The following is a 121,896-nucleotide window of genomic DNA, read 5'->3' as shown; positions in this document are numbered from 1 at the left end:
AAATATCTGATGGTGACTGGAAGGCTTTATATGAGCCATTGAAATATCTCTTGGAGCTAACTGCTACCTTTTCTGAAAAGAGCTGCATTATCTTAAAAATAATCAAGTACTTTAACACTAAAATGTTTTCCCCTGGAATCCTTCAAATTTTCTTGATAAGCTCATCTCAATACAATTTTTAAAAATTCAACAATCTATCATATCAGGTTAAAATATTTTTAATTAATGGTATTTGGCACTATATACCAACTCGATTTTATATATTTTATTGAAAATATGCACAAAATAAATACATTTTCTTTTCTTTTAATCCAAGATAAACAATGTCACATGATTAAAGGTAAGCATTGAAATTCTTTCAGATAACCTGGAGGGAAATGTCCTTTTTCTCTTTGCCGAGTTTCTCTCTGGGAAATGAAGAAACAAGATTGTGAGAGTTCAGAGTTCCTTCCTCACCTGCTGCAAGTTCACACTCAGCAGGTCGCCAGATGTATTACATTTACCTTATGGATGGCAGAGATTGTCTGTGATCAACAGCATTTGTGACTCTGTCTAGTTCTTGTTTCTTCCATTTCATAGAATATACACTCTCAAGGTTCTCAAAAACCATTTAATCCAAGATACTTTCCTGGGCGAGAATTTAGGGATTGCTTGTTTCGTGAGTCTCCAAAAGTCTATAATAATACTTAAAAGCAAGGGATGAGGCAAAAGGCATCTTTGAAAATTACATTTGAAGAATGCAGTGTAAATGGAATTAGATATTCCAAGTGTTAAAAAAACATGGGACTGGCTGAGTTTAGGGGTTACTTCATTTAAATCCTCACTTTTCACTCAGACTAGTCAAAATAGCACCCATTTCAGGCTAGACTTGTTGCCAAGCTAATCTTTTTAAAAGTACAATAACATACACTTGTAAAAATTTGAAACAGTGCAGAAAGAACGAGAAATAGCCAAACCATGAGTTCCCTCACCTCTGATCCCCTAATCCCATTCCGTGGAGGTAACCACTTAAAAATTTCTGTGTATCCTCTTAGACTTTTTATTTTTTATTTTTTAAGAGATGAGGTCTCAGCACAGGCTGGAGTGCAGCTGTGCAATCATAGCTCACTGCAGCCTCAAACTCCTGGCCTCAACCGATCCTCCCACCTCAGCCTCCTGAATAGCTGGGTTTACAGGCATGTGACACTGTGCCCAGCTCTTCTTGACGTTTTAATGCATATACTGGTGTATATTTCCTTATACACACACCGAATCAGAATATACTTTCAGTTCTACAATTTGACAATACACATAGCTGATTTATAGCAAGTATGCCATGAACTGAGGGTTTTGTTTTGTTTTGTTTTTGCAGGGCTGCCAATATGCTGTCTTCACGGGACGGTAAAGAAAGTATCACTTGGGCCGCATCTAATATGAAATACTGAAGGTGGGTGTAGAGAGGGTGCTAGGGCTTTGATACAGCGCTTTCTTTCTGAGAGAGAGAAAACCATCATGCTCCCCCCGCCCCGAACTCATTTAACAAGGCTTGATGGAGTGAACAATTTCATGGCAGGCACTGAGCTAGGCTCTGGGTATCCTGAGCTCAGGAAGAGGCAGGGCCCCTGCCCTCATGAGGCTTTACAGTCTGCTCTCCATCCAACTCCTGTCCCTAGAGGATCTGCTCAATTCAAGACAACCTTTACTGAGCACCTATCATAAAGCAAGCACTATTTTAGACGCCATATAAAGATGAGTAAGGTTCCAAACCTGCCCTTAGGGAATGTTAAGTCTAACAGAGAACTAGATGAAGTTTCAGCAAGGGCTGTATGAAATGTGCATGGCGGTGTTACAGAGGCAAGAAGAGGGGTCACTTCACTTAGCTTTGGGGTGGTGGGAGGGAGGGGTTGGGAAGCTTTCCTGACTTGGGTGGAACCGGGGTGGGGTTATTCCAGACAGAGGGGCCAATGTGAGCAGGTACCTCCTTCAGGGTACAGCAGCAGTCTAGGGCTTCCAAGACATGAGGCAGGGTCAGACATGGAAGGCTTTGCATGCCTCTAAGGGGCTGGGATATATCCTAGGTCACGGGGAGATGGTTATTCAGGCAGCAGGAGGATTGAGGCGGGGGTGTAAAGAATCAGAGAGCCCACTCTTCCAGCTCTAGGAGGTGGGAACCAACCCGGCAGCCTGTGTTGCAGATGAATCCAGAGGAGAAATGATGAGAACCTTAACCAGGGCAGGCGTAGAGATGAACTTAAGACCTATCTAGCGCGTAAAATCGCCAGGGCTTGAGAACCAACTGGATGTGAAGGTTGAGAAAAAGAAAAGTGTTATGGTCTGATGTATCCCCCAAATCATGTTGAAATGGAATCCCCAGAATGATGGTGTTTGGAGATGGCATCTTTGGGAGGTAATTAGGTCATGAAGGTGGAGCCCTCATGAATGGGATTAGTGCCTTTTTAAGAGGAGGCCAGAGAGCAAGCTTACCCTCCACCCACTGTGAGAACATGAGAAGCTGGCCGCTGCATCCCAGAAGAGGGCCCTCACCAGAACTCGGCCATGATGGCACCATGATCTTGGACTTCCAGACTCCTGAACTGTAAGAAATAAACATCTGTTCTCTATAAGCTAACCAGTTTGTGGTATTTTGTTACAGGAGCAGGAGCTAAGACTGGAGGGGTCAGGGGCAACTCCCAGGTTGATGGTGTTACTGACTGGCAGAAGAAATTCAGTCTCCCTGGAAGTTGGGTTAAAATAATTGTTTTTAAAGACTTCTGCACTATCTGCAACCCTCTGTACTTGTGCTTTACCCTCAGCATATAATCCTTTTTCTGTCTGAAACACTCTCAATCCTACCTTTCCCTCCAATCTTCTTTAAATGAGTCAACAAGTCTTCCACACCTCCCATTGTCTTCAACCTAGCAAAGCCAGCTGTGTGCCAACAGTCCCCACAATCCCCTGACGCTGCTCTTGAGGGGCTCACTGTGAGAAGGGCCCTCAGCAATCCCATTCCCAGGCCTCTTTGCAGCATTGGGTTCTGCTGGCATGCTTCGAAACGCTCTTCATTGCTTTCTCGGCATTGCACTCTCCCTCCTGGCTTCCTCCAACCCACAGCTGCTCCCCTGCTGGCTCCCCCTCCTCCTCCTCCAGATTCTCTTCTCCTCATATGCTCCATAGATGATCCCATCGCACTGCAGCCTGACCTCCATCTCCACGTTCAAGTCTCTCAATTCTAACTCCAGACATTCTTTTTAAATTCCAAAGTCTAGTATCCAACTGCCTATATTCAGTCTAGTCACATCGAATCTTTCCAAAACTCATCATTTCTCCCATCCCCTGGCCTCTGTCTTAGCAAATGGTCCAGCCATCCACTCATTCCCCAAAGCCTGGTATCTGGGCACTGCTGGCAGCAGCAAGGATGCACCACTCTCCTGCCCCTCACCTTTCTAGCTGCTGTTTACCCTAAGATGTTCTTCCTTTCCTTAAAAACTGTATTTGACATATACAAACATTACCTACAAAATCACCATACCAGATTTTAGGTTATCATTCCACTTTGCCTTTATTTTTTATAATATATTTAAGTAGAACATATTTAATATGTAAAAAACTGTTATCTATTAGTTATAAAGTATAATGTATTAATAGCATATAGTAAACACTTGTAAGCCTACCAGGAGGAACCAGAACAGCTGCATAACTTGGCATCTACCTATGTGCTCCTGTCCCTTCCACTTCCTCCTTCTGTGGGTAATTACTATGCTCAATTTTGGTTTATCAGTTACCTTCTTTTTTTTTAATAGCATAGTTTTATTGTATACGTATGCTTAGACTACATATTCTTTGGTTTTGCTTGTTTTTGGGCTCAATAAAAATAGTACGCCCCATGTGGTCTCTTCAAACTTGCTTTTTTCCTTAATATTTTCTGAGATTCATTCTTATTGTGAGGTATAGCTGTAGTTCACTCATTTCCACTACTGAATAATATCCCGTAGAATGAATATATATATCTAATTATTCACCTATTTTCCTGTAGACAGACATACATTTCACTTTTTCCAGTTATTAACTATTATAAATATGTAACTATGAACATTCTTACACATTCCTCCTAGTGGCCACATGCAAGAGTTTGCTGGACATACAGGTGGGAGTTGGAAGCAAGATCATAACGTCTGCAAATGTTCAAGTCTGTAAGGGATAATTGTTTTTTAAAGCAGTGGTGCCTGTTTACACATCCACAATGTTGTACAAGTCCCTACAGATCTAACAACTGGTACTGTCAGACCCAACCTTTGCAAATCTTATGGATATAAAATGGAATCTCATTGTGGTCCTAATTCATATTTCCCTGACCAATGCTACAGAACATCTATTTATTTAAAAGCCCTATTTCCTCTTGTGTAGTCTTCACTATTTTTCTATTTTTTTAAATAGGAATTCTCTATATTTGTGATTATGAATCCTTCATCAGTTATTTGTATTATAAATGTCTTCTCAAGTTGTGGATCATCTTCTCACTTCAAGTGTTTGCTTAATATAAGCCTTGAGTTTTAACAGAATTGACTTAACCATCTTGTCCTTTATGATTACTACTTTATGTCTCAAGAGATTCTTTCCTGCCCTAAGGCTTTTTTCATCCAAACACTGACAATTTTTGCTTTTTGTATTAAAGCCCTTAACATATTTGGAACTTATCACCAGGTAAGGTGAGAGAAAGTAAAATTTCTTTTTTTCCCACATGAATAGCCATTGTTCTGGGATTACTTAGGGAGTGGTCCTTCCTGTCCCCACTGACTTGCCATGTCACCAGGTCATTTTGCAAAGGTCAACATATGCACGGGTGAGTTTCTAGGCCCTTATTTTGTTCCCCTGCTCAGAATGCCTACCTCTGCACCATGACACTGTCTTGACAATAAAACTTGGTATCACATAGGGTGCGTGTCCCCAACCTCTCCTTCATATTTAGAAGCATTTGGTAATTTTAAGTCCTTTGCTACTCCATATAAACACCTGCTTGTTTCATTCAATAAAATCTGTTGGAATTTCCATTGAAAATGGTATTAAATCCATAGATCAATTTTAGGAGACCTGATACCTTTATAATCTTGAATATTCCTATTCATGAACAAAGATGGTTCTTCATTTGTTCCTCCCTTGCTTCTTCGTCTTCATCCTTCGAATCAAACCAGGACTCCAATGTTACCTTCTCCTGACTATTGCCACCACCATCTTGAAGTAGGATGAGTGTATATTTTGCATGCAAATTTTTGAAATAACTGCAATCATCCAAGAAAAAGATGACATGGTTGAGTTTGAGGCTTGTTGCTTGAGTGGTGGCACCATTCTTCATTACTGAATATATTGAGAATTGAGGGGAATAAAATGGTAAGAAATGAGTGACTTTATGCTGCCCACTTGTCCAACTCCGCACGGGATATCAGAGCCCAGCTGAGAACCTGCTCAATCCTGGAAACAATTAAAAGATGTTAACCGGCCAGGCTCGGTGGCTCACGCCTGTAATCCCAGCATTTTGGGAGGCTGAGGTGGGCAGATCACGAGGTCGGGAGATCAAGACCATCCTGGCTAACACAGTGAAATCCTGTCTCTACTTTTTTGTATTTTGTAAAAACACAAAAAATTAGCCGGGTGTGGTGGCGGGCACCTGTAGTCCCAGCTACTCTGGAGGCTGAGGCAGGAGAATGGCATGAACCCAGGAGGCGGAGCTTGCTATGAGCCGAGATTGCGCCCCTGCACTCCAGCCTGGGCGACAGAGCCAGACTCTGTCTCAAAAAAAAAAAAACCAAAACAAAACAAAACAAAAAAAATGTTAACCACCCTTAACAGTAACTTTCTCTCCTCATTTCCTTTTTGTTTCCTCAGGGGTACGGAAATATGAAATTATGGGAGGACGAAAATGCCCAGAAAGCATGGCTGCTTGACCACACTGGGGCAAATGGCTTCAGTGTTTCTGACAAGCAAGCAGTGAGCGCATGCCTTTTGCCAAAGGGAGTTCTGCAGCCATTTAGTCCAGCCTTTAGAAAACGAGGTCTTCCGAAGAGAACAGAGCTACACCTTCCCCGTCAGAATCCACTGTTATAACCACTTAGATTAAAATGCCCCATTTCTCACAGTATCATTTTGTCACAGGGTCACACTTCTCTATTCAACTCAGTTTCAGGCTTTTCTTCTAAGAGGAAAAAAAGACGACTAAGTGGCCTCCTAGATTCCACTGTAAAAACAGAAAAAAGCAGGTTGACTTGCTTTGAAATCAAACGACCTCTGTCTTCAGTCTGTCCCCATCTCAGAGGGACCAGGGAAACCACAGGAACCCTGCTCACTGCTCTTCACGCAAGGTCCCAAAAAAACAGCGCCTGTTTTCCAGGCACTGCAGGAAGACCCTGCTCCTCTACAAGGTTCCACTAAATAGTCTTCGAAAACCAGAAGCAGGTAAGTGTCAGCCAGATGCACACAGGTTTTTTGTTGTTGTTATTTTTAAGGCACCCTAGGTTGTATTTCCTTGAGGATCATCAAGAATAAAAAAGGCAAAAAAAAAAAAAAAGTTAGTCTGTATCATATCCCAAAATGGGTCCAAGCCATTTCTCAACCTCAGCCACAGATATGTTCTTCCTCAATGCATAATCCTCAACCTGCAAAAGATGAGAAGCATTTTATTAAACCAACATGATAAGACTTTTGGAATAGAAGTTTCCACAAGATTTGCCAAGAAACATTAAGTACCTTGCATTTCTTGTCTTAATAGCAATCTACAGAGTTAAATGGAGATAGATATTTATCTACCAAGTTGCCTTTTTCTCTGGGCAGAAAAACATGTAGTAAACATCTGATGCTTAGAAGCTGTATGTGTGTGTGTGTGTGTGTGTGTGTGTGTGTGTGCGTGTGTGTGGCTTGCATGTAGAAGTGAGGGCTAGAATAGAGGTATTCTATTGAAATCAAATTAAGACATTAACTGGAGTAAATTTCTTCATCCTTTCCCCTCACTTTATTCTCATTCACATTTAAAATGAGAGAGGTTCTAGAATTTCATTTGAACTAGGCAAGCCACATATAATGCAACAGCTAGCTTACCTGATCCTTGGAAATCTTCCCCACAGCAAAATATTTGGACTTCAAATTGGAGAAGTAGAGGCCTGAGACTGCTGAAGCAGGTGCCATTGCTAATGATTCTGTTAACCTAATGCCTAGAGGGAGCAACACAGGGAAAATGCTTATGGACTCAGTGTCTAGCACAGGGCCTGCAGCTAGCAGGCACTCAATGAACTCTTGTTGAACAAGTGAACCAAAGCGAGCTCATGCCTTCTAGGTAGACACATGACACAGCATGAAAGCTGTGATCAGAGAAGTCTAGCAAATTCCTGCCAGGTGAAGAAACAAATTCGGGACATGCAGATCTCCTCTAACCCAGGGGGACAGGCCTGGGAAAGACTCTACACTCCCACCTCCAGCCATCCCAGATCAGTTACAGGTGCCCTAATTTGCTCCTAAGCCTAGACCTTCTCAGGCAGGAGCTCTACCCCTGGAGATGAGAACAACAACTGAACAGCCTCCACCGGCTCTGTGCGGCCACTGATACTAGGGACGACTGAGAGCTCCAGTGAAGAAGGAACCCACAACATTGTGAGAAAGAAGAGACAGTTTTCCTTGGGATCTGAGAGCTCAAACAGACCCTCAAGGATATCTATTCGAAGCCACTCATTCTATGAACAAGGAAACAGAGCAACATGAAGGGTGAGTGCTTTGCCAGAGGTCGCCCAGCTAGCTTATGGCAGAAACAGGACTCAAACCCAGATCTCATGACTCCTAGAGTTAGTGTTGTTCCTGCTGAAGCAGATTCAGCACAGCTCATGGTTTCTCACTTAAATCTGGATGCCTTTATCAGCTTTGATGGCATGCTTTTTATTAATTCCGCTGAAAACTGTGAGCTTAGCCTGGGCCATCTCAACTACATGAACTCTGCAGTAATGACAGAACCAGGACATTGACATGACAATGTGCAGCCACAGAACCACGAGCCAAGTCAGCTCTGGGCACAGGACGCTGAGGCCGGGTGTCTGGGCCTTTGTCTCAGAAAGGCACATGCCAGCTTGTCATTTTCAGCTTTTAGAATCAATCCACAGGCAAAACATAACAGAGAATTATGATTACAGAAGAATATAAATGTTACTAACAGTGTAAAAGTAAAGAGAAAAGAGGGCTGAAGGGAAGGCTGGGCGCTCTGCAAGACCAGCACCCAGGGACACCATCCACAAGCAATGAGACAAGAGCATGAAGCAAAGTGACATTACTGAGGGACAAAGGTCGGTCTCTAAGGGAGGGATTAAAGACATCACCATGCCTGTGACAGGAAACTGGGGCAGGAGAGGCACAGGATGGTATACATAAGCTAAACTCCCATCTGGCGTAGGCCAAGAGGAAATAATTTAAATTGATACATCTAAAAATAATGATGTAAGAATACTAATCAGTAATACTGAAGTAAAATGCAGAATAGCTACGAGTGAAAAAGGACAGCATAAGGGACAATGTGATTAGAAGCCCTTCCATTTTAAAAACATGTTTAACCCTAAGTGCCAGTATGCTGATAAGAGTATCTACTGAAGAAGGAAGACAGGAACCCGCAGCCTCCTGGCTCCTACCTGTAGACTGCTCGATGTCTGCGAGTCTCCACATGGTGAGCTTCTCGGTGTGGTCGGGCTGGCTGGGGTAGCCAGGAGCCGGGCGGATGCCCTTGTACCGCAGCCTGCGCAGGTCTGCGACGTCCAGCTGCTCACTGCCACAGTAGGCCCACAGTTCTCGGCGAACTCTTTCATGGAGCTCTTCTGCAAAGGCCTTGGGACCCAAAGCAGCAGGCATGCTTAGGCAGACGCAGGGGCTCACAGCATCAGTGCAGCCTCCACCCCCTGAATTAGAACCATGAGGACACCCTCCCTCATCTGGACCACAGCCAGGGGAAATTTGACAAGAGGAAACAGGCTGGATTCTTGATTGGTTTGTACTTTCATCAGCTGCTGCTCTGCAGCTCAATTTTGGCCTCAACCTGAGCTCTGAAGGACCATACTTAATGACCTAAAGATTTTAGACCTTAAAATTAACGATTTCCCTAAAGGTCAATCCAAAGCTCCACGGGCCAGAAAGAGCAGCTGGGACCATACAGCTGCTAGTTCCTCCACTGTTCACTGCAGGAAAAGGGAGAGGCTCTCCCCAGGGCAAAGGCTACTACCCTCATTCCATGCAGAGGAAGATGAAGAATCTATAGATGACACCAGCATTACAACGAGGGGCTCTGAAATAAAAATTTGTTTTTAATTTTTTGGGGTACTGAGGAAAATGTCACATCACAACAAGCAAAGAGAGACAACAGAGATAAGGTAGAGATAAAGGCTCTAAGAGCAACAGCCAACTGTGGCACCATTCAAGGTTTTTCTTTGCCTCAAAGATAATGTACACAAGCAATCTGGGGATACATAATATTAAAATACGTATAATGTTAAAGCCAGCAGCATCCATCTCAAGAAAAAAAAAAAAAAAGACACTGGTTCTAAGGGCTGATCAGTCTTCAGGCACCCACCCCAGGCTCCCTACTGCCTGGCCTCTGTCCTCAGCCCCTCGGCGCAATGCCTCTGCCTTACCTCTGCCAGCCGGTCCCCCAGCGCCTTGACCATGATGCTGCTGTAGTCGTCACCATCATCCTCATAGGCCTTGCTCAGCTCTTCTACCCCAAAGCAGGCAACGGCAAACAGGCCCAGGTAGTCACGGATGCCAGAATGCAAGGGAGCGATGAAGTCTGAGAGGCAGTAGTATGGCTCCGTGCTGGCAGAGTCCTTCTCAGCCTTAAAACCAAGGAGTGTAGGAGTGTGCGGGGGCGCCGTTAGCAAGAACGTGGCGCCAGCACACCATGAAGAGCAATCGGGTATCGTCAAATGAGAATAAGCTTCACAACGCACAGATGGCAGCCTGTATTGTGCACTGTTACATCCCCAGTACTTGGAATTGTGTCTGACACATAGTGAGTATCCAATAAATATTTGTAAGATAAACAAATGAAATGAGATTTTTAAAAAATGTATGACATGACGTAACATAAATTGTCAAGACACCAGTTCACTGGCTCATTCACACACTGACCAAACATTTACTGAATGCCTTCAGGCACTGTGCTAAAGTCACGGTTTAAAAAAAAAAAAAAATTTGTCCCCAAGTGTTTTCAATTAAGTCCAGCACCATGTTCAAAAGAGATCCAATAAATGGAAGCGCCTCCACTCTCCATCAACAGCAGCAGCTCAAACAACAAACTGTTGGGGTCAGCGATGCCCAGGCCATGTGCTGCCTGCCATGTGGGGTGGGGTCAAGGGTCATACAGGAGCCGGCTGAGGACACCCAGGGCTGGCTGGGCACCAAACCAAGAATTCAGCAGGATTTGCTTCTGGATTTTCTCCACAGCCCTGGGGCCTACCCTCCCCCATTTTTCACCCTCAGCTCATAAGCAACTCTTCCCTGCAACTAAGGTAACAAATAAAGTCTTATACATATTAAAAAAATCAATAAATATTTGCTGAGAAGGTAAATAGCTTATAATACTCATTCAGTGGTTACTGTATGCCTGCTCTTGGTGCTTTATATGAATTACTATTTAACCCTCTCAACCACCTTGTGACATAGGTGATACCATCAGCTCCATTTTACAGACAAGAAATCAGGGGCATAGGAAGCTTGATCAACTGGCCCAAGGTCAGACAGTGGGAGGGGCCAGGGGGCTGGTACCACAACCCATGCGTCTACATATATGGTACTGCTCAGGACTGATCAATTAATCAATGAGTGGCCAACCCACACACTTCACAGCTCGTTGCCCGCCGTGGAAGCAAGTACAGCTTCATTGACACAGGGCAGGAAATTGTTAAGTACAGGCGAGGAGGTGTTTGGTAATGGCACACAGGAATGTCACAGAGCTCAGGGACAGCTGTGCATGGGGAAGCCGTTTTCCAGGTATACTCGGCCCATCAATTATTCTTTGCTAACAAAGGCCAGAGGGGGACCCAAAGCTTCCCTGCGCCACAGGAGAGAGAGATCACAGAGCCCCATGGTACCTTCGAAGAGACAGCAATCAGAGCCTACTCAGAAGAGCAGACTCCCAGAGTAATAAGGCACTGCCACCAGAATGTTCCAGAGTGCACTGGAGGAAAGCCCCTCCTGAGAAATTGCTACCTGGGTAGGTAATGTATGTGCCTGGCCCAGTTCCCCTCTCCAGAGGCTACTAAAAAGGTGAACTCTGAGAATTCATTCTATTAAATGCCCTAATATGTCACAGACTGCCCGGACATGAATGGTACTGAAAGTAAAAAGAGATCGCAGAGGACACAGGACTTGAAAGATGAAAGACTGGGCTAGAGCAGAGGTTTTTGAACAGTTATGTCTGTAAAAGAATAGCCACAAATTCCCTAGTGAGGAGGGGCTGGAACTTAACATTAGAACCCCAGTGCCTTATATTCTGTGGCGTCCGAGCCTGGGCGCATACAGTGAGGATTTACTGAGCCTAAGTGCATATGGTAAGGATGTAGCTGTCCTTGTTTAATTCTTCATGGTACTGCTGAAGGCCCCAAATTTAAGAATCCCTTCAGATGCTGTTATGGTAAAAATATGGATGATTATGAATTATATTGTGGTTGGGATTAAAATGCGCCACTATCTTTTTTGTTTGTTTTTTAGAGACAGGGTCTCACTCTGTTGCCCAGGTTGGAATACAGTGGCATGATCATGGCTTACTGCAGCCTCGATCTCCTAGGCTCAAGTGATCCTCCCGCCTCATCCTCCCGAGTAGCTGGCTGAAGAAGTACAGGCCTGCACTCCCCAGTGCACGGCTCATTTTTAAATTTGTTTTGTAGAGACAGGGTCTTGCCATCTTGCCGGGGCTAGTCTCAAACTCCTAGGCTCAAGCAATCCTCCCACCTTGGCCTCTCAAAGTGCTGGGATTACAGGTGTGAGCCACTGTGCCCAGCCAACATTATTATTTCTGAACGACTGAAAATGGCAGTAAAACAGAGTAATTTTCTGCAAATTATTAAATTTGTTAATGACTCTGGTGAATTCTGGTTCCAATTCTTGATTAAGACACTCTTTTTTACAGCAGCTAAAGGGACATGCATATGATATTTGCCTTTTCAAAGGTGGGGGGGATGAGAGACAAGTTGCTGAGAAGAGTCTGTTCTCGTCACTCGAAAGAAAAAAAGCCAGCACAGTCAAAGAACGGCCACTGGGGATATGTACAGGCTGGGCTCTCCTCTCTATATTGGGGGGCCCAGCACAATCTCCATCATCCTTCATCTTCTCTGTAAAACACAAACTTAAACTGCCTCACACGGCTGTGTGGAAATTAAAAGCATGACCATCAAGCACCTTACTATGCACCTGGCACCTGGTATACATTCTGCAAATGTTTGTTTCCACCTGTCTTCCCCTTTCAAGGGAAGCCACCTGACAGTCTATTTTAATAATATGCATAGATATTAACCTACGTTTTTGAACAAGTGAGTGTTCTCTTTCTTCAGAAGCTAAGAAGACTGAGATCCTGACACGTGACCACCTGAGACAGCAGCAATGGTCCTCGCCCATCCATGGAACACAATATTAAACGCCTCACTCCTGCTGAGTGGTCCTGCCTCTGACACCCATGGTGGCGCCTTCTCTCCCTCGTCCTCACAGATGGCTTGGGCTTGGGCGTGTGACTGGTCACTTCTTGGGCATGTGATTGGTCATTTGGGAGGAGGTGAAGCAGACCCTCATTTATGCAAAGCTCTTTTGTGTAGTGCTTAAACTCACAAGCGAAAGCGGTGTGCTGGCTGTCAGTACACCTTCCATACCTGTTGCCTTAACCCATAGAAGGTGGCTATGGGCTCTGCAGCCTGGGGCACAGCAGCCTCTGCGTACAGGTGAATGTCGTCTTGGATACTCTGTGCTGGCCAGAACCCAACCACACCCCGGGCCCGGAGTTTCTTTTGACTAATCAGTGTGTTCAGCATATTGTGGGCATCATCGTAGACCTTCCTGGCCTCTCCACCTATTAGAAAAACAGAATTAGAATTCACTTAAAGATGCCAAAAATAACCATCAAACAATGCTTCTTTTAAAAGCCATTACCCCTCCTCAGTCACCTTCCCTCTTCAGGCTTCTCCATTTTCCTCAAATGCTTTCTGGTGTTTGCCACTGACCCAGCTTAAAGTGGAACAGCCAGGGCTTTGCGGCTCCTGCTAAGTGCAGCTCCCACAGTCTGCTTCTCCCAGTTCAAGCCACTCAAGTTTTCCACTGGACAAAAAGCAGAGAGCCAAAGCTGTGGCTCCCCAAAGCATTCTGTCAGAGAGGATGAGAAAGAGCAGGCCACATTCCTCACTGACATTCCTCGTGCACATACAACTCCACTGACTTTGCAGTGACCTCTGGGAGACGCGACCTGTGCCTCGTATTCCGTGGTGCTTTTAATCCCAACTACAATATAATTCGTAACGATTGACATTTTGACCGTAACAACCTCTGAAGGGATTCTTCAATTTGGGGCCTTCAACAGTACCATGAAGAGTTAAACAAGGACAGCTACATCCTCACCCTATGCACTCAGACTCGGTAAATCCTCACTGTATGCGTCCAGGCCCAGACACCACAGAATACAAAGCATGGTGAATATAAGGCACAGGCCCCGTCCCCCAGAGGTCGCTGTGAAGTCAGTGGAATTGTATGTGTACAGGGAACGTTAGTGGTAAGGGGTGAAGTGTGGCCCAAATCCTCACATGTGGCTTCAATGCTGCACCTGGGCTGGCCTGCTCCCGGACCTGCAGTGGGAGCCAGCCTCCGAGGACACCATCTCGGTTTCCGTGAGACTCGGCCACCCTGCCCATGGTGAGAAGCCTGTCCCACGGCCCCTGGACAGCTCACCTGTGATGATTCAGGGGCAGCACACTAAGAAGCCCCTTGCTCATCACCACGTTCCTGACTACCTGAGAGTTCCTGAGTCTCAGCATCCGAACACGCACACCCAGGCACGCCCCCCCGTGGGAAACTTGGCAAAAGGCTGGTTTCTAGGCTCCTCTCAGCCCTAATCCCATGCTTCTGTGAGTCTACCCCTCCCTGCTGCTCTGATCTGGCTACTACCTGATCCTTTGAATGGCTTTGCATTTGGATTCCGTGTCTCTGTCGGTGGATTCTGGGGTAAGGCTAGAAGTGAGAAGTGGGGGTAGTAATTTAACACCTCACTTACTTCTCTAGTTTATCACCCTAAATCCCCATTCCCTCCCCAATGCTCCAAGCACAATGGGCTCCTTGCAGTTCCCCAAATAGGCACATGTGCCTGTGCCTTCTCACACTGTCTCCTCTACCTGGAATGACCTTTTCTTCAACACCATATCACATCCACAGTCCCAGCCACGGCAACTCCCACTGAATCGTCAAAAACAGTTCGAACACCACCTTGTCCAGGAAGCCTGCCCTGACCTCCCAGTCTGAGCTCTATCTCCTCTTATGTCCACAGGAGCCCAGGCAGGGCCCATTACTATTGGATGTGCCAGCTAGTCAGGTGCTAGACAGCAGGGATTATATTGTCTTCCATTTATCCCTAGTGCTCAGCATGTAACTGATGTCAATAAACATTTATTGAAAGAATAAAGTAAATACCAAATTTAGTTGATGCAATAAGGACCAATCTAGCAGATTGAAAACCATTAAAAAGTTGGGCAGGTGAGCAATATGAAAGCAGCCGTAATCTGCACAATCCAAATCCACTGCTCCTCACCGATTCCGGTCTTCAAAGTCACAATCCCACAGCTTGAATATCAGAGGCAGAAAGGAAGGACTTACTGCACTAACCTACTGTTTTGTCGTTAAATATCTTGGGAAAGCCTCGATTCGGGTACTTGCCCCGGAGCTGCCAGACATCAAAGAAAGGCTTCCAGTCAATGTAGTCCACCAGCTTCTGCAGGTCATAGTCTTCAAAGACCTGGGTCCCAATAAACGTGGGCTTCACTACAGGAGAGAAGTATGGTTGTCAATGCTGACGCTGGCACCCTGCCTGATGGAGGCCTCCCTGCCAGCTCCTCACTGCTCTGCCAACTCCCACACTCCGCCTCCCTCCTGTCACCCGTAGGAGTTGTTTTACAAAGAGGGGAACTTTAAATTATCGTGGAGAAGGAGTAATTCTGCACTGAGTCTTAAATAAAACTATTCTTCACATGCAGCTGACTACACCACCCTTGGAAACTGTTCCCTCAACCCTTCCATCCCCACCCCCTGCCCAAGAAGGAAAGACAGACGGGTTAATCCTCACTTGCACAAATGAAGACAAGGTGAACATGAAGAACATGAAAGAACATGAAGAACATGTCCAGAAAGACATGGAGAGTAAGCTACTTATCTAAAGTTTCAAAACCGGAAACAATCATCTAGATTGTCTACTGACACATATGCTCAAAGTATAGGCAAATGAAGTCCCAAATTCAGGACTGCTGTGCTTTCTGCAGGGGAGGAAGGGACACATGTGGGACTTCCGATACATACTCCTCAATACATAATCCTCCACTCTGCCAAGCATGTGTGCAGCACAGATGTATGAGCAAGGAAAAGCTGATTTATTACCTTAGAAATATGGATTCAATTAATATAACCTCTGTTCACTCTGCATTGTTTCGTTTTTTAAAAATCAGATGGTAGGTTATGTCTTAAGCTGGCTAGTGGGTATACGTGGATGTTTAATATATTGTTCTTTATACCTCCTGGTGAGTCTAAAATACATCATAATTTAAATAATGGTGAAGACTTCAGAGACAGATGGTGCTGCTGGGCTTTCTGGGGCAGGTAGAGCAGCACTGCCATCTGCCCTCCAGACTGTAGTGTGGTCTGCACCTCAGACTCTGGTCTGACATGGCAGGATTAGGCTGGAGTCTAAGGTGTTGGCTCCATTGCCGTATCCGAGCCTTCCTGTCTCTCTACTTCCTGATTTGTAACCAGGGATCAGGGAACTTCCTATTCTACCAATCTCAGGGGCTCTGGGAGAACACAGAAGCTTCTAGAGTATTTTTCTCTCATTTGACTTCTTACTCCTGCCTGGAAATCTCTACCTTTTCATACTTGTTCACGGTAGCCCTTTCCCATTTGTTCCTCATCATCCTTCTACTACACGGGACAATCCCTTCTTTGGAAATATCCTATTATGTTGGTTTGTTGGTAACAAAGCCTTTATAGTCCCCTTAGTAGAGAAACTAAAAGGAATCTACAGATAGACCCTTGATTCAAGCGTCCTCCCGCCTGGGAAGGCAGAGAGAACATGCTGCTGCAGAGCCACTGATGGACTCTCTCGTCTCCCAGAATTTAAGAAATGTTTGAGGTGTTACCATCAGGGCCGTAAAAGAAAACCCTCTTTTATTCCCTACCGACTTCCTGCAACTACCCTAGGACTGGCTGTCCTCAAGACATATTTCAGAGGGCCAGCCCTCAGTGGCCCATGGCCCTGGGGCAGCAGGGCGGACCCTGCAGTAGCCCATGCCAGAGGTTAAAGCGGCCACTAAAAAAGCATCCCAACCGCTGCCAGGTGCTGTGGGCCTTTGGAGGGTATTTCCAGCAAAATACGTTTTGGATGTTTGAATTAATCCAAACAGACTTGCCCTTGTGTTATTATTCCAATTTCACAGGGAAAGATACAGAGCAAATAATCGGAGCTTGAACTATACAGCAATTTATATTTTTTCAAAGGTTTTCACAGAATATTTTACCCTCACAACATTTCCAAAAAGTAACTCCTTTTTTTACGTGGTAAAAACTGTCAAACGTGGAAGCAAGCTGCTCAAGGTCACTCCGTGAGTCAGAGTCAGGAGCCACGTTGGGATGAGAACCCCGAGCTCCAGGCTCCCAATATGGCATTCTTTCCACCAAACCACGCTGAACTCAGCAAGGATGAAATTAGAACCAAGCACACCTACATTTCCAATTTAATCCGCTCAACTCTGCCAAGCATGTGTAGAACACAGATGTCGTGAGCAATGAAAGCTGATTTGATACATTACCTTGGAAATATGGATTCAATTAATATAACCCCTGTTCACTCTATCTTGGTTTTGCATTTGTGTCTCACGCCTCTCTGCGCCTGTCAAAACATCTTACACGTTTTATTCCCTTGTGAACACCTATATGAGGCAAGAAAGGTGGCTAGAAATTTAAAAAAAGGAAGAAACCAAATAAAAGAAATAAAAAGAGAGGGAAACATCCAGAGAGAGGACAGAGAGAAAGCAAGAAATAGAGGATCCTGCTTTGCTGCAGTGTTTTAAAGATGTGTGAATGCAAAGGCGTTTCCCATTTTAGACATTTCACATCTGCCCCTGGGCCTGCGAAAGACCCAGGCCACCTCAGGTGACAGTACCACCCAGGCAGGTTTCCACAGAACTTCCTTCAAGGAGACGGGGACCCACGCAAGCACAGCACAGAGGAAAGAGCATGGCTTTAGAAGACAGACCAGAGAGAGATTCCTAGTAACCTTTCAAGTTTCCACCCAAAACTCAGTTTCTTCAAATTAAAATGCAGATAATTCCCATGTCCATTATGGAGTTGTCTGAAGGACTCAGAGAGCTGCTATGAGTCCATCTCAGGATGGTATCTGGCACACAACACCTGCTCCATAAATGGTACCTATTCCCTTTCTTTCCAGTCATCAGTCACTCATCAGCATTAGACACAGTTGAGAGTCGTTAGCTGCTGGTTTGATTTTGCAGCCAAGTAAATGCATGTATTTCCTCAGCACACTGTCAGTTACCACACCCAGTCTTTCTCTAGTCCATAGCCAAACAGACCTGGGTGAGGTTCAGACAGCCAATCCATTTGGAAACCACTTTTTCTGGCTTGACTTAAGGGTAAGTATCTCCTCTCCTGTTAAAAAACAAAGAAAAATTAGTTAGACACTCTTAGCTTTTCTACAACTACTGTGAAAACATGTCCAAGAAGGCCAGTATGTAAGCTTTGCAAGAAAGCAAATGCTCTTATTCATGAGAATGTTTATTCTAAAAAGCTCTTCCTTTTCTACCCAGTCGGTTTCACATTGGCACCAGAACAATAGATAGTAAAGACTTAATAAGCATCCATTAACTGCTGATATATAAATACGAGCCTAGTTCTGCGGCCTGAACCTGAGGTACTAGGGGTGTCTGACCTGTACTTTTAGAACACCTGAGGTCAGCTGTTAACTGGTCTTCCATGGCCCACCCTGAGGACCAGAAGGTAGAATTAAAGAAACTGTCCACTGTGGGCGAACCTAAGGAGAGAGAAAAAAGCCAACCACTGCGTCTTGGCCTACCTACCACCTCAGAAGCAAAACAGCGTGTTTTCCTCATGCTGTTGATCTCATTTCACTTGCCTAGCAACTCCCAAAATGCTCCCACCAAAGCCCAGAAGGCAGATAACCGGAAAGAAATATTTCAGTGACTTCCAAAGCCTAATTATGCCTGTTCTCCATGGATTCCCTGAAGCTGATCAAGAGACGGACAGTTCTTAAAACATCATTCTGCACAGTCAGTGTTGGGCAGTCAGGCAAAAGGCTTATACTGGTCCTGCCTCATGTCTCCATTTTCTTCCATTAGCTCCTGAAGAATGGGGGTCTGTGGGAGTCATTTCAGTACACTGTTTCAGCACCTGTTTCCCTGCTGAGTATGAACTCATGTTTTATTCATTACCATAGTTCTGATATCTAGCACAGCCCCTAACACCTACTGGGTACCCAGTAAATGTTTGGCTGAATAAATAAAATTCATTTCAATACAACCAAAAATTATTTGGGAACTTAAGACACTGAAGACCTCTGATTTGAACTAGAAGACAGAAATTCTCTAAAATGATCCAAAGCCTTTTACACTCCTCAAAACCATTTTAAAAAGTCACATTAAAAACTAGGATCATAAAAAACAGTCACATTAAAAACAAGCAAAAATCTGTTTCTACCACTTACCTTGAGAGACTCATAATGGTCCTGTCTAATATCTTCATATTCTTCCATGATTTCCTCAAAGTATTCATCCTTTAGATTTTCATCTAACAGCTGGGAACACTGAAAATGCAAGATAGCCATAGATGAGCAAAAGATGATAAAACTGGTGTAGTAATGGTCAATGCTGATAACACCTCCTTCAGGAAGGCTTCCTTAACTTCATTTCTTCTCCCTTCACCAACTGTGCTAATTCCTGCCTGGCGTGCAGGAAAAGGTAAACTCAGTGGGCTTGGGATGTTCAAACCCTGCACAAGCCAAAGAAGGGACTGGCCTTTGACTGGTTTCTGGGAGACAAACTCTAAACCCTTGGGACAGCCTGCCTGATAAGAGAGTCACTGTATACCTGGCACCCTGGGCCACGTCACATCGTTTATGCTAACAGTCTGATTTATGGTGGGGGACCTTCGCTCATGCTTATGTTTGACCTCTGCAGGGACTGAAGACTGAACAATTAAGGCTAGACACATGGGCATTCTGGGCCTATGTGACCAACCCCCAATAAAAACCCAGGACGTGAAGGCTCAGGTAAGCTTCTGGGTTGGCAAGGCTCCTTACATGTTGTCACATATCATCAGCGGAAGAAATAAGCACCATCCAGATTACTCTATGGGGGAGATGACTCCTGAAAGCCTGTACCTGGTCTCTCCTGCATTCCATCCTATGTGCCTTTTGCCTTTCCTGATTTTAACCTATATCCTTTCACAACAATAAACCATGGTCATAACAGTGTTTCTGGGTTCTCTGTGTCCTTCTAGTGAAACTTTGAACCTGAAGGTGGTCTTGGGAACCCTCTGGGTTAAGAAACTCCCAACTCAAGGTTTCAAAGATATTCTATTCATCTACTACTGCACTTTCCAAAGCCTTTTAGTTCCAATTTATATATCCACTTCCCTTACTAGAAAGCCCTATGAGAGCTGCAATCACACATTCACTACCTTCATGCCCCTGGTGCCTAGCCCAGTGTCTGGAGGTGCATTCTCACTAAATGTTTGCTGAGGGAATGAGGCTAATCTTCATAGTCCACTGACTTTCTGCTAAAATTGGAAAGGAAACCAATAATCTGAGAAAATGTGAAGTCTACTCATTAAATTGTAAAAGTAGGATCAGCTAAATATTATTTGTTATTATGATTATCAAGTTGATAGAAGAATAGCTACCATCAAAACACAAAATAAAATTACATAGAAAGAAGAAACGGCAGCTACTGATCACATCAGTTAAAAAATAAACATAGCACTGCCCCATCCCTGCATTCTCCAGCAGGATTATCTAATACACAAAAAGGCAAGAAAGTTCAACATCTTCATCTGAACTTAAGGAAGTCAGACTGAATGACGGCTAAAGTGCCTACCAGCTTTAAAATTCTATAACTCTATGTGGGTTTTCTAAGTATCTCTAATAACAATCCAATCACCTATGAGTTAGTATAAAACAAAATCACCTCATTCAGGAATACAATCAGAAAAGGCCATCGTGGCAGGCCAAAAATAGGTTCCTAAATAGTGTTCACACCACAAAGTATTCCCCAGCCTTACATTAAACTCACCTCAATGGAGTCCTCGTTTAGGAAACCCAGCACAGCCCAATGAAACAAGAAGGGAATGCCTACTCTGAACTCCCTGAAGTGTATGTAACCAATGTTTTAAAGCCCTCTTGCATTTTGCTAGATTATACACTCTGAGAAAGCAAAACCAGATGTCCTTGACATCCAGAGAATCTACGACCCCCTGATGCTGGTGCTATTGTGTAGACAGAACATACCGCTGCAGTTTGCTGGCACCTTGCACAGCCCCATGAAGCCCGCTGCTCCCAGAGCCACAGTGGCAGGCCCCTTCTGGCCCAGTCTGACTTACTTGACGGAAACAAGTTCATGGTCAATATGTGCGCTAACCTACATGATCCTTCCACCAAAAAATCAAATCCATCATGTGTTTTCATGCCAACCACTGGGACATATCACAGTTTATATTTTCCTTCATTTTTAAAAATAACATTTCATGGCAACAGCCACACAATAAGAGGGAGTAAACTGAAAAGATATTTTATAATTTAAAAAGAATAAAATATTGGCACCTCGTTTTTTATTAAAGAAGAAAAAAGAAAGCAAGGGTCTAAATCTCCAACCATTAAGTATTTGCTACATCTTTTTGGAATCTTCCAAATATATGAGATAGCTGCTAAAATGTGATCCTGTTCCATGTTCATTTCAGTTAGATCAAAAGAGCCTGAGCCAATGAGCCCACAACCAACTGAAACAAATTATACCACTGGCTCCTGAAGTGTCACCAGCAGTTACCCACATGATTTATCATCTGACTTATGTTTTAGCAATTTCAAAATGTGGTCGTTTCTTTGTACACGGGAGGAGCTAACCACTGCTGGCTGCGTGGCTGGACCAAACTGGAAAGAGCACAAACACCCACTCCTCATTCCCTGCCTGGCTTTCAGCAAGGCCCCCACTGCTCTAGCTCTTCAAGATGGTGAAGGAGGCCGGGCACAGTGGCTCACGCCTGTAATCCCAGCACTTTGGGAAGCCGAGGCGGGTGGATCACTTGAGGTCAGGAGTTCAAGACCAGCCTGGCCAACATGGTGAAACCCCATCTCTACTAAAAATACAAAAAAATTAGCCGGAAGTGGTGGTGCACACCTGTAATCCCAGCTACTTGTGAGGCTGAGGCAGGAGAATTGCTTGAATCTGGGAGGCGTAGGTTGCAGTAAGCCGAGATCGAGCCACTGCACCTCAGCCTGGGCAACAGGGCAACAATCCGTCTCAAAAAAAAAAAAAAAAATGGTGAAGGGGTTTGTCCTCCAAACATGGAATCAAAGGGCTGATTCTTTCCCCTGCCTATAGAGGAAAGGTTGGCACTGTGCAACTAAATGGATCCAAAAGTCTTGCCTCTGAAAGGAAACTATTCAGGGCTATACATCAGTGTTTGAAAATAATGACAAGTGTTAAAAAGAGGCCCACAGCACTCAGCCATGGACCTGACATAAGCTCCTATGGAGCACAATCCAAGAATAAGAAACAAAAATTGTTTTAAAATTGAGTTGTAGAAATATAGCTTATTTGCATATTTGTCTACATCAATGGCAAATAAAAAATTGCAATTTTATGATCCCAGACTGAGTTAATTTTATCCTTTTTAATGAAGGAGAATTGTTAAATATTAATGGGAAACAAGTTTAATTTAACACAGAGTAAGATAACCTGCATTCAAATCCCACACCTGCCACTTTGACAGACGTGTGGTCTCAGCAGAGTTCCTAATCTCTTTATTCTTCTGTCTCCTGATCTCTAAAATGGGGACCAAAAAATACCTATATCATGAGGTTAGCCTGAGGATTAAATAAAATCCATGTAAAGCACTTAGCTCAGTACCTGGCACACTACACATTTTCAATAATGTTAGTGATGATTATATAACTTTCATGTAAATAAATTCGCAGATCTGAAATAATTTCCTTGGAAGGTAGCTCAGGAAATGCGGTCACCCTAGTCCAGGTCGCATGGCATCACTGGAAGTCTCGCAGATCACCAGGCCACCTCCGTAACCTTCCTCGCCTGCACAATGTGAAGGCTGGGCTAAATCTGTGGTTCTCAAACTGTGCTCTTTTGATGGACACTAGGAGCGGGATGGGACGGTAAGTGACGTCTTACCTGGAAATTCTGCCACACTAAATTTCCAGGTAAGACGTCACTTAACAGACAAAGATTCTGTGGCTGAAATCAATTTGGAAACCCCTGGACCACACTGCCTCTCGGGTGCACCCCAGCTGTTATATCCCATTATTCAGTGAAAACAATGAAACCTATAACAAGATAGAATGTTAGGCTTCACTGAAAGAGAAAAGCAGGACGTGGGTGAATTGTTTATGATGTTCACAGAGAAGCAGAAACCACTGTTCTGGGTTTTAAATATCTAGCAGATGTTTTTCTGTCTTTGGGTAGGGTCAACTAGGACACTTTTGAGTTTGTTTTTCTATCTGGAAAAAGGTCATTTAAAAATCCAACATTCCTTTTAGACAGTCAAGCAAACATCTATTCATGTTTGTGAGTGGGTGAAATCTTTGTCTGGTTGGTGTCCAGGTCAAAGATGTCTTGGTGCCAGGCCATCTACCTGTCTGCTGCTCAGTTCTGTAATTGTCTTTGAAAGTATAGGACATGGTCACCTGGACCTCCTTCCAGCAAGGCAGTCACTGCAGAGGCACACCATGAGCCTCAGGCTGCTCTTTGACCTTTATTTAGTAGAACTGAATAAAAATGAATAGATCTTAAGTTAAACCCTTACTTGTAATGCAAGCTTTCCAACACATCTGGAATAAAATGTAAGGTCACCCACTTACCACCACCACACTCTTGGACGCGTCCAGGACATGGATTACAGGTGCACTGTATCTCGGAGCTATTTTAACTGCTGTGTGGGTTCTAAAAAGAAGGGTCAGAAAGAAAATATATCCATCAGCACTGACAGTTCCTATACAACTCTTGTTCAGCGCCATTAGAGATAATGTATTTCTACAGTGCTTTCCAGAGAAACATTTCAAGGTGCTTACCTACAAATACTGAACTTCAAATTTCCCTCGTAAAACATGAATGACTTTTTCCCTACCCTAAGATGGGAAACCTAGCCCAGGCTCTGCAGAAGAGAAAGACCTTGTCCTCAGCTCCGTTAACAAGGGACTGAGCCCGTGCATGACCTGGTGCTCATTCGCAGCCCACGTGACTTAAGGGAGGTAACCAGGCCCAGGAAATCACACTGCTGTCATCAAGGTCAGGTTGAGTTCCCTCCTCCAAATGAGCTGGGACAGCAGCCAGGGCCCCTAAGGAACCGGGAACCAGGCAGAGGACACAGGATATGGCTGTCTAGCAGCTGCTCCCCTATTCATGGGAGACATCAACACTCCTCAGCCCCAACCCCACCTTGTACTTGCAGTATGGAACCCCAAACCTGAAATTCAACATAAAATAATACAGAGAGGCAAAAGCAAGAAAAATATTTTTATTTTATTTCATTTTATTTTTTTGAGACGGAGCTCTGTCACCCAGGCTGGAGTGCAGTGGTGCAATCTCGGCTCACCGCAAGCTCCGCCTCCCACGTTCACACCATTCTCCTGCCTCAGCCTCCCAAGTAGCTGGGACTACAGGCACCCGCCACCATGCCCAGCTAATTTTTTTCTATTTTTTTTTTTTAGTAGAGATGGGGTTTCACTGTGTTAGCCAGGATGGTCTCGATCTCCTGACCTAGTGATCCACCTGCCTCGGCTTCCCAAAGTGCTGGGATTACAGGCATGAGCCACTGTGCCTGGCCAATATTTTACTTTTAATATTTAGGATTGGTTCAGCCCCACATCCCTATTACCAAACTTGAAAATGTTGGTATTAGGAAGAAAGGCCCTTTCATTCTTAAAATTGCCTAATTAACAGAAGTGCAAAACAAACTGCCCTGTGATGACTGCATGTTTACAGCAATAGGATAGGCTACAAATCTGCTATTTCATGATAGAACATAATGAATTAAAGTGAAAACTGAAAACATGTACAGCCTCCCTTACAGTGGTTAATCCAGAACCCCTGGAGAGGGAGGAGAATTGTGTTCTGGCCACATCCCACCTTTAGAAGGGTGGCCAGCAGCAGTCCCCATGAGATGGGCAGTGCTTTCTGCCTTTTATCCTCTCTCCTCCTCCCCAGAAGTAGCAGTACTCTTCCTCAAGTGCTTTCATATTCTTCCCCCTCGACAAAAACATATGTTTGGAATATTATCCAGAATATGCTATTATATGAGAAAGAAACAAAGTAGCAGAACACTATATTTAATGCAATTGTATTTTTAAGAAACACCACCCTCAAGCTTTTCCAAACAACCAACCAATCCTGTATCTAAGTTTCTATATATTTAGAAAAAACACAGGAAGATACACATCGAAGTGTCCACACTGGTTATGGGGGTTAGAGGTGAGGCTGAAGGTTGGAAGAGAGAGATTCAATTGTACTTTACATTCCTCTGAATTGTTTGACATGGTCTAGTAAATGTGGATCATTGAGGTAATTTTTAAAAACCAAGAGACTGTTATAGGTGTAATATATGCATGAGTGTGTTTTTAACAGGCTTCTCAAGGAAGGCTCTAAAAACTCATAAGACAGACAAGACCAGTAACACTTCACCTGTTCCATCTTCCTAACAGTATGTCCACTTGTAAACGGAAGCAAAGGACTACAAAGCCTTAGGCTATGAGAACTGAGCTGGAAGATGGGCATTCAGGCATAAGCCAGTGAGTCAAGAGCCATCTTTTGGAATGGGAAGGCTGGGGTACAGAGTGGTAGGGAGGCCAGACCATGGCCCTGGGGCAGATTAATGAACTCCATGGCCTCCTGAGACCCTCCTGTTTTATGCCCAGTGTGTGCTCAGGGACCAAAGACCCCAAATCTATTGAACTCTTTCAATCTCTCCAAATATCGATTCATCCACTAGACTAAGCTTGTCCAACATGCAGCTCAGGACAGCTTTGAATGTGGCCCAATACAAATTCATAAACTTTCTTAAAACATTATGAGATTTTTTTTGTTTCAGTTCATTAGCTATTGTTAGTGTTAGTGTATTTTATGTGTGGCCTGAAACAATTCTTCCAATGTGGCCCGGGGAAACCAAAAGACTGGACACTCCTGCACTAGACAGCCTTAACCTTCATTTCGAGTATCTTGGGGGTACAGTTCCAGTTCTACTCACGCTACTGCAAGTCACTGATGTCTGGAAAAGCCATAGGGTTATCTCCCCTCAGCGATGTTTTCATGAAAACGTGGAAGTCCTGAGCTAATGAGCTACTGCTAAGTCCTCCACTGGTTTGTGGGAAATCATAAGGGCTCTCAGATGGGCTTCTGAGACACTTCAACTCCTGAATGCTTTCTATTTCTAGCAAAGGTGGCTCTCCTAGGAGATGACTTACTTATTTGGATGCAAAAGGCATTAACCATATATGAAGAGACTGATAAATCGGACTTTATAAAAATTAAGACTTTTGTTATCCAAAGACAGCACTAAGATAGCAAAAGGCAAGCCAGATTGAAAAAAAATCTATTTGCAATATATGTATTTCTGATAAAGGACTTGTAACTACTATAAACTAAAGAATGTGTACAAACCAATAAGAATAAAGCAGAATACCCAATTTTTAAAAATATTTAAAAAGCATATCCAAATGGTCAATATATAAATGAAAAGGTGTTCAACATCATTACTCAGCAGAGAAATGCAAACGAAAACCATAGCAAGGTATTACTACACCCATGACAAGGGATACCATTGAAAAGAACGTGGAATAACTGGAACTTTCACAATTGCTTGTGGGAGTGTAAATTGCTACAATTTGGAAAACTATGTGGCAATAGCTAATGAAGATGATCATAGGCATATCCTATGATCTGGCAATTCTGCTTCTAGGCAAAAATACACATACATGTGCACCAAAATTCATAAGCATAAGTGTTCATAGCAGCATTGTTTGTGATAGCCCCAAAGTGGAAAACCTCAAATGTCCACCAACAGTAGCAAGAGTAAATAAGTCACAGCACATTATACAATGGAATACTACATTGAAAAAAAACCAACAAAAAACCAAACAACTATCGTAACAAGGCTGATGTGGGGCAAAAGAAGCCGGACACAGGAGAGCACATACAATATGACTCCACTTATATAAAGTTGAAATGCAAGCAAAACCAACGTATGGTGACAAGAAAGAACAGTGGTTACTTTTGTTGGAAAGGATGACTGGGTGGAGGAACCTGCTGAGGTTCCTAGGGTGCCATTAGTGTTCTATTTCTTGATCTGGAGGTGGTTACATGGGTGGGTTCCCTTTTGTAAAAACTTGTCAAGTTGTACATCTATATGATTTGTGTACTTTTCTGTATAACTGCTAAACTTCTGTAAAAGCACTTACTTAAATAAGAGAGCTTGCTAAAGCAAGACCTCAGATCGCAGACCTCATCCACTGTCACTAATTAGAATGGAGTCAGAACTGGGAAATTCTACAGTGAAGTGCTTGGAGGTTGCGTGGAAATCTGTTTTCCAAAGGCTGTTCCAGCACCACAGTGTAGAAGGGAATGGTTCCCGGGAAGCAGTGCTACCTACTAGCTCTTATTTTCCAAGTAATTTCCCAGAAACTGCAACAGGCATGGAAGAGAAGAGAACCAGAAGAGGCAGGGCTCATACAGAAACAATGCTCTGGAGAGTTGAAAGAAACCTTAGGTGGTCAGTGGACTCAGCTTTCTACCTTCAGGCCAAACACATTTACAGTTTCCCAGACAATGAGAATAGATATTTCGCAGTAACTGAAGAGATGTTGGTGATTTCCTATCTTGTTAATTCTAATCTGATATATCAGGTTGCAACTGCTAAGAATCATTAGCAAGCTAATTTTGCCAATAATGTATCTTGAGAGGCTAGTCACGTTGCTTCTCAATGTTTTTTTTTCTTTAATCTGGTAGCTTTTACATAGTAAATGATAGAATGGACTATTTGGTAAAGTTCCAATTTGCACAAGAAGCAAATTTCTGAGTGTAGTGTCCCACCATATAAAAAGATTCTTTTTTTGAAGCCAGCATCATATTTACATAACACATAATGTATTTTAATTATGTTCCTTTAAATATTTATTTATTCTACTTCACAGTTGATATTAAAGTCTTTCATTCTGACAACAGTCCATAGGTCCTCTTACCATTCTCTTCACTAAGCCTGTCATCAATTACCCAAGCCCATGCTCATCAAAACCCATTATTAATGGGTGGCCATATCCCTTGAGACCAAGTCTGCCACATTTCCTGGTACATAAGTCCTTTGTGGAAACGCAAACCCTGTTTTCTAACGTTAAGCAACGATAGTCAAACTATCGAATCCTTCAAGTATGAAGAACAGCTAATGGATAAAAGACACATAATACTGTTTCTACTTATGAAGATGACTCATTCAAATTTTAAATGGTATGATGGTTAATTTCACGTATAAACTTGGCTAGGCCATGGTATCTACTTTTTGGTTAACCACAACCTAAATGTTACTGTGAAAGTATTTTTTTTGATGTGATTAACATTTATCAGTAGACCTAAGTAAAGCACATTATCCTCCACTATGTTGGTGGGCCTCATCCAGTCAGCTGAAGACCTTTAAGAGACAAGACAAGGAGTCCCTTATTCACTCCCCAGCCCTACAAGGAAGAAGAAATTCCACCTCTAGACTGCCTTTAGACTCAAAAAATCAACTTACCTGTGTCTCCAGCCTGCAGATTTCAGTCTTGCCAGCCTCCACAATCACAGGAGTTAATTATTTAAAATAAATCTCTTTCTCTCTATATATAAACATATCCTATTGATTCTGTTCCTCTGAACAACCCTATACAAATTGGCTAAAAGTACAGTTGTTTGTAGTGCAAAAGGAACACTTTTCTTTTGCATACCTATAACCAGACCTTTATTGTGGCATACCTATGGAACCAGACCTTTATTGTATACCTATACCCAGATCTTTATTGTATTTCTGGCATACCTATAACCAGACCTTTATTGTATTTCTGCATCAGAAAAATAAACTAGATGCTATGGGACCACTGTGTTCAATGTTCCAGTATGATAATGCTGAGAAAGTGAACTGTACATGGCATAAAAAGTCTAGTACCCACAGTTAACGTAGCACTTACCACATATCACTATGATCATGATCCCAGGAAAAATCTGGTAAACTGAATAATTATCATGTGAACAAATTTGAACTTTCTCATCTTTACATTTTATACCTCTTTATGTTGTTAACCCAAAGGTTCCCACAAAGCTCCCCTTTCAGGAACTCCCCAAAGTGACCATTTAGTTCATTCTTGCTAGATGGGCTTTCTGTCTCCAAACTACTACAAGGTTAGAGTTCCTTCAAAGGAACCTGTAATCATTCAGTCAGACACCTGCTTCAAGACAGAGTGGGCAAAAGTTCAAGTAATGATTTTGTGCCAAAAAACACAGCTTCTCCACTCGGTTTAATTTCACGAGAAGAGTTCATTATAATTCTCAGGAACTGAATCGCAAGTGAGAGTGTTAAGAAAAAGATTATTGCAAGCCAAAGAAATCCAAGAAAAAGCAAAGAATAGGAATCACAAAAAGTTTTCTATAGCATGCTCTGAAAGTATTCTGGCTCTCACCCAAGTGAACACCAGAAAATGTTTGTGTTTATATAACAAAAAGTCAATGTACTAAACATAAGGGAAAATCCAAAACAACACAGGTTTCCCACTGTTTCAAACACTGGCATATAAGAAAATTTGAAGTGAGGACAAAGCTCATTAGTATAACTTACTTTGAAGTGGTTGCTCCTCCAATCAACAATGGAATCCTTATAGCTAATCTCTCCATTTCCTTGGCAACAAAAATCATTTCATCCAGGGAAGGAGTGATGAGTCCTGACAGGCCAATTATATCTATTTTTTTTTTTTTTAAAAAAAAAAGGACAAAAAGGACAGTGAGGAAGATGAAAGAAAAAGGAAAAGGATGAAGATCCATTTAAAAAACTTTGTAATGAAGACCAAAAGACCTAACATGAATTCCCAATTCCTAATTCTTTTTTTTTTTTTTTGAGATGGAGTCTCATTCGGTTGCCCAGGTTGGAGTGCAGTGGCGCGATCTCGGCTCACTGCAACCTTTGCCTCCTGGGTTCAAGCGATTCTCCTGCCCCTCCTGAGTAGCTGCGATTACAGGTGCCCACCACCAAGCTTGGCTAATTTTTGTATTTTTAGTAGAGACAGGGTTTCACCACGTTGGCCAGGCTGGTCTCAAACTTCTGACCTCAAATGATCCGCCTGCCTCAGCCTCCCAAAATGCCGGGATTACAGGTGTGAGCCACTGCGCCCATCCCCAGTTTCTAATTCTAAGACATCTTTTCCGACTGGGGAATTTCAATCTATTGTTTGCTTTTGGTAGTAAATAAGATTTATAACTTAAAGTTGCAATAATTACTTGCCATAGTTTTAGGAAACGATGCAATAAAGGTATATTTAGCTCATGATTTCCCGGACTTGAATATATCACAGTGTGAGAAGAAATATAAAAATGACTACATACAACTGTTCTAAGAAGTCTGTCCCCATTCCCCATCTCCAGGACTCGGTTCCATAGTTACTCATTCTCGTCTCTCAACCCCATTAGAAATGGCAATGAAAGCAACCTGGTGCAGGAGCTGGCACTTGATTGTATGTCCCACAGAACCCTCATGGGGCATCACTATTCACTGACAGACAACTAGGGAAATGACAGACACCTGGGGATATGACATTTAGAGAAATGCCCAAAGTATAGTTGCACAGTACCTGCTTTGTGGTCAAGAGCAGCTTTCAGTATCTTATCACATGGAGTCATGACTCCTAAATCAATAACTCTGAGGCACAGAAATGAGACATGAGAAAATTAATGAAAGCCCATTAGAGACAAAACTGAAATGAACATTTTTATTTCAACCATTAAATACTGCTCTAATGTAAACGAGAATCAAGTTGAAATGCTCACTAAATATTGAGGATTACCACCACAACTACCATTTATTCAGTACTTACTACATATACGCCAGGCACTATGCTAAGCTTGCTTTTAAGCAGCTTTACCGACCATCATTCACATACCATACAATTCACCCATTTCAAGTGTGCAATTCAATGGTTTCTGGTATGTTATTTTTTTAATTGTGGTGAAATATACATAATATATACTTTTCCATTTTAACCATTTTTCAATGTATAATCCAGTAGCATGAATTTCAGTTACAATGTTGAGCAACCATCATCACTATTTACGTCCAAACTTATTTTATCACCCAGAGCAGAAACACTGTAACCATTTAGCAATAACTACCCCTTCTTCTCTCCCACCCTCTCCACTCCATCCCCTGGTAACCTCTACTCTACTTTCTTTCTCTATGAATTTGCCTTATCTAGATATTTCGCATAAGTAGAATAATACAGTATTCATCCTTTTGTGTTTGGCTAAACTTCACTTAGCACAGTGCCTTCAAAGTCCAACCATGTTTTGAGGCATGTCAGAAGTTCAGTCTTTTTTAAGGCCAAAAAATATTCCACTGTATGGAGATAACATGTTTTGCTTATCCATTCATCTGTTGAAAGACACTGTGCTCAGCTTTTTGCATAAGCAATCTCTTTTGCTGTTGTTTTTGAGACAGGGTCTCATTCTGTCACCCAGGCTGGAGTGCAGTGGCGTGATTACGGCTCACTGCAGCCTTGACCTCCTGCCTCAGCCTCCAGAGTAGCTGGGACCACAGGCATGCCCCACTAAACCCAGCTAATTTTTACAGTTTTTGTAGATAGGGTTTCCCTATGTTGCCCAGACTGGTCTCAAACTCCTGGGCTCAAGTGATCCTCCCACCTCGGCTTCCTTTGGGATTACAGGCTTGAGCTAGGATTATAGGCTTGAGCCACAGTGCCCGGCCTGCATAAATGATCTCATTTAAACCCTCATAGTAACTCTATCATGAAAGCACTACTATGGGTCTCATTTTAATGAGAAGGGGCCCAGAGAAATTAAGCAATCTGTCTAGTCACACAACTAATTAGAGGCAGAGTTGGGATCTGAATCAGTATCTCACTCCAAAATCCATTATCTTATCTATTTAGGCCAATAAAAAGGGCTAGGGAAGTTCCTCAATAAACACCTGTTGAACTTGGAAGCCAACAGGGAAGATCATGAAAAAGAGGTCAGGTCCTGCACACGAAGAGCTGTCAGGGAACTCTGATTACTTAACGCAAGAAAAAGAGGGAGAGTGATTCAGGGTGCAGGTCACCGAGGGCAAGAGGGCAAGACTGAAAGGAAAGGCAGACTCTAGATGGGCACACAGGAGAACAGGCGCTGGGGCAGAGGAAGCCTGGAGCACACTCTCAGAGAACGGAACAGTGCCAGACAAATTTCAATTCATGGAGGAGAGAGCTTCCTGGAACTCAGAGGAAACAGGAATGTCTGCCCTGGAAAATGTTCTAGGAATTACTTCTATTTTAAATTTACAGAGTACCTTAATGTCATTTTGATAATTTAACCTTCTTCTATTTGTTAAAAGATGTTGAAAAACTTACAGCATGCATTTTTACTTATTTCATTACATCAACAATTCTTAAAATTAAATAGGCAAAAACGTTTAAATAACAAGAACAAAAAAGAATGCTTAAGACTACAACATGACATACTGGCTGGTAACAATGGGTGCTGAACGCTGGGGCAGGAAGGGGACTGGCTTCTCACTATATGCCCTTTCATACCACTGGATTTTTAGCTTGTACTCATATTACTTTTTTAAAAAAAGTTAAAAAAAAAACTATGACATATGGAATCTTCAGTAAAAAGTAAGACAACTTCAAATCAATGGTAAGTATATTCAGCTTTGTTGGCACTAACCCAGTAGCAAATGCACGCTGGAGGTGTTAATGATGTATAACCACTGCAGGTTATAGCAGGAGTGAGATGGTACCACATGCTTTTTTTTTCTTTTTAACATATTGAAGAAAGTCTAGTACCTGGATCTTTTGTTAAACAATGACTAAGCATAGACTGTCACATATAAAACTAGGAAAAATAGCATACTGCTTTTAAATCAAGACAAAAAGGCATACATTTCAAAGCTGATTTTTTTTTTAACATTGTATATGTTTTAAAATTCAACTAAAACGCATCAGTATGATGGCAAGAATCATCTTGCTGTCACTGCTTTTTCTTGTTTCAGCAGTGTTTCTCTCAGGAACATCTTATGTGGATGCTTGCCATGTTTAAGGAAGAGTAAGGAAATTGTTGTGGCTGGAACAGAAACGGAGAAGGATAGAGTTGTGGGTGATAAGTTCAGAGGAGGAGGAAAAGGCCAGAGCCTGTGTAGACTTCGCATCAGAATCACCAGGGGAGCCTTTTCAAAATCAAACAACCTGAAGCTTGGACTCCATTTTCCAGAGACTGTGATTTAACTGACCAGGGGTGGGGTCCGGGAAGCTTCCAGATTATACCCACTACACAAGGGCCTTGCAGACCACTACAAGGGCTCTGAGTTTTACTGAGCGAAGAGAGAAATCACTGGAGGGTCTGAACAGTGGAGTAAGAAATCTGACTTAGATTTAACAGATTTACTTGGGACTGAAACAAGTCCGGGGTAGAGAAGCAGAGAGACTGGTTAGGCTGCTGCAAAAATCCAGACAAGAAGCAGTGTAGGTAGTGAGAAGTGGTCAGATCCTGGAAATACTGTGAAAGGAGAACTGATGGGTTACATGCGGGTTATCTGACGAGAGGATGACGCAAGAGTTTCGGTTTGAGCAGCAAGAAAAATGAAGTTGCTATTTCTTGAAATAGGGGAGAGCTGGGGAGGTGTTCACAAAATGGTGGCAATTAGTTCAGTTTTCAAAATATTAAATTTGAGATTTCTTTAGATATCCAAATGGAGCTGTCAGGGAGTCCACTGGATATGTAAGTCTAAAGTCTGGGGGAGAGATCCACAGTGGAGATACAATTTGGGACTTGTCAGTACATCAGATGATACTGAAGTCACAAAACGAATGAGACGACTTCAGCCCACCCCAGGCCTTGTTACTCCAGGTGTGCTCCTGTACCAGCAGCACCAGCCCTATCTGAGAGTTTGTCGGAAATGCAGAACCTCCAGTCCAGACTTACCCTAATCAGAATCTGACTTTTAACAAAATCCCCAGGTGACAAGAAGGTACATTACAGTTTGAGAAACACACATCTAGACAGTGAAGACAGAGAAGAGGTCCAAGGGCTGAGCCCCAGAACATTTCTGTGTTTAAAGACCACTCCCAGAAGGAGAGATCAGCAGGAGAGAATCATAACCACAGATCAGTGAGGTAAGAAAACGACCAAGAACACTGAGCCAGAGGCCTGGGTGACAAGTTCAATTTCCAGCTAATTAGCCTGCCTTCAAAGTCGTCTTGCTGGGGAAATAGTCAAATGTACTATTGATTAGAGGGCAATTCTCACTATTTCCACACACTGAAATGACACTTATGGTACTGGGATGCACAAAGGAAGTTGCTCACAGCCCTGGTCAACCCATGTAGGACAGAGGCCCAGTTCCACTCTCCAGCAGGAAAGAGAATGGGTTTCCTGGCACATCTGAGTTGAGAAACTGTTGGCAAGCTCTGAATTAGAATATGGTGTGGCAAGTACTACAATGAAAGCATTTACAGTGTACTATGTATGGAAGGCCCAAAATGGGTGACAACCAGAAGCATCCTAGGGGAAAGTCTGAAATGGATTTTGAAAAATTAAGTGGGTATTAGCTGAAGGAAACAGGGAAGTCTAGGCAGAGACCAGCACTATGAGGGCCCAGAGTCCTGAACTAGCTAGGAATCCCAGGGTATGTGAAGTCGGAGAAGAGGGCACAGGTCAGATCCAGCCTGCCCTCTGTGCCTGCTACCATTCTTCCCACCATCCCTCTCACCTCTACCACAACCTCCTGTTTTACCCCTACACATAACCCCATCTTCCTTGACTCTCCCTCAGTTTCCCTTTGTCATTTTGAGCCATACCCTATGTCTGTAAGCCTCTCCCTATACACATTCCTGTATTTCGCCACATGGGAGGCTAAAGAGAATAAAAATGAATGTTACGGAAGTTGTTGATTTTACAGTATTTGTTTTAAAGTGCTCAGAAGAGAGGTTGGGTATGGAGGCTCATGCCTGTAAACCCAGTGCTTTAAGAGGCCAAGGCAGGAGGATCACTTGAGGCCAGGGGTTTGAGTCCAGCCTGGGCAACATTAGCGAGACTTTGTCTCTACAAAAAAACTCTTTTTTTAAGTGCTTAGAATAGAGCTATGAGAGCAAGCATTTAATTTGGATACTAATCCAGGAAAAAAAAAGTTGCACTGAATGTTTTAGCAAAGGCATCTCATACTATTTAAGAATACACAGAATTTCAAAAATACTGTAATGTAAGACAAAAAGTCCTTTTCGTCTCCAGAAGAAATTTAAAAAGGAAAATAAAACTGCATCTGCATCCTTTTAAGGTACCTGATACTTGCTGTCATTTTACCCTTTATTTCTCAGTTAACTAAGGTGGCAGCCTGTCTGCTGCTCCTGCAATTCACACATGCCACCACAAGATGGCATGTGTTTCCATCCAGTCTGCAGTCCAGCCATGGTTTCCAACCTGTACTTAAGTAGTGCCAGTGGGGTCTGTTGCCATTTCCATTACTTTTTAAAAAAAATAAACAAATTGTTGATCTCTCCTTCAAAAAATGGATCCAAATCCTCTAAATAATTATCAGCATGTGAAGTTCTCAGGAGAGACTGCATTACCGTATCTTTGACTTAGGTACAATCATGTTCCTCACTCAGCTGAACGTTCCAACATTATACAGTTTGGAATTATTTTCATGCTCAGCCATATACTGCTCTTTTACGTATACTAGACAGTTATATTAAGAACCACTGGTTATCAGACCCATGTTTAAAAACATTAGATGTATGATGTATAACTTTAAAATGTATCATGAAATAGCGTATTTTTCTTACATAATTAAACACTGTGCATTATCTGTAATGGAAAATGTCCTCTTTTGTCTTTTCCTAGTTACTATTACAGAGTATATGTAAAATTAACCTCAATGGAATTAATCAAAAATATTTCCAAATATTCTACATTATTTCTTGAGGGGAATTTAGAATACAGACATAACTCAGAGATGCTATAGGTTCAACTCTAGACCATTACAATAAAGTATCTCAATAAAGTGAGTCATGTGAATTTTTTGGTTTCTCAATGCATATAAAAGTTATGTTCACACTATACTGTACTCTATTATGTGTGCAATAGTATTATGTCTAAAAGAACAAGGTATACATACCTTAATTTAAAAATACTTGTTGCTAAAAAAAAAATGCTAATGATCATCTGGGTCTTCAGTGAGTTGTAACCTTTTTGCTGGTAGAGGGTCTTGACTTGATGTTCATGGCTGCTGACTGATTAGAGTGGTGGCTGCAGAAGTTTGGGGTGGCCGTGGCAATTTCTCAAAATAAGACGACAGTGAAGTTTCCCACACCAATTGAATCTAACTTTCACAAAAGATTTCTCTGCAGCATGTGATGCTGTTTGATAGCGTTTTACTCACAGAACTTCTTTCAAAATTGTAGGCCAATCATCTCAAACCTTGCCCCTGCTTTATCACCTAAGTTTACGTGCTGTTTATTCTAAATCCTCTGTTGTTATTTCAACACTGTTCATAGCCATCTCAAGAAACTACTTTCTTTGCTCAGCCTTGCTCAGCCGTAAGAAGCAATTCCTCATCTGTTGAAGTTGTATTACGAGATTGTAGCAATTCATTCCCATCTTCAGGCTCCACTTTTAATTCTGGTTTACTCTTGCTATTTCTACCACATCGGCAGTTACTTCCTCCACTGAAGTCTTGAATCCCTCAAAGTCATCTATGAGAGTTGGAATCAACTTCTTCCAAGCTCCTGTTAATGTTGATATTTTGACCTCCTCCCATGAATTACAAATGTTCTTAATGGCATCTAGAATGGTGAATCCTTTACAGAAGGTTTTTTGATTTCCTTTGCCCAGATCCATCACTATCTATGGCAGCTACAGCCTTACAAAATGTAAGACTTGAAAGTCAAAATTCCTCCTTGATTCACAGGCTGCAGAATGGATGTTGTGTTAGCAGGCATGAAAACAATATTCATCTCCTTGTATATCTCTATCAGAATTCTTGTGACCAGGTGCACTGTCAATGAGGAGTAATATTTTGAAAGGAATCTTTTTTACTGAGCAGTAGGTCTTAATGGTAGGCTTAAAATATTCAGTAAACCCATGCTGTAAACAGATGTGCTCTCATCCAGGCTTTGTCATTCCATTTATAGAGCACAGACAGAGTAGATTTAACATAATTCTTAAAGCCCTAGAATTTTCAGAATGGCAAATGCGCACTGGCTTCAACTGACAGTCATCAGCCCCTCCACAAGAGAGTCAGCCTGTCCTTTCAAGTTTTGAAGCCAGGCATTCACTTCTCCCCTCTAGCTATGAAAGTCCTGCATGGCACCTACTTCCAACAGAAAGCTATTTCATCTACATTGAAAACCTATTGGTTAGCATAGCCACCTTCCTCAGTGATGTCAGCTAGATCTGGAAAACTTGCTGCAGCTTCTCCATCAGCACCTGCACTTCACCTTGTACCATTATGTTAGGAGACAGCTTCTTTCCTTAAACCTCATGAACCAACCTCTGTTAGCTTCAAACTTTTCTTCTGCAGCTTCTTCACCTCTCTCAGCCTTCACAAAATTGAAGACGGTTGGAGCTCTCTTCAATTTGTTATTGCTCCAGCAATGCCAAACTGCTCTGGGTGAGACTCTGGCTTAAGGGAATATTGTGGCTGGTTTAATCTTCTATCCAGACCACTCAAACTTTCCTCATAACAGCAGTGGGGCTGTTTTGCTTTCCTATCCTTTGTGTATTCACTGGAGGAGCATTTTAGATTTCCTTTAAGAACTTTTCTTTTGCATAAACTGTGCTATTTGGTGCAAGAAGCCTAGTTTTCAGCCTATTTCAGTTTTTGACATGCCTTCCTCACTAAACTTAATCATGTCTAACTTTTGACTTAATGTCGAGGTGTGTGACTCTTCTTTTCACTTAAACACTTAGAGGATTACAAGGCCATTACAGAGTTATTAACTGGCCTAATTTCAATATTGTTGTGTCTCAGGGACTATGGAGGCCCGAGGAAAGGGAGAGAGATGGGGAATGGCTGGTTAGTGGAACAGTCAAAATATATATATTTATGGATTAAGTTTGCCATCTTCTATGGGTGTGGTTCATGGTACCCCAAAACAATTAAAATAGTAACACTGATCACTGATCACAGATCATCATAACAGATACAATAATAAGGTTTGAAATATTGTGAGAATTAGGAAAATGTGACACAGAGACGTGAAATGAGCACATGCTATTGGAAAAATGCCATCAAGACACATGTTCTATGCAGGATTGCCACAAAACTCAAATTTTTACAAAATGCTGTATCTGCAAAGCTCAATAAAGTGAGGTACAATAAAACAAGGTATGCCTGTGTCAATATTAGACATTATACTTGTTTACAACTCAAGTCAAAAAAAATATTGTAAAGTAAGGTGACATATTACGAAGTCCCAGCTTTTAGAACCAAAAGCCCTGAATGTGCTTGCCCATGACACTTGCTAGCCATGTGACTATGATGAAATCTCTCAAGTTCTCTAAGCCTAAGTTTTCTCATCTATAAAAGGAGAAATACAATAACAGGCAGGGTAGTAGGATCAAAACCATGAAAAGGAAGGATGAAAGAAAAGAAAGGAAAGGAACCAAAATGACAACAACAAAAAGGTGACAAAGAAAAAAAAATCAGTGATACTAAAGAACTGTATAAATTGGGAAGTGGTAAACAAATGGTAGGTAATACTAGATTCTTGGTGAATACATCCTTAGTTCTATTCAAATCCTCAAATTTGCAATTCTATTGCATCATATCTTCCCCATTTAAAAAATACATTTTCTCTCTAAACAGAACTGTCAGTTTTAGCCCTCTTTATTTCTTTTATCCCCACAAAGAAAAAACATTGTTATCATTTTTGAGATTCACTGCAACAATGATAAAAAGCCAGGAAAGAAAAGGATTAGATACAGGATAGGTTGCTAGACTCACTCACTAGGCTAGGTAATTCCTTCAAGCATACTAGCCTGGTACTGACAGTAAAAGTACACATTATTCCATAAGACAATCTCCAGGGACACTTGTCTACTAGCTGACACCATAAAATTAAACTCACCAATGGAAGAGTCTATGTGTTATCACACACAAGCCAAAGGAGTGTTTGACATGAAGTTTGCACATTCACTTGTTTTTGTAAAATGAAAGTAACGTTTCATCAGAAAGTGTTTCTCCAGTTAGACTTATTAGCAAAGATACGCAAACCCTCAGTGCCCAACACATAGCAACTGGGTTTGTTGCAGGAAAGCCTCAGGCTTAATACGCAGTCTTCACAACTGCTGACATTCAGTTCCAGTAGCACCCTGGAGAAATGCCACAATGTTCCCTGGCTTCTTAAAATGTCTTTACTGGAGAAATAAACATTGCTAGTATAATACTCTCAGCTAAGAATCCACTGATCAAAATAAATGATGATAAAGCACATGACAATGATACCTCAAGAATCACTTTTAGGAAGTTTACCTACAAGTCACTTTCTTCAATGGTTCTTGTCCCATTAAGGCTGAACATGTACCTGGCTATTTAGCCTGAGAAACAGTAAACTTTTTCAAGGAGAAAAGTCAACTAAATCATTTTGGTGTCTCTAGTATAATGCCTGGTAAGTAGAAGATGATCTATAAACATTAACTGAAGTGAATTTTAACTGACTGTGATGAATGCAAACAGGAACCAACAACCTCAGGTTTGCAAAGGTAAGCCTATAGCAGAAATGCTTTGTAGACTTTAGGAAGCGAACACCTTATCCAAATATTTATTATATAGGTAAAATTTCATTACAACTATCTATCTTCAATAAATTTATCTCTTTAAAAAATAGTAAGTACATGGATAGAAATAGTATTCCTCGTTTCTAGGACTAGGAGAGAACGCTAAGTCTTTAGACAGTAAGTGAGCAGGTAAATAGAAATGCTTGTGAAGACAGTCAGAGGGAAAAAAAAATGCCTTCCTGACACTGCTTCTCTGTCTCCAGCCTTCCTGAAAGGTTCTTAGCCGCATTTAATGAGCCTTGAAGGCAGAGATGGATAAAAATGTTGACAGCAGGGACACAGCTTAGCAGGTAATTGTTACTTGACAGCAAAGAAGAGAACTGAGGAGTACAGGGATAGCTCCAGTCAATTTTCTTCTCTATCTAGAGAAAATGGCACATTGGAAAGAAGTCTATGACTCAAAAGGACTGTTGGCTGGACATGGATATGGGAAAGCATTATTTCCATCAGGCTTTTCATTACAAAGAATATGTTCAAATCTAAGCGAAACACATACTTACTACAGGTCATCAGCTCTCACATGCAAATGATTTTGTTATGAATATTTATTAATTATAATAAGATAGAAAGGGGTTTTACTTGTATACAACATTCCAAAATCTAGCTTAATCACCAAGAACACAGGGTCCTGGCTCTAAGCAAAGCCAACTGAGACTTGTACAGAGAAGGCCTTCCTGTAAAACTGTTTAGCCAAGGTCTCATAAGATCTCGGTTCTAAAATCTAAGTTTATTGAAAGGAAAAAGAGGATATGATGAACACCACTGGCCATGGGAAGGAGCCTGATATTCCGGCTATTAGCACCTCTGTCCCAACATCCAACCCCAGGAATCCTCTGGACGGTTTCCACCCCACTTGAATAGCTTTTACTATTCTTTATGTCCTTTTTGAACACGGATAATTACTAACTTATTTCATTTGAAATGCTGTGTTCACGTAGAAAATTCAAAAACACAGCAAGCAAAAAGAAATAAAAAATAACCTCTAACATCCACTGCCATGCCCTACTCTTCCCACCCATTGAAGAATTATTCTGTTAAAAGGCTTTCATTTTTAAATGGAAAAGGGGTTGAAAGAGGTGAGGTCCTAACTTACCGGAAATTATTGCAGCCAAGGACTACTCCAACTATGTTCTTGCCTATGTCGTGCACGTCGCCTTTAACAGTGGCCAGCACGATGGTGCCCTGGTAAGGGTCCTGGAAAGGAAGCCAAGCAGCTCAGCAAGGCAGGGTTGTTTAGGGTGGAACACCTAGTTCTCCAGAGCCAGGCAGGGGCCAGCACAGAAAGCAATTCAATACAACCAAGAGCACCTCAAAGACAGACCTGGAAACCGAAGCCCAAACAGTTCAAAGGAGGCCCACCTAATGGGCTAGCCCAAGGGGCTTCAGCCAAGATCAGGAGGTCCCATCCTTTCAAAGAATAGTTGATGTTCACACACAAAACAGCACCACAGCTGAAGACCACATCCTTAACTCTGGGTGCGGGGGAACTTATTTGACAAATGTTTACGGTTAGCCATTAAGGGAGAGGCAGGGGAGAGGGGAAGGAACAGGTTAACTGTATGTGTATGTCCCATCTGAATCTGAAAAACCACAACAGCCCAGACAGAGGGCACGTGAGTATCTTTCCTCAGCACTGTTGTTCTATGCACAGTTAGCATCCCCCACTACTGCCCCAAAAAAAGAAAAAAAGCAAAACAAGAAGGATTTTTATAAACTCTGTGTTTGTCTGAGCCATTCACAAACAGATCAATTTAAAAATTCAGAATCCTAGGGGCCAAAGCTGTCTGAGCTTCACAGGGAGCTAAACAAGGTCAAAAAGCTTAATGATTTACTCTGGTGGTGCAGCCAACAAGAATTAAATTGAATCCAGAAGTGGTGCCAAGGACATCACCAGCAGAAAGACTATTCAGTTAAGAGTTTTCTAAAAACAAGCATGACTCAATGACCTCAAGGGCGGGGACAGACCTTTGAGTGAGCAGTGCCTGGCACAGTACTTGGCACATCACAGCAGCTTCGTAAATGATCAGGTAATGAAGGCACAAATGAATGAACTGGCTTTGTCTTGAAAACATGGGTTTTGATTGAAAAATTGTATCTATATTAAAAATGTTATAAAGCTACATTCAAAAGAAAGTCCCAGAGTATTCTGATACTCGGTTAAAAAAGGGAGAGATGTGGGATCATTTCTCTATTTTATCCTCAATAACGAACACAGCCAACCCTGACTGCTTAGGCCCCTACCACCACCTCAAGTCTTCCAGGTCAACCCACTAAAGGCCCATAGGCCTGAACAAAATGACTTGCCTCTTCTTCTACTGTGCCGTTAAGCACTCTGGTTTCTTCTCTTTCTTTTTCCATGAAAGGGATAAGGTGGCCAACAGCCTTCTTCATAACCCGGGCTGACTTTATAACCTGAGAAAAAAAGCATAGATCAGGTATCTTTCCCAAACCACAGGAACAACTGCTGATGGCCACTTGTGAAATTTGGGCACACATTAGGAATGCATGCTTTGACTTCAGGACAGCTACACTGGAGTCTTTTGACAGTAGGCAGAACAAAGGATAAGCTCCCCAGAGGGAAAGCCAGTGAATAATAAGGTACAGCAGAAGGAAAACAAGGCTGGAAATCAAATGTTGCAATTTCTGTCTTCTGAACTTTGGCTTGTTTTTTTTTCCTCTGTCTAGGAGGCCCTCTATCTTTTATCCAAGAGTTCTATGTATCCTTCAGGACCAAAGCTTCTCCACCATGAGCTCATTCCCAGCCTTCTCTTCTCAATCCCCAGCTTTAAAACTCACTTAAAATCCAGTCTTACATTAAGGCAAGATGAAGGCCTTTTAGTTTCTCAAATGCCGCACAGCCACTAACCTACATGCTCAACAAGTATGTGTTAACTGATGTGGTTAGCAGCTGCTGTAAATCAAAGTAAGAGTTCTGGTTTTACTTTAAACAAACCACTTAATGTACCGTCATTTAAAACAGTAACATTTGTCTCAAAATATGCATCCTTACAGATGAACAGTGCCTGGTCAAATCAAGTCTTAATGTTAGTAACTCTACATTTATCTTGGGTTTTACTTTACTTTTGGAGGGGAGAGATAGGCACTGGGGGTAAGAGGTGATACAAAAATTAGAACATAAGGATTATGATAGATTATGATGCTAAGAATTTTCGGATTTCCAACATCCACACCACTCTGAAGACGGATTCTTGCAGACATGACTCCTAAACATATTTAGAGAAGGAATGACTAGCCAATACCATTGAACTCTTGTCCAAATTAAAACCTGAGAAATATATCCCAAATCGCCATTTATTAAATGACAAAGAAAAGATGCAACTGTGAAAATTTCTCCCCATATTTTGCTAACCTGAGGTAGAAACATTTTTCCAGCTCCAAAAAGATCACCAACAATTTTCATTCCATTCATCAGGGGTCCTTCAATTATATTGAGAGGTCGGGGATATTTTTTTTGGTTTAACCTGGCTTCCTCAGTATCCTCAATAATATGTTTTTCAATGCCCTAAAAAAGACAAAAAAAAAAAAAAAAGAAAAAGAAAGAAAGAAAAAAAAAATCACCTAAAAAACTGCCTTACCTCCACAGAGCCATCATGAAAATGCCTAACAGCACAGGTTCCAGAAGCAGAGTGCATGGACTCAATCTGGCTTCCTATCACTAATTTAGGCAATTCAATAAGCCTCAGTTTCCTCAATTAGAATATTACAATAGTATCTCATATGTTTATTTTGAGGATTGAGATAAAGTGCTTAGCTGGCTTTATTGATACAAACAAAGTAAATACCTCATACACTTCCAAAACAGAATGTTGTATGCAGTAAATACATACAATTTTATATGCCAATTAAAAAATGCTTTAAAATATACCTCAGTAAAATGTGCTAACAGAGAAGGACTAATAAGTTCAAATGCATAAAATCCATTTTGTATCTTCGTGTTTTACCAGATTATACATTAATAAATGCCTGTGGAGAAATCAGTAAGTTTTCTCACTGTAATGCTGTAGGGCTGGGGAGAAATGACACTGGATGAGGCCCTTAAATGAAGTTCAAATCCATGAAGCCTCCATTGACTTATCCGCCCTTCAATGACAAGCCCCACTCCTCCAAGGTCCCCAGTTCAATGATCCTTGGATTGGCCAACTAGCTCCACAAACTGAAATATGTGAATCTCAAAAGGTGAAAGAGTTAAATGTTAAACTCCAGAGCCAAAAAAAAACAAAACAAAACAAAACTCTGAGATTCTCCAGACTCACACATGAGGAAACTGAAGCCAAGAGATTACTGATCTTGCTTAAAGCCTAAAATTCCAACTATGAAACTGACTTGCTGACCAACTGACCAGCAACTTGGTCCAGGACAGGATTCGCAGCCTCGGCGCTACTAACACTTGGGAAGGAATATTCTTTGTGGTTTGGGGCTGTCCTGGGCACTGCAGGATGTTTAGCAGCACCCCTGGCCATAGGATGCCAGTAATACCTCCCAGGCACAGTTACGACAATCAAAAATGTCTCTGAACACTGTCAAATGTGCTATGGTGGGGGGGGGGGGGGGGGGGGGCAGCTGGGGGACAGCAAGAGGGACCTCCCCAGGTTGAGAATCAGTGGTCTAGGCATCTCCTTCTCCAGCTACTGTCACACCGCCCACAACAGGATCAGTCAGCCATGATGAGCCTCCAGCCCTCCAGTTCAGGCCCCTGTAACTTACCTTCACAAGGGCATACTCAAGGCGTTCTTCGACAGGGCCATTTCTCCACTCATCAGTCTGAATGACTTTCTTCCCTCCTGTGCCTTGAGTCTGAATTGAAATTGAAACCAAGAAATGGATACAACTCATCACTAACCAAACTGTTTGATGGCAAAACAAACAAACAAACAAAAAAACCTGTGTCTTATTCTTCTTTTACTTTTCCAGCCCCTAGTAGACTGTCCAGCATAAAATAAGATCTCAATGAATGTTTGAGGGAAGGAGAGGGAAAAATGAGAAATCTTTTAGGGTTTGAACTGTTAGTGTAGAGACAGAGTAAAATTCCATTCTTTCCTTTCCCTCTTTTCTAAAAATAACAACTCAACACAAAATTTCCAGGACAGTAAGAGAAGCTATACTCCAAACCCAATGAGCCTTCAAAGCTCTCAACAAGGATCACCAGTACCCAAAAACAGATGCAGGGAGGCCATAATGAAGCTAAGTCAGACATCAAAGGTGGGCACACTAGGAGGTGTACGACACAGACTATGCTCTCAAGGACTCTGCCATTGTTATGGTTTGAAGGTGTCCTCCAAAAGTTGTGTTGGAAACCTAATCCCTCTGCCCCCATGAATGGATTAACGAATTTATGACGGCTGGATTAATGTTGCTACCATGGAAGCAGGTTTGCTATCTCTCTGGCTCTCTTGCTCTTGCCCTCTTGACATGAGATGCCCTCTGCCATGTTATGACACAGCAAGAAGGCCCTCACCAGGGGCCAAGGCCATACTCTTGGATTTTCCAGCTGCCAGAATTGTGAGCTAAATAAACTTCTTTATAAATTATCCAGTCTTTGGTATTCCGTTAGAGCCAAAGAAAACAGAGTAAGACAGCCATGTCATAAGAGAGGTAGAAAATATGTAAAGAAAGAAAGGGAGTATATGTCAAGGGCTGAATGAGTACATAATACAGACTAAGTACATAGGAATTTTGAGGAAGGAATGGTTATCGTAAGCTAAGGTGGCAAAGAAAAGTTTCAAAGAAGCTGAATGATGAGAAGGGGCAGATTCAGCAAAGGAACAAAAGCGCAATGATCATGGCACACCTGATAAATTGCATTACTTTATTGTTTTCTCCACCTCAACTGGAGGTACCAGCTGCCAAACCGGAAACCTAAGTATCACCTTTGAATCTCCATTCACTACTCAAATTCAATCAATCACCTCATCCTAATGATTACACCTCAAAACTTTTTCTCTCCACCCTGCTTCCATTTTCACAGCCCAAGAACTAAGTAGTCTCCACAGCCCAGAATCATTCTGGTCTCTGATTCATCTTCCACACTGTAGCCAAAAGGATGCTTCCAAAATGCAAATCTGATCCAACTGCTCCCTGTGAAAAAAATCTCTGTGTAAGTTTCCTATTGCTTTCACGACATGGTACTGATTCCTTACCATGCCATCCAATGCCCTGATGAGATGGTTTGGCTGTGACCCCACCCAAATCTCATCTTGAATTGTAGCTCCCACAATTCCCACACGTCGTGGGAGGGACCCAGTGGGAGGTAACTGAATCATGGAGACGGGTCTTTCCTGTGCTGTTCTTGTGATAGTGAGTAAGTCTCACAAGATCTAATGGTTTTATAAAGGGGTTTCCCTGCACAAGTTCCCTCTCTTATCTGCTGTCATGTAAGACGTGCTTTTCACCTTCCATTATGATTGTGAGACCTCCCCAGCCACGTGGAACCGTGAGTCCATTAAACCTCCTTTTCTTCATAAATTACCCAGTCTCGGGTATGTCTTTATCAGCAGCATGAGAATGGACTAGTACACCTGATCTGGCTTTCTCTTCTGCCATTCCCGACAAGCTTCAGCCATCCAGAACACTTCTGTTCCTTATGCTCCCCTCCCCATCAACTCTTTACCACCAGGCCTTCGCATTTGTTCATCTGACATACATTTATGCAGTACCTATGACCATGCCAGACTCTGGCTACATGCAAATATCTCTCCCCTGGCAGGGACCACCAGCACTGCACTCTACCCCCAAACCTTGGCCTGGCCACCTCCTTTATTTCTCTCAAGTCTCACCTGACCTATCACTTCCCCTGGGAAGCTTTCCCTGACCATCTCTAGTTTGGGGTCAGAATCTCCCTCAGGCTTCTCCTAGCGTCCTGCACTTCCCCTCTCACAGCACTTGCTGCGCTGGGTGACAATCACCTCTATACATTTCTGCATGTATCACTGAGCTGTAGGCTCTCAGAGGGTAGGGGTACATCTCTCTTACTAGTTAGATCCTCTAAGTTCAGTCAAATGAATGGCACAAAGCGACATTTTAGTAAATATTAGCTGGATGAATTAATGCTACACAAAGACTGATTTTGCTGGAGTAATGTTTGTCCAGGGTGGTAGAGGCCAAGACACAGAGGGCCAAAAACCCATGCGGTGGAGTTTAAATTTGACCTTCCAGGCAATTGCATGGGCAGAAGGGGGAGACATTATTCAAAGTTCTAAAGCTGCAGATTAACATTCAAAGTCACATTTTTAAGGGAATCACAAAATGGGGAGAATATTTTAATAGTCCTTGATGGAGGCCTGGACTCAGTAGTGGTAACAGGAGGAAAGGAAAGGACAAATATAAAGGTATTAATAGACAATAACTAAGAAGGAGAGGAGGGAGAAATGCAAATCAAAAGCACAATGAGATACCATATCACGCCAGTTAGAATGGCGATAAAAAGTCAGGAAACAACAGATGCTGGAGAGGATGTGGAGAAATAGGAATGCTTTTACACTGCTGATGGGAGTGTAAATTAGTTCTACCATTGTGGAAGGCAGTGCAGCGATTCCTCAAGGATCTAGAACCAGAAATACCATTTGACCCAGTAATCCCCATTACTGGGTATATACCCAAAGGATTATAAATCATTCTACTATAAAGATACATACACGTATGTTTATTGCGGCACTGTTCACAGTAGCAAAGACTTGAAACCAACCCAAATACCCATCAATGATAGACTGGATAAAGAAAATGTGGCACATATACACCATGGAATACTATGAAGCCATAAAAAAGGATGAGTTCATGTCCTTTGCAGGGACATGGATGAAGCTGGAAACCATCACACTCAACAAACTAACACAGGAACAGAAAACGAAACACTGCATGTTCTCACTCATAAGTGGGAGTTGAACAATGAGAACACATGGACACAGGGAGGGGAACATCACATACCAGGGCCTGTCGGGGGGTTGGGAAGCTAGGGAAGGGATAGCATTAGGAGAAATACCTAATATAGATGATGGGGTGATGGTGCAGCAAACCACCATAGCATGTGTATACCTGTGTAACAAACCTGCACATTCTGCATGTGTATCCCAGAACTTAAAGTATAAAAATAATAATAATAGAAGAAGAAAAAAAAAGAAAGAAGAAGAACAAGAAGAAAGAAGAAAGAAAAAAAGAAAGAAGAAAGAAGAAAGAAGAAGGAGAGGAGGAAGGAATTGGGGAGAACTCCAAGATTTAGGGCCAAAGTGGTAACTGGAATAATAATACAAGGACTCTCATATGTTGAAAAACCTGAACGAGATAGTAAAAAAAAAGAAAAAGTCCCTCTGATGTTCACAGTCCCATCACTTGATACCTGTAAATACCATTTGTTCTATTAGCCACACAATCAGACAACTCCTACCTGGGGGATGGAGTTTTGCTGTGTAAAAACAGGGCGGTGTGTTCCAAACACTCTTGAAAAAAGGAACTGGTGTGTTCACAGAAAAATACCACAATGTACCAGACTTATGGGGTGGGAAGGGAGCAAAAAATATATGATTATGGACAGAGGCAAAAGAGGCTACAAACAGCAGTAAAGAATTCACTGAAGTGTTGGAGGTTGTGATGTCTAAAAACTATCCCACCTGATAGCTATGTTCCAAACCTGATGAATTTGACTCATGAAAGCAATACTTAAAATGAAACAGTACAGTTAAAAGCAGTTATTTCAGAAATACACAATGGCATGCTGAGGCCCATCTCACTATTCATGTAGTTATTCAATAGGGAGTTCTCCATGATACACAAACAAGGTGCTACACAGTTTTCACATACTAAGGAAGACCAGACCCAGGCACACTGTGGAAGCTTACATAGAAAGCTACCAAGCAAACTGACCAAGCAATTGTCATGTCCATCTGGCTACTCCTTGTATCTGTACGTGTACAAAGCTAATGAGAAAAACTACTTCTTCCCACTCTAGAGTTGCTTCTGCCTCACAGGGGCCTCACGGTTGTGTAGGTTATCAAAGGGAGTAAACTGCTGCAGAGAAAGCCAAGGAAGAATGTGAGCTCAAATGGTGAAGGAAGGGATCAAGGCCAAATCAAAGAACAGAAAACTTTCCCAGAAAGTATCAAGAATATTCTCAAGCTCCCGGGTCATTCCACAGCCATCCTATCCAGAGCACCAATCCTTCCACTCCATAGGAGGCCTGGCCTCCATTAGGGTACCATTTAATAAAGATCCTCCATGTAAATTACATGGTATCTGGAAATTTTTATTATCAAAAATAATTTACTTACCACAGGTCAGTCTGAACTAAATTAGGAAAATTGTTTTTCAAAAAAATCCCATTCCTCCCCAAATGTGAGATTAGAGAGCCTTGGAAGATCAGAGGCTATACTCTTCCCACTAGTTTCAATAATATATCAGACAGGAATCTGGGTGCAGACTTCTTCATTTGCAATAACCGAAAGAGATCATTCTCTTATAAAAGATAAAAAATCCCTTGACTCTTATTTGCCTCATAATATTCCTGCTCTTCATGCTCCATTTCACTCAGCGCATCCTAAGGAATTGCTACAGAGCTGGCGACTCCCAAGAGTTATTAGAGGATACCTGTTTTGGTTATTAATTCCCTCAATGGCAACGGAAGTCACCTTGAAGGCAGACAGTCTCCCTGACAGAGAGGTCAGTGGCTTATAAGAAGCCCTCGTGGTTACATTAAGAATGAGGAAATTCTTCTATGATGAATTGTTAAACTCCTGCAATTGCTATGAAGATTTCCCTCACTTTGACAGTGCCTCCAGGGGCAAAACCTCTTGGCAGCTCAGCATGACATACAGAAATGAAAGCTAGTAAACAAACGCTAAAAGTGAGTACAGACCAAAAGAATGCCTAGCACAAAATACAATGCCAAAAAAACCTTAAATGGGAACGGTCTTACAAATAAGGAGCCCCTTTCCTAAGTGAGAGGGCTGCCTCCTCTGGATAGATCAGGGAAAAGATAAAAACACAGCATTTCATGTGTTAATTAAGAACTGTCTAGTATGACTTCATGGCAATAGAGGCTATGATGCCCCTTTGGCCTTCAACAGAACTCTTTGACAGTTATTAATGAAGGACCCCCTACTAGGTAGAAGATAGACCATGACTCAAAACTGAATAGTGTTTAACGCCCATGTCTCAATGTTCAAAGAAGACGACAGGGCTAAGCACTCTATGTGGTCAATAGGAAAAAAATTAAAAATCTATGGAATGTTTCTTAAGTAATGTGCTGAGAAGTAGAACTTGATTGTATCTGCCACAACCAAATGAAACATTCTGTCCTGGGTCCACATGAGAAACTGGAAATGTTTTTAAGGAACTGAGAGGAGGGTCGTGTGAGCGTTGGCACAGTGTCTGAACTCCTTTCAGCTTTGTTGAGCCTAAGGCTTCCATAAGCAATTTCAGAAATCTAAGTCTTACTACCAGTAAGGCTGATAAAACAAGGATGTGGTTAATCTCATAGTGTCCTATCCTTCTTCCAGAGCATTTTATTACTCTTCTGTGGAAGAGGCAAAGTTGGCAGTTCTATCAGAGCTAAATTCAGATTCTAACATGGAAAACATTAACAAAGTTGGCAAGAGACACAAAAGCATCCTACCACTTTCTCAACATGCTTTGTGGGAAAAATATCTTCCTTTGCCATCATTCTCTTAAACAGATTAAAATGCAAGTTCTTTTGAGGTAAAGATCTCAACTTTCCTTAAACTGAATTCTAAGAAGAACCATCTACGATAGATACTTCATGTGCCTAGGACTGCGCCCAACATATAAATGAGAAACAAGCTGGTGTTTGAATTAGCTATAATTATACTCATTTTTTACACATCAAATGTGCACAGACCTAAGCCTTGAACTGCAGAACTTTGCCACAGATGGACCAGATCCTAACATAAACAGGTATACAAACCAAAACATGGAACAGTGGGGACCATGTAACACTAACATAGCCACACAAGAAAATCCAGAACAGCTATTTTAAATAATGAGGTAGAAAAATATCAAGTAAAATGGAAATATGTTCCCAGTACACTGCTAAGAAAAAAATATTACCATAAAAGCATCTAGAGTATAGTTCTATTTTTGTAAAAAATGTATGTATATGTACCTATGCATGCATATTCATTTTGCAAAAAGAAATAAAAACTCCCATCACTTAAAGGTTATAACAAAATCTCAAGTGTTTAACTTTGGGTGGTAGGATTACAAGTGATTTTTATTTTCTTCCTTTGCTTACCAGAATTTTGTAAATTTTCTAGAACTAATATGTTACTTGGTACAAGAAAAATTAATTTTACATTTTACAATAAATTTAAAGAAACCTAAGTTCAGAATACGGAAGCACCCTAGGCATGGTCTGTTTACCCTTCCTTGCCCTAGCTACACCACCATCTCTGCAACTCTCTGTAGAAATCTTCAGTGATCCAAATATATGATTCGATATTTGCTTCTATTCCACCATGAAGGTCTACTAACTGTAGGTGAGTAATACATTCAAAGATAGGAAAAATCCATCTATTAGAACACTTGTCTCTCTACCTGGGCATAACGTAAGAGCTTCTCAGTGGCCTCAGGGTCTTTATTCCAGATGAGATCTTCACAGAGCTGCAGAAGTTCCTTATGGATATCATCATACACAGGGAGGTTTCCAGCATTCACTATCCCCATGTCCATGCCAGACTAAGGGCAATACAAATAAAAATGAGAATTTACAGTGATACCTTAAGTCAGCGATCAGCAAACTTTTCTCTGTAAAGGGCCAGAGAGAAATATTTTAGGCCATAGCCTCTGTCACAGCTACTCAACTTTGTAGTTACAGCATAAAAGCAGCCACAGACAAGATACAAATGAATAGGTGTGGCTCTATCCCAATAAAATCTTATTTACAGAAACTGGCAGCAGGCCGGACTTAGCCTGCATGCCACACTTTGAAAACCCCTGCCCCAACTAAAAACTGGTTTCCGCAGGGCTAAGAGTTCTTCTACCATACCTTGATTGCATGGTAAAGGAAAACCCCATGCATTGCTTCTCGAATGGCTTCCATTCCTCGGAAGGAGAAGGACAAGTTGGAAAGACCTCCACTTATTCTGGCTCCAGGTAATGTTTCCTGGCAAAAATTTTAAAATATGAAAAGATTCCCCTTTTTTGCCAAAAACAGCAATCACATCTCTTAAGCTTTATATAGGAGTGGAAAGAAAAAAAAACAAAAAGCATCCGAAGTTCAAAGTAATTCAGAGCTTCTTGTTACTAGACATAGACCAAAGCTTGCCGTATTACAGTATTACAAAGGCGCTGCTTCGTAAGTAGTTTTTCCTACTAGACTCCAATCTCCCTAAGGAGAACACGCGCGTACACACACACACACACACACGCAGAAAGACAAAGAGGAATTCCTTATTCACTGAAAGTACAAATTACTAGAAGGCTTCCATAGCCTAAATGAACAGACTCCCTAGTTCACTATGAACTTGACCGACTATAAAAGGACAAAAGGAAATTGAAGTTCCAACCATACCGATGACAGTATCAAGCATCATCAGGCTTGTGGAATAACAGGAACTTTCACTATTATTGGCTCAAGAATCTAGGGAGACAGTTTGTCATTATCTACTACTATGAGCCAACCACTTCTGGGTCTATGCTACAGAGAAGTTCAGGCATGCATGTCTAAGATACATATATAAGAATACTCAGAGCTGCATTGTTCATAATGTCCAAAAGCTGGAAAAAAACTAGATGTCCATCAACAATAGAACAGTTAATTGTGGTATAGTTATACCATAGAATATTATACATTAATAAAAATGAACAAACAGCTACAGCCACACAGATAAATCTTTAGTATGGAGTAAGAAAAAAACATAAAAATATTACGATTCTATTTTTATTAGGCTCAAAAGCAGGCAAAACCAAACTATATCATTCAGATATTCAGTCAATTCTTACTATTTTGTGGTAGTTATGTTCTTTAAAGTCACTGCAAACACTGAATTAGGGAATACCAGAGCATTGCTCCTAGGAGAAATACAGGGCTAGGTTCCTATGAGCCTCTGATGACATTTTTGTCAACCAATCAATACATAACCTTGTTTTGTGCATGTATGTTAAGATGCTGTATCTAATATTTACTGTTGATTCATTAAGACTGAATTCACAGCCAATGGCACTATAATTCATGTCTGAACAAAGCTTATCTAACACACATATTTCCTCCCTAAGGAACATCACAGCCTTCTTGTGCTTAGAACACTAGACAGCACTAGTATGGGGCCATTTTAAAAAGTGACCTCACCAACAAAACGCATAAAAGTGTGAAAAACATGGCATTAGACTGCAAAAAGGACATCTGTGTACAGGATGAGAGCTGAAATAAGAAGGTAGGTCACTGCCATGTTTGCCCTCTTTGGGAATAATATGGGTTGGGCCACTCAAATTTTCCACCACTCTGCATATGGGTAAGTCTGAACAACTGCAGAAGTGACGTTGAGTATTGATTTTGGGGTCACAAATAAATTTCAGTAAGTACATGAATTTGCAAATATAAAATCCATAGATGATGCAAATCAAATCTACATATATAAGCAATAAATTTATGAAGAAAAGCAACAGAGTAGCGTCATAAAACTCAGGACAATAGCTACTTTATAAAATTGAGAATGAGGTGTAACTGGAAAAGGAGAGACAGACGGGGGCGCTAGCTATGCTCTATTTTGGGACCTAAGTGAAGGCTCTTATATGCTTCATAATTAATTATTTATCAGGTTCTGTGGTTTTTTTGTTTTGCATCATTTTGTTCAAGGCAGGGCCTCACTCTGTCGCCCAGGCTAGAGCGCACTGGCGTGATCCCAGCTCAATGCAACCTCCACCCTCCTGGGTTCAAGCGAGTTCATCAGGCTCTGTTATGTTCTCCAGTCTGTTTGTTACACAAGTTAAAACTCTACTAAAGAAAAAAAATAAGGTCTCCTACATTTCAGAAAAACAATTTACTAACTAAGAATGTTAACATTTCATCAGCCAATAAATATATAAGTTAGTTCTAACCATTCATTAGACCCATGGGACAAATTTGAGCCATGACTTGGGAGAGAACATGCCTACACTTACTTTAATGACTTTTGTTGCATGGATAAAATTAATGGCATACAAGTTGTGTTCCTCCATTCCAGTCCCAATGGTTAGGATATTAGGGTCAAAAATAATGTCATTTGGATTAAAGCCCAGTTTTTTCACAAGCAGATGGTAGGCCCGGGTGCACACTCTGATTTTTGTGTCTGTTTCTGTTGCCTAGGGAAAAGAGCAAAAGATGTAGTTTGAAATAGAAAAATTATCTATTAAAATATTAATATTAAATACCTGTTATTTTATTTTAATAAAATATTAATATTAAAATATTAAGTGTTATACATTAGAGCACATTTCACTCACTGAAAACACTCAAGTGTCAATGCTTGGATTTCACAGAAATCTAAATGCCAAGCAGCTTCCGATCACTTATCAAATTATCTCAGAGGAGAGACTGGTTTAAAGATCTCTTTGTGTTTTCACAAACACAGCAGCTATACTCTTTCTGCAAAAAATCAAACCTTAAACATATACACACATATGGTATATTATGAAAAAGCTTCTAAAAATACATGCATATGATAAAAAATCAAATACTACTAAAGAAGAGATTAACATGTAAGTGCCCCTTCCTCTCTTGACCTGACAGCAGTGTCACAACCTATCACCCAGGAAACACTGCCATTGCTTTCTCAGATCTTCTTGCAAAAACATTCTAAGCATATTCAAGGATATGCATTTATTCCTCACCTTCACCCATTTTAACACTGGCCTAACATGTGTCTTAAGTCATAAATACAAATTAGTCTTTACCTTCAAAATAATGTCCCTAAAAGGCAAAACACTAACTCCGGCAAGGCTCATCCCCCAGCTGCTTCCCAAAAGCCTCAGAATCTCAGCCTCCATCTCCAATCTCATCTCCTACCATTTGCCCTCTCCTCTACTCCGCACCTCCTACATTGCTCCTTTGGTGTTTTTGAAACCCGTCAAGCTTGTTCCTCCCTCAGCAACTTTCATTTATTGCTGCCACTACCAGAACATACCATGACATGGCTTTGTGCTTCACAGAACTAAGGCTTCTGCCCAAGTGCCCCCTTTTCAGAGCCTACCTTAAATCACCCTCTCTAAACCAGCCACTTCCACCCTTCCCCACCTCCTCCATTCTTCTTCGGAGTATTTCTTTCCAGAAATTGTATTATTTTGGCAACATCTTTAGTATTTTTCGTTGTTTTATTACTTGTTAATTGGTAAACTCCTCTCCCCTAGATAGAATGCCAGTCTTGCTTTATCCCCAGTGCCCTGAGCAGTGCCTGTCAAAGTAGGTGCTCAACATTATGTATGAATGCTGCTTTTACTCAAAGTATTTCTGAACTTTGTCATGGAAACTGTCTTCAGATCAAATTTACAACCTCAACACAGGGTATTCACCAAATTACATCCTGAATTATTTCTGGTTGTATGAAAAATCAAATCTACTCTTAAAAAATGATTACTTGCTATCACTCCAGAGATAAGAAAAAATAAGTCACAATTCTGAAGGTCAATTCTCAATGAACGCGAAAAATGTTCTTGAAAAATGGCCAACCCTACTGCAATCTATATTGCAGACTTCTGTGGAGATGAGGGGGTAGGGACACGGACATAGGTCAAGTGCATCTAGTGAGGCCCTAGACAACAGAAATGAGGAGTAGGGGAATTATGAAAAGAACTCTCTCTTAGATCTAGCCTTTTGATCACTTACTACTTTGGTATTCTTTTTCAACTGTTTTCTTTGGTCTCTTTAATCGCTCTCTGCAGCTGGTGGGGTGAGACTTCACCTCTACTTGGGAGGGAAGTGCCTCCAGGACTTAGCAGACAAAATGGCCCAGGGAAAGGGAGACAGGAAGTGGTCTCTGTGGCCTCACTGCACCCAGGCTTTAGGGAAGGTGGCGAGCTTTCGTCTTCCTTAATGGAATTTTCTCAATGCTTACTTCCTCTGCCTTCAGTTAGAGTGAAAAGGTTAAGGTTGAGACTGAGATGTATGTCAGAAAAAACTGGTCAGAAACAGCCCATTTGCAGCTGCCTTTAGGCTTGAACTTTTAAAGTCTACCCTTCACCAGACAGCCCAATAGAGTTCTAGGCTCTAGGTTCATGGCTCATCTAAGCTCACTAAGAGAGAAGGCACAGGGGCGACCAATGCTACTAGTATTACTGAGTAACCTAGTCTGGTTGGTAGATGAAGAAGTCAAGGTCCTGGTCATTCCTCATCTGAGCCATGAATATTATCTGGCCAAGCAGGGCAGGTTGAAGTGAACAGTATGTTACCCACAGGAGAGTAGGGTGTAGGGCCCAGCTGTATACCAAAGACAGCCCTGCTTGTGGGACAAGCAGGTGCATCCTCACAGGACAGGAATTCATTTCTAGAACCAAAACAGAGTCATCAACTCTAACCTCCATAAGGATGAAGCCCTTGTCAAATTGTTCTCATGGCGTCTAGCACAGTATCTGTGCCACATTAACAGATACTCAACCTCTGTCACTTGATTAAACAATGACTCTCAGAGTGAACACGGCATTGGTGTACAGGCCTTTGTCAGGAGCAGGTCATATCTCATATCACGTAAGGTTCACCAAGCTTCTGTCTTACTCCTCACCAGGGCTGTGGGACAGACACACTAATAAAGCCTCAATCGTGCTGGTGGATTTCAGAGATCCAGAATAGAAGTTCAGTAAAACAACGGAATGGCAGCTTTACTCCATCAGGAAGGGCTTTCAACTCTGGTTGCACATTACAATACCCTGGAGGGATTTCTGTTTGCTTGTTTTTTATAATAGTAACACCTCACCCTGAACCAGTTAAATCAGAATCTGGAGATGGGGTCTCAGCAAGTGTTTTGTAAAAGCCCCTTAGTGATGCTAATATAAAGCCAGGTGAGAACCACCAACAGGTGAGATGTGGCACCTTCTTCAGTTGGAGTAGAAGAAAAACTCAGTGAGATTCTAAGCAGCAAGAAGGAAGGAATAAATGCCATTTATAGCTTTATCAAACAGGTTTACTCTTAAGCCATAGAGAAGCTAGACTGTGACCAGTGAGTAGAAGGCTTTACTTAAGAAGCTCATGGCTCAGATTCTGCTAAAATATCACACACTCAGGCAGTAATGCAATAAAACAATTTTTGATTTGGTCATCAAGGCAGACACTGTGAGGAAGAGAAGGACAATGTGTAGAAGACATCTAGATTCTTTAATGTAGTCTGACAAGGAGCAGAGATCGAACAGGGCTAACTTCAGAGGTGAGTTAAAGTTTTAAAATCGAACTGAAGTAGTTGAAGATGGGCGAGAGAACCCTGGAGGAAGCAGAGGCCCATCCTGGGGCTGTAATTAAAAAAAGAAGTGGCCCGGCCCAGTACAATGGCTCACATCTGTAATCCCAGCACTTTGGGAGGCTGAGGCAGGTGGATCACCTGAGGTCAGGAGTTCGAGAACAGCCTGGCCAACATGGTGAAAACCCATCTCTACTAAAAATACAAAAATTAGCCAGTTGTGGTGGCAAAGGCCTGTAGTCCCAGCTACTTGGGAGGCTGAGTCAGGAGAATTGCTTGAACCCGGGAAGCGGAGGTTGCAGTGAGCTGAGATCACGCCACCGCACTTCAGCCTGCACGACAGAGTGAGACTTGATCTCAAAAAAACAAAAACAAAAACAAAAACAAAAAAAACAGAAGTGATGGAAACGGATGTTTGTGCCTTTCAAGAGAGACACTGACAAGTAGGAAGGGAAACACTGAAGAAAAGGAAGTTTCCAAGGGAAAAAATCTAAAAATCAATACCAAAGGGAAAAAATTTACCAAAGAAAAAATAAGCCAATTACAATAAAAACAACAAACAAAACACACAGGAATGATCTAGAGATTGCCTATTTAGGGATAATTACAAAACTCCATTGAATGAGTAATTGAAAGACACGCCATGTTCCTCAATGACAAATCTAAACACTGGCAAGATACCAATTCCTTGTTATTTTCCAGGTTAGGATTAATTAGATATTAATCAAGATCCAATGGTTCTCCATAATTAGAAATTTATTTTCAAATCATTTTAAAACAAGAAAATGAAAAAAACAGGAAAATGTGTTGCATATATTGATTATTCTTTTATATAGTTTACACATGTGCAAACAAAAACTAATATAGACTATTCTGCTATTATGTGATAATTATATTTCTAAGACACTTCACGTTATCAAAAATTGTCATACAAAGTCATTTTTGTGAACCTAAGGATTATATGAAAAAAATTAAAAATCATTTCATTTAGAAAAAGAGAACTAAATCTAGAGTCAGTATACTTGTCCCATAGAAATTTCAATAATAAAGGTGTCCTGTATCTTGTTATGTAGAGTTAAGAATAACAGTTGGTCAAAACTATTAGCAACAACAAAAAACATAGAAATGTTTTCTTGTTGCCTTTCAATCCAGAAGTCTCAGGCCCAGCCTCCTGTCATATCTGGTCTTGACCTTGCAGTTGTGTTTGCAACATGGATCACAGACATTAACCAAACACTCAAACACAGCAGCCAGATATTGAAACAAAGCTGGTGTGCCTTGCTTAGTCGCAACAGTAGTTTCCCATTTGAGGGAGTTGTTTTTTTCCCCTATAATCAGTGGTGTCAATCCAAGCAAAGCAAATCCCGGTTCTTAACTGATTGCTACATCCAATAGCATTATGAGAACTCAATCAACAGAAAACATGCCTTTATATAAAAATACCTGTATTGCTGGCTTCTTAACTTTGAAAGTATACAGGATTTTTGCTTTGCTTTTTATAATTTTCAATATTTATGACAATTTGACAGTGAGCATACATGCTGCTCCATAATCTGCATAATATTTAAATACTCTGGAGAATAGTCCAGTAAAATTATGTTACCTATCTATTTCTCTTCAGTTGGGCACTTGGGCTGTTACATTTTCAATAATGTTGGTGTAAAATCTCGGCATATACAGTATCCTTATGCTGTTGAATTCTTTTGTTGGAATAATTTCCCAGAAATAAGATTATGAACTCAAGGGGTATAAACAATTTTTTGTCTCTTGACAGGCATTATATTCTCTTTCAATAGGACTGTACCAGTTTATACTACACTCTGCAACAAATGAGCCTTCAGTTTTATCACTGCTGTATCTACACAGACCTTGACCATTTTTTACTTTACTAATTTAGTAGGGATAAAACATTACCTTAATGCTGCTCTAATTTGTATATCTTTCATAACTAGCAAGTTAATTTTTTTTCCTACATTTGCTTTTAATTTGTGGTCACAGTTAAGTCTAAATTGGGAAAACCTATCCTTAGACAAGACCAAGCACTAAGCAGTGCCAATAAACAAAGCACAGAGTAAACACAGGATGTGGAAACATACACCAGTCTTCAAATGAGGAAGACCAAAGGTAAAAACTTGGTTCCACCATGTCCTAGATATGACACTGGTCCACTGTAAAATGCAATGGCCGCCACCTCGGTGGTCACTCTGAAGACTAAACGAAATAACCTCTGCTGGTGGTTTTCAACCAAAAGATACATGAGAATCACCTCCAAGGCTTTAAAATGTCTAAAGCCAGGCCTCATCCCAGACCAAATGAGTCAAAACTCAAGGGCTGAAGTCCAGGAGTGTGTACGATTTTTCAAAAGCTCCAGCAGTGACTGCCTTCCCTGTCAGAGTGAGTCTGCTTTGCACTCCTAGTTAAGCACCACAGATCCCTAAGGCACAACATTCCATTCTCACTCTGAGTTGACCTTGCTTCCAACTTCACTGAGAAAACAGAAGCAATTATAGACTCCCGCCAGCACATCAACCAGCATGCCTGCAGATCTGCACTCTTTACTCTGCCTTCTCTTTTGTACTTTGAGCAAACTGTCCAGCTACTGATCTAAAGCCACCCCTCCACTCACACAGTGACTGCCATCTCTCTCAACTCACAAGGTCATGGCTCTGGCAAATGTATCCTTTATCTCCTGCATCAGTTCCTCCCTCTCTCTCCCAGATCATTCTCATTAGCTTACAAAAACATGTTGTCACAGCATCTACACACACACACACACACACACACACACACACACACACACACACACACACGCCCTTTCTGAACCTCGTATTTCCCCCCTGGTTTCCACCCTATTTTTTTGCTCCCCTTATGGCAGAACTGTAAAAAGTTGCCTATACTGCTGCTTCTATTCTTCTCCTATTCTCTCTTGAACCCACTCCAATAAAGTTTTCATCTCCTTGGAAACAGTACAGCAAGATCACAAATGACCCCATTTCTAAATCCAACGGTAAACTCTTGGTCTCATCCCACTTGATCTATCTACAACTCTTTAAACAGCTGAACATGCCCTTTTCTTTGATGATTGTTCTTCACTTGGCTTCCAAGGGAACTCTCTCTTCTGACTCCCCTCCTACCATACAGGCTGCTCCTTCTCATATCCTTCTGATGGTGTTTCCTCTTCTCCCCAGTGCCCTAAGCACTGTGGCTCTAAGACTCACTTAGTCCTAGGACTTCTCTACAGTCATTCCTTTGGTGAGCTCAGCCAGTCTCACTATTTTAAATAGCATGTACAAATAATTCCCAAAAAAAGGAATCCTATCTTCAAGCCAGACTTTGCCCATGAAATCCACTCATTTGCACAACTGCACACTCGACATACCCACCACATACTAAGTCCAAACCCAAACTTCTCCTTACCCCATCCCAAACCTGCTTCTCAGTCTTTCTTACCTCAGTAGCTCCTTCCTTTCAATTGCCCAAGCCAACAGATTCTAAAGTTATCCCTGACTCCTCTTTCTTTCACAACCTATACCCAATGTGAATACAAATCCTATTGGCTCTATGTTAAAAATATATGTAGAAACAGATGACTTTTAACATCCTCTTTTGCTTTCACCATGGCCCTAACCATCACCATATCTCATCTGAATTACAGCAATAAACTCTAACATTTCTGCTTTGGCCCTAACAGACCATTCTCCACAAAGAACCAGAGAGGTTTAAACATAAGTCAGATCATATTCGCTCCTCTGTTCAAAAGTTTTCAGTGGTGTCCCCACTCACTCTGAGTAACAATGTTAACCAAAAGTGTTAGGAATGGCCTCCAAGGCCCTATGTGATTTGATCTGCCACCTTTCCAACCTTGTATCTTCCCAATCTCCTCCTCTCCCCTCTGCTCCAGCTACTCTGGCTTCCCTGTTGGTTTTCAAACAGGACAAGCATCTATCTACCTCAAGATTCCCTCTGCAAAGAACACTCTTCCCCTACATTTTCACATGGCTCACCTAGGCTTCTGCTAAAATGTCACATCATCCATGAGGCCTTCCCAAACTATCCTACATAAAATAACATTCCCCCACCTCCATGCTGAGGGGGGATCAAATCCTCTTTTCCCTTTACCGTATTCAACACCATTCAACGTGTGTATATACACACACACTTTTTTTTTTTTTTTTTTGGAGACAGAGTCTCACTCTGTCACTCAGGCTGGAGTGCAGTGGTGCAATCTCACCTCACTGCAACCTCAGTCTCCTGGGTTCAAGCAATTCTCATGCCTCAGCCTCCCCAGTAGCTAGGATTACAGGCATACATTACCACATCTGGCTAATTTTTGTATTTTTAGTAGAGACGGGGTTTCACCATGTTGGCCAGGCTACTCTCGAACTCCTGAACTCAGGTGATCTGCCTGCCTCAGCCTCCCAAAGTGTTGGGATTACAGGTGTGAGCCACTGCACCTGGCCAATTATATATATATATATACATCTTTTTTTTTTAAATTTGTTATTCCCTTTGTCCCTAAGAATATAAATCGTGCAAGGACAGGGACTAGGTTTTATTCTCCGTTGTCTCCTCAGAGATTAGAATAGGGATAGGGCCTGGCACATACTAAGTGCTCAGGATATATTTGAAGATATTTGCTTCATTAAAAAGTAACAGTTGCTATATATATTTTTAAAAGGAGCATTCAGATAACAAAAAAAGACCTTCAGGAAAAAGAAGAAATAAAACTCAATAGACGGTTTGGAGGATAAATGTAGATATGAAAATCTCACCCGATGCAGAGCAAAACACCAGAGTTGGAAAACAGGAAAGAAATATAAGAAAATTAGGCAACCTGTCCAAAACATTCAATATCTCAATAATATATGTACCAAAAAAGAAAAGAAAACAACTCAAGGACACTTCCTACCACTGCAGCTGTGAGTTTCACAAATGAAAGGCCTACTGAGTGCCAGCATAATGGATGGCTCATCATCGCGGGAGTTCAGAACACGGTGAACACAAAAGATTCCCAAAGCCTCCAGAGAATAGAAAAACAAGTTTCACAAAAATAATCAAGAGTTAGAATAGCACAGCCGGGCGCGGTGGCTCACGCCTGTAATCCCAGCACTTTGGGAAGCCGAGGCGGGCGGATCACGAGGTCAGGAGATCGAGACCATCCTGGCTGACACGGTGAAACCCCGTCTCTACTAAAAATACAAAAAATTAGCCGAGTAAGGTGGCGGGTGCCTGTAGTCCCAGCTACTCGGGAGGCTGAGGCAGGAGAATGGCGTGAACCCCGGGGGGCGGAGCCTGCAGTGAGCCAAGATCGCGCCACCGCACTCCAGCCTGGGCGACAGCGAGACTCCGTCTCAAAAAAAAAAAAAAAAAGAGTTAGAATAGCACTGGACTTCTTACTAATACCAGTGGGAATGAGAAGACAATGGAGCAGTACTTTCAAAACACAGAACAACTTCAAGTTTGTACTCCTATGCCCATGCAACTGCCAATTAAGTGTAAAAGTAGAATACGGCCATTTTCTGACACGTAAGGTTTCAAAAATATTTACTGCCATGTTTTCTTTCACAAGAAGCTATCAGAGAATGCACTCTACCAAATGACTAAAAAAAAAAAAAAGATTAACCAAGAATTTGGAAATTATGAGTTCTAAAAACCTAAGAGAAAGGCAATGGAACCCCAGGAGGAAGGTAAGGGACAGCTAGCAGTCACAGCTGTGCAGCTGGCCTACTTCCAGCTCATGTCAGAAGACTTGGAGGGAGAATTCTTCAAAAAAGTAGTATGACAGTCCTCTTAATGTGTCTGGCTACATTGGATACTTGAGATTTATACAACTAGGGGACAATCTGAAGGCGAAATACATAGAAAACAATGCAAACAAAAAGATAAATATTACCTTCATAGAAAACAAATAAAGAGTGAGAAAGGATAAGCAATCACAGTATACTACTGCATGGCTCAGCTTTTACACTGTTTAATAATGTAAGCACTGAAAACGATTATAGCTAAAATGAACTATATTGGGAAGGATAAAAGTAAAGCTGTACAGAGTCAGGGCAGTGGATGGTGAAAAGCTAAAAAATCTTTAATCACTGTAGGAAGTCAATAAATAAAAACTAAAACTGGAATTTGAAGATAAAGAGGTAGATGCTACAAGAATCAGCTTAAAAAGCTGAACGTGGGTGCCTCAGGATCTAGAAGGCTGAAGGCTTTTTTCTTTTTGTTTACGGAACTATTTGTCTAACTATTTGCAGAAAATACAATTATCAAAAGGTCCCACACCACACTAAACTTGTAGTGGATGATAACAACTTTTCAGATGGACAATTTTAACAACGTGCCTCAAAATAGTAAATGTGTACACTCTTTGACATAGCAATCCCACTCCAATGAACTGACTCTAAAAAAATCATTCTAGAAGGGGAAATCGCTGCATGAATTAGGATATTCATTGGCCACTGAACTGTTCATGCTACTAAAAAATTAGAAACACAATTTCATTCAATAATAGTAAGTAAAACATACTGGAATGCAATGCAACCAGAAAACATGGAGTTTTAATCCACTAATATGGGAAAATGCCAACATTATGTTGAGCAGGGGAAAAGAGTTACAGAATACCAGGTATAATCTCGTTTATACAAAACTTTTCATTTGCTGAAACCTCGTTTGCTCTTTCTCCACGTGGCCATGTGGCTTCCTCTCTCATTTTATTCTGGTTTTCAAATGTTGCCTCCTCAGAGGGGTCTTATAAGACCACCTGTTCTGAACAGGCCAACTCTTCCCTGACAGCCTCTTCACTCGACCATTTAGCACAGGCCCTGATGAATGAAACCAGATCTCCTAGGCCTGAATCCCAGCACTGCAAACTGTTAGCTGTGTGACAACCGCCAAGTCCTGGGACATCTCTGTGCTTTAGTTTCCTCACAAGACATTCAAAAATAACAAGAATACATACCCACAGTTTATATGCTTGGAAGAAGAACTGATTTAATGTGTGTTGTGTACTTGCTTGGTGTGAATTAAGGTTCAATATATGTTAATGATCAAAACTATCTCTCTTTTGCAGTCTTCTGGATGATTTGAATTTTTTCACAATGAAGAAAATGTATCTTTCATACAAAAAATGCATTTAAAAACAATTTCATTCCAAAAATACAAAACAAAGACAGAAAGAAAAAGTACATACAATCCTACTACTTGTTCATTGTCAGTATGTCCCCATTTGAGACCACCCCCATCTCAGATCATCCCTACCCCACCCAGTTGACAACCATCAAATTCTTTTCTCTGCTTATGCAGACAAACATATGTAAATGTAAGTACTTTTATATTAAGTTGGGATCATGTCACTCATTTTTTTCATTTTTCAATATACTGAAGACATGGTTCCATCTCCTGATTCTTTTTAACTGCTGCACAGTATTCTATGTAGTAAGGACCAAGTTTAAGCATTGCCCTAGTAATGGACATTTAGTGTTCTCAGCTTTTTGCTACCACAATGCTACAATAAATGTGAACACATATCCTTATACACTCAACCTTATTACTAGATTCCCAGGAAGGGCTTAATCATAAGAAATAGATTTTTTAGTGGTTTTAAATAGGTACCAAAATATTCATACAAAGTTATGTGAAGTATAAAACATGACAATAATCAGTGTATCACAGAGATGAACGATCATTATATTTGAAGCTTCCCATGTGCCCCACCCTGATTCTATGGCAGAGCTATTATGAAGACTGCCATTTATCAATCTTCTAATTTTTTCTTCTATTTGATAAAGGAAACTAATCTCATTATTTCTTTACTTTTTATTTCTTTAATGTTTACAAAACTTAGTATCTTCTCATAAGTTTATTGGCTATTTGTTCTTTTTATATAAATTGTTATTTCCTTTGTCCATTTTCCTACTGGGTTGACTGGGGTGTTTTGCTTTCTGACTTATATAAACTCTTTGCGTATTAGGAATATTCACCCACTGCTATTATTCATGTTGCAAATAGCTAACTTTATTTTAGTATATGGTTGGAAATGGGAATCTAAGTTTATTTTCTTCCAAATGCACAGCCAGTCATCCCAACAGCATTTATTGAATACTTCAACCTTTCTCCATGAATGCAAAGACTTTACTATATATCAGATTTTCATATACAGTCATTGACCACATAAGGACACTTAAGTCAATGATGGATCATATAAACAACAATGGTTCCGTAAGGTTATAATACCATATTTTTACTGTAAATTTTCTGTTTCGATACGTTTAGATACACAAATACATATCATTGTGTTATAGTTGCCTATAGTATTCAGTACGGTAACATGCTATATTAGCTTATAACATAGAAACAACACACTATATATACCATCTAGCCTATGTGTGTAGTAGGCTATCCCATCTAGGTTGGTGTAAATACACTCTATGACGTTGGCACAATGACAAAATCACCTAATGATGTATTTCTCAGACCATATCTCCATTGTTAAGTAACACATCATGTATGACTGTATACAGATACGTGTACATATATGTACATGAATGTATATGGAAAGAGATAAATGTATATGTGTATGTATATATGTAGCTGTTTCAGACTTGCATTTTCTCCCACCACTATCTAACCTGGGAAACACAATGGATTAGGCCAAAAGAAACCACTCACCTGTCCTTCTTCATCAAAAGCCATGACCACCATAGCAGCTCCATACTTTTTAATCTTCCTGGCCTTCTCCAAGAAGTCGTCCTCTCCTTCCTTCAGACTAATGCTATTGACAATGCACTTCCCTTGGCAGCACTTTAACCCAGCTTCAATCACAGCAAAATTGGAGGAGTCGATGCACAAAGGTACCTGAGATCAGAAAGGCAAGAAAATCACACAGAGGCCACAGGTCACTATAAATTACTTTTCAAAGGCTCCAAAGTATTCCCTATTTCTTCTTTAGCAAAACAATAAACAAAAAATAGTAGTATGTCAGAGATAGAATTTTAATATACTTGTTCTTTAAGCCCAAAATACTTGGAGTAATTTCAGTCTTACAAGATACTCCATGCATGGGCCAGGGATTTACAACTCAAAGATCACAGCTGAACATCAGAATGAAATCAGTGTGATCAGTTCACTGGCTTCAGTGCAGTACACTTTCAAGCGCCTAAGCCCCGAGGCAAACACCTCAGCTAGGATTCAGACATCCCTGATCTGACTCAGGGATTAAGGTTTAGCCTTGTGTCCTTTGGGGACAGCCCTCTAGCCAAGTTATTCAAATTCAACCTTCCCTTTAGAAAATCAAGTTCTTTACTGAAAAAAAACAAAAAAAGAGTTTTAATATTAGAAAGGAAAAGCAGATCTAATTATCAACAAATGCATATAACTAAAATAAAGGACAAAACTGAAATGCACAGTTGAGAATAGGTTCCTTTTAATTCATACCTCTGTTCCAGGAAAGATGAAAGGAAGGGCTTGAAGAATTAGATTGATACAAAGAAATGAAATGAGGCAACAGATCTAGGCTGCATTATTTTTATATTTTTAAAGACAGGGTCTAACTATGTTGCCTTGGCTGGTCTTGAACTCCTGAGCTCCAGGGACCCTCCACACTCAGCCTCCTGAGTAGCTGCAACTACAGGTGCATACCACAGCTCCCAGCATAGGCCACATTATTCAATTAAGCCATTCAATAAATAATTAAGTGACTACCATATTAGGCCCATACAGGGAAAACAGTAAGAAAGCCAGGTCTCTGGCTCCACTGAGTTTATAAAGATAAATAATTAAACAAGTAATGACATAAAGTGTAGTAAATGCTAAAAGCATAAGAGAAGCACAGACTGCCATGGAAGCATATTTCAGGGGCACCCAGTCTATGAAGCATGGAGAATGGGGCAGGAAAATCCAGGGAAAGCTTCCCAGGGCAGGAAACATTTCAACTGAGGACTGAAGAATGAGTAGTCAGCAATTTCCTAAGCCACGCCACCAAACGAGCAAAAAAGAAAAGGCACGCTACCAGTTTTGCTTTTTCTTAGTATGCTAGTAATGAGAGGTTTGCTAAGGAAAGGGTCAAATGCAATGACAACACCAGGCCAGTGTATCGGCTTGTATTTGCTTGCTGATAGTTTGGTGTCCCAACCCTACTGGTGAAAAGGTGCTGGTAAAATGATTTTATGCTTTACCACCTGGGTAGAAATTTGGCCTCCAATAAGTTGTGGTAGTAGGGCAAAACCAAGAAAGATAAGAAATTACTGTAGCAATCAGAACACTAATAATGTATTGAGTTACATGGGGTCCTTCACAGTTGATAAAGCACTTGCATCTTTACAATTCACAAAGGGGGTTTGATGATCCCATTTTAGAGATGAGGAAAGTAGGGTCAATAGTCCATTGACTTGATTGGGCCTTACAAGGCGAGTCTACCCTCTTCCCAATACTAAGCTGATAAACAATTGGCTATACCTCTGATTCTAACTAACTTTGAACAAGTTGTCTTGCTTCTTTGTACCTTAAATTCTCAAAATATTTACTCCCAGAGGAATGACAAGACTTTTTAGTAAAGAGTTTTAAGACACAAATGAAAGATGGACAAATGTAATTCAGTACCTACCATAGACTCTAACTTAAATCTGCTGAATCTGCTGAAGCCTAATAAAAAAACCAAGAGCTCAACCTGAAAAATGCAACTCTTAGAGCACTAGGAAGTTTCTTTAAAAAAGAAGAACTTCAAAAATCACTTCCTGCCAGGCACAATGGCTCACAACTGCAATCCTACCACTTTGGGAAGCCAAGGCAGGAGGATTGATTGAGACTAGGAGTTCAAAATCAGCCTGTGAACACAGCAAGACCCGACCTCTCTACTAAAAATTTTTTTTAAATGATGCGTGCCTGTGGTCCCAGCTACTCAGGAAGCCGAAGTGGGAGAAGCCTGAGGTTGCAGTGAGCTATGATTGCACCACTGCACTCCAGCCTGGGCCACAGAGCAAAACCCTGCCTCAGGAGGGGAAAAAAAAAAATCACTTCTCATAACAAACTTAACGGCAGAAAAACAAGGTAAGATTTTTTTTTTAATTTTAGAACTCATTTAAAAATGTTTAAAAGACTGACACGAAAATCAATTTTCACCTTTTGAAGAACAAATGTAAAAGCTGACATAATCTCTTGATTTAATCTTGTTTTATATTTTTGTCTTAATCTGATAAGCCTAAAAGTTCTCTCCTTCCTGTTATAAGAAAGAATTCACTGAGTTCCCTTGCCTATGGTAGAAATAGAGCCAATGATTTTCCTTCACATACATGGAAAGTGGGTTGTTAGTCTGTCCAGACATCTGAGGAGACTCAATTCTCATGAACAATCCCAGAAGCCTTGGAAACAGCCAGGCTGAAGCCACAGCTGTCTCCAAGATCTGCTTTATCTGGAAAGGTTATCAGTATCTGAGAAAGCTGACAATCAGAAACTACCCTGTTTTCGATGTTGAGAAACAGAAAACCAGTTCTTGAGTTCACAGATTAATGGGACAACTGGCACGGTTAAATGAGTGTCAAAGTGAGACAAGTAAATCCCCCTGATAAACATAAACTTTGTATAACCTTTGCGATGTCTGGCTCGGAAGCAATTAAGTTGCAAAATCTGGTCATTGCACTTGGACCATCTAGCATGCCATCATCCATGTTGACATCCAACACCTGGGCTCCCATTTCCACCTGCACTTTGGCAACACACAAGGCTTCCTGAAGGAAGAATGAGAGAGGAAGCAGCATTAGGAGACAGTTACTAGGAGAAAAGGCTAATGAGGTAATTCCTTACCCTTCCCAGCAATCCTTCAAATTACACAGACTACCTCGCCAGACTCCCTGACTCCGGGCCTGCTGTCCACCCATCACTCATCACAAATTAACCTTTCTTACACATCTCTTCCATCACATCATCTCACTGCTTAGAATCCACCAAAGCTGTTTTCCTACCATAAAGATTCTAAATCCCTCAGCATGGCAGTCAAGGCCCTCTGAGCTGGCCCCATCTTCTTACCCAGCTGAACTTCCCATTCCACCCCGACTGGAGCCTTCACCCAGCCAAATCTGTTCCCACCTCTGTGCTGCAGATCACGTTGTTCCCTCTGCTTGGAACGCAATCCCTTTCCCTTCCACATTGTTTAAGACCCAGCTCAAGCCCCATCTCCTCCAAAAAAAGTCCTTAGAGAAACCATCCAAAATGATATAACTCTTCAGTATTTGCCAAAAACTATATAACTCTTCAGTATCTGCCGAAAGTATTCATTGCAGGCTGTTAATAGAAGTTACATGAAAAGAAATGTGACTTAAATAAATTTCAGCAGGTTTTTATAACACTGGAAGGCTTTTCAAATTATTTAATGCACTATTACACACTGCAACCTTCCCAAAACAGAATACAGCATTTCCCACTTATGATCGTCTAAGGAATATTTTGTAGGATAAGTGTTCCAAAAAGTCTTATATACTTCTCATTCTGAACAATGCTGGGCAAAATATACATGTTCCATAATACCTTCTAAGTAACAAGGCAGAGACTTTTTGTTTATTTAAGTTTTCACTGTACACTTCATAGTGTAATGAAATAAGCAAGGATAAAATCAATAGTAGATGCTGATATTGTCTTGATTTTTTTTTAGCCCAAGGAAAAAAAAAATAGAAACTTTTAGCACTCATTGTGATAGAACAGGCATGAAACCCTATGGCATATGCTACAAGGAAACACCACATGTAGTGAGCCAAGGCCACATAGAGAAAAAGGATCACACTTAAATTCAGTAAATCTGGACCGGGTGTGGTGGCTCATGCCTGTAATCCCAGCACTTTGGGAGGCCGAGACAGGCAGATCACTTGAGGTCAAGAGTTCAAGACCAGCCTGGCCAACATGGCAAAACTCCATCTCTACTAAAAATACAAAAATTAGCTGGGCCTGGTGGCATGAGCCCGTAGTCCCAGCTTCTCTGGAGGCTGGGGCAGGAGAATCACTTGAACCTGGGAGATGGAGGTTGCAGTGAGCCAAGATCATGCCATCGCACTCCAGCCTGGGTGACAGAGCAAGACTCTATCTCAAAATAAATAAATCAATTAATTAAGTCAGTAAATCAAAAAATGTTTTCTAGTATCAATACTAATTTAAATAATATAAAGAATAAAAAGAAGTGTAAATCACAATCCTGGTTCTTGAAGGGTTTATATCTAGATGGAGGCACATGTCACAGTCATGTAAAAAACTACTGGGCACTGCCATACAATGTGTGGGTCAAATGCCAAGATGACCTCAACATCCAGGAAAGGGAAAGGTCTCTACAAACCAAAATGGAGAAAGCTAACTGAGAGGGAGCATCTTCAGCTGACTAATGGGGAATGGATGGAGCAAACAGACAGGAGATAAGATAGTAAGCAACAGGGTCAAAAGACCTCAAAAACGGAAATGCCAATATCTGACCTATTTCTTAAGAATCACGGAATAACAGCTTCAAAGTCTAACCTTCCCAAACAAGCTCAGAGAGATGAAGTGGTTTGTTTAAAGATGTATGAGTTGGGCAAGAACATAGGACTGGAACTTCTTTCAGGTCAATGTTCTTTCCACTAAACCACAAAGGGATCATTAAGTCATAAGAGCTAGACTCTAATGAAGAGTCACCTGTCCCTTCCTGTTTCTACTGCCCCCTCCTACTGTTTCCACTAGGCAGAGATAGCAGAGTGGTTAAGGGCACATGCTTGGGAGACTTGGGTTCTATCATTTACTTGCTGTACAACAATAGGCAAGTCATTTAACCTCCCCAAGCCTCCATCTCTACACCTGTAAAATGGGGATAACCACAGTACCTATCTCCACCAGGCTGTGATGATTAAATGAGTAATGACATAAAGTGCTTAGCACAGTGACTGGCATATAGAAAGACCTTATTAAATGATAGATATTATTACTTCCACCTGTTTGCTTCTTCCTAAAATGCTCTCAGTGTCAAATCTATCAAATCCACCAAAGGGACACCATAGAATAGGCATAAGAAGCAAAACATAATAGAAACACTGCCAACTGAAGAACACTATATGGCTAGGAAGAGTCACTGGCACTTCAGAAGGAAGCAAACAAGAACAAAGGCACAGAGTCAGAAGCGAGCCTCCTGGAATGTTCAGATGACAGATCAGGATGGGAGGGCAGTTTAATACCTAAGTGAAGAGGACGGAATGACAGACTAAGGAATTTCAGTTTTATCCCATACACAAAAAAAAGTCACCCTGTGGAATTTCCAAACTGGGAAGGCCCATGATGGATGCATACAGGAGCACTGGACAGCAGCAAGAATGAGGGGAAGAGGACCAACAGAGGAAGTGGTGAAACTGGGCAACCAGGCCCTGCTAATGTGTCAGCTGAGGGACTGGGAAGGAAGACACGCCTCCAGGGATGCCATCAGGTAATAATGAACAGGTCCATGAAGGGGAATAAATGGTCCTTTCCTTGTTATGAAAACTAAATCAGCTCTGGTACTGGTTTCTGGAAGATCTCCTAAAGGTTGCAAAAAAGTGAGGAAAGTTGGATGATAAAGTTAATTATCATTAAGGCCCAGGCAAAATTCCTCCATTTTTAAATTCATATTTTCATAGGAAAATCTATCCAGGAGTCTTAGGTATGCTCTGTATGTATTAAATTTTGCTCATCCACAGAGTGACTGAGCTTAAAAACACCATGGCTAAAACTATCACATAAACTTTCCAAGGCAAGGGCCTATTTCTTTTGTTTGTTTATTTTAGTCTACAGCTAACAAGATCCATAATACCCTCAACAGTCAGCGTTTGATGCGATCATAAGGAACTGACAGGAATTTTCTTGTCTTTCCCTTTCCCTAGAAGGATTTGTGAGAAGACAAAATAAAAAGCCTCTCAAATTTTTTAACTTATTTCATGATTAATAGAAATAGCTAGAACCTGGATCCCTCCCATCTCATCCTACTTCATACACCAAATGCAGTACTTTTTAACAAATATTGACAACAGCAGCTTCAATTTTTCAAAGCCTCGTCCTCCCACCAGCCCAGTCTGCTGCAAACACACATTACCATCTTCTCACACTTTCTAGCAGCTCTGCTAATAACACTATCAAAGGCAGAGAGCTGTTTCATTTACATGCTGTCTAGCCAAAGACATGGGCAGATGCCTCAGGGGTCTTATTAAGATGCTCACTTCATAGTTTCCTGCCATGATGAGTTTAGCAAACTTCCTTGATCCTGCAACATTACAGCGCTCTCCAATGTTAACAAAGTTGGTGTACGGTCCAATCCTGAAGGGCTCTAGACCTTAAAAGGAGAAGCATTTTGAAAAATTTCTGCAAATGCATATGGATGACATGAGACAGACAGACACAAATGTATTCAATAAGAAAGAGAAGTTCCTGCACCATAGCCCATCTGAGCAGATAGGAGATCCAATGTGGAAACAGGGCCATAGTCGTCTCTAGGGAGATTCAAATGCAGTAAAGGCTATTTGTTACAACTACATTTACAACCATAACTCTCAAAAGAAGAAATATTTCAGAGTTTTATGTTGCAAATAACCTAAAGGACCAAATCATACCATCTCTGAGAAAAAAGGAAAAATAATCATCAACCCCTATTTAACCAAGAGGCTGAGGCAAAAACCATGGACAAAGTTAGAATTGAAAGAGGGGTGCTCCACAGCTGTCTGCTCAGATGTTAGCTTAAAGCTATATGGAGTAAGCTTTTTTAATCCCACCAATGGTGTGTTTACAACATTACTTCATTTCTTTGATTCAGAGGCCTAGAACCCATAATCAACAAGGCTGAATCAGGGATCCAGGTTGAGACCTGAGAGACAGGAGTCACTGTGGCAGGTCTATCACTAATGAGCTGACTCTAGGTAAGCCAGGTGGACTTCTGGTGCCTGTTTCCTTATCCACCAACATAATAACATCTCCCCTGCCACTGGCCAATTTAGGGGCAAATATCAGATAATACATGTGGATATATCACACTGAAGTAAAAACATACAGTGTAAAGTATCACTACAGAAAAGGCTCTGAACTGTTTTTGTTCTATTCATTACATTTAAAGTATTAGGAGAGGCAGTCTCATTAGATGGTTATAGGCAGGTTCTGGGTACAGACGGCCTTGGGTTCAAATCACTTACCTGAATGAACAACCTTGGGGCAACTTCCCATATGCCTCTGAGTTTACAAAGACAGTAAAGTGTCTGCTTTATACTGTTATTGTAAAAATGAAACTGAATAACATTGACAGGCACAGAATTAGCACCCATAATCACTGCTTTCATTGTTAATAAAAGAAAATGGCTTTTGAGACCTTTGCCAAAGCATGAGCTGAGGAAGAAACAGATATGAGGCAGAGAAAAATAATGACTATAAACTGGGTCATGACAAAAGCATTCCAGGCCCCTTGGTGCACTGATAGAGATTATCGCTTTCCATGCACGGTACTGGCTTATGATTTCTCTTCCATCTGGCAATGATCCTCATGGCCCCAGCCTTCCAAGCTAGTCGCAGGGTACGCCCGATCCTAGTCTGACCCTGAGGTTCCCAGGACAGGCAAGCAGGGAGCCAACATTTCAATGCTGACATTTCTGTGTGACTCCTCCGCCAAAAGCATCTCACACAAAGTACTTATGATCTATTATGAATGTGAAGTACTTGATACAAAGATCACACTTCTCTCAAGTTTGTGATTTATAAAAGAACAATTTTAAACAGCACATTTGATGTCACTCTTTTAAAATCTGATGGAAGGTGATTGTTTAAAGCAATTTAGCAATAGCGTACGACATTCAAATTGAAGAAAAAATTCTTTTATTCTTACATATAAATTATTTTTTTTAATCTTATGTAAATGGCTCTCTTGTTTCAATTTTGGCAAAGGCTGAATGTTTTCCACTCTTAGTGCTTGGCTGAAGTAATGCACTAAGTTTCAGGGATGAAATAAATAAATTTTCCTGCCACACCTCTCTCTGATAAAAGCCACTATTTCCAGAGAGGGAGTATCATAAACCATGAATCCCACTTTTCCTAATCTCATCCTCTACCTTCTGGAGTATTAAAAAAAAAAATAAAGGGCTAGCCTGAATATAGTTCGTATGTGTTAACCCAACTTCACACTCACTGATTGGGATTAATTCTGTGCTATGTTCTGAGTGAGAAAAGTGGACACTACTTTTGCTGTCATTCGTAATTTATTTTACTTTTCATAGGACAATATACAAAACAAAAATATTTCAATTCAGAGAGATGTTAAATTCTAAGCTATTAGGGAACATAATTCCTCATATGTGTTATTTGCAGGTTCTCTAAAAATCATACTTTTTCTGCTTAAAGTTACCATTTAATACATCATGAACATACTGAAGCAAAAATATGAAATTTAAAGTTATTTTTCTAACAATTGGCCTGATGACCTAGTTTACTAACGGTCCTTGTTTCAACACAAAATTCATGCTGAAAAAGGGAGGCTACCCACCTCAAAGGATTGTTGAGAACCAAAGAGAAAATACATACCACAAGTCTTTGTAAAGTCCTAAACATGTGGCAAATGTAAGATTACAACAAGAATATTTTAGAAACAATTTTCTAGGAAGATGCTGCTGCCATCACCAAACATTACACCTTGGCAGTTTGGAATTTTCAGTAACTAGTATCAACCTGAAAATTAAAATTGTTAGGCTGTGGCCAAGAGTATGTTTTCAAAACAGTGGACAATAAAGATAGGACCATCGAGCTCCCACCAAGGACTCTACCTGGGCAAATCACCTGGGCCTTCCTTCACTTTTACCCTAAAGTTGACGTCATCTTGCCCCAGCCCTGGAAAAACAAAGGGTTCTTCACTAGAATTCATTTAAGCGCCAAGAATATATGGATTCTTCTTCGACCTAATAAGCAAGCTGCCTAGCACAAACATCACTACCACTTAGAATACTCACACTCCACAAATGGTTTCTGCAATCAGGAATACCAGGTCTTTATGACTCACCAGACAGTAACATATGTCCTTCAAAAGCAGTGGCAGGTGGAACTCTAGGCTTACAATTTTTCACAGCTTCAGCAATTTCCCTGAGTTGAAAGAGGAAACATTGTATCCATTAATTCAGAATAAAATATATTTAATGAAACTAATTTCAAAACTAATTTTAACTATAAAATTAAGTCTATTTAACATAACTATACATATAATTATATACCTACTTCCAAGTGTGCAGCAACAATCATGCCTTTTAGTTTTCTCAACAAGGCAGAAAATTAATCTATAAACTGTACCTTTTATGTGCCTGCCCATCAGCTATGCACTGGCTGTGTTGTTTTTACTTTCTGAGACATGAACCTGGAGCTATATGACAGTTTGCACAAATACAAACAGCAAACTTCCTTCCATCTTCCCCACATCCACAGATGTCTTTTACTCTGTCAAATCTACACACACACAATCCTTGCTTCCTACTCAAAATTTGAACAGAAAAAGGATTTCACCTTTGGCAAGAAGGAGCAGGCACAAGCAGAGGGGCTAGGAGAGGAGAGAATTAGGTCCAGTGGATCTGTTTTTACTACAGCACACACACAGTAGGGAGGGTACATAGACATAAAGCACTAAAACTCCAAAATAATTACTCTTAAAGATTTGTTTTAGTCATTCGCACTCCCTTTAACATTATCAGTTTTAATAAATCATGTCTTTGATCAACCAGAAAAATGTGGCTACTCCACTAAATTTATCAGGACCAGTAAGAATTGCTCTACTCTACTGTCCCCAAATTAGAATGTGAATGTCTAAGTAAAAGAAGCAAACATATATACAGACAGATATAAATATAGATATACACAAACATACACACAGACATTTAAAACAACTCCTCTTTTTAAAGAGGAAACAAAACAAAAAGAAATAGTTGCTGATCCAAAGATAAGCAATATTTAACTACTGACAGCTTTCAGAAATTATTTACAAGATATTTTTAAAATTATCATTTAGGCCAGGCGCGGTGGCTCACACATGTAATCCCAGCACTTTGGGAGGCCAAGGTGAGCGGACCACGAGGTCAGGAGACCAAGACCATCCTGGCTAACGAGGTGAAACCCCGTCTCTACTAAAAATACAAAAAATTAGCCGGGCATGGTGGCAGGCACCTGTAGTCCCAGCTACTCAGGAGGCTGAGGCAGGAGAATGGCGTGAACCTGGGAGGTGGAGCTTGCAGTGAGCCGAGATCGCACCACTGCACTCCAGCCTGGGCAACAGAGCAAGACTCCATCCCAAAAAATATATATATATATTATTTACTAAGAGTCTATCACATCAGTCAACAAAAGCAGTGAACTACAAGGTAACTCAGTAGAGTGAACATATGACACACATGAAAACAGACTTGGAACAGTGAGATGACTGGCTGGAAATATGATCATCAGTCACTCCAGGGAAAAAACAAATATAAACAGTCCTAAACAATGTTCCATTTCACTGAATTCCAATCTTCCTATAAGCTATAAAACTCTAAGGAATTAAACACATGGTCATGCTTGTTTCGCTCCCTTCCTTCATATGCACACTTGAAAACATGAATTAAGCAACCACTGTGTACCAGGCAATGTGAAGACACTTCTCCTGACCTCAAGATACCTGTTGTCTTATCGTCTTTTCCCTCCATGAGAGAATCTAATGGAGGCCTGTATTTGCCCACAATAAATATGAGCTGTCCTCTTTGAGCATTCAAATATTACTCAGGTATTTAAGGATAGAATATCATAATATCTGGGATTTACTTTACATAATCCAGGGGGAAAAGTTGAGGGATAGATGAAATAAGAATGGAAAAACATTGAAAATTATGGCAACCATGTGACAGGCATATAGAGGTCCATTTTATTATTTCTCTAAAATGTTTCATAATATAAAGGTGTATGAGCTTGTTAGGAAGGGCTGCCATAACAAAGTGCCAAAGATTGGGTGGCTTAAATAACAGAAATGTATTTTCTCACAATCTGGAGGACAGAAGTCTGAGTTGAAGGCGTCAGGCAGGGTTAGTTTCTTTTAAGGCCTCTTTCATGTCTTGTAGATAGCTATTCTTCCCTGTGTCTTGACACGGTCTTGCTTGCCTCTGTGTGCGCATTTGTGTCCTGCTCTTAAAAGGACACCAATCATGTTGGATTAGGTACACCTGTATGACATTTTACCTTAGTCGCCTCTTTAAAGGCCTCATCTCCAAATACAGCCCACATTCTGAAACAGTAGGGGTTAGAACTTCAACATACAAATTTTGGAAGGACACAATTCAGCCCATAACAAAAAGTACATATTTAGATTATTACCTGATTATCCACTTGGTTTTAGATATATTGTCTATAGGTGATTATTACCTGATATGATCTGGTGTTGACCCACAGCATCCTCCAACTATATTGACCAAGCCATCCATAGCAAAATCCTGCATTTAGGAAGAGACAAAGTTTCAGCAAGTTCACTTGAATTCTAAACTCATTACCACCAATTCAACATAAAAGCCGTCTATACTTCCTGAATAACTAAGACTATACTAAAAAGAGAGTCAAACATACTTAACTCTAGATACAAAGATATCACATGCCCTAGACATAGGATAAAAGCAAAGAATAGTTCAGATGCTGTGAAATCCTTTATACCATTTAAAATGCAGTGAGAGGCTGGGTATGGTGGCTCACACCTATAATCTCAGCACTTTGGGAGGCAAAGGCAGGAGGATCACTTGAGGCCAGGAATTTGAGACCAGCCTGGGCAATATAGCAAGACCTCATCTCTACAAAAAATTTAAAAATTAGCTGGGCATGGTGGCATGTGTTTATAGTCCCAGCTACTCAGGAGGCTAGGTGGGAGGATCGCTTGAGCCCAGGAGTTCAAAGCTACAGTAAGCTATGATCACACCACTGAACTTCAGCCTGAGCAACACAGCAAGACCCTGTCTCAAAAAAATAAACACAAAAAATAAAGTTCAGTGGGAGATTTGCCTATCTAATGACTTTTTTACCCACATGCTGAGCTGAATGAATATGAGTTGGATAACACATTTTCAAATAACACAAAATAGAGTATTGATTTTTAAATTTACATTAATTGAAAAAATGTTTAAATAACAATTCAGTTCCTCTGTCACACTGGCCACAATTCAAGGGCTCCAAAAACCATATGGTAGTGGCTACATATGGGACAGCATGAGACTAGAGTTTAACCATAGGCTACTGAATAAAGAACACCATAACTAAGAGACAAAGTCAAGGAGCTGAGAAGTCAAGAGTATTGGAAAGATTGTCTACAAAGATAATGAAATCATAAGAAGTAAGTCAGAAATAGCCTAAGAGAGAATGTCAGTGAAACAGAAGCTAAAAATTCAAGGAATAAGGGGAAAGAGACCCAGGGATTAGTAGCTAAGTGCAATAAGAAGCAGCAGTGGATAGTATGGTCTCATGACCTAGGATTTAACAATGGCCAGTGTATGACAGACAGCGAGAATCATGGAGGTGACAATGGGCGGCCAGGGGGACATCTACTCCACCCAGCAGTCTGAGGGGTGTGAGGGCAGAAAGCTACAATTTGGGAAGGCTGCAGGGGAAGCAACATCTCAGAGGAGAGCCAAGTCTCAATTAGTTTGGAGTGGACCTCAACGAGAATTTTCCAGCAGCCACTAGTGCCAGCTGAGGATAAGGATGCTGACAGTTAGCCCTCCCCTGTGCCTCTAGTACCTTAATTTGGGATAGCTAAACTTTTCTTTGTTATATGTACATTGGGATTTCTTCAGGGAAAATTCTCCTTCTAAATACTCTAAATCTAAAATTCAATCTTTCTGTCTCTCTTAAAAAGCCAGTGAAAGGGGGACCCCTGACCTTTAGGTGCTTGGCCATCATAGAAGGCGTTTCATCATAGTCACCAAAGGTGTTGGGAAGACCTGAGAAAGGATAATTCAACCATTATTGCAAATTGCCTTAAAAATATACACTGTATTTTTAAAGACTTTATGTTAATAACTATATAATTTTATATTTATATTAAATGGTGACTACTTGCAAAAACAAACACATAATATTCACACAGTAAACAAAGAGATACCACACCCCCCAAAAAACTAAAAAAAAAAAAAAAAAATCACAGAGGAAAATGAACTCCATTATTTCTTTTCCGTTTGAAAGAAAATATTCACTGTTAGGCAGAACAGAATACCCCCAACCCCACCCCTTCCCATAAGGGAAATTCATTCATTCTTGTTACATAGCCGCTTGGGGGTGGGGGTGGAAGGAATACTACATAACCTTTGAACTAATGCGCAACTAACATGCCATTAAAAACAAACAAAAATCAACCAGTCTCCTTTCAAATAAATTTTCCCAAGTAAGACTTCAGCTTATAACAATCCAGTTTCTTGTTTTATTTATTATCTGCTTCCAGTTATCTTACTCCTGGTGGGAAATAAAATTTATTGTGCATTAAAATGACACATTTGGAGAAAAGAGGCTGGAAAATGACTTTTTGCTCTAAGTAGCTAAGCAGTGCTCAAATACATTCACAGGGATATCTGGTTAACCCTGAACAAATTACCAATATTTAATGGGACAGTTTGAGAACTGTCTACAAATATCTTCAAAACATTTCCATATAATGAACTGCAAGTCCAAGCTTTCAGAGAAGAAAAAGGTAACACCACACAAGATTCTTCTTTTGCTCTTCTACTAACAGAGTGGACCAGAGAAAGGGGTCTCTCTTCTCTTCCTTACACCCATCTTTCTGGTCACGTCCACCAGGCTTGTGCTGTCACCAAAGGCAAAGCTCTGGTCAGTTATGTGACTAAGCTCATTTCCGGAAGTTCTGTACTATTCTGAAGCTTCAGGGTGAGCCGAACTTCCCTCAGGTCTACAGGGAAACACTGCACCCAGACACTCTTCATTTATTAAGTGTCAACTATACCAACACCGGCAAAACAAGATCTTTTATTCAAGATCTCTTACCTCATCTATGCCATGTCTTATGTTATTTTTATCTCCCCATGTGTGACCCCCTTGAAACACACACCTGCATTGGGATAACAGAGGACATAGGCTGTTGTACATTTTCCAATTATTTCAATAAAAGGTCTCATTTCAGCTGCACCCAAAGCACAATTTAATCCAATGCTAGAAAAACAGAAAAAACATATTAAAAGCATCATCTCTCATTCATATTTATGCATATAAGTTATATATGGAGACAATATATCTAAAACCAAGTGGATAATAAATCTCCTCATTCAAAGCACTTTTATTCAACTACCATCAAAGCCATCTCACTGAGGTCCCCTGCAGCACTAAAGATTTTTGCCATTCAGATAATCCTACAGCTGAAAGACGCTGCCTGTGGGTGGACTCCTCAAATCAGTTCACATGGTATTCTATGGTACAGAAATGTCAGCAAACTAACACTGCTAAAAAAAAAAAAAAAAAAAAAAAAAAAAAAAAAGATCTGACCTGAAAGCAAAATTTAAAAGAAAGGAAAAGGAAATCTTGGAGGCAGAAAGAACACAGAATGGTGGCAAGAAGCCACTCTTGAAGTCCACGAGACCAGACCAGGACTTATGCTCTACCCCACAGGCAGAGTCCCTGCTACCCTATAAGGTTGTCAGTGGGTGGTGGGCCTGAGGTCTTCCAGAATTTATGAACCAACTATGAAGCTACTAGACTATGTGATCTCTAATGTTATCACATTTTACTTTTTTCCTTTTACTGTGATTCCTAAGTGCAATGTGGCATCCTAGACTGGATCCTTGAATAGAAAACAGATTATCAGTGGAAAATCCTTGAAATCTGAATAAAGTCTGCAGTTTAGTTAATATAGGTTAAATATCCCTAATCTGAAAACTGGAAATCCAAAATACTTCAAAATATGAAACTTTTTGAGAACTGACATGACCCACAAAAGAAATGTTCACTGGACCATATTAGATTTCAGATTAAGGATGCTAAACTGTAAGTATAGTACAAATATTCCAGAATTCGAAAAACTCTGCAATCCAAAAACACTTCTGGTCCCAAGCATTTCAGATGAGGGATACTCAACCTATAGTAATATACTCTTAGTTTTTACAAAAGTACCATAGTCATGCATTATGTTAACATGAAAACTAGAATATATAGAAATTCTCTGCACTATCTTTGCAACTCTTCTGCAAATCTGAAATGATTCCAAAATTAAGTTTATTTAACAAACATCCAATACTCATTCATTAAAAAAATTCAGCAAACTAGGAATAGGGGGAAATTTCCTTGACTTGATAAAGAGTATCTACAAAAAACTTCCAGCTAGTATCATGCTTAATCATGTGAAACTAGATGCTTTAATGCTAAGATGAGGAACAAGGCAAGGATATCCACTCTCATCTCTTATTCAATATTGTATTTGAAGTCCCTATGCAATAAGAAAAGATAGAAAGTAAAAGGTACACATACGGATTGGAAAGGAAGAAATAAAACTGTCTTTCTTCACAAATGACATGATTGTTTATGTAGAAAATCCCAGAGAATCACTAAAAACTCCTTGAACTAACAAGCAATTATACCAAGGTTTCAAAATACAAGGTAACTATACAAAACTCAATTGTTTACTTATATACCAGATATGAGCAATCAAAATTTGAAATTAAAAACACAGGACAGGCACAGTGGCTCATGCCTGTAATCTCAGCATTTTGGGAGGCCAAGGCAGGTGGATCACCTGAGCCCAGGAGTTTGAGACCAACCTGAGCAACACAGTAAAACCCTACCTCTGCAAAAAATAAAAAAATTAACCAGGCATGGTGGCGCACACCTGTAGTCCCAGCTACTTAGGAGGCTGAGGTAGAAGGATCAATTAAGCCTGGGAGGTTGAGGCTGCAGTGAGCCATGATCATACCACAGCACTCCAGCCTGAGTGACACAGCAAGATGCTGTCTCAAAAAAAAAAAAAAACAAAAAAAACCCCACAAAACCATTTACACTAGCACCAAAACAAATGAAATATTTGGATCTATATGAAAAAAACTATAAAATTCCAATTTAAGATATCAAAGTGGATCTAAATAAATGAAAACATATTTCAAGTTTATGAAGAGGAAGACAATATTGTTAAGATATCATTTCTCACCCTTGATCTATATTCAACAGAATCCCAATGAAAATCCCAGCAGTTACTTTGTGAATATCAACGAACTGATTCTAAAGTTTATATGGCGAGACAAAAGACCCAGAACAGCCAACACAATAATGAGAGAAAAAACAAAAGTTGAAGGACTGACCTACCCAACTCCAAGACTTACTAAAAAGCTAAAGCAATCAAGACAATGTGGAATTGGTGTAAGAAGAGACAAATAGATTAATGAAACAGAATAGAGTCCAGAAATAGAACCACACAAATACATTCAACTAATCTTTGACAGAAACACAGGCAATCCAATGGAGAACAGATATTCTTTCCAATAAATGGTGCTGGAACAACTGGGCATCTGCATTTGAAAAAGTTAATTTAGACAGACATTACATCTTTCACAAAAACTAACTCAAAATGGAACACAGACCTATATATAAATTGCAAAACGATTAAAATTTTGTAAATAACACAGAAAAAATTTAGATGATCGTGGGTTTGGCAATGAGTTTTTAGGTAAAACAACAAAGGCAGGGTCCATGAAAGAAAAAAAACTGGTAACTAGAACTTCACTAAGATTTAAAACTGTTCAGCAAAAGACAGTATTAAGTACATGAGAAGACAAACCACAGGCTGGGAGAAAATATTTGCAAAACACATTATCTGATAAAGGATTTGCTATAGCTTGGATGTGGTTTGTCCATGCCAAAATTCATGTTGAAATTTAAATGCCAATGAAACAGCGTTGGAAGGTGGGGCCTTTACAGATGATCAGATCATTAAGATGGATTACTGTCTTTCTCCAGAGACTGTGTTAGTTCCCTGGAGACTGAATTAGTTCTCAAGGGAATAAATTAGTTCTTTCAAGAACGGGTCGTTATAAAGCAAAACAGTCTCTTGTCCCCTCTCTTTCACACATGCTAACGTGCCCTTTCACTTTTCTGCCATGCTACGAAGCAGCACAAGGCCCTTGCCAGATGTGGCTACTCAATCTTGAAGTTCCCCGCCTCCAGAACTGTGAGCTAAATAAATCTCTTTTCTTTATAAATTACCATCTCAGGTATTCTGTTATAGCGATAGAAAGTAGAATATGACAGACTTGCATCCAAAATATACAAAGAATTCTTAAAATTCAACAACAAACGCAATTTTAAAAACTGTCTAAAGAGCTGACCAGCCTCCTCACCAAAGAAGATATACAGATAGCAAGTAAGCATATGAAAAGATGCTCAAAATTATCATGTTTTTAAGGAATTGCAAATACAACAAGATACCACTATACACCTATTAGAATGGCTAAAATCTGAAACTGACACCACCAAACAAATGTTGGGAAGGATGCGGAACAACAGGAACTCTCCTTCACTGCTGGTAGGAATGCAAAATGGAACAGCAGCTTTGGAGGATAGTTTGGCAGTTTCTCACAAGATACACAGTCTTACCATAAGATACAGCAATCCCCTCCTTGCTATTTACCCAAATGAATTAAAACTTATGTCTACACAAAAACCTGCCATGAATGTTTACGGAAACTTTTTTTTTTTTTTTTTAAGAAACTGACGCTTATTTTCCATCAGCCTTATTTCCATGTTACTTAACAGCCCAGGTAAGAACAGCTTAAGACCATTCAGTGGTTGCTGCTACTTATTCAGTGGCCTGAGCAGTGGGAGCTGCAGACCAGTCTTCCGTGGCAGGCTGAGTGCTCCAGTCTTCAGCTGGAAACTGCTGAATAGGCACAGAGGGCACCTGCATGCCTCAGACCAATCTGCAACCTCAGGCCGAGTAGCAGTGAACTCGGGAGCTGGAGCAGTCCATTCACCCTGAAACTCCTCCTTGGTCACAGTCTTTTCAGTAGCAGCCTGCTCTTCTTTTTCAATCTCTTCAGGATCTCTGTACAAGCAGAGATCAGGCATGACCTCCCGCAAGTGTTCACAGGAAATGGTGCCACGCATGTGCAGAACTTCTCAGGCCAGCATCCACCACATCAAACCCACCGAGTGAGCTCCCTTGTTGCATGCAATGGCAATGTCCACATAGCGCAGAGGGGAATCTGTGTTACACAGCGCAATGGTAGGCAGGTTAACATAAAGATGCCTCCATGAGAGGCTGCTGGTCAGCCCTCGAGTCAGTAACCACAAGAAGCCATGGCTCCCGGAAGGCTGCCTGGATCTGGTTAGTGAAGGTTCCAGAAGTGAAGCGGCCAGCAACTGGAGTGGCTCCAGTGGCAGCAGCAAACTTCAGCACGGCCCTCTGGCCAGTATTCCTGGAGGATATGACACTGACATCAGCAGGGTTTTTAATGGCAACAATGGCACAAGCCGCCAGCTGTAGCTTCTCCCAGGTCCTCTTCAGATTTATGATGTAGATCCCATCATTTTTCCTTTTATAGATGTACTGCTTCATTTGGAAGTCAAGTTTGGTGCCACCTAAATGGGTTCCTGCTGTAAGGAACTTAAGGACATCCTCCTCTTTCATTTGCAGGACATCAGGGGCTCTGGACATTGTGAAAGTTTCCCTTTAAGTTACATGGGAATCCAGAACAACGCCGGATGGACCCCTCTGTGAGTAGCATGGAAAGGCCATGGGAGATTTATTTGTAATTGCTACAACTTCGAAGCAACCAAGATGGTCTTCAATACATGAATGGGAAAAAAACCCACCGTACATCTTCGCAACGGAATATTATTTAGCGTTAAAAAGAAATAAGCTATCGAGCCTACAAAGACATGAATGAACCTTAAATGAAGATCACTAAGTGAAAGAAGCCAATGTGAAAAGGCTACATACTATGTGGTCTCAACTATATACCATTCTGGAAACAGCAAAACTATAGGACAGTGAGAAGATTTGTTGCCAGCAGGCCAGGAAAAAGAATAAATAACTGGAGCACAAGGGACTTTTGGGGCAATGAAACTACTCTGTATGATGCTGTAATGGATATATGTTACTCATGATATATTTGTCAAAACCCACAGAATATACAAAACCAAGAATGAACCCTAAGGTAAACTACAGACTTCAGTTAATAATGTATTGATATTGGTTCATATTGTAATAGGTGTACCACACCAATGCAAGCTGTTGATAATGAGAGAATTTTGAGACTCCATCTCAAAAGAAAAAAAGAAAACTCTGTCTCCCATTTTCAAAACCTAGCTCAAATGTCACCTTCTTTACAAGCTGTCTCTAAATTCTACAAGAACTCCATTACTCCTATGTATTGCCAGATTTTTATTCATAGTTCTGTATAGCACTGTGTATTTTATATTTTAATTCACTTATGCATTTCTCCTAGTGTGGACTATTCCAGATTGGACTGTATTCCAGGACATATAGTAGTATTTCAATAAATATTTGATGAATTACCAGTAATATAAAGGCTCTATCCCACTGTTCTATAGTTCGTGATAATCACAAGTCAGTAAGCAAAAGTTTCCTACATATATGTAAGAAAATGTATCCTTTTCACATATTATTTGCTGCCTTCTATCTGCCCCTACAGTCTGTAAGATTCGTAACGAAATAGAGAGCAAATACATTCTCTCTGTGAATGGACTGTAGCTGAAGTCATAGAAAGGATTATTTTTAAAAATTTTTAATTAACCACTGAGTGGATCAAAAGTCAGAACTGAATGTTTGCTTAAGAAATAAAAACATAAATTATTTAGACCTCGATAAAACCTCATCTTGGGGCTCCTGGAGGTGAGGCAGTGGCAGGAAGAACGTCCTCTAAGGGGCCCTTGAGAACTGTCAGCAAACTAAAGACTCCAGTGACACCCAGGACAACACAGAGGTTTTACCTAATCGCTAGGAAAGACTATATCATTATTATTAAGATCTCACACTGGTGTGGTACACCTATTAGAATGTGAACCAATAGCAATACATGATTAGTAACTAAAGTCTATGGTTTACATTAGGGTTCATTCTTGGTTTTGTATATTTTGTGGGTTTTGACAAATACATCATGAGTAACATATATCCATTACAGTGTCATTTACTTAACCACATAACAAATTCAGACTTAGCAAAGGGGCGGGAAAAGAGAAAGCGAAGGGAGGAATGCTCCAAATACTCACAGATAGGCACAAAAATTTAAATAAACTAGATAAAGTTTGTCTTCAGAGACCTCTACATTTCCTACCCTCAGTTTTTTTGTTAAACGTTTATGACATCCCTACTATGTGCCAAGAATTCCACTAAACACTACAGAAATAAAGATGAAGAGACTGCTCAGGAAAAACTCATAAGCTGTAAAGGAGGTCATCACAACCCAGTTCAAGACAATGATTTTCTTAGTCGTCAGGCCCAATCAAATGTCTATTAATGCACTTAAAATTAATAGCACCTTTTAAGAAATCACAATATGACATTAAGTCAACTGTAAGATGCACCCTGTAATTATAAACATTTAAGTGTGAAAAAAAAGAACATCACATAATTGATAAAATGTGATCTAACACAGGGGTTAAAAGCATGCTCCTGTCCCCAGATCCTCTATTTACTTCACCTTGGGCGAGTTACAACCTCTGAGTCTCAGTACCCTTCTTGTTAAAATGGGGACATTAATACCAGTACCTACCCTCAAGGTGTTATTGCCAGAATTAAAGAATTCACATAAAGCACTTAGAACAGAGCCTGGCACACAGCAAACTCTCAACAAATGTCTATTACTCTTACTTTTTATGGCAAAAGCTAAAATAAAAGTAAACGAAGAACATCGACCTGCGCTAGTGAGAGAGGGAATGTTCTCTGGAGGGAAGATTCTTGAGATGAGTCTTAAAGGCTAAGAAGAAGTCAGCAGAGTGAACAGGTATGGAGGAGGGAAAGGGGGGAAAGGGGGAAGGGGACCAGCATAGCTTCCAGGCAGTAGGAATAGAAGAAAAAAGCCCAGAAATAAAAAAAGTCCAGGCAAAAAACAGCATATATACTCAGATACTCTTCCATGTCACTCAAAGTACACAATTTAAAACATTTGGATATGAAAAATAAAATATAAATAGGGAGTTATTTTTAAGCAGATTGTAAAAGTCATGTTAATTTAATTCTTTAGAGACAGATCCTGCTATGTTGGCCAAGCTGAAATACAGTGGTTATTCATAGGAGCTATCATAGTATACTACAGCCTCCAACACCTGGCCTTAAGAGATCCTCTCCTGCTTCCACCTCCCAAGTAGCTGGGACTACAGGCCCACACCACCATGCCAACTGCCATGTTCACTTTACAGATAAAAACCTGAGCTTTAGAATTCCCACCTTATTCCATGACAGATTGCTTCTGGTTGCCTCATAAATAGGGAGTGTCACTGCCCTAAAATTTGCAAAGCACTGCAAACTATAAGGGGCACGCCTACAGAAAACAGGCAACCATTTGTAAGTATGAGAACTCTCCCAGTCCCTCAAATTGACCCGTTTAGGCAGCGATCTTCTGAAACCTTTAGGGAAAAGTCTGAAAGTACTTAAAGGAAAGTCAATATAGCAGAAGTGGTACAGTGAAAATATGTAGAAGCAATCCCCTCCCAGGTCACACTCCACAGCCATCAGAAAAGGTTCCCCAAAAAAGAAAAGAAGTTACAGAAAGATGGATCACTCACCAGAGTGGTTCTCCATGAGACACGCTGATGACAAATCCCTCTCCTGTCTGTCCGGAAAGAGTCCGCCCACTTTTATCAACGATCGTCCCTGAAATCTGAATTGACAAAGTAAACAAAGTCAACAATACAGACTCAAGTTAAGAATATAGATATAAAGGCAAAATAAAATGAACACACTGACTTCCTTTGCTCTTTTACAAGGAAAAGAAATGTGGAACTCAAATTCAAAGGGGGCACTTTCTATAATAGTCAGAACAGACATGTGCCAAGAGACTAGGGAAAGAGGCAGGAAGCCACAGAAACAGAGACAAGGGAAAGTCACTGTAGCAAAAGCAATGACCAAAACAACTTTGGAATTCACACATCCAGTCTCATTAGAGGCAGATTTCCCAGAGATAACATCAAGTCATCCTGACCTCCTGCTGTTAAACATTGGATTTATCTAACACCCTTGTTTTGATTCAATTCGCTTCTCACCAAGCAATTTTAGGACTCGCAGAGAGGTCTGCCTACTGAGTTAATAAATTGGCAGTCTGGTGTCTTAGGTGTTGGGTATGTGGCCATCAGCATGCAAGTCCACCCCTCCTTGGGCCCTAATGAGACTGAGCCTTGAAGCCTTTGGCTTCAAGGACCAATACAGTGGGCTTCTTTTGAACAGTTTGCCTTCCATCAGCTACTTCTAGATTCATTTTCCTTGCCTCTCCAGATATAAGACTGTTATTGGTCCAGAAGTGGTGGAAGGGAAGTGAACAATGGAAGTTAAAGTAGATGAGTTCTAAAGATACCATTAATAGTTCTACTATGCAAAGCGGGGGAAAAACATGCTCAAAAGGACAATTATTAATAAAAGAATGTATTGTGCAAACACTTTAGAACTTACAAAGATAGGCCGGGGAGCATATTTCTCCTCAAAAAGATTTTGGAGTGCAAACAAGGCTGCCTGTCAGGGAAAAAAGAAAGAACGTCTTTATTTCTGAGAGTGTGTCCAAGATTAGTCTAACTTCCTGATTAGAATGCACCCTTTTCTAAGACCTCTTCAGATAAGATATACATCAAGCTCTCTGGGAAGAAGTGTCTTCCTTATAAGGCACAACCCCAGCACCCCTTTCTCAAGTGTAATACTGTGCATATTGAAACAAAACAAAAGCTGACTGAAAGTTCACCTAGGAACTAGTATTTCCACTGAGGAGGAGCTGAAGGGGTATTCTTTCTTCCTTTCTTCAATAAAAATTAAAAATAAATAAGTAACACTCAGGAGGCTGAGACAGGACGACTGCCTGAGCCTAGGAGCTCAAGGTTGCAGTTGAGCTGTGATTATGCCACTGCACTCCAGCCCTGATGACAGAACAAGACTCTGTCTCAAAAATAAATAAATAAGAATGTCCCTGCCTTTCACATCCTTTCATACACATGGTAGGTATATGAACCAACAGTATCCATCATTGCGAAAAACAGCATGAGCTTAGATTAGGTAGTAAAGGTACAAATCCTATGTCATTCTGTGCTGTTCAGTCCACATTTTAAGTTCCAGATAATGGATCTTCTTTTTTATCATTATATTTCTTGATTCTAAGATATGTATGTTTTCACAATTAATTCTCTGAAATCAGAATGCAACCTGTAATTAATGTGCATCTTTCCTGTGATGGTAGGTTTTTTTCATGGAAAGTTACTAAATCAATAATATCAGAATTTCCTCTTTAGAACTAGACAAATTGATCCTAAAGATCTTACGGAAAACAAACATATAAGAATAGCCATGAAAGTTCTGGAAAATGGGGTGGGACTCAATGCAAAAAATCTAAGCCAACCAGTTACTCAGACATATTCTAATGTTGTGGTAAATGGTGCAGTAGTGCCACATCAGCAGACAGATTGATAGAAAACACTAGATCCAAATGCACTCCAGAATTTTGGATGATAAGGATAATGCTCCACATCATTCCTATCACTGTGAAATAACAGGATGTTTAATAGATGGTGGTAGGAAAACTAAACTTTAAAGGAAAAAAGTTAGCTCTCGATTCTATTTCTCACTCCAAAATAAATACAAGATGCACCGTGAGGGACATTAGTTCCATATAATCATAATGTATGCCACACATTCGAAAACTTAGAAACTCAACAAAACCTATCCTTAATGCTTAACCCTCCTGTTAATCCCTCTTATTTCTAATCTGAACAATACCGTGACTCTCTCCAGATGTATATACGAATCTCATTTCAGATATATTCCTTATCTTGTTACTGCTCTCATTTTCAAAATGTGTATCTGAATTCCTTTTCAAATTATAATTTGTTTACTGCAGATTCACAAAACAATTTCTAAAAAGACATATAAAAAAGAACCCAGTGAAAGTGATGTGTTAAGAATGAGGTAGGGTGGTCATCTAGCTTCAGGCTGGTAGTGGCTCTCTACGTTCTTCCTGCTTGCAAGTATTTTAGAAAACGATTTTTTTGAAAAGTTCAAAAATTCTGGACCTGTGGTCTGATTCCCACAACAATGAAACATTTAATGAAACTGTAAAGTACTACGGAGGAAAAGGCCATTTTTCCATTTTTTTCTTCTCTTCAACTGAGGAGTGGCTCTGTAAGTGTAGTCTCCCCCTCCCACAACAAAAAAATAGAATCTGTAAATTCAACCACACAACATTTAAGAAAAATTCTCCTACACCATTAAAACGCACACACAAACTAACAATAACACAACACTACCACCATCACCACCATAAAGAAAGTCAAATGTCAAACAAACTGGAGGACAGGAGCTGCTACTTATTATTGAGAGGGGCCTGATTTCCTCAGTAAAGGACTCAATTTTAAAAAGCCAAAGTCCAATAGAAAAAAAGGACAGAAGACATAAATCATAGAAAATGAAATATAAATGGCTCTAAAACTGAAGAAAGATGCTCAATTACATTAGTAGTAAGAAAAATACAAATTAAAACTACAGTGAGGTACCACCTGTCAAACTGGAAAAGGTCAAACAGTTTAATAATACACAGTGCTAGTGAGGGTGTCGTGAAACCAGGACTATTGTACATTGCTTGCTGAAGGGAGTATAAATGAGTCCAGTCGCAAATGAGGGTAATTTGACACTAAAGATAAAAATTAACAACGCATATACCCTTTGATTCAGCAATTTAACTTGTAGAAATGTATCCTACAGATACACTGTGTAAAAACGTATGTATAAGGATATTTGCTTCTCTCTCCATATACACTTATGTGCCTTTGCATGTATGTAAGGAACACAAACACACACATACACACATGCCTATATCTGTATCGCATCTGTCAGGACCCCCAAACTGGTAATAGTGGTTGTATCAGGAAAGGGAGCTGGATAACTAGAGACTAGGAAAGGAAAGGATATTCACTTTTCACTCCATATATTTATGTATCTTTCAAATTTAGAACCAGCAGCATGTATTACCTCAGGATATATGCATTTATACTAGCTATATATGAAAATATTTATTTTCATAATTAGAAAAAAGTTATTTTAAAAGCTTCAAAAGCAGGTTTAAAGTTTTTCTTATTGTACTGGCCTCAGTTAAAAATACTCAAGAATAAAATGGAGCAAATACAGGTAATTTATTTAACTTTGATAATGGCTAATATTATCTTCTCCCTACATTAGGGGACTCACCCACAGCCCTTACCCCAGCCTTGTCTGTTTTTTCTCCCTTAACTCACCTTGGCATTGGCAGTATCAAAAATAGTTTCAATGAGTAAGATATCAACCCCGCCATCCAGAAGTCCTTTGGCCTGCTCTTGGTATGCTTCAACAAGCTCATCAAATGCTGCAAAAAATAAATCACACCCAGCACATCAGTCATCAATATCCTCTGAATGGCCCTAGGGTATCTCGAGTGTAGGTCTGGCACCTGTGAACTATTGCTGGTTTACAATGCATAGTTTAAGAACATGATCTTTTGTAAGAAACCAAATAAAGAAAGGTGGCAGGGACAGAAGGTAAACAAGTAAGCTGAAGGCAGCTGTTCCTAAACACCTGCCACGTAACTTCCACTTCCCATGTATGAGCTGAGGAGTGAGAGGGAAGGCGTATGAATTTCTTGAACATGTACCCCCCATTCAACATCTCTGAAACATATCATTCTTTCCATAGCTCATTTCAATCAACCGGTTAAGAGATGGCTGTGAGAAACATGCCACACTGATGCAGAGAGGTCACAGGTTGAGTAGAAGTCACTCTCTGTGATAAAGGGCTGCAAGCCCGCAGATTTTGTCTCTGCTCTTACACCAACTCTGTCAGAGAAGAAACCTGTCTGGTGAGCAATTTCAGTCTCAAACAAAAAGTGTTCAATCACTCCTAGGTAAAATTTTTGTTAGAAATGTCTTGGGTTGGCCCAGTGCAGTGGCTCACGCCAGCACTGTGGGGGCCTGGGGTGAGCAGATCACTTGAGGTCAGGAGTTCAAGACCAGCCTGGCCAACATGGTGAAACCCCAACTCTACTTTAAAAATATAAAAATTAGCCAGGCGTGATGGCACACGCCTGTAGCCCCAGCTACTGGGGAGAGTGAGACAGGATAATCGCTCAAACCCAGGAGGTGGAGGCTGCAGTAAGCCAAGATAATGCTCAGATATCCAACAGAGAAGCCTACACAACAAAGTCCTCTTGTAACATCGTTGACAGGTTCTCAGAAATTGCAACTTTGACTGAGACAATATGTAACAAAACCAGTATTTTCTTTCTAATCAACATTATAATGAAATTCTGTTGAAGGAAATGACATTATTTGAGGGCCTGCTATGCATCATTTTGCTTAAAGATGCAGTTTTCAAAAACCTGCCAATGACGTTAAGTGAAGACTTACCGTACTTCACCTTGTACAGCCCAAGAGCAAGGGTAAGTTAGCTCCCCACTGGCAGGTCTAGACCAAAGAGAGCATCAACAACACATAAGCCTGGTATGAACAACTCCTAGTGAAAAAGTGTGGTATCACAGCACACAAAGTTCCATAAACCAAAAACCTACAAACCATATTTGCTTGATCTCATCATCTCCACCCACTGCACTACCAGACATGGTATCATGACTATTCAGCTCTGATATTTTAATGCTTTTTGTTTTCTATAGTCTTGATGCTTAGAAATTGACCTAGATACTTGGATGTTTTGTCAGATCTCAATATAAGTATGTTTATATATGGTAGTTTATAACATGTATAATGCTAACATGTTGATATGGTTTGGCTGTGTCCCCACCCAAATCTCGTCTTGAATTCCCGCGTGTTGTGAGAGGGGACCTGGTGAGGGTAATTGAATCATGGGGGCAGGTCTTTCCTGTGCTGTTCTTATAAGAGTGAATAAGTCTTACGAGATCTGATGGTTATATAAGGGGGAGTTTCCCTGTACAAGCTTTCTCTTTGCCTGCTACCATCCGTGTAAGACGTGACTTGCTCCTCCTTGCCTTCTGCCATGATTGTGAGGCTTCCCCAGCCACATGGAACTGTAAGTCCATTAAACCTCTCTTTCTTCTGTAAATTGTCCAGTCTTGTACGCCTTTATCAGCAGTGTGAAAATGGACTAATACAGATGTCTAGATAGTTTGGACTGCCTTCTGATAAATGAGGATATTGTGTGCTATTTTATAATAGACCACAAACCTAGTATCCAAATTTGTTCAACTTCTGAGTTTACAGCTTTATTTTAGTTGGTTTTATTTCCACAGCTGACAAAGCAGCATTAACACACCACCATATATATTTGAAAGCAAGTTCAAATAATAATAATCATCATAGCTAACTTTCTATTTAGATGTCTACTATATTCCAGGCACTGCTGTACACGTTTTACATGGATTAAATCACAGTAACTCTAAGGTAGATCCTGTTATTGATTCCATTTTACAGATTTATAGCTTACTGAAGCTTGGGGAGTACTTCCCCAAGATCAATGATTATATGTGGTAAATACTCACTGATGTTCCTATAATCCGGCCTTTCCACAGATGGGGACACAGAGAGTGTCTTATTAGTCGGACCCAGAGCCCCTGCCACAAACCTCTTAATTCCTTTGGGAAAAGAAAAACAAGTGTGAGATCTCTAAGTGGCTGAACATTTTTTGTCGTGAATGAATAGCCAATAAGATTTTTTTCTGGAACACAGGTCTATAATCTTTTGTCCACAACTCTGAAATCCAAAAAGCTCTAAAAGCCCAAACTTTTTTCTCAGTTTGACAATAAAACTTGACCTCTCCTAAACTAACGAGAGACTATTTATAGTCTTTATCCAACTTAGATGATTCATAGATTCTGCTTACATATATTTGATCATGGGGCTGCCCCAGATCCCACTAAGGAAATTATGCCATATAGGAGATATACACATATCATCACGAAACCAGTCCCCACAACTCTCAATTCTCACACAACTAACTAAAACATTTCAGTAAGTAATCCTTTTCTATCACCACAGCTGTGTTTGGACAAATTCCCTCTCTTCCTATTTTTATGAAGCCCTGAAGGTTTTGAACTTAACGTAAGTTCTGCAAAATCACCTTACAGTAGCATTTAACTTGAAATGCTCTCTAGTACCATATTGCAGGCCCTTCACTAGAAGGAAATACTAAATCAGGATTAACAATTATAAAGCCTGAAATTGAAGTATGAAGCAGAGCAAATCTTTCTTTAATAACTTTTCCTCTGCCCTGAAGTCCAGGTGCTTCTAAAAATGGTGTAGCAAGTTGTGTTCATTCCTAAAGAAGCCAGGGTTGTACTGCTCATTACCTTTGATGACTTTAGCCACTCAATAACCTGGGCTATGCTTTGTAATTTAACTGGAGAGGACTATCAGCTAATTGATAAACCAGCTTTTGAACAGGTTACAGGCCCAAATATTCTTTTGCATCCCCAAAGCTAACCAATAACGTGGGTATAAGAAAAATGTCCTTCTCTCTCCCTGCTTTAGCTGGTTCAGTGTCCTCTGACCTGTGACTCTGTTGGAGTAATAGTCTATGCATTTCCATGAATTTAAACATTATCTCTTAGAAACAGAGTTCCTGCTTTGGTCTTCATTAGTATGCTGTGTATAACTTCACAGCAATTCTGCTTTCCTGTTGGCAATAACTTCACGTTTCCAAGTCTTAAGGGGCTACATATATTTCTTATATTCCTTTCCCTCCCTCAAAGCCTCCTACCAGCTGGTGCCCAAGTGTTCTGATGGCATCCAGCCAGGAGGCTAGTTATTTCAGGAGCCACTTTTCAAGTCCAAGCAAGACTGAATCTAATGCCACACTTTTTTGTGTGCTTCACAGAGCCTTCAAGGACATCAATAGTATAAAGGGAAAATGCTTGAAAGGCAATATCTTTACCTATATCAGCCAATCATGGGAATGAGGGTGGCTTTAAAAAAATGAGATCAATTATCCTAATAACAGCCAAGATCATCAAAACAGCCAGCTGTTACTTTTAATGACATGATGATGTGCTTCCAAAGAGACATAAATTATTTCAGCTCTAAATACACAAGGAAGTCAGGGGCCTAGCTACAAAGTCAGGCTAACCCAGGGTGAAAGAGCAAATTCCGAGCCCAAGGACCACAGAGTTGGCATCAATTCAAAGATGTTGAGTGCTTGATTATGAAACTGCAGAGAAGTAATCTACAAACATGTAAAATACAGTCTCTGCAGTGTTACTCGTAAGCCAAAGGCCACATAAGGAAAAACTGCAATAAGGACAGCACATTATAGCTGACAGTATCAAAGGAACCACGTGTGCAAAAAAAGAGAAGAACATTCCCTACCTGTCTGGAGAGTTACCTCCTCGGCAGCTTTTCTGGCCACTCCTGCAGAGCACATGTTCATCCGGTAGGCCTAACGTATCAACCACAAACGTTAGCTTGTCCTTCTTTTCCTCCGCACAATAAATAATGGATTCATGACCATCTAATACTCAGTTTTCTTCAGTAACAAAATGTAGAGTGAATTAATCTGAGGTCTGAGTGAAATCTTAGCCAAGCAGGCATATCAGCTCCAGACTTGAAAGGCAGCAAGGAAAGACAAGAGTCCTTGGGAACTGCTTTTAGGTTCTCCTCCCAAACCATGAGCTAGCCAGTAAAAAGGGCAATCCCTAGACATCTAGCATGTCAGAGAATAACTTACGTAGTTAAATATTCTGAGAATTAAGAAAAAAATAAAGCAATGGAAAGAGCATAGGCTTAAGAGGCAAAACACGCAGGTTCAAGCACTAGTCTGTCACTGCCTGGCCAGGCAGTTCCCACAGCAACTTTTCCAGGCCTTGATTCATGTACAACAGTTGGGATCAGTAATTCTGAACTTTTTGCATATTATTAACCACCTGAGAATTTGATAAAGGACTATGAACCCTCTTACCAGGAAATAAAAAGCAAATATGCACATACACACATAGTGTTGCCTATGATTTAAGGAGGTTCACGGCCCTCCAGAAGCTCTTCCACAGACCAAGTCAGGAGAAACTAGACTTGTGATTTTCAAGTTCCTTTGAATTCCTAAGATCCTATGTGTCTTGAATAACCACATCCAGGAATTTAACAACCAGAATATCCTAAATAGGTACTGGCAAACTCTGGCTCATAGGGCAAGTTGGGTCCACCGCCTGTTTTTGTAAATAGTTTTACTGGGATAAAGTAAGTCCATTTATTTATATAATGTCTATAGCTGCTTCCACACTACATGATGGAGTTGAGCAGTTGCAAAAGACTGTCTGTAGCTAACAAAGCCGAAATATGTACTATCTGACCCTTTATTAAAAAACGTTGGCCAACTTCTGCTCTAAAATGACACAAAAGTAACTGGAAAACACTGCTTACCTGAAAACAGAGTAATGTGTCTGGAAACATGCCAAACAAAAATGGGGACATTAGCATCTACCATATATTTCTATCATCAAGGTTTTATAAAATTTAAATATGGAAGCATCATGTCGATTAAAAGGAAATCAAATCTGCCAATAGTATCATTAGGATGACTACTATTTAAAAAAATAGAAAATAAATGGTGGTGAGGATGTGGAAATACTGACACTCTTGTTCACTGTTAGTGGGAATGTAAAATGGTACAGCCGGCCAGGCGCGGTGGCTCACACCTGTAATCCCAGCACTTTGGGAGGCCGAGGTGGGCAGATTACCTAAGCTCAGGAATTGGAGACCAGCCTGGGCAACATGGCAAAACCCTGTCTCTACAAAAAATACAAAAATTAGCAGGGCATGGTAGAGCAAGCCTGTAGCCCCAGCTACTTGGAGGGCTAAAGCAGGAGAAACACTTGAACCCAGGAGGCGGAGGTTGCAGTGAGCCGAGATCACTCCACTGCACTCCAGCCTGGGTGACAGAGCAAGACCCTGCCTCAAAAAAAAAGGTACAGCCACTCTGAAAAGCAGTATGGCAGTTCCTCAAAAAATTAAACAGAATTACCATATCATCTAACAATTCAACTTCTGTGTATATATACAAAAAATTGAATGTGGGGACTTGAATACATGCTATATATACATGTATATAGCAACATTGCATATTCACAATAGCCGAAAGGTAGAAGCAACCCAAATGATCAACAGATGAATAAGCAAAACGTGGTATATACACACAATGGTATATTATTCAACCTTAAAAAGGAAGGAAATTCTGATACATACTACAACATGGATGAACCTTGAGGACATTACATTAAGTGAAACAAACTAGTCACAAAAGGCCAAATACTATATGATTCAACATATCTAAGGTACCTAGAATAGTCAAATTCATAGAGACAGAAAGTAGAATAGAGTATGCTGGGGCTGGAGTTGGGGGTAGAATGGGAAGGTATTGTTTAATGGGTACAGAGTTTCAGTTTTGGAAAATGAGAAAGTTCTGGAAATGGACAGTGGTGATGATAGCACAATACTGTGAATGTACTTAATGCCACTCAAGTGTACACTTAAAAATAATTATGATAAATTTTAGTGTTATTTAATCACAATTTTTAAAAAAGAAAGAAACCAAGGCTGCCATCTAATACTTAAAAAGGCCTCACAATACTGTGTGCATACGGCCAATGATTATGCCTTTATCAACAGCTACTGCATAATTAAGTATCATTTATATTTGATTATTACTTGCCCATAAAAGAAGCCAGTTGGAAAATGAATGGGCCACTGTGTTCACAAGCTGGAAGGATTCACACCATTTTCCCTGTCTCATCATAAACAACAGATAACTAGGCATTAGCTTGACTCTGCAGCTTCCAGTGCTTTACTCACTAGCAACTACCAATGCAGCAAACGCTCGTAAGCATCTTAGACACATGGAACAATGGAATTCTTACCAAGTGTTCAAGGCCATAGTCAGCTTGGGCAATACTAGTGCTGCTAAAAGTATTTGTTTCAATGATATCTGCCCCAGCCAGCAAGTATTCCTGCAACAAGAGATTATAATGTCAATTATGAGCTTTAGAGTTTCTTGTGCCCCCAGAATAAACATGCCCTTTCATTACCACCATTATCAGCAGCTACCTTTTGACCATTTACTAAGAGTAAGGCACTGCATTAGAAGGTAGAGATGCAAAAAGGTGTAAGGATTTCACAGAAAGGCACGTGGTATGAATAAATAAACACGAAACTTGAATTCAGACAATGTTAACATGCTAAGGTTATAAGAACTTAATCAAGTCCCTTAAACTCTCTGAGTCTCAGTCTCTTCATTCAAATATATTATAACCCTACTTCACAGGGTAGCTATATGCTAACATAAGGTAACACATCAGCCAGGCATGGTGGCTCACGCTTGTAATCATAGCACTTTGGGAAGCCAAGGTGAGAGGACTGCTTGAGGCCAGGAGTTCAAGACCAGTCTGTGCAACATAGAAAGACCCTGTCTCTAACCAAAACAACACGAAAAATTAGCCAGGCATGGTGGCACATGCCCGTAGTCCCAGCTACTCGGAAGGCTAAGGCAGGAGGACTGCTTGGGCCCAGAGGTTCAAGTGAGCCACAGTGGGCTAGAGTGAGCCACGGTGGCACCACTGCACTCCAGCCTGAGTGACAGAGTGAGACCTTGTCTCAAAAAAACAACACCAAAAAGATAATGCATCAAATGTCTGGCACACAATGGGCACTCAACAAATGGTAGTTCTGTTCCCTTATCTTCTTCCTGCTTTGGCAGAACCTGATGCCCACCGAGAAGTATACCATCTCAGAGATCTCAACCTCTGACCACAATTGTTCAGTCTACATCTCCTAGTCTCTCTGAACAAGCATCACATCCCTACTGAAACCCTGAAGATCTTGATGCTCCTTTGTGCTCTCTTCGAAACTCGTCTCCCTGGCTCCACTCCTTGGATCATCTCAACCTCAATCTGACTAGCAACCTGGAATCCCTTGACCCCCTTGATTTTCCAATACTGAATAAACCCAACCCCTCTTAAGTCGATGGACAATGGTTGCAGAAGCACTGGGAGATAAAAACCAAGATACGCACATTTATAGTAACAATAACAAACATCCGAAATATCTACCCATAGGGAAACAGCTAAATAAACTAAAATATATCCACTTTATTACATGCCATGTGACAGCAAAAAAACTGTGTATATCTACAAATACTGACATGGAAAGATTCTGCAAAGTATTGTTAAGTAAAAAAAAAAATAGAATGATACGTAAAGCATGACACCATTAAATTAAAAAAACATACACAGAGTACTATGAGTTTTCTACATATATATATTCACTCACGTATACACACATACACATATATGAAAATGCCTAACAAAGGAATCTGGGACGACACACACCAACTAATATCAGTGGTTATCTCTGGGGAAAAAATAGCAATTTAGAGTATGGTCAAATGGGAATGTATTATCTACGAGATTTGTTTTATAAGAACTAATTTAAGTTTTTTTTAAAAGAACAAGAAAAACTGAAAATAAACTTAATGCCTAGGAATAAGGAGATTAGTTAAATAAATGATGATATATACATGGAATAGATTATGAAGTTATTAAAACCATGTTCCAGAATATTTAATACTCATGGTATATAAGTAAAAAATGCAAATTATAAGACAGTACGAAGCAATGTAATCCCAATTTAATTTTTTAAACTCCAAGTATAGAAAACTAGACTAAAATACAAAATACATGAATGATAATTGTATCTTAGAATTTTATAATGGGTGAGCGCCAGCTTTCTAGTTCATAGACAGCATCTTCTCACTGTATCTTCACATGGTGGAAGGGGTGAATAAGCGCCCTTGAGCCTCTTTTATAAGGGCACCTCCTAATACCATCACACTAGGCATTAGGATTTTACATATGAATCTCATGGGGACACAAACATTGAGAACACAGCAGTGCCCTTATAAGCACAAATATGAGAGTTTTTTGTTCTCTCTCTGCTCTCCGTCATGTAGATACAAAGACAGCTATCTATAAACAAGAGGGCCCTCACCAGACACAGGATCTGCTGGCACTTTGACTGTGGACTTCCAGCTTCCAGAACTGTGAGAAATAAATGTGTGCTTGTATAACCCAGTCTATGGTAACAGGTAATACAGCAGCCAAAGCTAAGATACCAACCACCTTTAAGCATTTCTTCATCAGGGCTGTTGCAGTAACTTAAATAAGATAGTTTTCTCACACTCACTAGTGTGAAAACCCTTATTTGTCCAGATTCTCATAGTTTTTCACTAGAGTTTACATGCCTCAAGGGCAGAAAACCTACCTACCTCATTCCCTTATCCTGAGTGCTTAACACAGTACATAACTTTTATTTGATGTCCAAAACCTGCTTTCTGAATAAATTGCCTCTTTATTCTTTATTCTCCGGAGCACTCGGCATAGCAGCCTGCCCTGATACATGAAACAGCTTGCAGAATAACAGAATGAATACACATGGGAACCTGGGAATACTTTACCTTATGGATTTGGTAAATGACATCAGGCTGAGTTATACTTAAAATGTCATTGTTGCCTTTCAGCGGCCTGGCATGATCTTTAAATTCCTGACCTCGGAAGTGTTCTTCGTTTAGCTTCTCCCGCTGGATCATGGTCCCCATCCCTCCATCCAGCACCATAATCCTCTTCTGCAGAATGGCATTGATCTCATCCCGCAGGGTTTTCTTCAGACCTTCTTTAAAGAAAGTGAAAGTTTGACTTCAAAGAATGAAAGGTGAAAAAGATGTGTGAGGGAGGAGCTTTAGAGAAATTTATAATAATCTCCAATAAGGAGTAAATGGAGTTTATAAAAGATGCACTCATAACTCTATATAGGAAAACGCTGCCCAAAAAGGTCATTAAGTCGTGACAATGCCTAATACAAGATTGCACACAGCACAAAATTCCTGGTGAAGCACGAAACCAAGGTGAAGGTAGGCTACACTACTCCTGTTTTACAGATGAGGAAAACAGGCAATAATGGGCCAGTGATACAAGACTTTGCTCTCTTTCCTTGTTAATTCTGTGCAGATACTCCCTAAATAAAATGATTTAGCAGAGATAATTGAAAACCATCAATAATTCCAAACTATTCTTTAAAATATTAGCTTTGACCTTCTCCCTCACCTATTGCCAGAACTAATAATGGCCTGCAAACAGAGTTTTACTCACCTCTGCCCAACTATGAAATAATAACTGGCTAACACCCTTGAACTTCTCAACTCTCCCCATGCTCCTTGACTTCTAATTCCCAGTCCAGAAAAGGGCCCAATGCTTACTCCTTCTAATCCTGCTTTCTGGTTTCTACGACCTACTGGAAAGCCACAAAACTATGCTGACTGGAGTCACTGAAAACTTGCAACGTTCAGCCTCCTTTGGTTCACCTTTTCTTGACCTCCCTCAATACTTCCAACATCTACTGTCCCAATTTCTACTTTTTTTTTTAGCACCAAATCCTTTTCCTCCTCACTCCACAAGTGATTTCACCTAATCCCGTACAAAGAAGTTTTCTGTTGGAGGCTCCTCAAACTCACACCCTCTCCACCTCAAAATCCTCTTGCAGTCTGGCTCACTCTATTTCCCTTCTTTCTGTACCTAAGGAAAAGCGCATGATGACCAACACCTCCCACTGCTCCCTCATCTAGCCCTTCCCACTCCCACAGTTCCACCTCAGCAACCACCGATTTCTTATCCTTCTGACATGGCTTCCTCCTCCACCACTCTCCTGAAATTACTTTCTAAAGTCACCAATGACCTTCTAAATATCAAAAACACCTGGCCCCAATCTTAGACCCAGCTTTTAAACTGTCCACTGGATATGGCTACCTCAACTACCCACCTGCCCCTCAATCTAATATTCAAAACCAAACTTGCATATATTCTCTGTCTCATCTCCTGATTTCTGTAAATGGCAACACCCTTCCCAGAAGACTAACCATAAAATCTCAGTATTATCTGACTCCTTATTCTCCCTGATAACCAACATCTACTTAGATCCCAAGCCTTATAGATTTGGCCTCTAAAATGCCATGCACAATGGTCCCACCTTCCTCGCCCTGTGACAACCCCTTTCTTCAACCCCTTACTACACAGGCCAGCTATCACCAATCCTCTCTGAGCTCTAGTTTGCATCCATGCAAATGAGATCATACATCTATGGAAGTGCCTTGTAAACTATCAAGTGTCCTACAAAGGTAAGAGATCACCACCATACCCAGTCGCCCTGTGTTCTAATCCATCCTGTGCACCACTACCAGATTTATCTTCCTATACAACAATTTTAAACCAGTTGCTTCCCCTGCTCAAACACCTTCAACAACTCCCTATAGCATATCAGACTGAATACATGTTACTCAAAACAAACCATAATGACGCCAACCCATTCCTTCTGTGCTAAGAGGCGAGAAAAGCTCAAGTCAAATGGGGCTGGTTCTAAGCTATCTGAGCTCCTTGGAACTCATGCCTAGCAACACTAAGGTCAGTACTTGGCAAATATTTCTTTAATTGAAATGACAAAAAAGTGAGGGAAGATGAGAAAGAAGAGGCAAAGATAATTTAAAACCCAAACCAGTAATGTAAGAATATTTGTAAGCTGGTATTGGGTGCAAACTTACAACCCTGCCTCGTCTTACTGTCCAGAGTCTCAAGTATACAATATGAGAACTGGGGCTAAATGGTGGTCACAGAACTATTTTGAGTGACTTTCTCCAAGTGGGCTTCAGGAAGGTGGCTCTAGTAACCTAAAAGAAAAATTTGCAATATCCAATATCTAGTTTCTGGGCACTATGTTTCTTTCAGGGTGTACTATTCCTTTCCAAAGCCACCTCACTTGCTAATTGTGTTTACTGAACTTGCAGGTGAGATAAAACACTTCCTGATAAAGGAACGAAGTTAAGCTCCAATGATCTGTACAAAAGTACTTCAAGAACCAAAGAAAATCACTTCTTGGGAAATGTGGAGAAAAGGTAGGGCTTAATGAAGCATGTATAATAGAAAGACTGGTAGGCATCAGGCAGTGGGCGCCATTTCAAGCTATAGTCGACACGGTAAATTCACATGTAGTGTTAATTTAGGCACTCCATGATGTGACTATCCTATCAGCCAATAAGCACTCAGAATTTGATAGGCTTAAGCTAATAGTAGCAGGGTGTGAAAACCCAAGAAATCTGGGTTTTAGCCCCAGCTCCCCTTAGTAGCTATGGGATTTTAGACAAGTCCTCTCCATGCTTCAGCAAGATGAGGAAACATCAGCCCTGCCTTCATCATCAGAACTGTGATACTAAAATGAGACCATGTGTTAAGAACTGGACCTCTTAAGTCACACAAGTCATGAAATGAGACATTGGTGTTTGATGTATAGTAAACATCTGATAAATATTAGCTACTCTTATTATGTTGGTATTATAGCACAGCAAGGACTGAAGCTCTAAAGATTGTGTTCTATATATTACAAAGCTCAGTGGGCTGTGAAAAATCATGTAAAGCCTGAAGCTCTCAGTTGGTCATGTTGGGGCAGGAATGGCATATTTGCAGGTTGGGAAATGTCTTCTAACAGTCGAGTGAAAGAAGAAAATACTCAGTGAAAGCTGTTAAATGTAGATAATTTCACAGGAGGAATGAGAAGACTAAGAACTAAAGACTCTAACCTACATGCCCAGCTGAATCGCTTTCTTCTCAAAAGGATGTAGCTGCAATTCTCCCTGAAATGACATCACGTGAACTTAAGTGGGTGACTGAATCATAAGCCTAGTGTGAGCATGAGGTGTGGCAGTGGGGAAATAGGTCATGCACATGAAATTTCATATTTAAAAGGTATTCAAACTTCCTAGGGAGAAAAAGGCAATCTTTTCCACAGACAGTGAAGTATGTCCTTTGGCATCGGCAAAATGATTAATCAATATCAATCAATATCCTATTATTTACATGTCCTTCTTCCTATCTCCTCCACTGAGCGAGTGCACACAAGTTGAGCAAATCTAACCACTCAGAGTGCCTCCACCCCTCATTTTCATAAAAAGTCTTAGTACTTTTCCATGGGGCCCTTACTGTATTCCCTTTTCAATCCAGAAATAATAAGCTTTGTTTTTGGACTTTAAGACAGTTCACTATTTACCACAAAACAACCCAGCCCCACACATGCAAATTCTGGCATCTTGTTTGTTGAGCCACCGTATAGGCAAGAGATCAAAAGCTGTTTAAAAACATCTGCTTTGGTTTTTCAGAAACCTGACAAACTTATTGTATAATTTATTGGGAAGAACTTTATGACTTCGAATGAAAAGGAACTTCTTAAGACTCAAAAAGACCAACCTCTTAATTTAAAAAAAAAAAACACAATGAATTTGATTACATAAAAACCAAGGATTTCTGTTAAACGAAAGTCACCATAGACAAAAATAATAGACGATGGGTTGGGGGAGATTCTTCAATGTCTAAAGCTAATTTGTTTTCTTATTGATTTGTGTTAGTTCCTTGTACATTCCAGAATGTAATATACAATGTGAATTAAAAATACCTATAGACTAGAGTTTACAACAAAATGTATAAATATATGGATATATGTGAAAAAGGCGGTCTATGGAAACAAGAGAATTGTGAATAGAAAATACAGATAAAAAGGAATATATAATAAAACACAGGAATTTTGCAGCCTGAATAAAAAACTCCTATGCAACTGAGGCCCTTAAAAATCCATTACTTGGGCTGGGTGTGGTGGTTCACACTTGTAATCCCAACACTTTGGGAGACCAAAGTAGGTGGATCACTGAGTCCACGAGTTCGAAAACAGCCTGGGCAACACAGTGGCCTCATCTCTACAAAAAAAAAAAACAAAAATTAGCCAAGCCTGGTAGTATGCACCTGTAGTCCCAGCTACTAGTAAGGCTGAGGCAAGAAAACTGCTTGAGCCTGGGAAGTCGAGGCTGCAGTGAACCGTGATCACGCCACTGCCCTCAGCTTGGGCAACAGAGTGAGACTGTCTCAAGAAAAAGGGGGAAAAAAAAAAACATAGTTTCCTCAACTACTTGCTTATTTTTCCTTTAGAGGATAATGTAAGATTTCCCATTTAGAGAAACTAAGAAGTCTTCCTTCAGAAAATCTGTTGGTATTAAGTGTTCACTATTTTTAGCCTTCTGTATTCCTCCAGTTTTTCCAGTAGGAGGTCATTTTTCACTGGGCTTTAATTACCATTCTAATTCACCAGTTTCCAATTACTATCAGAACTTGCTCAAAAGAATAAGTCACCTTGACAATTCCTTCCCCTGGCAGAGTGGGGATCTACTGAAATGTCACTCTTCCATGAAGAACAACAAAATTGTATTTATCTGTATTCAGTTCATTAGGTCTAGAACATTCTGTATACTTAACTACTGACTAGTCAAGTTCTAAATAAAGCAGATTCTTTCTGATTATCTTTCACAGTAAATATAAGAATATAGTTTTGCAGTTCCTTTACTTAGCTGACTAGTTATAACACTATTTCAGAAATATTTTTATGTTTAATGTATATATGTAAATAACCGCAGTGCAGAGGAGAGTCCCAAGGAACATCCTTGGCTAGTGAGCCTAAGAGATCACACAGTATTTTCTCCAGTTTTGAGTGGATTTAGCCAATATATTTTGTGGGGTTTTTTTCCGTGCCCTTAACATCTTATTTTCTAGCTAACAATATTCTGATTCACAGCAAGTGTTCCAAAGAATAAACATAGGTATAAGTGGTTAAAGCCCTAGTCAGATTTGGAGGGGGGTAGACCAGCTAGTACCACCTTTAAGAACTAGCCTAAAGAATGACAAGATGAAGGCCTAAACAAATAAATTCCTAATATGTGCATGTAAGTTATAAATTGCAGTGTCAAGAACACATCTGCTCTGAAGGTAAAATGACCCCAAATAGATCTGACTTACTTAGGACCCCTCTTTCCACTGTGCTAAATGGGGAACACATACAGCAAAAGCACATTTTTATTTTCTGCATTATAATCAAATGATCCCAAGGCTTTCTCAGCACTGTTCTTTCTTTGCTTTATTAAAAACAATCTTACTACTGCCCTACAAGTCACTTGCAAGATACTTCTCTCTTTCATTTTTGGATCTCTAATTTCTAGTTTGCACAGACTTGCTACACTTTGTTTTTTTGGTTTTGTTTTGTTTTGTTTTGTTTTTTTTTGGAGACTAAGTCTCACTCTCTCACCCAGGATGGAGTGCAGTGGCATGATCTCGGCTCACTGCAACCTCAGCCTCCAGGGTTCAAGCGATTCTCCTGCCTCAGCCTCCTGAGTAGCTGGGGTTATAGGCGCTCACTATAAACCCAGCTAATTTTTGTATTTTTAGTACAGATGGGGTTTCACCATGTTGGCCAGGCTGGTCTCGAACTCCTGACCTCAGGTGACCCGCACGCCTCGGCCTCCCAAAGTGCTGGGATTACAGATATGAGCCACCGCGCCCAGCTTCTTTGGGGGCATCTCTTTGCTTGTGCAGTATTCCATTTTTAATATATATTATTTCCCCCTTTGATTTTAATAAGCCGGAGAAGAATTAGGCTGATACCAATTCACTGGATTATTCATTCCTTCATTAATCACTCATCAATTGATACCAATTCACTGGATTATTCATTCCTTCATTAATCACTCATCAATTGAGTTCCAAATAACACTCACAGTCCTAAGCAAGGATGAAACCAAGAAACTTTTAGAAGCTGTAGTTAAAATTTTCTCCCAAGATGTATTTGCTAGCCCACCATCCTCCTTCCCCAGGGCACACAACCATGGTCTGAAGTCACATTTAGTTTTAAGGCCCAACCTTGAGAATCAGGAATTCCCAGCTCTCCATTAAAATTTCATTAAGATTGTACGCCAGTAAATTACTAAGGGTTATTAGGAAGTTAAAACCTGATTCTAATCCCAATAAAAGTTGCTCACATAGACAGAAGCTGGACTACATCTAAGGTCTTTTCTAGGCACAATGGCCTGATTCAGAACTTCAGAGGCCCTAGACTTGGTTAAACTCCACTCAGTGCTCAACTCTAGAAGCCAGCCTTGGGGGTGAGGGGACTAGGCAAGATTCAAACATTCAACAATTTTCCTTTCAGTTTATTTTTTTTTTTTAAATCACTCACTATTCACAGTATTTTAAGTCTTCAGTGGCATTTTGCTCCTGATAATGACACCTAAATTCAGATGAAAGGGAAATAACTTTACTTGTTTAAATTAAATGGGAAGGGGGAGGCCAGAAATCATGAGTAAAAGATGTTTTCCAAATAAATATGATCTCCCTATGATCATTTATTCAATAAGATATAAATCTCTTATAGGGAGGTTTACATTTATTAATTAAATATTAAATATAAATAAGATGTAACCTCATTACATCTTATTTAATATATTAAATAACATATAAACCTCTCATAGGGAGGTTTATATCTTATTTAATAACAGCAGTGATGTGTTTCTCAGCCACAGTTCCACTAGTTTCAAGAACAATTATATCAGTCCCGTTATCAGAACCCAAGAATCAAGAGAGTCACCGGTTAACCTCTGATAAATTTCCTTGTGCGTTACGAATTTAGTATTCCCCCTCTTCCTGAAGCTAAACATCCCCACTATGTGATAGGATATTTACTGTTTTGTACTTATCACTAATTCTCGTTTCTACATCTCCTCACCCGTTTTTACGGGTGTATTTGTCCTCAAATTATAATCAGGCATGACCTTAGAGATCTAGAGCTCGTTATAAAGCTAACATTACGTTCAGTTCTCGTGCTAAACTAGCTTTTTCTCACTGTTGATCCCAGGGCCACCAACATCAGAATCGCTTGAAATTACTACCTCCCATTTCGGTATCTGGAGGTGGGGTCTGCTCATCTATTTTAACATAGTGAGTCTATGCATATTGCAGTTTTGCAGCAGCGTGCGTAGAAGCAGAAAATAAAAAGTTCCATGTAGTAGTTTTAAATAGTTCTCTGAGTTTCCTCGTCTGTCTCTCCGCGCCTGAACTTTCTTTCGCAGTAGGTGCGCAATACATATTTACGAATAAGCGTCACACCATGCAAAAAAAAAAACTTCCAGAGGGCCCAGCTGGTTTATGCTGCGTGGAACTGGAAAGTTTAGTTACTGTGACGTTAAGAATGTGTTTCGGGGGCGAGGGGAGGACGCTTTTTGCAGGTTTTGATGGCTTGCCTGGGGAGAAAGAGGTGAAGGTCGGACAAAGAGTGGAGCAAAACACGTAGCCCTCCGGGCTCCTGCGCTAAGTTCTAAAGGTGCCGCCCACACGCGGGGAAACACCGCCGGGCGTCTCCCGCCGCAGAAGGGAATCGCCCCAGGGATTAGGAGGCCACAGCACGAGTTAAGAAACACAACCCAACCACGCAGACGGGGTCGCAGCGTTACCGGGTTGCGACAGGTCTTGGAGCGCGGGTGACATGTTGTCGAGTCTCCTCCTTGCGCAGAGGGCGCGGCAGAGAAGACGTGCTCTCCACAGGTGACGACGGCCAAGGGCCACGCCAGCCAGCGCCAGGCGAGCCTGCCACACAAGGCCCGGGTCTTTTGACGCCTCCCGTTGGCTCGCGTCGCGGGGGGACTGCGGACCCCGAAAGCCCGCAGCGCCCTAGGGCCTCTCTCGGGGCTGGGCGCGGCAACTGCTGGAGCACGTGCTTTCTTCCCGGGTACCCGGCCAGTCCTTGGTGTCGGCCTAGCAGCCAGACACGCGCGGCCAGAGGCGGAGTCGCGGGACGGCACGGAAAAGGACCCAAGAGAAAACCGGCAGAGGAGGACGACGTGACATCCGGCTCTGAGCCCCGCAGACATTTAGAACCTTTCAGAGCGCGGTTAGTTCTGCGCTCAATCTATCCTCGGCGTGGGAGGTCCCGCCCCTTCCGGCCTGTGATTGGTCTGCCCGAGCTCCTCGCAGCCGCATTGGCTGTCAATATCAACCAATCACCTGCTGTTTAGCCCCGGGGCTCTCTGGGAGATGTAGTCCCGCTCCCCAGTTTCCCGCGGGAGCTTTTCGCGTCTCTGTGTGCCCAGGATCCGGAAGTGTAAGCCTAAGTGGCCCCTCTAAGGAAAAGTCACAGCGCCAAGTTCGTGCTGATCTCGACACGCTGTGTGGTGTCGAGCCTGAAATTTTAGTTCCGTTTTGCTGTTGACTTGCGCTGGGCAAGACAGTTAACCTCTCAGTCTCCACACTCTACAAACAAGAATGATAGGATGGTAGTAATTAGAATTTTTTAGGGTTGTAGTAGGCGTTAAATGAGATCGTTTGACCGCGCTATGAAAACTCTGAATTACCATATGGGGGTGTTAATTGTAACTTATTGACAGTAAACATATATTGAGCACCTACTATGTGTCAGGCATTGGGGCACACACTTGGAATGCAAAATCAGACAAGCTACATCGCACCCTCACGTCCTTGGAGGAGGAACTCACAACCTAGTTAGATTAATAATTGAACAGGGAAAAAAGAACCACATACATTTTAAAAGAGCTAGAGTATTCAAAGGGGCCAGGGAAAGGTTTCAAAGAAGAATCTGGGTCCTGAAGGAAGAGTGGTACCAGGTAAGGTTGTTCCAGTCAGGAGAAGCTCCCTGTGTACAACACAGCACTTTAGGGAATTCTAAAATAAAGGGCAGCTCTGTAAGGCCGAGCATGGTAGATGTGAGAAAAAGCAAATTCATCTAGAAAAATCTCTGTAAGGCTGAGCATGGTAGATGTAAGGAAAAGCAAATGCATCCAGAAAAATAAAAACTATAACCAAATTATGACATTTACTAAGCTTTAAAAAAGGCACAAATTTGCATGCCATTCTCATTTTATTGTATGTAATTATACCTCAATTTTGAAGATTTGAAAAATTATTATAATGCGTATCACATTCTTACCAAGACCATCTTACCAAAGATGGTCTTACTTGGAAGGTGGGGGGAATGGAGTAGGTGAGAGAGAATGCAACAAAGAAGGGAGGGAGGAATGAGATGGCCCTAAATAGCCAAAAATCTTAAGATTATAAGGGCTAGGGTGAGAGTAGGTGAGGGATAAACGACTACACATTGGGTGCAGTGTCCACTGCCTAGGTGATGGGTGCACCAAACTCTCAAATCACCACTAAAGAACTTATTCATGTAACCAAACACCACCTGCTCCCCAAAAACCTATTGAAATAAATAAGTTAAAAAAAAAGAAGAAGAAAAGGAGGAAAGAAAAAAAAGCAAGGTCTTCTATGCTGAACTTATTAAATTATTTATCCAGGCTTGATAAATCATGATGGTTTTCTCATATTTATTATTATGTTTATTCATTTCTCAACTCCTGAGTTTTTATCTGCAAAAAAAGAAGTAGTGAAATTTAACTGTGTAAAGATGCACCTGTCTAAAAAAAAAAAAAAAAGATTATAAGGGCTAGTTGTTTGTTTGTTTGAGACGGAGTCTCACTCTGTCGCACAGTCTGGAGCGCACTGGCACGATCTTGGCTCAGCTCACTGCAACCTCCGCCTCCCGGGTTGAAGCTAGTTTTTTAATTATCATGTATCCCTCAAAGTTTGTTGACGTGTTTCTTGAAAAATGATCTTTCAGGCACCTAGTCGGCAACTGTCCCCCATTCACATTCTCTTACTGGAAATTCCAGGAGTTGTGTGCCAGTCCCTGTTTGATGCAAGTCATCAAAGTTTACTCTCTCAGCTAAAACTGACCAAATTCTGTATTTCTTAAAGTCGTAAAAGAGTAACAAATAAGATTAGAGGAATACATAGTGCCTAAAGGGGCAGTGAATTTCTAGTACAAAAACGCGATTTACAGTTCCAAGAATACTGTATGGGTTGCAATGTGTCCCCCTCAAAGATATGTTGAAGCCCTAACTTCCAGTGCTTCAGAATATGACCCTATTTGGGCCGGGTGCAGTGGCTCACACCCGCAATCCCAGCACTTTGGGAGGCCGAGACTGGTGGATCGCTTGAGGCCAGGAGTTCGAGACCAGCCTGGGCAATATGGTGAAACCCCATCTCTGCTAAAAATACAAAAATTAACCAGGCGTGGTGGCTCACATCTGTAATCCCAGCACTTTGGGAGGCTGAGGTGGGCGGATCACCTGAGGTCGGGTGTTCGAGACCAGCCTGCCCAACATGGAGAAACGCCGTCTCTACTAAAAATACAAAATTAGCCGGGTGTGGTGGTGCATGCCTGTAATCCCAGCTATTCGAGAGGCCGAGGCAGGAGAATCACTTGAACCCGGGAGGGGGAGGTTGCAGTGAACCGAGATTGTGCCATTGCACTCCAGCCTGGGCAACAAGAGTGAAACTCCGTCTCAAAAAAAAAGAAAGAAAAAAAGAAAAGAAAAAGAAAAACACAAAAATTAGCCGAGTGTGGTGGCACATGCCTGTAATCCCAGCTACTGGAGGCAGAGGTGGGAGAATCGCTTGAACCTGGCAGGGTGAAGGTTGCAGTGAGTGGAGATTGAGCCACTACACTCCAGCCTGGGCAACAGAGAGATACTCAGACTCAAAAAAAAAAAAAAAAAAAAAAAGAATATGACCTTAATGACCCTATTTGGAAATAGGTTTGTTGCAGGTTAGTTTAGTTATGAGATCATCATCCAGCGTAGCTGGTGTCCTTATGAGAAGGGGAGATACACGAGGAGAAAAGAGCCACTTGCCAACAAAGGTGGAGACTGGAGGGAAGCACCTGCAAACCAGGGAACTCCAAGGATTGCCAGCAGACATCCAAATCTAGAAGAGACAAGAAAGGGTTCTCCCTTGTAGGTTTCAGAAAAAGCATTACTCTGCCTACACCTCAATTTGGGACCTCTTGCTTCCAGAACTGTCAGGTAATAAATTTCTGTTGTTTTAAGCCACTCAGTTTTTGTACTTCCTCGGAAACTCTAAAGCAATCCTTGGAAACTAATACAACTATATCTGTGGATGGGCTGGGACTAACGAGGGTCTCTATCTCTGTAGGAGAGAACCTGCTATTTTAAGTTGGTGATAGCCTGCTAGCCTGCTTTTTTCCCCCTCATTAAGCTCATTCTCATTAAACTCATCCAACACAAACCCATTGTTTAGAGGTTAGGGTCCAAACAACCTCTTGGTGATTTGGGACTTCTTTCCCTGTGGATTTGTCTTCATAGATAGAAGTGGAGATCAGTGAACCTAAATATCCAACTCCTACTGTATAGCAGTAGCAAATTGACATTCCAGCTTTATGCATTATTCTCTGGTCTTGGTGGTTGTGTCAAACCCATTAGGTGGCTCTTTGTGTCCTGCTAGTCAAGAGTCTTGCAAATATAAACTATGGGCCAGATCTGGAACAAGGATGTACTACTTCTGGAGTCTACTGGGGTGACCATGGGTTTTCCCCCAGAAGATCCCTGTCACAAAGGTGAGCCCCGCTATTTCCTTCCCTCAAATCCCTTCATAGTGTTGTTGACAAAAAGAGTCAAACTCTGTAAAATATTTGAAGAGATTCATTAAGAGCCAAATATGAGTGACCATGGCCCATGACACAGCCCTCAGGAGGTCCTGAGAACAGGTGCCCAAGGTGGTTGAGGTGCAGCTTAGTTTTGTACATTTTAGGGAGACATGAGACTTCAATCAAATACATTTAAGAAGTACATTGGTTCGGTTCACAATTTAAGAAATACATTGGTTCAGTTCAGAAACACGGAACAACTTGAAGCCAGGCACAGGGTGGGGGTGGGGGGCCCTCCAGGTTATATGCAGATTTAAAAATTTTCTGGTTGACAATTGGTTGAGTTTATCTAAAGACCTGGGATCAATAGAAAGCAAATGTCTGGGTTAAAGGATTGTGAAGACCAAAGTTCTTATTGTGCAGAGGAAGCCTTCAGGTAGCAGGCTACGGAGAGAATAGATTGTAAATGCCTCTTATCAGACTTAAGGTCTGTGTTGATGTTAATGCCGGAGAGGTATAATGAGGCATGGCCCAGACCCTCACTTTTGTTCATGGTCTGAACCAGTCTTTTAGGTTACTTTTTTTTTTTTAGATGGAGTCTTGCTCTGTCGCCAGGCTGGAGTGCAGTGGCGTGATCTCCGCTCACTGCAACCTCCGACTCCCTGGTTCAAGTGATTCTCCTGCCTCAGCCTCCCTAGTAGCTGGGATTAAACAGGCATGTGCCACCATGCCCAGCTAATTTTTGTATTTTTAGTAGAGATGGGGTTTCACCATGTTGGCCAGGTTGGTCTCGAACTCCTGACCTCAGGTGATCTGCCTGCCTCGGCCTCCCAAAGTGCTGGGATTACAGGCGTGAGCCACCACACCCGGCCTCAGGTTACATTTTAAGAGTACCCTGGCTGAGCGGGAAGTCCATTCAGATGGTTGAGGGGCCTTATCACATAGGTCAACAACCGTTATGATTACCCATATGGATTGTACTAAATGAGCTGAATTTTGAATCTGTGGGATATGGCCCTGGCACCAGGTACAAGGTAAAAAGGAATGTCATTTTATTATAACCAATAGCCCTGGAAGGTCTCGCTCTCCCTTTCTTCCTGCACTGAGGTAGAGATTTGCTGTCTCTCTCTGTAAGACTTGACACTGGAGGGTATCAATTGGCTGAATTTGTGCCACCTGTTCCAGGGACTCTAGAAGGTTTTTTTTTTTTTTAAACTTCACCTGGACAGAAGCATTCTTAATTATCCAAAGACAGTTCATCTTTTACCTAGCTAACTATGCTAGCACCTAAATGTAGACAGGACTAAAATTAAATGCAAAAATGGGTTTTAGCTTACACATACTGTCAGATGAATTTCTAAGTTCTTATGTACAATCTCATATTTAATCTTCACCCTATAACATAGGGTTCATATTGTGAAAGGAAAATAAATCTTGGAGTCAAGTGCAGATTATACACCTGTAATCCCAGCACTTCAGGAGGCCGAGATGGGTGGATCACTTAAGGTCAGAAGTTCGAGACCAGCCTGGCCAACATAGTGAAACCCCATCTCTACTAAAATTACAAAAATTAGCCAGGCATGGTGGTGTGCACCTGTAGCCCCAGCTACTAAGGAGGCTGAGGCAGAAGAATCCCTGGAACCTGGGAACAGAGGTTGCAGTGAGCTGAGATCATGCCACTGCACTCTTCCAGCCTGGGCAACAGAGTAAGACTCCATCTCAAAAAAAAAAAAAAAAAAAAAACTTGGGACCCCAAAATTACTGAGCCAAAGGGAAGGTTAAAGCTGGGAACTCCATTGAACGAGCCTGCCTTCCATTCTATTCCTAAATAAGATAGCTACAAAGATTTTTTAGAAAGCTATATACCTCCCTCCCTCACAATGTGCCCACAAGAAAATCTCAAAGGACAGACAGAACTCAAAGTCATCCCTCTGCTCGTGTGAGACAAATGCACATCTGATTGCTTGCTCTGCCCTATAGTTTCACTAAGCCAGACTAGGCGTAAGTGACTATTCCTGTAAATTGCATATTTGGTGAAAGGCTAGTCAGAAACTCAAAAGAATGCAACAGTTGTCTCTTACCTACCTATGACCTGGAAGTCCCCTTCCCACTTTGTGTTGTCCTGCCTTTCCAGACTGAACCAATGTACATCTGACATATATTGATTGATGTCTCATGTCTCCCTAAAATGTATAAAACAAAGCTGTGCCCCACCACCTTGGGCACATGTCGACAAGAGCTCCTGAGGCTGTGCCATGGGCGTGTCCTTAATGTAGGCAAAATAAACGTTCTAAATTGACTGAGACTCGTCTCAGATATTTTGGGTTCACAATATAATTGCCCCTATTTTAGAGGAGCAGAAATTGCGGCTTAAAGAAGTTACTAGAAGAAGGCTGGGCACGGTGGCTCACACCTGTAATCACAGCACTTTGGGAGGCCAAGGCAGATGGATCACAAGGTCAGGAGTTCAAGACCAGCCTGGCCAAGATGGTGAAACTGTGTCTCTACTAAAAATACAAAAATTAGCTGGGCATGGTGGCAGGTACCTGTAATCCCAGCTACTTGGGAGGTTTAGGCAGGAGAATCACTTGAATCCAGGAGGCAGAGGTTGCAGTGAGCCAAGATGGTGCCACTGCACTCCAGCCTGGGCAACAGAGCAAGACTCCGTCCCAAAAAAAAAAAAAGAAAAAAAGAAGAAGAAGAAGAAAAGAAAAAAGAAACAAGACACAAGAAGAAAGAAGAGCGAGCCAAGGCCTCATAAAACTAAGGAGTCTTGGAGTGGGGATTCAGGAGCCCTGTGCCAGCACCCAACACCGTAAGTTAGGGTTGAGTAAGCAAACTTTATTTCCAAATACTGAAAATATCAGTATCCAAGAAATAAAGGTGGGGGGAGCACTTATAGGATTAATTGCAAGGACTTTTAAAAGACTTTTTTTTCCAAAAATCCAAATAAGGTGTGACTGGGTGACTGGTTTTGCTTTCTTTTTGTTTTGGTTTGGTTTGGTTTGTGGATTTTGTTTGGTTTGTGAATTTTTTGGGGGGCTTTTTGGTTTGGTTTGGTTTTGCCTAAGAATACAGCCAAATATTTTTGTTTAACAGGCAGGAATATGGTATTTAATCTGCTTAAAATGGTAAACTAAGAGCTAAACTTGATAACTGCTAAAATGTTTTACTTTGAAAAATGAGCTATAGGAGGGAACAGCACTCTTACGACCACTTTTAAAAGTCTTACCTTTGAATCCTGGAAATGTAGATAATGAACATGGAGGAAAATCAGAACTAATTATTATTTTTTATTTTTTAGAGATAGGGTCTCACTCTGTCATCCAGGCTGGAGTGCAATGGCACAACCATGACTCACTGCAGCCTCAAACTCCGGGACACAAGTGATTCTCCCACCTCACCCTCCCAAGTAGCTGGGACTACAGGCACATACCATGACACTTGGCTAATTTTTTTTTTTTTTTGATAGAGACAGGGTCTCACTATGTTGCCCAGGCTGGTCTCAAACTCCTGGTTTCAAGTGATCCTCCCACTTCAGCATCCCAAGTGCTGGGATTACAGGCATGAGACACCGCACCTGACCAGAAATAATTTTTAAATTGTAGAGAGTTCATTGAGAACAAATTCTCTTCTCATAACTACAAAAAGAGATTAGTTAATGTTTAATGATTACAATGTTCAGTAATCTAATCCACGTTGGTAGCTTGCTTTTGTTTGCCTCTAGACGACACATTTAAAAACAGAGGTGATTTAAAAGAATTAAGGGAACTAGCCAGTATTGTTTTCTGGCCTTGCCTGGAAGGTGAGGTTCAATTAAGACAAACAAGTTGAAACCCAGAATATCTATCGTATTTGGAACATAATTCAAAGTCATTAAAAGAAAGGTGTTCTTGGTATTCTTGTATTTATAGATCCAATAGTAGAAATTCTATAAATTTGGGGGACTGTGACTTATGTATGTATGTATTTAACAAAATATTTATTGAGACTGTGATGTCAGACACTGGGCTAAAATGATGAGATTAAACAGACTCATCCTGCAACCTAGTGGGTAAGACAAACAGTAATCAAACATATCATTATGAAATAAGATGGGGGCCAGGTGCAGTGGCTCACACCTATAATCACAACACTTTGGGAGGTAGAGGCTGGTGGATCATCTGAGGTCGGGAGTTTGAGACCAGCCTGGCCAACATGGCGAAACGCTGTCTCTACTAAAAATACAAAAATTAGCCAAGCATGGTGGTGGTCACCTGTAATCCCAGCTATTTGGGAGGCTGAGGCATGAGAATTGCTTGAACCCAGGAGGCAGAGATTGCAGTGACCAGAGATCACGACTTTGTACTCCAGCCTGGATGACAGAGTGAGACTCCATCTCAAAAAAAATTAAAAAATAAAATTTTTAAAAAACAAGATGGGTGTGATGGAGAAAGATCTCTATAAGCCAGGTGCTGTTATTGTCCTTCTTTTACCAGTAAGAAAACCAAGACAAAGAAAAGCTAAATGACTTGTCCAAGGTCACACTTCTAATAGATGGTGCAGCTGGGCCTCAAACCCAGGAAAACTGTGTCCTGCGTTCATGCTCTTAATCACTAATACTACTCTTTGGGAAGCTGATGAAAGCATTTTCTCCCCAGAAAAATGGGTTCGCCAAATTGCTTATAATTTCAATTGTTATTCAGATTTACTGGCCTCAATTTACATTATGAAATGAGCTTATAAAATGTTGCTGCATCCTTATATTTAAACAAAATTCATCTTAGCATGAAATCCTGGAATTTTAAGTAGGCTACATTTTCAATGGGAGATAGTCCTACATGGCTTGTTTAGAAGAAGATCACCAAACATCATCCCCAGAATATTAGTACAAAACTTCCCTGAGCTCTGGTAGTGTTATGGGATCCTTGCAGTTGTTGCTTTTCTGGCCAGAAACCTCTGTGGCCAGTGGCGCCTTTGCCCGAGTTTTGCTCAGGCCCGCTGGGCCCACTCGTCCTGGAAGGCTGTATTCGGCTCACGCTACCAGCCTGGATCCCATGCCTCCAAGGGAGAGTGTGAGTCAGGCATAGAACGGCGAGGGGTATGTGAGTGAGCACGGGGTCCGGCCACTGTGCACAGTCAAGACACGCCAGCTGCTCCCGGTGCCAGCATGGGTGCCAGATCTCTGTGAGGCTGCGGCTGAACCAGGTGCAACTCAAGCAGCTTCCTCAGCTGGCACGAGGGAATGCGGTGGCACCCAGAAGCTTGAAGACGCCAGAAACTGCAGGGCCCCAAAGAGGGAGTTACAACCCTGGCTTGGGGAGCTCCCAGGTCTGGGCCCCCTGAGGGGCCACAGCTCTTCTCTCCTCTTCGCCTGCAATGTGGCAAGCAAGGAGCCTGTTTCAGTCCTGTTTGTATTACAGCTCTTTTAGCCTTGCTATTTGGCGAGTCCTGAGTTCTTGTCCTGCATCCAGGAAGAATGAGGTATGTAGACAAGTGGAGGATGAGCACGATGAAGAGGAGGTTTATTGAGCAATGGAACAGCTCAGAGGAGACCCTCAGTGAGCAGCTCCTCTCCATAGCTAGTGTGCCCCAATGAGTGTTCAGCTGTCTAGTTCCTTTCTGTAGCTGGTCCCCCATCATCTCCTCAACTTTTGGCAGAGAGGAGACCCTGGGGTGGGCAGTTCCCCTCTGCAGCTGGTTGTCCTGTCCTCTCCCTATCATCTGTCTTCTCTCTGCCCTCTGTTTGAGTCTGGCTGAGTCTCAGGTTTTTATGGGCCTCAGAGGGGAGGAAGTGTGTGCTGATTGGTTCATGTGTGGGCCCGGGGTAAAGCACCACAAGTTCCCCCTCCAGTCTGTGGGACTGGGGGCCTGGCCCCTAGGCTTCAGGCCCTCCCCAGTTTGAAGGTGGGGCTTTCCTGGGCATCAGCCCCCTTCCACCCAGGAGCCTGTCTTCTGCTGTGGTTCGTGGTGCCCAGGCTGTTCATGCCAAGGAGCACCTGCAGGCCAGCACCCAGCTGTCCTCAGCGCCCCCTCAGCCTCCCTCCCATGCTTGTTGGTGCCCAAAGTCTGGAGGAGAGCAAGGCAGCAGGGGGCTGGTGTGTCAGCACTGCCCCAGGTGTGTGCTCAGCTGGCCAGGCTGCAACAGCCCCCAGGCTTGGCCCTGACTCTGCTCTGAGATTGGAGTGGGGCATCAACAGTGGAGAGAAGCCAGGCAGAGGGAGCAGACACTTGCAACCCTTCACAGGGGCAGGGGACCTTCCCAGGCCCCAGAGAGTGCAGAGATGCTGGGTCTGCAGCCACGGTGGGATGGCAGCAGCTGCTCTCGGGTAGCTCCTGCCTCACCAACTCAGAAGGGGCAGGGTTCCCACTTGTTCCTGGCTCCCACAGACTCTGTGGAGCATGTAGCTCCAGCCAGACAAGAGTGGGCAGCACAGTCAGCTGCCTCTGGGACACAGGGCATGGGGGACACAGGGCACAGGAACCCATGGCCACCACTGCTGCTCCCATAGCTGCTCCTGCTATCACCAGTCGCACCTGCCTGCCACAGCTGGCACCATGGCAGCAGCTGCTCTGGACAGCCCACCACTGCCATCAGTAGATAAGGCACCTTTGCCTGGTTCAATGTGTGGCCGTTTGCCTTGCATGCTTTTATGTCTGTTATTCGATTTAAAAAGTCTTATTTGGCCAGGCGTGGTGACTCACACCTATAATCCCAGCACTTTGGGAGGCCAAGACGGGTGGATCACTTGAGGCCAGGAGATCAAGAAAAGCCTGGCCAACGTGGCGGAACCCTGACTATACCAAAAATACAAAAATTAGCCCGGTGAGATCATGCATGCCTGAAGTCCCAGCTACTTGGGAGGTTGAGGCAGGAGAATCACTTGAACTTGAGATGCTGAGGTTGCAGTGAGCCAAGGTTGTGCCACTGCACTCCAACCTGGGTGACAGAATGAGACCCTGTCTCAAGGAAATGAAAAATAAATAAATAAAAAGTCTTATTTAAGTAATGCTATGGTTGAATATGTCCCCCAAAGTTCGTGTGTTGGAAACTTAATCTGCCATATTCATATGTTGATGGTATTTGTAAGTGGAGCCTTTGGGAGGTAATTTGGGTTAGATGAGGTCAGCAGGGTGGGGCCCCCATTATGGGATTGGTGGCTTCATAAGAAAAGAGAGAGGCCACGTGCAGTGGCTCATGCCTGTAATCCCAGCACTTTGGGAGGCTGAGGCAGGCAGATCACCTGAGGTTGGGAGTTCAAGACCACCCTGGCCAAAATGGTGAAACACCATCTCTACTAAAAACACAAAAATTAGCCAGGTGTGGTGGCACACGCCTATAATCCCAGCTACTTGGGAGGCTAGGACAGGAGAATCATTTGAACCCGAGAGGCAGAGGTTGCAGTGAGCAAAGATCGTGCCACTGTACTCTAGCCTGGGTGACAGAGTGAGACTCCATCTCAAAAAAAAAAAAAAGAGGGAGAGAGAGAGAGATCCAAGTTGACATGCTCCTATTCTCTGTCTCCAAGTGATGCCTCTCACTATGTTATGACACAGCAAAAAGGCCCTCACCACCTGCCAGGCCGTCAACCATGGACTTCGCCTACAGAACTGTAAGAAAAAAATATCTGTTTCTAATAAGTTCCCCAGTCTGTGTTATTCTGTTATAGCAACTCAAAACAGGGTAATACAGACTATTTTTTTTCTGTCTTGGAATCTGCTGTAACTACAGAAACATCTAACACCTGGCACACAGTAGCAAGTGAACAACTAATTTTTGCAAGAGTAAATTACTGGAGCTATATGGTAATCACCATTTTTCAGACATTATCAAGCGAACACTGCTAGCTCAGCTTTCACAGCAGACTCTATAAAAGATTGAGAGAGAGTGAGAGATTGAGATTGTTTGTTGTTGTTCTTTGCTTTTTAAATGGGGTGTAATTTGAAAGCTACAATCATTGTCTAAAATTGGAAATATGATTCCTTTATTTGTCAGTGGTAAAATAAATCTCACTGGGTTTACATTAAATAAAATAAAATAATCCCTAGGTCAAGTTGACTGTAATTTGGTGAAAGGTATTAATCCTGGTAAAGAAACACTGAGTCCCTCAGAAAATGAGTGGAGTGGAAATGAGTACTGGTTAGGAACAGAGGCACAGAGAAGGGAACTCAGCAATGTCCACCTTGCTGATGGGATCTTTAACCTTGTGCTTCAGATAAAGTGCAACTGGTATCTATAATGGAGATTGGGTCCCTCAGGTTTTTGTGGCTTAACAATATCACCCTTCAAAGTCACCCAACAATTGCCTAAGTGGTGAGCTAGTCCTTCTCTGGTGACAGTTGACCATATTGGGATTGCTCTTTCCATTTAAAGTGGAATAAGAATATATTTGGTGTAGGATTAAGAATACCTACATGTATCATATGCTTCTTTTCTTCTTCTTTTTTTTTTTTTTGAGATGGAGTTTCGCTTTTCTCACCCAGGCTGGAGTGCAATGGCACAATCTCGGCTCACTGCAACCTCTGCCTCCCAAGTTCAAGTGATTCTCCTGCCTCAGCCTTGTCAGTAGTTGGGATTACAGGCGCCCACCACCACACCCAGTTTTTTTTTGTATTTTTAGAAGAGATGGGGTTTCGCCATGTTGGCTAGGCTGGTCTCGAACTCCTGACCTCAGGTGATCTTCCTGCCTCGGCCTCCCAAAGTGCTGGGATTACAGGTGTAAGCCACTGCTCCCGGCCAACTTCTGAAAGTATGTAAGGTAGCTTTTACACCTGGATGGCCAGTTGGTATTAAGGACCCTAATATAAAGTTCTTATGAAAATTAAAACCATTAATTTGGATGTCACACAAAAATGAATGAGTGACTGAAACCATTAAAATTAAATAGTGTACATATTGCTTCAAATAAATATTTAATCACCCATTATTCATTTATTCTGTTTGTCAAACACCATTCATTTACATTGCAAAGTTAGTTCTGTAGAGTGTTACATCTTGGATTTTTTTTTTAATTAAGAACTAACTCAACTGGGCGCAGTGGTTCACACCTGTAATCCCAGCACTTTGGGAGGCCAAGGTAGGAGGATTGCTTGAGCCCTAGGGTTCAAGATGAGGCTGGACAACATACGGAGACCCATTTTTATAAACAATAAAAATAATTAGCCGATGTGGTGGCACGCACCTGTGGTCCTAGCTACTCAGGAGGCTGAGGCGAGAGAATCACTTCAGTGTGGGAGGTCAAGGGTGTAGTGGGTCTTGATTGCACCATTGCACTCCAGCCTGGGTGACAGAGGAGAGACGCTGTCTCAAAAACAAACAAACAAACAAAAACTTAATTTCAAAGAAATTGAAATAAGTGGCATTTTTCGGACTATGAAAATGTATAATAATGAGAGCAGAGCTTCAGAAAATTCAATAAAACAAGGGTTTGTTGAGTGCTTAAAGTGAATAAGCACTATGTCAG

At 41.1% G+C, this 121,896-nt stretch overlaps 1 protein-coding gene and 1 pseudogene across 13 annotated transcripts, besides 3 other annotated features; both read right to left on the bottom strand.

Moving 5' to 3' along the window:
- On the bottom strand, positions 203 to 108,903 carry MTR (5-methyltetrahydrofolate-homocysteine methyltransferase). 13 transcript variants are annotated; one of them, XM_005273141.6, is made up of 33 exons: positions 108,447 to 108,903; positions 100,542 to 100,753; positions 97,951 to 98,040; positions 95,411 to 95,480; positions 93,589 to 93,681; positions 91,340 to 91,446; positions 88,521 to 88,580; positions 87,641 to 87,735; positions 79,965 to 80,065; positions 78,785 to 78,846; positions 77,288 to 77,355; positions 74,916 to 74,995; positions 72,106 to 72,218; positions 68,497 to 68,637; positions 65,585 to 65,770; positions 53,661 to 53,840; positions 51,547 to 51,663; positions 51,096 to 51,236; positions 44,262 to 44,351; positions 42,907 to 43,059; positions 41,841 to 41,948; positions 40,630 to 40,730; positions 30,344 to 30,411; positions 29,338 to 29,458; positions 23,348 to 23,429; positions 18,965 to 19,063; positions 17,817 to 17,892; positions 14,848 to 15,003; positions 12,855 to 13,051; positions 9,627 to 9,827; positions 8,634 to 8,826; positions 7,066 to 7,178; positions 203 to 6,626 (listed from the first exon to the last, which is right to left on the bottom strand). In XM_005273141.6, the coding sequence occupies exons 1-33, from the start codon at positions 108,478 to 108,480 to the stop codon at positions 6,540 to 6,542; spliced, it is 3,795 nt and encodes a 1,264-aa protein (XP_005273198.1). In that variant the 5' UTR covers positions 108,481 to 108,903; the 3' UTR covers positions 203 to 6,539. The 13 variants fall into 13 exon arrangements, with proteins under 13 accessions (XP_005273198.1, NP_000245.2, NP_001278868.1 ...); NM_000254.3 differs by having other exon boundaries at positions 100,542 to 100,756; positions 108,447 to 108,892; NM_001291939.1 differs by lacking the exon at positions 42,907 to 43,059 and having other exon boundaries at positions 100,542 to 100,756.
- Positions 70,301 to 70,595: a silencer, noted in NCBI's record as "tiled region #3741; HepG2 Repressive DNase matched - State 14:Gen5'". NCBI's record gives its function as "represses a minimal TATA promoter and a strong SV40 promoter by Sharpr-MPRA in HepG2 cells {active_cell/tissue: HepG2}" and the evidence as "EXISTENCE:reporter gene assay evidence [ECO:0000049][PMID:27701403]".
- On the bottom strand, positions 83,594 to 84,623 carry RPSAP21 (ribosomal protein SA pseudogene 21; annotated as a pseudogene).
- Positions 108,287 to 108,476: an enhancer, noted in NCBI's record as "active region_2827". NCBI's record gives its function as "activates an Ori minimal core promoter by ATAC-STARR-seq in GM12878 lymphoblastoid cells {active_cell/tissue: GM12878}" and the evidence as "EXISTENCE:reporter gene assay evidence [ECO:0000049][PMID:35858748]".
- Positions 108,577 to 108,866: an enhancer, noted in NCBI's record as "active region_2826". NCBI's record gives its function as "activates an Ori minimal core promoter by ATAC-STARR-seq in GM12878 lymphoblastoid cells {active_cell/tissue: GM12878}" and the evidence as "EXISTENCE:reporter gene assay evidence [ECO:0000049][PMID:35858748]".

The sequence above is a fragment of the Homo sapiens genome, chromosome 1 (genome assembly GCF_000001405.40).
Source record: "Homo sapiens chromosome 1, GRCh38.p14 Primary Assembly".
Lineage (NCBI taxonomy): Eukaryota > Metazoa > Chordata > Mammalia > Primates > Hominidae > Homo > Homo sapiens.
Note: the sequence above shows the minus strand (reverse complement) of the source record. Positions and strands in the feature narration are given on the sequence as shown.

Bases quoted from the DNA above. Each gene is read 5' to 3' on its own strand.
- MTR (XM_011544194.4), bottom strand. From the start codon at position 108,863: ATGTCTGCGGGGCTCAGAGCCGGATGTCACGTCGTCCTCCTCTGCCGG. The intron at 88,581-91,339 runs GTGAGTTAAGGG...TTTCCCTGACAG, and splicing joins TTGATACTGCCAATGCCAAG to GCAGCCTTGTTTGCACTCCA. The intron at 68,638-72,105 runs GTGAGCATCTTA...TTCTTCCTTCAG, and splicing joins TCATGGCAGGAAACTATGAA to GAAGCCTTGTGTGTTGCCAA.